At 50.3% G+C, this 139,390-nt stretch overlaps 8 protein-coding genes and 1 pseudogene across 10 annotated transcripts; 4 read left to right on the forward strand and 5 right to left on the reverse strand.

Annotated features, from left to right (window-relative positions):
• Positions 1-6,991: 6,991 nt before the first annotated feature.
• Positions 6,992-11,927, reverse strand: LOC137148638 (zona pellucida sperm-binding protein 3-like; annotated as a pseudogene).
• A 1,116-nt stretch (positions 11,928-13,043) lies between these two features.
• LOC137148594 (transcobalamin-1-like) lies at positions 13,044-16,899 on the forward strand. Its single transcript, XM_067541479.1, has 4 exons — positions 13,044-13,135; positions 15,749-15,932; positions 16,381-16,499; positions 16,712-16,899. The coding sequence occupies exons 1-4, from the start codon at positions 13,057-13,059 to the stop codon at positions 16,771-16,773; spliced, it is 444 nt and encodes a 147-aa protein (XP_067397580.1). The 5' UTR covers positions 13,044-13,056; the 3' UTR covers positions 16,774-16,899.
• Positions 16,900-22,434: 5,535 nt separating this feature from the next.
• Positions 22,435-28,675, reverse strand: LOC137148640 (zona pellucida sperm-binding protein 3-like). Its single transcript, XM_067541560.1, has 7 exons — positions 28,609-28,675; positions 27,357-27,551; positions 24,524-24,671; positions 24,327-24,438; positions 23,861-24,047; positions 23,205-23,471; positions 22,435-22,709 (listed from the first exon to the last, which is right to left on the reverse strand). Exons 1-7 carry the CDS (start codon positions 28,673-28,675, stop codon positions 22,435-22,437), a joined length of 1,251 nt encoding a protein of 416 aa, XP_067397661.1.
• A 5,345-nt stretch (positions 28,676-34,020) lies between these two features.
• On the reverse strand, positions 34,021-41,620 carry LOC137148629 (zona pellucida sperm-binding protein 3-like). Its single transcript, XM_067541541.1, has 9 exons — positions 41,528-41,620; positions 38,963-39,141; positions 37,625-37,737; positions 36,814-36,917; positions 36,171-36,342; positions 35,974-36,085; positions 35,492-35,678; positions 34,810-35,052; positions 34,021-34,317 (listed from the first exon to the last, which is right to left on the reverse strand). The coding sequence occupies exons 1-9, from the start codon at positions 41,616-41,618 to the stop codon at positions 34,061-34,063; spliced, it is 1,458 nt and encodes a 485-aa protein (XP_067397642.1). The 5' UTR covers positions 41,619-41,620; the 3' UTR covers positions 34,021-34,060.
• A 1,208-nt stretch (positions 41,621-42,828) lies between these two features.
• On the forward strand, positions 42,829-50,907 carry LOC137148596 (transcobalamin-1-like). The gene is made up of 9 exons (XM_067541480.1): positions 42,829-42,920; positions 44,589-44,771; positions 45,487-45,633; positions 45,876-46,028; positions 46,199-46,377; positions 46,797-46,983; positions 48,411-48,600; positions 49,034-49,152; positions 49,386-50,907. Exons 1-9 carry the CDS (start codon positions 42,842-42,844, stop codon positions 49,445-49,447), a joined length of 1,299 nt encoding a protein of 432 aa, XP_067397581.1. The 5' UTR covers positions 42,829-42,841; the 3' UTR covers positions 49,448-50,907.
• Positions 50,908-53,444: 2,537 nt separating this feature from the next.
• Positions 53,445-61,482, forward strand: LOC137148641 (cobalamin binding intrinsic factor-like). The gene is made up of 10 exons (XM_067541561.1): positions 53,445-53,501; positions 54,721-54,889; positions 55,197-55,385; positions 57,599-57,733; positions 58,331-58,465; positions 58,893-59,068; positions 59,306-59,492; positions 60,652-60,784; positions 60,981-61,099; positions 61,272-61,482. Exons 1-10 carry the CDS (start codon positions 53,445-53,447, stop codon positions 61,331-61,333), a joined length of 1,362 nt encoding a protein of 453 aa, XP_067397662.1. The 3' UTR covers positions 61,334-61,482.
• A 1,821-nt stretch (positions 61,483-63,303) lies between these two features.
• MRPL16 (mitochondrial ribosomal protein L16) lies at positions 63,304-66,885 on the forward strand. The gene is made up of 4 exons (XM_067541546.1): positions 63,304-63,459; positions 64,062-64,127; positions 65,686-65,834; positions 66,111-66,885. The coding sequence occupies exons 1-4, from the start codon at positions 63,408-63,410 to the stop codon at positions 66,594-66,596; spliced, it is 753 nt and encodes a 250-aa protein (XP_067397647.1). The 5' UTR covers positions 63,304-63,407; the 3' UTR covers positions 66,597-66,885.
• Positions 66,886-67,528: 643 nt separating this feature from the next.
• STX3 (syntaxin 3) lies at positions 67,529-97,576 on the reverse strand. 3 transcript variants are annotated; one of them, XM_067541542.1, is made up of 12 exons: positions 97,464-97,576; positions 97,056-97,232; positions 82,349-82,429; positions 81,828-81,927; positions 81,547-81,621; positions 80,860-80,927; positions 79,807-79,915; positions 78,775-78,848; positions 78,312-78,446; positions 76,524-76,634; positions 74,644-74,758; positions 71,098-73,055 (listed from the first exon to the last, which is right to left on the reverse strand). In XM_067541542.1, the coding sequence occupies exons 2-11, from the start codon at positions 97,083-97,085 to the stop codon at positions 74,675-74,677; spliced, it is 867 nt and encodes a 288-aa protein (XP_067397643.1). In that variant the 5' UTR covers positions 97,086-97,232; positions 97,464-97,576; the 3' UTR covers positions 71,098-73,055; positions 74,644-74,674. The 3 variants fall into 3 exon arrangements, with proteins under 3 accessions (XP_067397644.1, XP_067397643.1, XP_067397646.1); XM_067541543.1 differs by lacking the exons at positions 71,098-73,055; positions 74,644-74,758; positions 76,524-76,634; positions 97,464-97,576 and adding exons at positions 67,529-68,471; positions 68,966-69,074; positions 76,289-76,399 and having other exon boundaries at positions 97,056-97,358; XM_067541545.1 differs by lacking the exon at positions 97,464-97,576 and having other exon boundaries at positions 74,644-74,685; positions 97,056-97,356.
• Positions 97,577-125,506: 27,930 nt separating this feature from the next.
• Positions 125,507-126,383, reverse strand: OR10V1 (olfactory receptor family 10 subfamily V member 1). The gene is given in 2 exon segments (XM_067541562.1): positions 125,507-125,879; positions 125,881-126,383. Coding segments are annotated over 2 exon segments (876 nt in total).
• Positions 126,384-139,390: the final 13,007 nt, after the last annotated feature.

Here is a 139,390-nt window from a genome sequence, read left to right on the forward strand (position 1 = left end):
CCCAGCACTGCTTCTTGAACAGGTCTAATATGGAATCGGCATTTTTCAGTGAAAAAAATTGTTCATTGAAATATCCTGACCAGCTCTACACGTAATCCATGCTATGCACTATGGCTGCTTCTAGTGACTGGCTGACCTACAGATTTACGGTCACCTATAGCTCTCAAGCTAATGATCCATGGCCTTTAACTCAAGCAGTAGAGAGTCATAGATCCAGAGGCGCTGAACATTCAACCCACGCTAATCTTCTGAGCAGAGGGCCATCATCTAGATCATTTCAATCTTCACTTCTGTCTCTTTTTCTCCCCTTGCACTTTTATGCCTCTACCGCCTTCTCTTTAGATTTCTGCTTGACTCCCATGGGAGTGGAGTCCCTGCAGTGGGAGACTCACCCCCATCAAGGGATTAGGGGCTGTTCTTCACCCTTTCTCCTCCCCCCACAGACGACAGCTCCCCCTCCATGGACGCTCTGCCCCTTAGAAACTCCCACAACATCAGTGTCACCTACACCGTTGCTGATGGCGTGAGCCACTCCTTCAATGACTCCATCTGTGTCACCGTGCCCCGAGATTCCTTCTTCTTCGATGTGATGGAAAACGCCAAGAATAAAGACCCCACCAGATTCAGGTACCTGCTCAGTCTGGCAACTCTGCACCCATCACTGGCGTAGGTGGCAGTGGAGGGCTGCAGGCTGGATGGCAGCACAGCCCTCCTAGGGCAAGAGAGATGGAAAGAACGGAGGGGTCCCTAGGATCACAGGGAGGAAATGGCCCTATTACCTTCATCCTGCATGGCTCCCATAGCCAGCAGTTTGCTGGAGGCGGGTTAATGCATCAGGGGCTGGGGAGGAGAGTCAAGGCTGGTTCCTTTACCTCACTCAACTGCACTATGTCTCAGGGAGGTAGGGAGATCGCAGCTCAGGCAGAGGCCAACTCGGATGCTTTCCAGTTCCCCCCAAATGGCATGGGGGCTCAGCCCCATTGTGTCCTGGGTTGCACGCCCTTCGGGAGTGGGAGGTGGAGGACTATGATGCAGGGTAAGCAGGCCTCCTGCAGGACTCTCTTTCTCTCCTCAGCTTCACGTACACTCTGAGCGTGAGGGGCGCATACATCACCTCCGTGCGGGGCCTGGCAGCCGATAACACCCAGCGCACCTACTGGCAGCTCCTGAGCAATGGCAGGCCGCTGAAACTAGGTGGGACGGCAGGGGAGAGCACGGACTGGGGGGCAGTGTGACGGGGGAAGGGGTTGAGGAGGGAGAGAGGGAGGAATAAGGGGGTGAGAGGCGCAAGAGAGAGGGGATGAGAAGCGGGAGAAGACAGACCAATCCAGGGAGGCGCTGGCGTGGAGCTGTGGGGATGGGGCTGAGGGGCTTCCCTTATCCTCTTTCCTCTCCTCTTGTTGCAGGCGCTGGGTGCTATGCTGTCTCTCACAGGAAGGGGCTGGAGGTCAGATTCTCCAAGTACTGAGCTCCAGGCCCTGGCCAGCCTGGGATGGCGTGGGAGTGGCTGTCATGAACGTGCAACGTGTCTTGTGTTCACGTCCCTATGACTGTTTCCCAAACGCTGCCATTCTCTGTCCCTGGCTCCTGCAATAAACCCTTTACAACAGACGGCTGTGCCTTGAAGGTTATTCCAGGCAACTGGGCACACGGGGTTGCAGTGTCACTCTCCTTTGGCCCGGTCCCTCTCTGTCTGCACCTATAGCAAGGAGGACGGTTCAAACCAGCTGGTGCTGCTTCCTGCTTTAGCCTCTGCAAGGAGTGGGAGGTAGCCAGCTGAGCTGCAAGCAACCATCCCCAGGGTTCACCCAATCATAAGCTCAACCTGCTCGGTGAGGGGAGCGCCCCTCAGTCTTGCCCCATCTATCGTCTACCCCACAACAAACTTGGCTCCCTTTGTCATCAGACCCAATAAGCTGGTTACACGTTCTATTGAGTCACCCCATCACCTTCTCTTCAGGCTACTATCGCTGCGCTGCCCCTGGGTGCAGTTGTTGGCAGAAGGGATTGAATTTGTTATCTCTGGCTCTTAATACCTGGCCCTCTACAGGCCACGCTAAATGAGCCGGCTCCTTGCCAAAGCTGCAGCAGGCTGAAGCTCAAGTTCGCTTAGCCACCACTAGAGGGAGACTAAACTTTACCTATGGGCTGCAGTAGGCATACGAAGTAAACCGAGCTCCTCCAGTCTACCGCTCCAAGGTGTTTTCCAAACCTTTAATCATCCTTGGGGCTCTTCTCTGACCCCCTCCAATTTATCAACATTCTTCTAGGACTGCATTTGGGGTTTGAGCACCAGGGCCTGTTTGAAACAAGCGTCCATGCCTGGAGACAGCAGGCATCTGAGAGCAGATGTAAATGGAGACTGGATTGAAGAGAGATTCAAAAGACTGGGACGGTTTACCTTAGAAAAGAGAAGAACAAGGAGAGATGTGGCAGGCTATAAAATCACAATTGCTGTGGAGAAAGTGAAAAAGGAACTATTATTTACCCCTTCACATAACACAGGAAGCAGGGGGTCACCCAATGTAATTAATAGGCAGCAAGTTTAAAACAACTATAAGTGTAACTTGGTTCAACAAAGAATTATAGAGTTCCTGGAGGCTAGGTCCATCAATGACTATTAGCCCAGATGGTCAGGGATGCAACCCGCTGCCCTGGGTGTCCCTAAATCTTTGACTGCCAGAAGCTGAGACTGGGTGACAGGAGATGGCTCAGCGCTAAAGTGCCCTGTTCTGTTCATTCTCTGAAGCATCGGCCCCTAGCAACTGTCAAATGACAGGATACAGGGCCAAAGGGACCATAGGTTTAACCCAATAGGGCCATTCTGATGAGGAGTCAACATTTTTCATAAGGTTGAATGAGATTTTTTTTAAAAATTTTTTCATTACAGTGTTTCAGTGAGAGATGGGAGTTTTTGAAAACAAATATTTTAAGAGCAGCACTCCCCCCAGCAGTTAATTGAGGCATTCTCCAGTCTCCCCTACCAAAATTAGAAGAAAGGGAGGGAAATGAGATCCCCACACTTCTTCCCTTCTGCCACACTAAGCTGAATGTTTTGCTTTAGGTTTTTGAAAAGCAAAGTATTTCATTTTCATCACAAGCTTGTTTGGAAGTTGGCTGAAGTGACACTTTTCCCACAAAAATATTTAACCACCCCATTTTCTAGGAGAGTTTTCACCAATTCCAGTTTAAAGGTCCTTGGAAAACAACCTCCCTGAACCCGCCCACTGTAACATTTGGTTACAAAGGAATGAAATTCCAACCAGCGCTGTCATTTCCCATAGGTGTCCAGCAGGGGGGCTTAAGAAGCAGTGGTGGCCAGAAGTGAAGCTTGGCATTCTCTTAGGAATGCCGAGTTCAGACTAGCCTGTTTCCTCCACTGCTCCAAGGCTTTGCTTTCCAAGCACTTGAACACTCTCAATGCTGTCATGAGGGAGCTGACATTAGGCCAGGACAACATGGAAAGGGGAGAAAGAAGGAATGCTGAGCCAAGCTTATCCACACACTGAATTGCTTCCCACTCCACTCACTAGGAGGTGGGGCTAAACATTCGTGGAGGCCTGAGCACGTTTAGATCACAGCTTCCCCACTCTATGGCTCAGGGTATTTACTGCCAGAGGAGGATGGAGGAATTTACACTGAGTGCCATATACAACCTTTCTGGCAGGAGGTGTCAACAGACACCCACAAGGGCCATGGTTCCTCTTAACATTAGAGCATCAGCTTGAGCCAGCAGCCAGAAATGTGGGAAAACTAGTTGTCAGGCGGGCTGGCTTGAGTGGGGTGGCATTTAGTGTATTGTGTGACATCAGTATGGCAGAATCATAATAATCCATGTGAGATATGCCATGTCAGGTACTGTTAAGGAGGTTATAATGTGCTAAATAAGATCATAATACTTATGTTCATGTGAAATATTTGAAATGGAAGTTATTTGCCTGGGCAACACCCCAGATAGGAAGGCTGCAGAACAATGGCCTGCATAATGACTTGGAGCCACATGCAGAATGAGTTTGTTAGGACTCAATGAAAAAATGTTTCTTTGGAGGGGACCAGAGTGGAGGCCCAAAGCCTAGCCCCAGCAGGAGGGTGATGTAAAGGTAGTGGAGCAACCAGTGGGGAAGTATGTGTCACTAGTGAACTGACTAAACCCTTGCAACTGTTTGTAAAAAATTGAATAACATTGTTACCTCCATGATGAACCTTACAAGGAAGAAGCCTGCAATGGAGTCCAGAGTCACGTAAGCAGGTTCTGGTGACTCAGTGGTAATGCTGGCCTCTCCCTCAGGGCCCTTTGCACCTGGGAATGCCTTAATGGGCCATTATGCAGGCCATTGTTCTGCAGCCTTCCTATCTGGGGTGTTGCCCAGGCAAAACAATTTGAAATACAGACATCTCAAATACATCTATAACTTCCATTTCAAATATTACACATGAACTCAAGCCAGCCCGCATGACACTAGTGACAACCCCTCCCTCAGAGGCAATACTTGCCCACTTGCAAGCACTGAGTCTGTGTATAAGAGAAAACTTCAGAGAAAAGGATTTAGGGAACACCACAGCAGTGACTTAAAAGTAAACATCTGTCCCATAAAACCTTGGTCCTGTTTTCTTCCTTCGCAATGTAAGGGTCCAATGGACAGATGTCCCTTTAGCACACCAGTCCCCTTTCCCTCACTGCACTCCACTCGTGGTTTGTTGTCCAAGATCAGCAAAGTCCTGGACTCCGGGGGTGCATTCAGGTGGATACACTTCCTGCCTGAGTGTAGGCTGTACGCTGATTTTTAGTTGCTTGACCATAGCGACTCCATTTTAGCTAGCTTCTTTGTTCATAGAGGCAAGGCTGTTCCACTCTGTGTAAGGATCATGGAAAGTTTTCGCAGGAAAGCAAAAGGAGATAAGCCTCGGCCGGATTAAGCAAGTTGTGCAACCTTGATAGATAAGCTGTAGCTAGTTGCAAAACACCTGCAAAAACATCTTATGAATATGCATACCTTTGTAAGTAGAAGTAGAGATAATATAGGCCAATAGTTATAGAGAAAATGGGTTTGTGCCCTTGTAAGGGGGATATGTATGCTTTTGTCATTTGTATTTAGGTAGTAATAAGGTATAAAACTGTCTGTAACTCTGAATTCAGGGTCTTTTTCCACTGTCCACTTGTGGGCTTGGGGATTGACCTTCTGCAGAATAAACTCTTTTGGAGACTGTCCAGCCTGAAATCCTGTGTGGGTCTCTTATCGGTGCAGGGTAACGAACCACACTTGGAATCTTTTTCCAACAAGGGGGGAAGGAAGATAGTGAAGTCATGCTGTGCTTTGAGGTTCTACCACCTAGTCAAGTTCTTAGCCACTGCTGCTACCCCTCTGGCATGCTGTTTTGCCACAAGACCCTACCCACACTACATCTAAGGTCGGCCCCTTAAATCAGCTTATTAGTGATTTCAGCTCTAGTGATCGCTGAGAAGGTTGAAATGAGTAGAAGAGCAGGAAGGCCTGTCAACCACAGGAGGAGAAGATGGTCAAACAACCTCTAATCCACACGACATAGGAAAAGTCCATTACCAAATCCAAGTGACAGATGGAATGACATCACTACCACAGACTTAGCAAGTGAGCTTACAGCTAGAAAGACTCCCTCAATGAGGATCTGTTCAGTATAGTTCTCTATCCGCCAGCTGTACGATACAGATAACAAGGTTTCATTACCCCTGCACCCAAGATTTAAGTGAAGTTAAATGCAAAACTGATCACTTTGGCAAAGCAGGTCTGGGTGCTGATCACACAGGCAAACTAAGTGTGTCTATGCAAAGACAGGTGGCTCCTCACCTCTTTTCTGCCAGTTCCTCAGTAGATGGCAGGCGAGGGCTCAGTCTGATAAATGGTTTATGCCTATATAAACAGTCCAATGACCAGCCACAGGAAAGCAAGATCCTCAACTGTAACTCTCCCCTCTACCCACTGATAGAACAGCACTAACAAGTGTAAGTCCCAGCACTCAGACATCTAGGCCAAAAACCTGTGACTCTGCAGAAGCCAAGCCTGCAATCCACCCCAGTAGCTACTAAATTTAGGCAGAGCTGAACACTTGAGTGAGAACCCAGTTCTTTTCTGAGCATGGTTGCTATGGGGGGCGGGGGAAGAAGAGAGAAGGATCTGAGATGTGTCACTCCAGAAAGGCAGCCATGCCCCTCATTGCCTTCCCCCCGTCCCACCAGGGGTGGTAGGAGACAGGGCTAGGACCAGCTGTGTTGCCTCCTTTCTCCCTTCCTCTCCCACCGCACTGAGTTGCTGAGGGTCACAGGATACCAGGGCACATTCAGTCCCCCAGAACAGAACTTGCCCTGATACCTCACCTGATGGACAAGGAAGTCCTGTTTGTGGCCCAGTTAAACTTTTGAGTGCACGTCTCTCTTCATTATAAAGGCAGCCCCACTTTAGGTACCAAAGTGGCAGTTGACTTGAGTTTTGGGCATTGGTTGGGTCCATCTCAGCTGCAGAGAATTCAGCCACAATGAGCTGAGGGGGAAAGCAAGTGGAGAGATGGGACCAAACAAGTCATATCAGTTGGACGACTATCTCCATATCCATAGGTGGCTAGTCCATAGGACCACAAGGACCAAGAGTAGCACGGAGTGCATTTCTTTATCCCAATGCCCAGCAGAGCAGAACCTAGGAAGAGATGGAATGTAGTTGAGCATGTAGACTCAGTGTCCTCCCCACAGCCCATTTACAGTGGGGGACTATCTGAGACACTATTGCTAAAAAGAGGAAGGCGCTTCCTTCCACCAGGCCCAGAAGTCAGATTACAGCTCCATGTGGAGGATATGATGATCTTTTGGAAATCAGACTCTTAGTGGTCAGCGTGTCTCCTTTCCCCCATTTAACCATGGCCAGTGACACCAGAAAAGGTTTCCTGACAGCCAGCCAGGTGGTGCTGACTTCCTCTCACCCCAGCTGCTGCCAGAGGAATGAGACACTTGTCAATTGACTGACTGGTCTATTTGTTTATTTTAAGAGGAAACTGGTGGTTCATACAGAGCCAGACTCCCCACAGGCCGCAGCAACCACAGCACCAGGTTTCGTAGAGGCTACATTGGTGTCCCCAGAGGCTGTGGGTGCCATGGCAACAGCACTGGTCTCCCCCGTGGCAGTGTCAGCGGCACCCATCCGGTACCCTCTGTGGTAGCGCTTCGTGGAACAGTAGCAACCCAGGATACCCAGGAAGTCGAAGAGGGAGCACAACACCGCAATGGCCAAGGTGGTGATAGAGAAGGGGAGCCGCAGCCCTGTGGGAAGGGAGCACACAGCAGCACTCTGAGAAGCTGTGAGGCCATGTGGCTGAAGCAGCCTGGTTCTAGCAGGCCCCCCAACTGATAGGCTTGCAGTGTCATTCTCCACTGGGGAATAGTGGCTGCCACCTAAAGGCATCGACCCTTGTGGGGAATGGTCCAGCCAGGCTCCCTTTTCCACCTGGCCACCCCCAGATGCTGCTCTGGGCCTATGGGACATGGTGACTTGGGCCCCATTTCTAGTGGAAGTGCCTGACTCCAGTCTTCCCTCACCCTAGATTTACAGGATATGGGGCCCAGCCCAGTCCCTGCAGCCAATGGCCACGACCCCATTTGTCAGTTCTGCTCATTGGCAAGAGCCTAAGGAGTTGAACAGTCTGCTCATGACCACATACAGCAATGGGTCACTCACTGACTAGTAAGTCATGGGAGTTGGTTTCCCTCCTGTCAGCTCCCGCACCCCGTGCCAGGGGGGCAGATCAGAGCTCTCACTCACCTGAGGAGTCCTTTGTTTCCCCTCGGATGATGGGGTTTGCGGCCCGATTTGGAGGGAACAGGACAGGGCGGCTGGTTTTAGGTGTGCCAGAGAAGGGCCCAGTGGAAGACAACTCAACAGCCCCTGCCATGGCAGAGGTGAGCTCTGCGGAAGCCAATGCAAGGGGGCTGGAGACGAGTGTAGTGGACAGATTGGAGGCCAGCCGGATGGGGCCAAGCTGGAGATCTGCTTCCCCGAGGAGCCCTGCAGGGGGAGAGCAGCCACTCTGAGCAGATGCAGGATGCCTTGCCACTTCCTCCTGCAATGCCAAGTCCCACCAGCCATCAGCACAGTTTGGTGGGGCCAATGCCGCATCTGCAACAAACCAGAGGAGCAATCCATCCCCCTCACCCCTGCTGGAAGCTGCTGGGCTCAGTTCTCATGACAGCCTGACTGGGAGCTTCAGTCTCATGGGCAAGAAAGGAACAAGCTCTCCACTGCCCCATACCCTAGGAGGGGCCACATGCCCACAGGGCAGCCCCTGCTCTAGTGCCAAGGCTGAGCTGTCTGAGGGGGAAGGGCACAGAGACTGGAGGATCCCAGGGAAATGTTAGCCCAGCCAGCCTCCCTCACACCACCAAGGCATGGCAGAACCAGGAACACGCCGCCAGCAGGACCCCGGAGGGTGGAAGGCAGGGGGACAAAGTTACCTTCCCGATAATGAGGCTGATGCCGGCGCCGCCTCCTGATTCCGCAGCCAGCAGGGGAAGCGCAGCAGGAGCAGTCGCCCCCTTCCTGCGAGCGCCAGACTGTGGTGGCTGGGTCATAGGAACAGGCCTTGTTTCACTGATTGGCAGGGCCAGCTGCCACCGCCTTCAGGTGGCACAGGAGGTAGATCTGAAAGCATGAGAGATGTCACAGCAGGGTGTGGTTCTGGGCTCTCCTTACGTCCCCTACAGATCTCAACCCACTCTGTGGGGTCAGGCTGAGGGAACCTCCCCACCAGCACCCACTGTCCCTGCACCTCTGGCCATCCAGGTCCCCAGGGGAGACAAGACCTGAGAGCTCAGCCCGGCCCTGTGGGAGAGTCCCGCATGGAGATGGCTGCCATCTTGCATTGCCAACACCCACCCTCTTTAGGTAAGTCAGCACCCTTCCAGGTGGCTCAGGCCCCCAGCACGGACCGAGTTGTTGGAAACATTGGTGAAGACAAAAGTGTCCAGCTGGAAACGGAGGAACTGGTCTCCTCGTAGGGTGAGGAAGCGGGAGCGGCTATGCTGCCCATCCACAAGGCACCTGTAGGGAGGAGAAGTAGTGGTAAGATCCCTGCCCCCCTCACTGCCATGAAGCCAGCCAGTGACCTCTGTCCCTGGGCACTCACCCGTGGTCTGTGATGACCTCATATTTCATGGAGGACTCCATGCTTGGCCGGGCCACACACTCATCCGCATAGATCTTCAGAAGCGCATGGCTGCCCATTCTCACAGATGCCTGGATGTTTATCAGGTCACCAAGGTAGTAAGTGGGGTCAGACAGGGGGGAGGACCAGATACCTGAGGGCAAAACATAGGGGAGAACACTAACTTGGACCCTCTTTGGCCAGCCCCCACAGACCAGTAAGGAGTGTCAGAGAGCAAGGTTTGTTGGAGGCAAAAATCAACAAGGAAACAATATTGAGAGGGCATCAGAGCTGCAGGAGTGAGATCCCAAGGCTGGCATAATAGGGGGCAGCAGAATGAGACTAAGGGTACTAATAGAGTTGGAGGGGCATCAGCAAAGCTGGGGGAGAACAGGACTGAGATGCATTGATCAAACTTGGGGTGCTCCCTGTTCCCTCCTTTAGAGAGCAGAGTAGGGAGTATCTGCATGAGCAATGAAGCCCTTTCCTGGGCTATTCCCGGACGACAAGCCTGGCCTGCATCCAGGAGCCCCCTAGCATGCCATTTAACCAGACTGGGGGGAGCCAAGGAGGCAGACTCCCCAGGAGACTCCAGAGGCCCCCTAAATACACCTGCACTCACTGTCGTAGACGTCCAGGGCAAAGTCCAGGCACTGTCTGTGCATTAGGGTGGAGCTGAAGGGGGCCCAGGTGGGCTGGAGGCCCAAGGAGGAGACATTCCCAGTCCTGGAACAGAGCAGGGACAGTCACTACCTAGGCTCTTCCCCCACCCCCAGGATCTCCCACTCTTTGGCAGCATGTAGCTCTCTCCTTTGGACCTATGCAGGCAGCCATTTTGTAGCCCCTTTCCTCTTCCCCAACTCCACAAATACGGGGGCATAACCCCAGCAGGATCCTCCAGTTCCATGTTATAGCATCTAGAGCCACCCCCACCCACTGGCTGTGGGGTGACAGAGCAGAGCCATGGTGAGGAAGCCAGCTGAGACATTCATGAGCCCTGATGCATTAGTAGTTCAGGCCCTAGGACTGCACCTTACTGTGTACACCAGCGCAGCATACGCAGGCACTAGTAGATCAGCATCGCCTTGGTGTAGGTGACAGGCAGCTCACATGGACCATCAGGCCCCCCAGGCTCTGCTCGGTCGTGCATCCCCACAGCTGAGCCATGGGTATTAGCTACAGCTGCCCAGGTCTTTGCCTGAACACTCAGTCTCTGTGTGACAGACCCAGCGGTCACATCCCCTCCTCAGCAAGGTAATACGGGACACAGGATGTCTGGGTTATTAGCAAAGCTCAGTGGGGCAGCCCTGCAGTGCCAAGGCTGCTCTTGGAGGGAGAGTGAACAAGTCCAGACAATAGGCATAGACTTTCCACCTCAAAGCAAGCTGGGGCCATTCTCAGCCACCAGCACTGCATGGAGGATGCTCCCTCACCTGGAATAGAAGCAGTCTATGGGGACTGAGAAGGCACTGGCTCGGATCACGCCCCCCACAGCAGAAGGTCTGTAGTAGAGGAAGTTTCTGTAGTGGATGGTGTCAGGAAGGAGCTATGCAGAGCAAACAGCACCAACGGTCAGTATCCCCCCAGGCTACTCAGCCTGCACCAGCCACCCAGCAGCATGGGACCCTGTCCAGCCATAGCCCAGGAGGATAGCTACTGCGACCAGCCCCAAGGGGGAATACACTATTGGAGAGACCCCTCTCAGCACCAGGTCCAGTCTCCCCAACCCTCCAGCCTCTGCCATTCATAGGCCAGGAATGAGGGGCCAGGGAGGATAGTAAATGGATTCCAGCTAGAGGGAGAGGGGAATAGATTGGTCACTGCTGTAGCATTGTCAGCCCTGCTTGGTCTAACAGCAGGGCTTGGACCTGGCAGCAGGAATCCTAGATGCATGAGCTGCTACTGCAACAGCTAGAGGAATCCATCTCCCCACCAGGAGCTGTAGCAGATGCAAGTCTCCGTGGATCAGCCACTAGATGGGAAATGCAGTGCTCTGAAGGTGGGGTTTACAATGGTACACTGCCCCACTTTACAAAAGAGCAGAGTAGAGAAACGAAGTAGCTGAGGCAATATCTTTTAGAGGACATCCTGGTGCAATAGGAGATACTGCCTCACCCACCTTGTGTCTCCAATATCCTGGGACTGACACAGCTACACTGCATAAAACAGGGGACTGGCCATTTAATCCATAGGGAAATGGCACAGGTAAAGAGTTTTCTTGCCACGGCCTGGCAGGTGGAGCAACTTCCACACCCAGCATTTGCAGGGAGCCCAGGGTTTCCCACGTGAGCTAGGAGGAAGTAAAGCTATGGAGGCCCCCTGCCAGCAGCTAAGTCAGAGCAGGTGCCCAGAACATTCCTAACAAGAGGCCCCACGCCTACTTGCCGAGAACACAGAGTTAAGAGGAGAGACGATCAGCAGGACCTAGATCCGGCTCTGCCCAGCCAGCAGCTCTTCCGTGAGGCTGGAGCACACAGCAGGAAGGCCCCACAAAGCTGGAGGATTATCCACAGCAAGCAGCACAGTTTGTACCTAGCACCTCCCATGCTCCCCTCTCTTTACCAGAAGCATTTTGAACCCAAGCACCAGTGACTAAGAGGAGCAAAGCCCATCGCCCCCCAGGAGCTTCCATCTTCCACTCCCCACCCAGCATACAGGCACATGAAGAGAAGCTACCCCCGCTGGCTGCTTTTATACCTGGGGCAGCAGCACTCAGCTACCTGCAATTTCTCCATTTTCAGCACTGGCTTCAGCTCCAGGCCCATCCTCTGCAGCTTCAGGAGAAACCAGCTAGTTAATAGCCCTGCCTGACCTACAGCCCTTGGCATTATTGGTTCAGTTCCCACTGATGGTAACGCCCGCCCTTCCTAGGGAGGGTAAATTAAAAGCCACACACCCACTTTCATAAGAGTCTTTATGTCTCTTCACAACCCTCTTATGATAAGATGCGGGGTTTTCTTTGTAAAATTTCTGCCCATTGTTTCTAGGGTGACCAGATGTCCCAATTTTATAGGGACAGTCCCCATATTCAGGGATTTGTCTTATATAGGCACCTATTGCCAGCCACCTCATCCCAATTTTTCAAACTTGTGAACTTTTTACCCTACCTGGGGCACAGAACTGCCCGCCCAGCTCTGCCAATGCCCATCAAACCCGACCCTACACCCCTGCCACCCCATCCCTGGGACCTCTGCCACATAGAGCTTTGGTGATGAGACTCAGTCCCAACCCCTAGTCCTCTGGCCTCCCTGGACTGCTCTGCCAAGGCCCCTCAATCCCAACCTGCAGTGCTCTGCTATCCTAGCCCAGGGCCCCCTACCCCAGCACTCCTGATGCCCCTCAACCCCACCTGCAGCCAGGACCACCTGCACACGATGAGCTGGGAAACCAGGAAGGGATAAAACTGAGAAGCCCAAATTCCCTCTCCGTTACACTGGTGTGTCACTTCACTGGGCGACCCACGGCTTCAGTGTGTCTGGGCAGAGGTGTCAGCCAGCTGTGATCTTGCAGTCCTACGGCCCTCCAGCAAGATGTGACCCGAGGCCAGTCACACCAAGTCAACTGGGGTGTGTGCGGCGGGTATGAATTTGTGACCAGGAAAAGTCCATCTAGGTCAGTGGTGCCAGTTGGATCCTCATAGCACCCCGAGGCCATGTGGAGGGAGCAGTGGTCTGACAGCCCTGGCCATCTCCGTCTGTGCTTTCCTCTGGGGCATAGACCTGCCCATACAGCTTGGCATTGCTCAATGTCTCTGACAGCTATAGGGAAACAGCAGGGTGAGGCAAGCCAGGGGAGGTGGGCAGAGCACCCCGGCATCCCCGCCTCCTTCCAGCTGATAAATACCAGCTCCTAGTCCAGGTCTCAGCACAGCCAGGAGTGACTGGAGACGAAGGGATGATGAGGCACTTGGTGATAATGTTGGCTGGGCTCCTGCTCCTGTTCCTCGCCCCCGGAGGGCTGTGCCAGGGCTGTGGTGAGTCAAATGGCTGCATGCCATGTACCCCTCCTCTCTGTGGCGTGACTTCTGGGGTGGCAGGGGGAAGGGAGAGAATGTGGAGAGCGACGGGCCTGCTGCAGGGTGACAGTAACCCTTCCTCTGCCGAGCTCTTCATATGCATGGGGAAACTGAGGCACAGAGCAGTGGGTGACCCAGCAGGGGGGATGAACCCAGTAGTCCTGACTTTCCCTTCCAGCTCACACAGCCCCCTGCACTCTCCATGGGATACAGTTCCCCTCATACGCCTCCTCCCCTCGTCCCAGCTTTGTAGCATGATACAGACTCAGCCATAGCAGCATCACTTTGGGGGTTGGAGGGTGGAGGTTTGACCCCTGCTGAGCCCCATCCCAGCTCATCTCATGGTGATTTGAGGAGACACCCCCTGCTGGGAGGCAGGTTGAGTCTATAAGTGCATCTACACTGTGTGCTTCTTTTGGGGGCATGTAAAATACAAACATGAGCAGCCTCCCAGCACAGATATAACTAGCACTGGAGCTGAGCAGGCCTGGCTTAATAGGGAGGACTCTTGTCCCATATTAAACCAGACCATCCTCTTTGTGAGAGCTTTATTCCCCATCTGCTACGAGGACAGAACTGGACGTGGCTCTGCGTGATATCAGATGGGGGAACCCGCTCTGCCCCTCCAGTTCTTAAAAATGGCACCCACCATGGCATTTCTTGGCACGCACCACCATGCCCACTGGGGCAGGCCCGTGCCGTTCCCTGAAGTAACGCAACATCCGATATTCCCCGAATGTGTGAGTTGCCACCTGGTGCCTTAGGTAAGCAGAGTAATGACGCAGCTGAAGAGCATGGGTATGTAGGTGAGAACACACCATAACCGGGTCTCTACTCACCCAAGCAGGGCCCTCCCATCTACACAGTGATGTTTAGCAGTGTAGTGTGCTGCTGCCTCTCCACTGCTAGAACCTTTCCCCACCACAAGGAAAGACTCTTGTAGAGGCAAAAGGCTCCGCCAGCTCCTTCCTACCAGAGCTTTCCCCCACCGCAGCGAAAGGCTCCTGCAGTGGGGAGCTGCCGGGACCTTCCCTGACATGTGTAGCCACACACCGCAGTGTGAGCACAGCCTTCTTTTCACCGTGGCACCAGCTGCACCTTCCTCCTTACCGCTAACACTGGTGTGCAGTGTAGACACTGCCCAGAGAACTCAGGAGGAGTTTCTCTTCCTGATGCCCCGTCAAAGGCTGAACTGTAATAGCCTCATTGTCCTTGCCATTCAGGTCTGGCCGCTGCTCGCCTCCCATCTCTCCTGCCTCTTGTGCCTGGCCTGGGAAATTTCACACATTGCACCCGGGACGGAGGAGGAGAGGGGAGATGAAGGATGCAGCTGTCTCTGGGCTAAGACACAGGTGACCTGCAGCGTGGGGCTGTGCCAGCATTGGGCACTGGAGATGCTGGCTGGCTCAAGTGCCAGAGTCATGCTTCATCCACCTACGGAGGCTGCAGAGACCCTGCCCTCCTTTTGCCAGGGAGAGCCAGCCTGTATAAAGCATCTCTGCATAGCGACAGTGCCAGGGAGAGGTGGGTAGGCGGGTCAGGCAAGGAGGTCAGGTCTCAGAGCTCAGGCTCCAGGCCAAGCCCCAGTGGCTACCCTGCTATTTTTAATCCTGCAGTGTGAGCTCACATCCACTGACCCAGGCTCTAAGACTCGCTGTCAAAGGGTGGTTTTTCCCCTGCTGTGTAGATGTCCCTCGTGTCTCTCTGTCTCAGTTTCCCATCTATACAATGTAGATACTAGCGCTGCCCTGCCTCCCCAGGGTGGTGTTAAGGATGGAGATCGGGGCCATCTAAAGCACCTTAGGCTGACAGAAGCATATCTAACAACTGTTGGGGGTGGGAGAAATGGTTTTCCCATTCCAGGGGAATTTTCTACATTTAAAAATTTTTCCTGTCCTAACGGAGGCTGAAGAGTCAAACATTTTTACAAACACAAAACACAATTTGGATCAATCAAAATGTTTCCTTTTGATAACTTTGAAGTATTTCAACTTCACACTTTTCCCCCCTTTTACTGTGTAAATTTACTGAAATTTCCCAATGAAACGTCAATTCTATTTGAAAAAGCAAAACTTTCCAATTTAGACATTTTTTAACCACACGTTTTTCAGGGCAGGAGTTTCTTCCAACCCAGCACTGCTTCCTGAACAGGTCTAATATGGAATCGGCATTTTTCAGTGAAAAAAATTGTTCATTGAAATATCCTGACCAGCTCTATACGTAATCCATGCTACGCACTATGGCTGCTTCTAGTGACTGGCTGACCTACAGATTTACCGTCACCTATAGCTCTCAAGCTAATGATCCATGGCCTTTAACTCAAGCAGTAGAGAGTCATAGATCCAGAGCCGCTGAACATTCAACCCACACTATCTTCTGAGCAGAGGGCCATCATCTAGATCATTTCTATCTTCGCTTCTGTCTCTTTTTCACCCCTTGCACTTTTATACCTCTTCCTCATTCTCTTTAGATTTCTGCTTGACTCCCATGGGAGTGGAGTTCCTGAAGTGGGAGACTCACCCCCAACAAGGGATTAGGGGCTGTTCTTCACCCTCTCTCCTCCCCCCACAGACAACAGCTCCCCCTCCATGGCCGCTCTGCCCCTTAGGAACACCCGCAACATCAGTGTCACCTACACCGTTGCTGATGGCGTGAACCGCTCCTTCAATGACTCCATCTGTGTCACCGTGCCCCGAGGTTCCTTCTTCTTCAATGTGATGGAAAACGCCAAGAATAAAGACCCCACCAGATTCAGGTACCTGCTCAGTCTGGCAACTCTGCACCCATCACTGGCGTAGGTGGCAGTGGAGGGCTGCAGGCTGGATGGCAGCACAGCCCTCCTAGGGCAAGAGAGATGGAAAGAACGGAGGGGTCCCTAGGATCACAGGGAGGAAATGGCCCTATTACCTTCATCCTGCATGGCTCCCATAGCCAGCAGTTTGCTGGAGGCGGGTTAATGCATCAGGGGCTGGGGAGGAGAGTCAAGGCTGGTTCCTTTACCTCACTCAACTGCACTATGTCTCAGGGAGGTAGGGAGATCGCAGCTCAGGCAGAGGCCAACTCGGATGCTTTCCAGTTCCCCCCAAATGGCATGGGGACTCAGCCCCATTGTGTCCTGGGTTGCACGCCCTTCGGGAGTGGGAGGTGGAGGACTATGATGCAGGGTAAGCAGGCCTCCTGCAGGACTCTCTTTCTCTCCTCAGCTTCACGTACACACTGAGCGTGTGGGGCGCATACATCACCTCCGTGCGGGGCCTGGCAGCCGATAACACCCAGCGCACCTACTGGCAGCTCCTGAGCAATGGCAAGCCGCTGACACTAGGTGGGACGGCAGGGGAGAGCACGGACTGGGGGGCAGTGTGACGGGGGAAGGGGTTGAGGAGGGAGAGAGGGAGGAATAAGGGGGTGAGAGGCGCAAGAGAGAGGGGATGAGAAGCGGGACAAGACAGACCAATCCAGGGAGGGGCTGGCGTGGAGCTGTGGGGATGGGGCTGAGGGGCTTTCCTTATCCTCTTTCCTCTCCTCTTGTTGCAGGCGCTGGGTGCTATGCTGTCTCTCACAGGGAGAGGCTGGAGGTCAGATTCTCCAAGTACTGAGCTCCAGGCCCTGGCCAGCCTGGGCTGGCGTGGGAGTGGCTGTCATGAACGTGCAACGTGTCTTGTGTTCACGTCCCTATGACTGTTTCCCAAACGCTGCCATTCTCTGTCCCTGGCTCCTGCAATAAACCCTTTACAACAGACGGCTGTGCCTTGAAGGTTATTCCAGGCAACTGGGCACACGGGGTTGCAGTGTCACTCTGCTTTGGCCCGGTCCCTCTCTGTCTGCACCTATAGCAAGGAGGACAGGTCAAACCAGCTGGTGCTGCTTCCTGCTTTAGCCTCTGCAAGGAGTGGGAGGTAGCCAGCTGAGCTGCAAGCAACCATCCCCAGGGTTCACCCAATCATAAGCTCAACCTGCTCGGTGAGGGGAGCGCCCCTCAGTCTTGCCCCATCTCTTGTCTACCTCACAACAAACTTGGCTCCCTTTGTCATCAGACCCAATAAGCTGGTTACACGTTCTTTTGAGTCACCCCATCACCTTCTCTTCAAGCTACTATCGCCGCGCTGCCCCTGGGTGCAGTTGTTGGCAGAAGGGATTGAATTTGTCATCTCTGGCTCTTAATACCTGGCCCTCTACGGGCCACGCTAAATGAGCCAGCTCCTTGCAAAGCTGCAGCAGGCTGAAGCTCAAGTTCGCTTAGCCACCACTAGAGGGAGACTAAACTTTACCTATGGGCTGCATTAGCCATACGAAGTAAACCGAGCTCACAGGTAGCCAGCTTAGCAACCATGTCAATCATAAGCTCAACCTGCTTTGGCCCCTCAGGCCATCTCTCTCATCTACCCACAACAAACTTGCTCCCTTTGTATAGACCCTCCAGTCTACCACTCCAAGGTGTTTTCCAAACCTTTAATCATCCTTGGGGCTCTTCTCTGACCCCCTCCAATTTATCAACATTCTTCTAGGACTGCATTTGGGGTTTGAGCACCAGGGCCTGTTTGAAACAAGCGTCCATGCCTGGAGACAGCAGGCATCTGAGAGCAGATGTAAATGGAGACTGGATTGAAGAGAGATTCAAAAGACTGGGACGGTTTACCTTAGAAAAGAGAAGAACAAGGAGAGATGTGGCAGGCTATAAAATCACAATTGCTGTGGAGAAAGTGAAAAAGGAACTATTATTTACCCCTTCACATAACACAGGAAGCAGGGGGTCACCCAATGTAATTAATAGGCAGCAAGTTTAAAACAACTATAAGTGTAACTTGGTTCAACAAAGAATTATAGAGTTCCTGGAGGCTAGGTCCATCAATGACTATTAGCCCAGATGGTCAGGGATGCAACCCGCTGCCCTGGGTGTCCCTAAATCTTTGACTGCCAGAAGCTGAGACTGGGTGACAGGAGATGGCTCAGCGCTAAAGTGCCCTGTTCTGTTCATTCTCTGAAGCATCGGCCCCTAGCAACTGTCAAATGACAGGATACAGGGCCAAAGGGACCATAGGTTTAACCCAATAGGGCCATTCTGATGAGGAGTCAACATTTTTCATAAGGTTGAATGAGATTTTTTTTAAAAAAAGTTTTTCATTACAGTGTTTCAGTGAGAGATGGGAGTTTTTGAAAACAAATATTTTAAGAGCAGCACTCCCCCCAGCAGTTAATTGAGATGCATTCTCCAGTCTCCCCTACCAAAATTAGAAGAAAGGGAGGGAAATGAGAACCCCACACTTCTTCCCTTCTGCCACACTAAGCTGAATGTTTTGCTTTAGGTTTTTGAAAAGCAAAGTATTTCATTTTCATCACAAGCTTGTTTGGAAGTTGGCTAAAGTGACACTTTTCCCACAAAAATATTTAACCACCCCATTTTCTAGGAGAGTTTTCACCAATTCTAGTTTAAACATCCTTGGAAAACAACCTCCCCCACCCCGCCCCGCCCACTGTAATATTTGGTTACAAAGGAATGAAATTCCAACCAGCGCTGTCATTTCCCATAGGTGTCCAGCAGGGGGGCTTAAGAAGCAGTGGTGGCCGGAAGTGAAGCTTGGCATTCTCTTAGGAATGCCGAGTTCAGACTAGCCTGTTTCCTCCACTGCTCCAAGGCTTTGCTTTCCAAGCACTTGAACACTCTCAGTGCTGTCATGAGGGAGCTGACATTAGGCCAGGACAACATGGAAAGGGGAGAAAGAAGGAATGCTGAGCCAGGCTTATCCACACACTGAATTGCTTCCCACTCCACTCACTAGGAGGTGGGGCTAGACATTCCTGGAGGCCTGAGCACGTTTAGATCACAGCTTCCCCACTCTATGGCTCAGGGTATTTACTGCCAGAGGAGGATGGAGGAATTTACACTGAGTGCCATATACAACCTTTCTGGCAGGAGGTGTCAACAGACACCCACAAGGGCCATGGTTCCTCTTAACATTAGAGCATCAGCTTGAGCCAGCAGCCAAAAATGTGGGAAAACTAGTTGTCAGGCGGGCTGGCTTGAGTGGGGTGGCATTTAGTGTATTGTGTGACATCAGTATGGCAGAATCATAATAATCCATGTGAGATATGCCATGTCAGGTACTGGTAGGGAGGTTATAATGTGCTAAATAAGATCATAATACTTATGTTCATGTGAAATATTTGAAATGGAAGTTATTTGCCTGGGCAACACCCCAGATAGGAAGGCTGCAGAACAATGGCCTGCATAATGACTTGGAGCCACATGCAGAATGAGTTTGTTAGGACTCAACGAAAAAATGTTTCTTTGGAGGGGACCAGAGTGGAGGCCCAAAGCCTAGCCCCAGCAGGAGGGTGATGTAAAGGTAGTGGAGCAACCAGTGGGGAAGTATGTGTCACTAGTGAACTGACTAAACCCTTGCAACTGTTTGTAAAAAATTGAATAACATTGTTACCTCCATGATGAACCTTACAAGGAAGAAGCCTGCAATGGAGTCCAGAGTCACGTAAGCAGATTCTGGTGACTCAGTGGTAATGCTGGCCTCTCCCTCAGGGCCCTTTGCACCTGGGAATGCCTTAATGGGCCATTATGCAGGCCATTGTTCTGCAGCCTTCCTATCTGGGGTGTTGCCCAGGCAAAACAATTTGAAATACAGACATCTCAAATACATCTATAACTTCCATTTCAAATATTACACATGAACTCAAGCCAGCCCAGAAATGTGGGAAAACTAGTGACAACCCCTCCCTCAGAGGCAATACTTGCCCACTTGCAAGCACTGAGTCTGTGTATAAGAGAAAACTTCAGAGAAAAGGATTTAGGGAACACCACAGCAGTGACTTAAAAGTAAACATCTGTCCCATAAAACCTTGGTCCTGTTTTCTTCCTTCGCAATGCCAGGGTCCAATGGACAGATGTCCCTTTAGCACACCAGTCCCTTTTTCCCTCACTGCACTCCACTCGTGGTTTGTTGTCCAAGATCAGCAAAGTCCTGGACTCCGGGGGTGCATTCAGGTGGATACACTTCCTGCCTGACTGTAGGTTGTACGCTGATTTTTAGTTGCTTGACCATAGCGACTCCATTTTAGCTAGCTTCTTTGTTCATAGAGGCAAGGCTGTTCCACTCTGTGTAAGAATCATGGGAAGTTTTCTCAGGAAAGCAAAAGGAGATAAGCCTCGGCCGGATTAAGCAAGTTGTGCAACCTTAATAGATAAGCTGTAGCTAGTTGCAAAACACCTGCAAAAACATCTTATGAATATGCATACCTTTGTAAGTAGAAGTAGAGATAATATAGGCCAATAGTTATAGAGAAAATAGGTTTGTGCCCTTGTAAGGGGGATATGTATGCTTTTGTCATTTGTATTTAGGTAGTAATAAGGTATAAAACTGTCTGTAACTCTGAATTCAGGGTCTTTTTCCACTGTCCACTTGTGGGCTTGGGGATTGACCTTCTGCAGAATAAACTCTTTTGGAGACTGTCCAGCCTGAAATCCTGTGTGGGTCTCTTATCGGTGCAGGGTAACGAACCACACTTGGAATCTTTTTCCAACAAGGGGGAAGGAAGATAGTGAAGTCATGCTGTGCTTTGAGGTTCTACCACCTAGTCAAGTTCTTAGCCACTGCTGCTACCCCTCTGGCATGCTGTTTTGCCACAAGACCCTACCCACACTACATCTAAGGTCGGCCTCTTAAATCAGCTTATTAGTGATTTCAGCTCTAGTGATCGCTGAGAAGGTTGAAATGAGTAGAAGAGCAGGAAGGCCTGTCAACCACAGGAGGAGAAGATGGTCAAACAACCTCTAATCCACACGACATAGGAAAAGTCCATTACCAAATCCAAGTGACAGATGGAATGACATCACTACCCCAGACTTAGCAAGTGAGCTTACAGCTAGAAAGACTCCCTCAATGAGGATCTGTTCAGTATAGTTCTCTATCCGCCAGCTGTACGATACAGATAACAAGGTTTCATTACCCCTGCACCCAAGATTTAAGTGAAGTTAAATGCAAAACTGATCACTTTGGCAAAGCAGGTCTGGGTGCTGATCACACAGGCAAACTAAGTGTGTCTATGCAAAGACAGGTGGCTCCTCACCTCTTTTCTGCCAGTTCCTCAGTAGATGGCAGGCGAGGGCTCAGTCTGATAAATGGTTTATGCCTATATAAACAGTCCAATGACCAGCCACAGGAAAGCAAGATCCTCAACTGTAACTCTCCCCTCTACCCACTGATAGAACAGCACTAACAAGTGTAAGTCCCAGCACTCAGACATCTAGGCCAAAAACCTGTGACTCTGCAGAAGCCAAGCCTGCAATCCACCCCAGTAGCTACTAAATTTAGGCAGAGCTGAACACTTGAATGAGAACCCAGTTCTTTTCTGAGCATGGTTGCTATAGTGGGGGGAAGAAGAGAGAAGGATCTGAGATGTGTCACTCCAGAAAGGGAGCCATGCCCCTCATTGCCTTCCCCCCATCCCACCAGGGGTGGTAGGAGACAGAGCTAGGACCAGCTGTGTTGCCTCCTTTCTCCCTTCCTCTCCCACCGCACTGAGTTGCTGAGGGTCACAGGATACCAGGGCACATTCAGTCCCCCAGAACAGAACTTGCCCTGATACCTCACCTGATGGACAAGGAAGTCCTGTTTGTGGCCCAGTTAAACTTTTGAGTGCACGTCTCTCTTCATTATAAAGGCAGCCCCACTTTAGGTACCAAAGTGGCAGTTGACTTGAGTTTTGGGCATTGGTTGGGTCCATCTCAGCTGCAGAGAATTCAGCCACAATGAGCTGAGGGGGAAAGCAAGTGGAGAGATGGGACCAAACAAGTCATATCAGTTGGACGACTATCTCCATATCCATAGGTGGCTAGTCCATAGGACCACAAGGACCAAGAGTAGCACGGAGTGCATTTCTTTATCCCAATGCCCAGCAGAGCAGAACCTAGGAAGAGATGGGATGTAGTTGAGCATGTAGACTCAGTGTCCTCCCCACAGCCCATTTACAGTGGGGGACCATCTGAGACACTATTGCTAAAAAGAGGAAGGCGCTTCCTTCCACCAGGCCCAGAAGTCAGATTACAGCTCCATGTGGAGGATATGATGATCTTTTGGAAATCAGACTCTTAGTGGTCAGCGTGTCTCCTTTCCCCCATTTAACCATGGCCAGTGACACCAGAAAAGGTTTCCTGACAGCCAGCCAGGTGGTGCTGACTTCCTCTCACCCCAGCTGCTGCCAGAGGAATGAGACACGTGTCAATTGACTGACTGGTCTATTTGTTTATTTTAAGAGGAAACTGGTGGTTCATACAGAGCCAGATCCACACAGGCTGCAGCAACCACAGCACCAGGTTTCGTGGAGGCCACATTGGTGTCCCCAGAGGCTGTGGGAGCCATGGCAACAGCACTGGTCTCCCCCGTGGCAGTGTCAGTGGCACCCATCCGGTACCCTCTGTGGTAGCACTTCGTGGAGCAGTAGCAATCCAGGATACCCAGGAAGATGAAGAGGGAGCACAACACTGCAATGGCCAAGTTGGTGATAGAGAAGGGGAGCCACAGCCCTTTGGGAAGGGAGCACACAGCAGCACGCTGAGAAACTGTGAGGCCATGTGGCTGAAGCAGCCTGGTTCTAGCAGGCCCCACAACAGCTTGCAGAGTCAATTCTCCAACGGGGAATAGTGGCTGCCGCCTAAAGGCATCGACCCTTGTGGGGAACGGTCCAGCCAGGCTCCCTTTTCCACCTGGCCACCCCCAGATGCTGCTCTGAGCCTGTGGGACATGGTGGCTTGGGCCCCATTTCTGGTGGAAGTGCCTGACTCCAGTCTCCCCTCACCCTAGATTTCCAGGATATGGGGCCCAGCCCAGTCCCTGCAGCCAATGGCCACGACCCCATTTGTCAGTTCTGCTCATTGGCAAGAGCCTAAGGAGTTGAACAGTCTGCTCATGACCACATACAGCAATGGGTCACTCACTGACTAGTAAATCATGGGAGTTGGTTTCCCTCCTGTCAGCTCCCCCACCCCATGCCAGGGGGGCACATCAGAGCTCTCACTCACCTGAGGAGTCCTTTGCTTCCCCTCGGATGATGGGGTTTGCGGCCCGATTTGGAGGGAACAGGACAGGGCGGCCGGCTTTAGGTGTGCCAGAGAAGGGCCCAGTGGAAGACAACTCAACAGCCCCTGCCATGGCAGAGGTGAGCTCTGCAGAAGCCAATGCGAGGGGGCTGGAGACGAGTGTAGTGGACAGATTGCAGGCCAGCCGGATGGGGCCAAGCTGGAGATCTGCTTCCCCGAGGAGTCCCGCAGGCAGAGAGCAGCCACGCCCTGGGAGCAGATGCAGGATGCCTTCCCACCGCCCCCTGCGGTACCAACTCCCATCAGCACAGAGTCTGACGGGGCCAAGGCCACGTCCGCAACAAACCAGAGGAGCAATCCAGCCCCCCTGCTGGAAGCTGCTGGGCTCAGTTCTCATGACAGCCTGACTGGGAGCTTCAGTCTCATGGGCAAGAAAGGAACGAGCTCTCCACTGTCCTACTGCCCCATACCCTGCTCTAGTGCCAAGGCTGAGCTGTCTGAGGGGGAAGGGCACAGAGACTGGAGGATCCCAGGGAAATGTTAGCCCAGCCAGCCTCCCTCACACCACCAAGGCATGGCAGAACCAGGAACACGCCGCCAGCAGGACCGGGGGGTGGAAGGCAGGGGTACAAAGTTACCTTCCCGATAATGAGGCTGATGCCGGCGCCGCCTCCTGCTCCCGCAGCCAGCAGGGGAAGCGCAGCAGGAGCAGTCGCCCCCTTCCTGCGAGCGCCAGACTGCGGCGACTGGGTCATAGGAACAGGCCTTGTTTCGCTGGTTGGCAGGGCCAGCTGCCACCGCCTTCAGGTGGCACAGGAGGTAGATCTGAAAGATGTCACAGCAGTGTGAGGTTCTGGACTATCCCTATGTCCCCTACAGACCTCAACCCACTCTGTGGGGTCAGGCTGAGGAAACCTCCCCACCAGCAACCACTGTCTCCGCACCTCTAGCCATCCAGGTCCCCAGGGGAGACAAGATCTGAGAGCTCAGCTAGGCCCTGTGGGAGAGTCCCGCATGGAGATGGCTGCCATCTTGCATTGCCAACACCCACCCCCTTTAGATAAATAATCACCTTTCCAGGTGGCTCAGGACCCCAGCATGGACCGGGTTGTTGGAAGCATTGGTGAAGACGAAAGTGTCCCGCTGGAAACGGAGGAACTGGTCTCCTCGTAGGGTGAGGAAGCGGGAGCGGCTATGCTGCCCATCCACAAGGTACCTGTAGGGAGGAGAAGTGGTGGTAAAATCCCTGCCCCCCTCACTGCCATGAAGACAGCCAGCGACCTCTGTCCCTGGGCACTCACCCGTGGTCTGTGATGACCTCATATTTCATGGAGGACTCCATGCTTGGCCGGGCCACACACTCATCCACATAGATCTTCACAGATGCCTGGATGTTTATCAGGTCGCTAAGGTAGTAAGTGGGGTCAGACAGGAGGGAGGACCAGATACCTGAGGACAAAACATCGGGGGGATGACACTCACCTGGACCCTCCCTGGCGAGCCCCCACAGACCAGTAAGGAGTGTCAGAGAGCAAGGGTGTAAGGGAGGTGAAATCAGCAAGGAAACAATATTGAGAGGGCATCAGAGCTGCAGGAGTGAGAACCCAATGCTGGCATAATAGGGGGCAGCAGGGTGGGAATAAGGGTACTAATAGAGTTGGAGGGGCATCAGCAAAGCTGGGGGAGAACAGGTACCTTACAATGGTACCTTGCACATGAGCTTCTCATCATATGTGAAAAATAATAATTAAAGCCTAGGACCGCTCCCCACCGTGGAAGGCAGATAGTTTGTCATTTTTCAGTTGTGGGAAATGGAGACAGAGATAGGAGAGTCCCTTCTCATTGGGGCACAGCGAGTGCATGGTGTGCCTTGGTTACTGCTTCCAGCTCCACAAGTTCCCATGGCCTGTTACTTTCTGTCTTAGACCAGCCCATGTACCCACTTCCCTTGTGAATGCAGGAACTTGTGGGCAGCTGAGGAAGGCAGGAGTTACCCAAGCGCTGTCACAAGCCAGCGTTTACAGAGCTGCTTCAGCACTTGTGCTGTGCCCAGCCCTGGGTAGAGTTACTGCACTGCTGATGAAGCCCTCCAGAGCCTTGGCAGTGCACTCGAGACTGTGCAACATTGCCCCTGTAATAGAGAAAGCTTGGAGCACTGAGCCTTGTGCAAGAGCTGAGGCTTGAACCAGAGGCTGTGAACCAACATCAGGTCATGTATTAAAGCAGATGCTTACAAGTTCACTGTCACATACATGAACTTAGCCCCATTGTTGCTAGTGTGCTAGGCACTCGCTATTTACGTAAATATATCCCAGCTAATACAAGATAGGCTGGTTTGACAAGATAATGAAGAGGGACGTTTTGTTCAAGATATCAGGAACAAGCTGACATCAGGAGACATGCAAGATGGTATGTAAGTTCTTTATCCCAGTCTGTCAGTGTCAGGGTACCTCACCTTAACCCTTTGTCCGGCCGATGGGGCAGTAGGAAGTCCCACTGCTGACTGAACTGGTCCCTTGGAATGGGTTTACATGTGTTTGTGTACCTGTAAAGTCTCTGGGGCACTAGTACTCTGTGTGACTGGGTTGGACACTGAGAACGCCACACTCAGGGCAGACTGCAAGAAATAGGGCAGACAATCCCCAAAAGCTGGAGGTTTATTCTAAAATTAGATTCACCAAGCCAGTAACAAAAGAGCTCCTGCAGCACCACCCTGGTTAACCAGAAGCCAAACCCAGTCCACCTTCAGACACATCAGCCTGTGGCTCCTATCCACACAAACAGGTCTAATATAGTAAGAGGTTATTAAAAACACAATTCACCCTATAGGAGGTTCTTACTAATCCCAAAGGATCAAACACTTACCCAAATACCACAGTGTCAAGCCACCTTGAGTAAACCATGCAAATATTTATTAAGAAAAGAAAAGCAGCAAGTTATAATTGGTTAATAGACCAGGTTGGTAGCAGTGATGGAATGGACTGCTGGCTTGCAAAAGTCTCACTGGTAACTTCCAAAAGATTGGCAGGCCCTCAGCCCATTGTCCCAGATGCTCCTTTTAGTTGTAAATCCACAGTCCAGAGAATGAGAGCAGGGAAGAGGCAGAATGGGGATGTCTCAGGGATCTTTTATAGCCTTTGCCATGTGCATGGGACTTTACTGTCCCAAACAAAGCCCACAGCCCCTGTGTATGGAAAGTTACTGGCCCAAGATGGACTCCAAGCTCACAAGAACATATCACATGCTCCTACATGTTTTGCTGTATCACAGGGGTAGCCATTGGCTCCTCGCCGTCTCAGGCGTCCAGAGGAAAGGCATGCCAGGCAGGATGAGATTTTTCAGTGGCCCACTGAGAGAGTAGAGTGTCCTTACTGAGCCATCAACACATAGCTGTTTAGCCCTGATGTAAATCTGAGGGGTGTCACCCAGGACTATAATACATTTAAAATACAAGTACATAGGCAATATTCATAACTTCAGAGACCAAGATGATACATGCATATAATCAAGATAATCAAAGTTAGCAATTCAGAAGCTTTTCATTGATACCTTCCATGACATACACAATCAATATAAACACTTTGTACAAAGTAACAGTGATATAAATAGTCCCCTTTCTTATACACAGCACCACACTGTGCTTCAGTGACAATAAATCTGGTCGAGTGCCTTTGCTGCTGAACCAAGTCTGTGGTCTTTCTGGGTAGTGCTATCAGGGTTTGCTGGGTCAGCTACCTGTGCAGAGCTGGGACAGCACATGGAGAGAACACATTCACAAGCCAACCGACATCCCCCAGTTTAGCTGCACCCAGAATACGAGATGCTGTGGGTTACCCATCAGGTACCAAAAGGCCCAATGCCCTGGGCTTCCCAGGAGCCAAGGACTTGCTCCAATACAGATCCCGTTAGTCCGCTCCTACGTGGGACAGGGTGTATCCAAATTCAAAGGGGAGCATCATTGCAGTGAGTCTGGTCAGCATCCAGCTGTGGAGTGATTGAATGTGGACACCTGGATTTCCATTACTCAGAAAGTTGGGCGGTGCTCAGGGTAAGAGGGCTTGGGGGGCCCTCCAGAGATTGAAACCAGGCTTTACTCAGCAGGAAGAGATGGACACCCACCCCTTCAGTTCCCACTGGTCTCTGCTCTCACCTCTATGGTGGCACCACATGCTGACAGCAGATAGATTCCAGTTAGACTATCCGGCCGAACAGCAGTCACGGCACAGCCAGCCCCCAGTGTCAGCTCCCTGGCACTCATGGGCACGCCGTTCCCAAAGAGATCCGCCGGCACCATGACCTGTAGCCGTGAGCTGCCACACACCACTGACACTGCAGACGGGGCAGAGAGGGGTTAACAGACTCACAGCTACAGCATCCTCCAGACATGACAGCCCAGAGACCCTGTCCCAGGATTTACACCACGCCCAGGGCACGGAGCAGGAATTCAGCGATTCAGGAAGGGCTGGCTAGATACCCCAGCAGCCCAGACACGATCAGCGATGCTGGATATTTACATACATCGCTACAAGGCTCAGGGCCATAATTCCAGTTGCTCCCAGTAGCGGTCACGCAGTGTGCTCCTTCCACTCCATTACAAAAGCTTGCACTGTGCCTGACAGGCCGTCCTCTAGCCATGGCACCTCCCAGGGTCCCGTTACCACATCTGTGTTAGCAGGAGAGGGGAAGTGCCCACCAAGCCCAACTGATCATTCCTGGTTATTGCTGCCCAGGCGGGTGCACGGATATCACCCCTGGGAGGAGCAGCCAGTGACAACGTGGCAAGACAGACAAGCCCAGTGCCAGCAGAAGAATGGGTGAGCAACAGTGATGGGGTTAGAGAATCCATAATGGAGGTCGATGTGTCCTTTCCATCTCATTAGACTGAGCCAGACAGTCCTGGCAGATTCATAGCAGCTGCTGAGTCCCTGGAGCCCCTGTGGTCTGTCTGCACCGCAATTAGACACCATGGCTTGCTCGTGTCAGCTAAAATAGGCATTCAGAGCATGGGCTGTGAGGTTGTAAAAGTGCAGTGTAGACATTCAGCCTGGAGCTACAGCATCAGGTCCTAGAGCCAGTGCTCCAGCCCGAACATTACACTGCAGTTTTATTAGCCCAAAAGAGCTGCCACGGACCTGCCACAGATGTTTGGTCACTCAGTATGTTTGCACTGTGATTAAAAGGCTTTCTGAGTTGCAATGGTCCACTGGGGACATGTAGGGTCTATGGAGACTCAGGCCCCATTTACATTACAAATGCTCTGCCAGTACAGCTATATCACCCAGTACAGCTATTGTGGGTTGAGTTTATGCCAACAGAAGATGATTTGGCACCTTCCCCTCCCAATGATATTTGCTAAGCCGAAAGGAGCTCTTTTCTGTTATCATACCTGTGTCCACAGTTGAGGATTTGCCAGCACACCTGGCTAAGGGATGTGAATTCCCTTGCTCCCCCATCCCTCGACCTGGCCCACATTAGGTTTTCAACAGTCCTCAGCCACTCACATCTCCCCTATTCACACATACGGGCCACTAGGAATCCTAGCTGTTTCAGGAGCTTGGAAACTGGAGCCACAGCAGTGCTAGGGTCTACCACCACCAGAACAGAAATTCCAGACAGCTGCTTTTTGTCTTCTATGCCTGATCGTGGAGGAGGGACCAGGAAGCTCTACAGCAGTAGCTGTAGCAGTTTATATTACATGCCTGATGCGACCAGAGGCACCAACTTAGCTGCCGCCAGCAATCCCTCAATTCAAGGATGAGCTCTACCATGGATTTACATACGGGTCCGGAGACGACTCAGGAGTTCAATCCTGGAACCACAGATGTGCCTGCAATAAGTACAGACATTTCCTAGGGGGTGAGCTGTCTGCTGGTAGAAAGTTCTTTTTCCTTCCTGCTCTCTCTTTTCAGCTTCAAGGGCAAGATGCTTCTCCAAGCAGGCCACCACAAGAGGGATGTCCAGCATTGTCTCATCACATTTTTGGTGGCAGTCTTCCTGTGTCTTGAGTCTTGGGGGAAGCAGTGCTGGATTTTGTTGTTTGAGCGGGCAGGTCCGTTAGCCCAAGAACCGCTCATGTCCATCCTGCCTGGGACAAAGTCAAGGGGTCGGCCGTTCAGTTGATTTGTCAGTGTTGACCCCTGCCATATCACCTCACCTTTCTGCAGCCTGTAACTACCATCACCAGCGCACTGGAGCTCCTTCTGTTCCATAGATGGCTTAAGCAGCAGCCTCCACTCTTTTACACAACAGGAGACTGGCCATTTAACCCCTATGTAGTTGTACAAGGAGGGAGTTTTACAGCAATAGACTGTCAGATGGAGGAACTTCCACACCCAGCACCTACAGGGAGCCTGGAGTTTCCCACATAAGCCAGGGAGAAGTGAAGCTTTGTAGGCCCCTGCCAGCAGATAAGTCACAGAGCAGGTACCCAGAACACATTTCTATCAGGAGACCCCAAGGCCCTGCTTTCCCACAACAGAGTTCTGAGGAGACACATGATCAGCAGGATGTGGATCTGGCTCTGCCCCACACCAAGCCCTCTGTGATGCTGAAGTACAGAGCAGGAAGGCCCCACAAAACTGGAGGATTAACCACAGCAAGCAACTCAGTTTGCATCTAACCTCCCCCCTTGCCCCCTTTTTACCTGAAGCATTTTGAGCCCAAGAACCAGTGACTTAGAGGAGCAAAGCCCCTCACTTCCCAAGATCTTCCACTCACCACTCAGCAAACAGCCATATAAAGAGAAGTTGCCCCCACTGGCTGCTTTTATACCTGGGGCAGCAGCACTCAACTGTCCATGATGTCTCCATTACCAGCATCGGCCACAGCTCCAGGCCCATCCTCTGCAGCTTCTACAGAAGCTAGCTCAGGCCAGGAGGGATTTTGCTGGTATGCCTGTGATACGCTGGGCCCTTGTTGTTGTAGACTGTCATGAACGTGCAACGTGTCTTGTGTTCACGTCCCCATGACTGTTTCCCAAACGCTGCCATTCTCTGTCCCTGGCTCCTGCAATAAACCTTTTACAACAGACGGCTGTGCCGTGAGGGTTATTCCAGCCAAAGAGAAACTAGGAACATGAGTAAGGGGGGCTCTGACAGGCACTCACCATCTAGACCCACAGCACAGCAACAGGGCAGCCTCACGCAATAGCCACATACCCCCACCACAGATAACACCTCACCATGGAGCCTCCCTTTACTCGGTGGAGCTAATCACTGGGATCCTGGAGTCACCAGCCCCTCTAGGGCCCTGGGTAGTCGGTCCCCAGCCCTGCAATCTCCCTGGGTAGGGACTGGCCGTATCATCATTAATGGCAGGTCATTAGGGCCGTTGGTGTAGCAGGGCAGGCTGGAGAGCGCTCCTGCTGGAGAATTGGAGTCCATTGGTGTTAACAACCCAGCTAACCACTCCTTCTGCCAGGATCACATCAGCAGCGCTGCCTGGGCTTCTTGCCTCCCCCATTCCAGGGGAGGTTAGGTCTAAGCCCCTCACCAGTGGCTTGTTGGCAGGGGAGGGTGATGAATTTTCAACAGCTGCCAGCCGGCCACAGTCTTTTACTGTAGCAGTAATGGCCCCATCTTTTAGTGCTGAAGGTTCCGGATTCAAACCCCCACTCTGGTCAGCCACAAGTGCAGATGGGGTGTTCTCCTTCTGGCTCTGGGTGGAAAGTGCTCTGGACCTGCAGGGAAAGCGGCTAGAGCTGCGGGCCCCACTGACTATGGTACCCACCAATACCTCACAGAAAGAACCCAGAGGGGTCAGAGTTCTGGATCATGGACCTAGGTTATAGGAGACTCCACACTGTGAGCTGTGTCTTTGGAGATGGCTCTTCCCATAGGCACCTGCCCTCCCAGCACTCCCCACTCTTGCCACCATAAGCCTCTCTGACATTACGGCCTAGGGAGATGGAAAAAAGTTATGTAGAGAAGGCTAGGGGGAGCAATGGAACTCAAAGCCAGTCAGACTTGCTCGTGGAAAAGTTTCTTTTCAATGGAAAAAAAATGGCTTTTAATCCCAACATGCTCATGGGAATCAAAAAAAATTTCCATTTTTGATCTCATTTTAGAAGGAAAAACCCTAGTTTCTCCCCCCCCCCCCTTTTTTTTTTTTTTTTTTAAAAACCCCCACTGAAGGGGGGGGGGGGGGAGAACTGAGAAAGTATTCCCCACCACTGCCTTTGCTCCCCTTTTTAATCCCTCCTCTGCCTAACAAAGCAGTATTTTTGAAACACTGAAAACCCCTAGAAGTATCACATGAGGAGGCAGGGGAAATGTTTGTTTCTTCTGACTATTAGTATTGAGTATTTTTGCAAAATCTGCTTGCCTTTCTCCTTCCTATAGTGAAGGGAATGAATCTGTGTTGCAGGGCATACCGAGGCCTTTTGGTCCTATCACACCCCCACTCAGAAAAAAGCAGTGAAGGTGAGTCCTCCAAATGGCCTAGAGAGCCCATGTGGGAAACAGCCACTCTAGGCCCCGCCTCAGAAGGCCCATATAAAAGAGGTTGCAGTGGCCAGCAGCAGGTAGTTGCTGCTACCTAGAACCACAGGTGTGAGGGTGACTGTAGGGAGTGGAGTATCTTAGACAGAGCAGTTGTTGGCAGGGCTTGGGTATTCAAGAGTGAGATTGTGGCTGGCTGCCGGGACTGGGTAGTTGTAAGCGCTGAGGTGAGGCTGTAGAAGGTGAAGGGGCTGTGGAGAAGCAGACCAGGGAATTTTAACAGCAATTCAGGTTAGCTAAAGGGATGGCAGCAGGTAGCTAATAGTTGTAGGATTCCTGGGGTGGGACCTGCCGTAGTAGGGGGGGCAAGCCTAGGTCTCCCCATTAGCCACTTGGGAAATGGCTTGAATATTGAACTGTGATATACCCCTGGAAGGGGACCTGAACTGTTTAGTAGCCTGGCTAGTGAGTTAGGACCAGAAAGGGTGAGGGGTATGGCCCTTTCCCCTGTTGGGCTGCATACCCCAGAAGGGCTTTGTTTTGCTTGCATTGCTTCAGAAACAGACTGTGTGAGACTGAGCCAGATGGCTGAGTGGCTGAAGACTAGAGAGACAGTGAGTATATGCAGGCACATGCATGCTGCTGGGGGTTAGGGTGCTTGCAAGAGGTGAATCCCACCCCATCACAATTGGGGAGGAAGATAGTAGAGGCATGCTGTGCTTTGGGGTTGTACCAGCTCAGCCAGCTCTTACCTGCTGCCTCCTCTGGCATGGTGTTTTACCACAAGACCCTACCCCCACTACAATCACTGAGAAGGTTGAAATAAGTAGAAGAGGTGGAGGCTTGTCAAGCATTGGAGAGGAAGATGCTCAAACAACCTCTAAGATGCTGTAAGGAGAATCCACACAACATAAGAAAAGGCTATAACCAAATCCAAGTGACAGCTGGAAGGGCATCACTACCACAGACTTAGCAAGTGAGCTTACAGCTAGAAAGACTCCCTCAATGAGGATCTGTTCAGTATAGTTCTCTATCCGCCAGCTGTACGATACAGATAACAAGGTTTCATTACCCCTGCATCCAAGATTTAAGTGAAGTTAAATGCAAAACTGATCACTTTGGCAAAGCAGGTCTGGGTGCTGATCACACAGGCAAACTAAGTGTGTTTATGCAAGGACAGGTGGCTCCTCACATCTTTTCTGCCAGTTCCTCAGTAGATGGCAGGTGAGGGCTCAGTCTGATAAATGGTTTATGCCTACATAAACAGTCCAATGACCAGCCACAGGAAAGCAAAATCCTCAACTGTAACTCTCCCCTCTACCCACTGATAGAACAGCACTAACAAGTGTAAGTCCCAGCACTCAGACATCCAGGCGAAAAGACTGACTCTGCAGAAGCCAAGCCTGCAATCCACTCCAGTAATTATTAAACTTAGGCAGAGCTGAACACTTCAGTGAGAAACTAGTTCCTTTCTGAGCGTGGGGGGGGGGGGAGGGGGAGAAGAGTGAAGGATCTGAGATGGCTCCCTTTCTGGAGTGACACATGCCCCTCATTGCCTTCCCTGCTTCTCACCCTAGGTGGTAGGAGACACAGGAGGCAACACAGCTGGTCCTAGCTTTCTCCCTTCCCCTCCCACTGCACTGAGTTGCTGAGGTTCACAGGATACCAGGGCACATTCAGTCCCCCAGAGCAGAACTTGTCCTGATCCTTGTCCACCAGGTGAGGTAAGTCCTGTTTGTGGTGCAGTACCAATTTTGAGTGTATGTCTCTCTTCATTATAAGGGCAGCCCCACCTAACTGCCATTTTGGTACCTAGACTTGAGTTACAGGCAGTGGTTGGGTCCCTCTCAGCTGCAGGGAATCCAGCCACAATGAGCTGAGGGGGAAAGCAAGTGGAGAGATGGGACCAAACAAGTCATATCAGTTGCACAACTATCTCCATATCCATAGGTGGCTAGTCCATAGGATCACAAGGCCCTCAAGTGCCAAGAATAGCATGAAGTGCATTTGTTTATCCCAACGCCCAGCAGAGCAGAACTTAGGAAGAGATGGGATGTAGCTGAGCATGTAGACTCAGTGTCCTCCCCACAGCCCATTTACAGTGCGGGGGACCATCTGAGACACTATTGCTAAAAAGAGGAAGGCGCTTCCTCCCACCAGGCCCAGAAGTCAGATTACAGCTCCATGTGGAGGATAAGATTATCTTTTGGAAAGCAGACCCTTAGTGGTCAGCGTGTCTCCTTTCCCCCATTTAACCATGGCCAGTGACACCAGAAAAGGTTTCCTGACAGCCAGCCAGGTGGTGCTGACATCCCCTCACCCCAGCTGCTACCAGAGGAATGAGACACTTGTCCATTGACTGACTGGTCTATTTGTTTATTTTAAGAGGAAACTGGTGGTTCATACAGAGCCAGACTCCCCACAGGCTGCAGCAACCACAGCACCAGGTTTCTTAGAGGCTACATTGACATCCCCAGAGGCTGTGGGAGCCATGGCAACAGCACTGGTCTCCCCCGTGGCAGTATCAGCGGCACCCATCCGGTACCCTCTGTGGTAGCGCTTCGTGGAGCAGTAGCAACCCAGGATACCCAGGAAGACGAAGAGGGAGCACAACACTGCAATGGCCAAGGTGGTGACAGAGAAGGGGAGCCGCAGCCCTGTGGGAAGGGAGCACACAGTAGCACGCTGAGAAACTGTGAGGCCATGTGGCTGAAGCAGCCTGGTTCTAGCAGGCCCCACAACAACTTGCAGAGTCAATTCTCCACCAGGGAATAGTGGCTGCCGCCTAAAGGCATCGACCATTGTGGGGAACGGTCCAGCCAGGCTCCCTTTTCCACCTGGCCACCCCCAGTTGCTGCTCTGGGCCTGTGGGACATGGTGGCTTGGGCCCTATTTCTGGTAGAAGTGCCTGACTCCAGTCTCCCCTCACCCTAGATTTCCAGGATTTGGGGCCCAGCCCACTCCCTGCAGCCAATGGCTACGACCCCATTTCTCAGGTCTGCTCATTGAGAAGAGCCTAAGGAGTTGAACAGTCTGCTCATGACCACAGAGCAATGGGTCATTCACTGACTAGTAAGTCATGGGAGTTGATTTCCCTCCTGTCAGCTCCCGCACCCCATGCCAGGGGACAGATCACAGCTCTCACTCACCTGAGGAGTCCTTTGCTTCCCCTCGGATGATGGGGTTTGCGGCCCGATTTGGAGGGAACAGGACAGGGCGGCTGGCTTTAGGTGTGCCAGAGAAGGGCCCAGTGGAAGACAACTCAACAGCCCCTGCCATGGCAGAGGTGAGCTCTGCAGAAGCCAATGTGAGGGGGCTGGAGACGAGTGTAGTGGACAGATTGGAGGCCAGCCGGATGGGGCCAAGCTGGAGATCTGCTTCCCCGAGGAGTCCTGTAGGGAGAGAGTAGCCACTATGAGCAGATGCAGGATGCCTTGCCACTTCCTCCTGCAATGCCAAGTCCCACCAGCCATCAGCACAGTTTGGCGGGACCAAGGCCGCATCTGCAACAAACCAGAGGAGCAATCCATCCCCCTCACCCCTGCTGGAAGCTGCTGGGCTCAGTTCTGATGACAGCCTGACTGGCAGCTTCAGTCTCATGGGCAAGAAAGGAACAAGCTCTCCACTGCCCCAGGAGGGGCCACATGCCCACAGGGCAGCCCCTGCTCTAGTGCCAAGGCTGAGCTGTCTGAGGGGGAAGGGCACAGAGACTGGAGGATCCCAGGGAAATGTTAGCCCAGCCAGCCTCCCTCACACCACCAAGGCATGGCAGAACCAGGAACATGCTGCCAGCAGGACCCCGCAGGGTGGAAGGCAGGGGGACAAAGTTACCTCTCCCGTCTGGAGGCTGATGCCGGCGCCGCTTCCTGCTCTCGCAGCCAGCAGGGGAAGCGCAGCAGGAGCAGTCGCCCCCTTCCTGCGAGCGCCAGACTGCGGCGACTGGGTCATAGGAACAGGCCTTGTTTCGCTGATTGGCAGGGCCAGCTGCCACCGCCTTCAGGTGGCACAGGAGGTAGATCTGAAAGCATGAGAGCTGTCACAGCAGGGTGTGGTTCCGGGCTGTCCCTACATCCCTTACAGATCTCAACCCACTCTGTGGGGTCAGGCTGAGGAAACCTCCCCACCAGCACCCACTGTCCCTGCACCTCTGGCCATCCAGGTCCCCAGGGGAGACAAGATCTGAGAGCTCAGCTAGGCCCTGTGGGAGAGTCCCGCATGGAAATGGCTGCCATCTTGCATTGCTGCCACCCACCCCCTTTAGGTAAGTCAGCACCCTTCCAGGTGGCTCAGGCCCCCACCTTCCCAGCACGGACCTGGTTGTTGGAAGCATTGGTGAAGACGAAAGTGTCGAGCTGGAAACGGAGGAACTGGTCTCCTCGTAGGGCGAGGAAGCGGGAGCGGCTGTGCTGCCCGTCCACAAGGCACCTGTAGGGAGGAGAAGTGGTGGTAAGATCCCTGCCCCCCTCACTGCCATGAAGCCAGCCAGTGACCTCTGTCCCTGGGCACTCACCCGTGGTCTGTGATGACCTCATATTTCATGGAGGACTCCATGCTTGGCCGGGCCACACACTCATCCACATAGATCTTCAAAGGTGCATGACTGCCCGTTCTCACAGATGCCTGGATGTTTATCAGGTCACCAAGGTAGTAAGTGGGGTCAGACAGGGGGGAGGACCAGGTACCTGAGAACAAAACATCGGGGGGATGACACTCACCTGGACCCTCCCTGGCCAGCCCCCACAGACCAGTAAGGAGTGTCAGAGAGCAAGGGGTGTAAGGGAGGCGAAATCAACAAGGAAACAATATTGAGAGAGAATCAGAGCTGCAGGAGTGAGAACCCAAGGCTGGCATAATAGTCCCACCCTGCTGCCCCCTAAGGGTACTAATAGAGTTGGAGGGGCATCAGCAAAGCTGGGGGAGAACAGGACTGAGATGCACTGATCAAACTTGGGGTGCTCCCTGTTCCCTCCTTTAGAGAGCAGAGTAGGGAGTATCTGCATGAGCAATGAAGCCCTTTCCTGGGCTATTCCTGGACAACAAGCCTGGCCTGCATCCAGGAGCCCCCTAGCATGCCATTTAACCAGACTGGGGGGAGCCAAGGAGGCAGACTCCCCAGGAGATGCCAGAGGCCCCCTAAATACACCTGCACTCACTGTCATAGACGTCCAGGGCAAAGTCCAGGCGCTGTCTGTGCATTAGGGTGGAGCTGAAGGGGGCCCAGGTGGGCTGGAGGCCCAAGGAGGAGACATTCCCAGTCCTGGAACAGAGCAGGGACAGTCACTACCTAGGCTCTTCCCCCACCCCCAGGATCTCCCACTCTTTGGCAGCATGTAGCTCTCTCCTTTGGACCTATGGAGGCAGCCATTTTGTAGCCCCTTCCCTCTTCCCCATGCCCCCATATTTGTGGGGTTAACCCCAGCAGAATCCTCCAGTTACATGTTATAGCATCTAGAGCCACCCCCACCCACTGGCTGTGGGGTGACAGAGCAGAGCCATGGTGAGGAAGCCAGCTGAGACATTCATGAGCCCTGATGCATTAGTAGTTCAGGCCCTACGACTGCACCTTACCGTGTACACCAGCGCAGCGTACACAGGCACTAGCAGGTCATCTTCGCCTTGGTGTAGGTGACAGGTAGCTTATATGGACCATCAGGCCCCCCAGGCTCTGCTCGGTTGCACATCCCCACAGCTGAGTCATGGGTATTAGCTACAGCTGCCCAGGTCTCTGCCTGAACACTCAGTCTCAGTGTGACAGACCCAGCAGCCACATCCCCTCCTCAGCAAGGTAATACAGGACACAGGACGCCTGGGCTATTAGCAAAGCTCAGTGGGGCAGCCCTGCAGTGCCAAGGCTGCTCTTGGAGGGAGAGTGAACAAGTCCAGACAATAGGCATAGACTTTGCTCCTCGAAGCAAGCTGGGGCCATTCTCAGCCACCAGCACTGCATGGAGGATGCTCCCTCACCTGGAATAGAAGCAGTCTATGGGGACTGAAAAGGCACTGGCTCGGATCACACCCCCCACGGCAGAAGGTCTGTAGTAGAGGAAGTTTCTGTAGTGGATGGTGTCTGGAAGGAGCTATGCAGAGCAAACAGAGCCATGAGTCAGTATCCTCCCAGGCTACTCAGTCTGCACCAGCCACCCAGCGTCAAGGGACCCTGTCCAGCCATAGCCCAGGAGGATAGCTCCTGCGACCAGCCCCACGGGGGAATACACTATTGGAGAGACCCCTCTTAGCACCAGGTCCATCCTCCCCAACCCTCCAGCCACTACCATTCATAGGCCAGGAACGAGGGGCTGGGGAGGATGGCAAATGGATTCCAGCTAGCAGGAGAGGGGAATAGATTGGTCACTGCTGTAGCATTGTCAGCCCTACTTGGTTTAACAGCAGGGCTTGGACCTAGCATCAGGAGTCCTAGATGCATGAGCTGCTACTGCAACAGCTAGAGGAATCCATCTCCCAGCCAGGAGCTGTAGCAGATGCAAGCCCCCATGGATCAGCCACTAGAGGGGAAATGCAGTGCTCTGATGGTGGAGTTTACAGTGGTACATTCCATCTGAGCATTTAATGTGAGCATTAAGTAAGGCAGCCCCTGTACCCCACCCCGGAAGGCAGGTAGCTACTCATTTTCCAAATGGGGGAGGAGGGGGGGGAAATGGACAGCACTAGAGTCCCTGCCCATGGGGGCACAGCAAGTGCATTGGAAACTCAGGTTCCTGCTTCCAGCTCCATAAGGAGCAAGGGCTGTAATGGTCTTTTTAGATCAGCCCATGCACTGCCTCAATGTGAAAGCAGGAACCTGTGGGCATTCAAGTAATGCAGGAGTTACCCAAGCAATTTCACAAGCCAGTGTTTACAGATCTGCTTCAGCACTTGCACTGAGCCATCAGCTGTATTACTGGAACACTGACTAAGCCCTGCAGCACATTGCCACACCACACCATTCTCCCCAGTTTAGCTGCAGTCAGGAAATGAGAGGTCATGGGTTACCCCATCAGGTACCAAAAGGCCATCTCCCCTCCACCCAATAGCTTGTTCTGAGACAGAGCCCGTTAGTTCTGGAAACGCCCTGTCCCATGCAAGAGAGATTCAAGAAGATCCTCATTGCGGTGAGTCTGCTCAGGGTCCAGCTGTGGAGTGAGTGAATATAGAGGGCTGGATTTCCATCACACACAAAAGGTGGGTGTTGTGCAGGGTAAAGGGGAGGTCAGGGACATCCTGAGGATTTAAGCCAGGCTTTACTCAGCAGGAAGAGATTGACACCCACCCACCCCCTCAGCTCCCACTGGTCTCTGCTCTCACCTCCATGGTGGCACCACATGCTGACAGCAGGTAGTCTAGCTGGAATCTATCCGGCTGGACAGCAGTCACAGCACAGCCAGCCCCCAGCATCAGCTCCCTGGCACTGATGGGCACGCCGTTCCCAAAGAGATCTGCCAGCACCGTGACCTGTAGCCGCGAGCTGCCACACACCACTGACACTGTAGATGGGGCAGAGAGGGGTTAACAGACTCACAGCTACAGCATCCTCCAGACATGACAGCCCAGAGACCCTATCCCAGGATTTACAACACGCCCAGGAGAAGGAGTTCAGCGATTCAGGAAGGGCTGGGTAGATACTCAGGCAGCCCAGACACAATCAGCAACACTGGATATTTACATACATCACTACAAGGCTCAGGGCCATAATTCCAGTTGCTCCCAGTAGCAGTCACCCAGTGTGCTCCTTCCACTCCATTACAAATGCTTGCGCTGTGCCTGACAGGCCATCCTCTAGCCATGGCATCTCCCAGGGTCCAGTTACCACATCTATGCTAGCAGAGAGGGGAAATGCCCACCAAGCTCAACTGATCATCCCTGGTTACTGCTTCCCAGGCAGGTGCATGGATATCACCCCTGGGAGGAGAAGCCAGTGACAACGTGGCAAGACGGACAAGCCCAGTGCCAGCAGAAGGGGTGAACATCAGTGATGGGGTTAGAAGATCCATCATGAAGGGCAGCGTGTCCCTGCCCCCTCATTAGACTGAGGCAGACAGTACTTGCAGACTTAGAGCAGCTACTAAGTGCCTGGAGCCCCTAGTGGCTAGATAGCTTTGAGTTACAATAGCCTACTGGGGACCTGCACAGTCTATGGAGACTCAGGCTTGTCTGCACTACAAATGCCATGCCCACAGAGCTGTACTGGCAAAGCCCCCTCATGCAAGCAGCTGTTTTCCCCCCTCTCTACAGAGTAATATCACTTCCCTGAATGACATTTGCTAAGCCGATAGGTGCCCTCGTCTGATGTCATAGCTGTGTCTACCATGGGGGTTTGCCAGCTTACCATTCCCTCCCCCCACACACCACCCTTTGACTGAAAACTGAGTGGAGACCAGGCCCCACTCTAGCTACCCACATCTTCCTTATACAGACACATGGGCTGCCAGGAATCCTATCCACTTCAGGGAAGTGAAAGCTGGAGCCACAGCTGTGCTAGGGTCTATCAACACCAGAGCTGAAATACCAGACAGCTGCTTTCAGTTATCTACACCTGGTCATGGAGGAGGAACAAGGAAGTTCTGCAGCAGCCAGCAGGTCACCCCGGCTGTGACAGATCTCTCTGATCAAGCCAGGCTAGAGGCAGGAGAAAGTGAGAGATTAACCCTTGAAGGACACAACAGGCATCCAGGAACACAATGCCTCCAGCGGCACCATCCCACAGACACAGCAGCTGGCTGCCAAGCATCTCGGGGGGTGTCAGGAAATAGAGTCAGATGCTGGTCAGCAGCCACTGAATCCATGGACACCTCAAACTGGACTCCCCAAAAAAGAAGGTACCCAGAAATCCAGCAGCCACTCTGGAAAGCTCCAGTTTCAGCAACTGCTGCCAGGTCACCCCTGCAGAGCCAGGAACAGAACCCAGGGCCCCTGACTCAGAGCCCCCACCCACTCTAGCCACTAGGGGACACCCCCACACAAGCCTCTCAGGTGGACAGACAGGAGCATCCAGCTGGTAGTGGTTTATGTTGTAGCTCTCACATGACCAGAGGCACCTAGATAACCACCACAAGAGGAACCTCACCATGGTCTCATTGCTGCCACTAAGACCCAAGAAGCCTCCCTCTCCCCCCCCCAAACTGCTGGGTTTGTCCTTTGGGCAGGGAGGTCTGTTAACCTAGTGACAGCTCACACCCATCCTGCCTGGGACAAAGTCAAGGGGGTGAGGGCTCAGCTGGTCATCACTGCAGACACCAGCCATATCTTATCACCTTTCTGCAGCACCTGTTTCCCCCATTCCCATCACCAGTGGGTGGGAAACCCTCCTGCTAAACAGCTGTCACCACTACCCCACTTTACAAAAGAGCAGAGTAGAGAAACAAAAGTAGCTGAGGCAATATCTTTTAGAGGACATCCTGGTGCAATAGGAGATAAAACTGCCTCCCCCACCTTGTGTCTCCAATATCCTGGGACTGACACAGCTACACTGCATAAAACAGGGGACTGGCCATTTAAGCCATAAGGAAATGGCAGAGGTAAGGAGTTTTCTTGCCACTGCCTGGCAGGTGGAGCAACTTCGCAGCACTTGCAGGGAGCCTGGGATTTCCCACATGAGCCAGGAGGAAGTAAAGCTTTGGAGGCCCCCTGCCAGCAGCTAAGTCAGAGCAGGTGCCCAGAACACACCCCTAACAAGAAGTCCCAGGCCTTACTTGCCCAGAACACAGAGTTATGAGGAGACATGATCAGCAGGACCTAGATCCGGCTCTGCCCAGCCAGCAGTTCTTCCCTGAGGCTGGAGCACAGAGCAGAAAGGCCCTACAAAGCTGGAGGATTATCCACAGCAACCAGCTCAGTTTGTACCTAGCACCTCCCATGCTCCCTTCCCTTTACCTGAAACATTTTGAGCCCAAGCACCAGTAACTAAGAGGAGCAAAGCCCATCGGCCCCCAGGAGCTTCCATCTTCCACTCCTCACCCAGCATACAGGCACATGAAGAAAAGCTGCCCCTGCTGGCTGCTTTTATACCTGGGGCAGCAGCACTCAGCTGTCTGCAATTTCTCCATTTCCAGTATCAGCTCCAGCTCCAGGCCCATCCTCTGCAGCTTCAACAAGGGCCAGCCAGCTAATAGCCCTGCCTGACTTACAGCCCTGGGTACTGTGTTTAGTTCGCATTGATGAAGGGAGGGTAAATTAAAAGCCACACACCCACTGTCATAAGAGACTTTATGTGTCTTCACAACCCCCTTATGATAAGATGGGGGGTTCTTTGTAAATTTTCTGCCCATTGTTTCTAGGGTGACCAGATGTCCCAATTTTATAGGGACAGTCCTGATATTCAGGGATTTGTCTTATATAGGCACCTATTGCCAGCCACCTCATCCCAATTTTTCATACTTGTGAACTTTTTATCCTACCTGGAACACAGAACTGGCCACCCAGCTCTGCCAATGCCCATCAAACCTGACCCTACACCCCTGCCACCCCAGCCATGGGACCTCTGCCACATAGAGATTTGGTGATGAGCCTCAATCCCAAACCCCAGTCCTCTGGCCTCCCTGGACTGTTCTGCCAAGGCCCCTCAATCCCAACCTGCAATGCTCTGCTATCCTAGCCTAGGGCTCCCTACCCCAGCACTCCTGATGCCCCTCAACCCCACCTGCAGCGAGGACCACCTGCACACAATGAGCTGGGAAACCAGGAAGGGCTAAAAGTGAGAAGCCCAAATTCCCTCTCCATTACACTGGTGTGTCACTTCACTGGGCAGCCCACGGCTTCAGTGTGTCCGGGCAAAGGTGTCAGCCAGCTGTGATCGCACAGTCTTACGGCCCTCCAGCGAGATGTGACCCGGGGCCAGTCACACCAAGTCAACAAGGGCATTGGGAGACGGGGGGTAGGAATTGTGACCTGGAAAGGTCCATCTAGGTCTGTGGTGCTGGTTGGCTCCTCACAGCACCCCGAGGCCATGGGGAGGGAGCAGTGGTCTGACAGCCCTGGCCATCTCCGTCTGTGCCTTCCTCTGGGGCACAGACCTGCCCATACTGCTTGGCATTGCTCAATGTCTCTGACAGCTATAGGGAAGCAGCAGGGTGAGGCAAGCCAGGGGAGGCAGGCAGAGCACCCTGGAGTCCCCGCCTCCTTCCAGCTGATAAATACCAGCTCCTAGTCCAGGTCCCAGCACAGCCAGGAGTGACTGGAGACGGCGGGATGATGAGGCATTTGGTGATAATGTTGGCAGGGCTCCTGCTCCTGTCCCTCGCCCCCGGAGGGCTGTGCCAGGGCTGTGGTGAGTCAAATGGCCACGTGCCACGTACCCCTCCCCTCTGTGGTGTGACTTCTGGGGTGGCAGGGGGAGGGGAGAGAATGTGGAGAGCGACAGGCCTGCTGCAGGGTGACAGTAACCCTTCCTCTGCAGAGCTCTTCATATGCATGGGGAAACTGAGGCACAAAGCAGTGGGTGACCCAGTGGGGGCTGAGGGGGGTGAATCCAGGAATCCAAACTTCTCCTTCCAGAGCACACTTCCCCTTTTGGGCTCAATGGGGTTTAGTTCCCTTCTTCTTCTGCCTCAGCTCAGTAGCTTGGGACAGGCCCAGCGATGTCAGCATCATTTTAGGGGTGGGAGGGATGGACATCAGACCCCCTGCTGAGCTCCATCCCAGCTGAGCTCCTGGTGATTTAAAGAGACCCCCCTCCCTCCACACACACACACCCCTACTGGGAAATGGAGACCCCACTCCAGCCCCTCTGGCTCTTAAAAATGGCAGCCCCTATGCAGCATGTGTGTGAGTGAGGTCATGCTGGCTTGGGTATCTCCATGATGGCATCTCCATGCAGCATGACCTCACATACACCATCACGGGCAGGCTCACGCCATTCCCAGAACTACCAGAACAGCCGATATTCCAGGCATGTATGATTGGCCACATTACGGCTTAGGCCGGTAACGTACAGACCCGGCTGAAGGGCGTGGGCATATACCCCAGTGCACAACCTACCTGGCTCGTTACTCACCCAAGCCGTGCCTTCTCGTCTACACTGTTATTTTTAGCAGTGTCGTGTCCTGCTGCCTCCCCACTGCTAGAGTCTTTCCTGGCTGCAGGAAACGTTCTTCAGTGGGGAAAGGCTCCGCCAACTCCCTCCTGCCAGAGCCTTCCCCCACCAGAGTGAAAGGCTCCGGCAGTGGGGAACTGCCGGAGCCTTTCCCCACTGTCCTCCCCACCAGAGCTTTCCCTGGACACATGTAGCTACACACCACGGAGGGGGCACAGTTTGCTTTTCACTATGGTACAAGTTACTCCTATTGTCTCTGCTCCTGACACCGGCATGCAGTGTAGATGTCACTCAGACACAGTGACTCCAGGGAAGCTGGTCCATCCAATTCGCCTGGTGACTCGGGAGAAGTTTTGCTTCCTGACTCCCTGTTGGAGGCGGAACCATAAAAGCCTCATTGTCCCTGCCTTCAAGGCCATGGTGGCCACTCGCTTCCCATTTCTCCTATCTCTTACACCTGGCCTGGGAAATTTCACATGTGGCACCTGGTAAGGGAGGACGGTGGGAAGGTGGAGGTCAAGGATGCAGCTGTCTCTGGGCCAGGACACAGGAGACCTGCAGCGTGGGGCTGTGCCGTCATTGGGCGCTGGAGATGCTGGCTGGCTCATCTATCTCGGGGATCTGCTGAGACCCTGCCCTCCCTCCTCCAGGGGGAAACAGCCTGTTCAGAGCATCTCTGTATAGCTACAGTGCCAGGGAGGGCTGGCTGGGTGGGTGGGTCAGGGAGGTTTGTGGTGGGACTGATGAAGGTGGGGCTAGGACTGGGGTGTGTTAACTTCCTCCTGGCTGATGCCCAGGGCCCCGCATTTCCCCCTCAGCTGGTTTTGAGGGCCAGGGTGGGGGGAGGTAGCTGAATAAGCCTCCAGCTGTGACTATTCCTGTATGATCCTGGCTCCCTGCCAGCTGTGAGCGAGGATGAGCGCCCCCTGCTGAGGGATCTGGAGAAGAAGATGATCTATTCAGTGGACCCTAGCGCCCCCCCGAACCCCAGCATCCTGCTTGCCCTGCGGCTGGCCCAGGACCACAACAAAAGCATCGAGCGGGACATGCTGAACAAACTGAGCCAGGATGCAGTGCAGCGAGCGGGTAAGGGCTCCCTTCCCCCCATCCTCTTACTGCCCCCTCCCCACAATAAACACCCACCAGTCATGTGAGATTCTGACACTGCCCCCCAAATAGAACCAGCTCCCCCAACCCAACAACCCCCCATTGGGCAGTGGGGTCCCCAAACAACCCCACATGTAAAACCAGACCCCTGAAAGGGTACAGGGGTCACAGCCACCCCCAAATATTCAACCCTCTCTGAGATATAGGTGACCCCATAGCAGCCCCAGAAACATGGCCATCTCCCCACCACCCTGCACCCCCAGAGCACCCCATAACACAGCCATCTCCCCCACACCCACCAGGTCCCACAGCACCCCCAAACCCCCCGTCATCTCCCCACTCCCATCGTGCCCCATAGCATGATGGGGGTGGGGAGATGACTGGTTTTGGGGTACAACAATGCTGGTGCTGAAACTGCTGCTCCCTTCTTAAAAGCATGAAACCAAAGGGAGAAGAGAAAGACAGGAAAATAAAGGGAGACAGATGGACAAGAACAGACAGACAGACAGACTGATGGGGGTGGGGATGGGAGGGGGGAAGGGACAGACCCAAGAGGGGGTGAGGTGGAGGGAGGCTGGGGCCAGGCAAAGAGATTGAGGCTGGGACAGGGAACCAGAGGCTGGGCAGGGAGCATAGGGCAGTTTGCAGCATGGCCAGCCCCACTGACTCCCACCCCTGGTGCACTGCTTTTCAGCCACATACTCCTCAGGCCTGGTGGCCCTCCATATCCTGGCCCAAGAGGCCTCCTGCTCTGACCCCCGGCGGGTCTCCGCGAACGGCTCTACCATCGACCTGGTGCAGCTCCTGAAGCAGAAGTTCGAGGCGGAGCTGCAGAACATACGTGAGGAGTCTGGGTGGGGGGGACCCTGCCTGGCTCAACCTCCCTCCCCCCACCACAGTCGAACGTTCCCATCCTCAGCCCCTCACCCCTTTTGCCTTCTCTTTCCCCACCCTCTCTGTGTCTCCCTCTCTCAGGCCCTTCCCCCCATCCCGCTCCCTCTCCCCTGCTTTGCCCCCTCTATCCTGGCCCCATTCTGAGCATGTCTGTGGCTAACAACCGGTCTCTTGGGCTCTCACCCACAGAAAACTATGGCAACCCCTTGACCAACTACTACCAGCTCAGCTTGGATGTGCTGGCCCTGTGCCAGCAGAATGGCCGTTTGTTGCCAGCCATTGCCAGCACCCTCCTCAGCCCGGACCACAAGAAGTATTACTTTGGCAGCAATTTCTCTGTGGGTGGGTAAAGGCACCCAGCCTCCTATGCCTATGGGGAGAAGGTCCCAGGGTGGGATGGGCTGGGATCCCACCCCCATGACTGTCCCTATGGGTCAGTGCTGGGATGATTCCATCCCTCACCCCTCTCTGGCATGACAGTCCCATCTGAGCAGCTTTTCTGGTCCCCACAGACACTGCGGCAGTGGCGGTCCTGGCTCAGATCTGCCTGCTGACCACGAGGCAGTCCCATCTCCCAATGGTATATGAGAAGATCAGAGAGAATGTGCAATGGCTAGTGGACAAAATCCTGGATGAGAAAAGCAGAGATGGAGTGATCGGGAACATCTATAGCACCGGCTTGGCCATGCAGGTGAGGGTCCAGAGTCCCACTGGCAATCAAAGAGGGTGGGGCGGAACTCTAGCTTCACCCACAACCCAAAGCCCCTCCCCATGATCTCAGAGCATCTGGAGAGTTCAGTTACTGTCAGCAATTACTGTGCCATCAGTAGGTTCCAGAGTCAACGTCGTATTGACATAAATGGAGGCAGCTCTCAATGCTAGAGCGAGAGAGAACAGACGACTGGGGCTGCAAATTCCCTCCCTGATATCCCTCCCTTCTTTCTATGTCCCATTCACTCTCCTGCTCTCCCCTTGTTGGGCTGTCCTGACATGTTCCTGTAGCCCCTTCCCAGTTGCCTTTGCTCACAGCTTGTCATCTATCGCGGTCATGTTGGGCTTGGGCAGCCAGGCCCCAGCAGGTAACCCTGCCTTCCTCTCTTTCCTCCGCAGGCCTTGTCCGTCTCATCCGAATATCTCAAACCCAGGGCCTGGAGCTGCCCCCAGACTCTGCACCGGGTCCTGGATGAGATTCCCAAGGGCACGTTCAATAACCCCATGGCTGCTTCCCAGATCATCCCTTCCTTGGAGGGCAGGAGCTACCTGAACGTGAGCGAGCTCAATTGCTCCATGGACCCAGGTAAGGAGAGCAGGCCAAAGGCAGTATCCCTAGGATGGCTAAATCCAGGGGCCTGTTCTCCCAGCATCCCAGAGAACTGGTAGCATCCCATCAGATCCGGGGACAGGAGGATCAGATGCTACCAATTAACAGCCCATTAATGCAACCATGCAGAGGAAGAGTGGCCTAGTGGTTAGGACACTTCCCTGGCATTTAGAAAACCCATGTTCAGCTCCCTGCTCAGCCATTGACACCCTGGGCAAGTCACTAAGGGTACGTCTACATGGTTAAAAAAAACCAAAAGATTCAGAGCCTGGGTCAACTGATGTGGGCTCATGAGGCTCAGGTTGAGGGGCTAGAAATAACGATGTAGACATTTGGGCTCAGGCTGGAGCCTGGGTTCTGAAATCCAGCAAGGGTGTCGGGTCTCAGAGCCCAGGCTCCAGTTCAAGCCCTAATGTCTACACTGCTATTTTCAGCCCCGCAGCACAAGCCCAAATCAATGGACCCAGGCTCTGAGACTCATTGCCAGGGGGTTGGTTTGTTTTTTGTTTTGTAGCCATACCTGGTGTCTATGTGCCCTGCCTCATTGGGGTGCTGTTCAGGATGGTGATAGGGGCCATCTAAAGTACCTAAGCTAGACAGGAGTACATGTAGCAAGGTTTCCCCCTCCCATGAGAATTTTTGACAATTCAAAAAATTTTCCCATCCTGAATGAGGCCAAAAAAGACAAAAATCTCAGAAATTGTCACAAACTGGAAATCTAATAAATCCAATAAATAAATAAATAGATAAATAATAAATTAATTAAAATGTTCAGTTTGGCTCAGTCAAAATGTTTCCTTTTTAATAACTTCAAAATGTTTTGGCTACAAACTTTTCCCCCTTGTTTTCTCTGTAAATTTACTAAAATTTCTGAACAAAAAGTTGTTTCAGGTTGAAAAAACAAAACTTTCCAGCTCAGAAATCTTTTTGCCAAACCTTTTCCGAGGTGGGAGTTTCTACCAACCCAACGCGGCTTCACAAACAGTTTGGACACTGAATCGGCATTTTTCGGTGAAACAAAAGGGTCCATTTAAAAATTCCCACCCAGTTCTACGTGTAGCCCATACTAAGCCAGTATGGCTCTGTCTCCCTCTAGTGGCTGGATGACCTAGAGACTTATGGGTCTCAAGCTAATGATCCTTCTCCTTAGCTCAAGAGGAGAGGGGGTCATCCTCATAGATCCTGAGGCCCTGGGGTCAGTTCCAGCTAATCTCCTGACCAGAGGGCCATTGCCCAGATCCCTTCTGTCTTTGCCTCTGCCTCTTTCTCTCCCCTTGCAATTCTATGCTTCCACCCCACTCTTGGTAGGATCTGTGGACCTCCCCTTGACTCTGATGCGACTCTCGCTCTCTCTCCAACGTATATGTGGCTGCTCTTCACCTCTCCTTTTCCTCCCCACACAGATAACCTCCCCCTATCCACCCCCAGACCCCCTCCACCCACTAGCCCCCCACCCAACATCAGAGTCACCTACACTGCTGCCGATGGCGTGGGCATCACATTCAACGACTCCATCAGAGTCACCGTGCCCTGGGGCTCCGTCTTCCTCAAGGTGATGGAGGAGGCCCAGAATACAGATCCCAGCAAATTCAGGTACTTTCTCGGCCTGGCAACCCAGCTGCTGATGTCAGCGTCAGTGGTGGACAGCAGGCTAGATGATAGCATGGGGCTCCAAGGGCAAAAGAGAGGGACAGAACGGAGGGGTCCCTAGGATCACAGGGGGGACATGCCCCTGCTACCCCCACCCTGGAGGCGGGTTAAACCATCAGGGGATGGGGAGGAGGATCAGGGCTGGTTCCTCCACATAACTCAGCTGGACAATGTCTCTGGGGGGTGGGGAGATCGAAGATCAGGCAGAAGCCAGCTCAGAGGCTTCTCAGTGCCTGCCCCCGAATGGCATGGGGGCTCAGCCTTGCCTTGTCCTGGGTTGCACGTCCCTGTGGAGTGAGGTTCGGGGGAGGAAAGGGGCTATGAGGCAGTAGTAACCAACCCTTCTGCGTGACTCTCTATTTCTGTCTCATTGCAGCTTCACGTACACATCTAGCTCCTGGGGCCCGTACATCACCTCCGTGAGGGGGCTGGCGGCCAATAGCACCCAGCACACCTACTGGCAGCTCCTGAGCAATGGCAGCCCGCTAAACCAAGGTGGGAGGGCAGGGGAAAGCGTGGAGCTGGGGGGCAGCATGACGGGGGAAGGGGCTGTGGGGGGAGAAAGGGAGGAATAGGAGGGTGAGAGGCACAAGAGAAAGAGGGGATGAGAAGTGGGAGAAGACAGACGGACCCAGGGAAGGGCTGGTGTGGAGCTGGGTGGCCGGGGCTGAGGGGCCACTGACCCCATTTGCACACCCTACCCTCCCTTTCCTCTCCTCTTGTTGCAGGCGCTGGCGACTATGTTGTCTCCGACGGGGAGAGGCTGGAGGTCAGATTCTCCACATACTGAGCTCCAGGGCCCTGGCCAGACTGAGGACAAGAGTGTTCAAGGTGTAACTTGTCCTGGCCTTTCCACGGTGCAGGGATTTCATGGTTCAGCAGCCCCACCAACTGCCTCCAGAGCAGAGATCTCTTCTTTGGTGGGACGGGCCCCTAAGGAAGGCTGTGTCTTGTGCTCCCGTTTCTGAGACTTTCTGCCTGTCTCTGGCCTTCTGTCCTGAAATAAACCCCCTGCAACAGCCAGATGCACCGTGAGGGTTATTCCAGGCAAAGAAGAACAACAGAGAAACTGGGAATGCGGGTAAGAGGGCCTTTGGATGGCACCCTCCATCTGCACACACAGCCCAGCTGCGGAGTGGCATCACCTGGCAGCCACATACCTCCACCATAGATAAGGGCTTGCCCAGGAGCCACCGTCCTGTCCATGACTCTGGCCAATGGAGTGCTGGGCTTACCCTGGAGACACTGTCTCCTTCTCACCCTAGAGTCACCAGCTCCTCTGGGGCCCTGGCCAGTGCAGCACTGGGTAGTCAGTCCCCAGGCCTGGAATCTCCCTGGCTAGGGACTGGTCATAGCATCGTTAGTGGCAGGTCGTTAGGGCCATTGGTGTAACAGGGCACGCTAGAGAGCACTGCTGCTGGAGAATTGGAGTCCATTGGTGTTAACAACCCAGCTAACCCCTCCTTCTGCCTGGATCACATCAGCAGTACCGCCTGGGCTTCTTACCTCATCCACTCCGGGGGAGGTTGGGTCTGAAGCCCCCGACAGTGGCTGGTTGGCAGGGGAGTGTGATGAATTTCCGACAGCTGCCAGCCTGGACACATAGTTCTTTACCCTAGCAGTAACGGCCCCAGCTTTTAGTGCTGAAGGTTCCAGATTCGAACCCACTCTGGTCAACCACAAGTGCGGATGGGGTGTTCTCCTCCTGACTCTGGGTTTTAGAGAGGCCATCTCGCCCAGCTCTTGGCAACTGCACTGGGTCTGCAGGGAAAGGGACTAGAGCAATGGTCTGGGCCCGCAGGGAGCAGCAGCAGCAAGCCCCACTTACTGTGATACCCACCAAGCCCCTGCAGCTGAACCCAAAGGTGTCAGAGTCCTGGACAATGGAGCAGGGTTAGAGGAGGCGCCACACTGTTGGCCGTGTTCTTGGAGATAGCTCTTCTCATAGGCGCCTGCCCTCCCAGCACCCCCCATTCCTGCCACCTGACCCATTCTGAGATTACTACCTAGGGAGATGGGGGAAAAATATGGGGGGAGGGCTGGAGAGAGCAATGGGACTAGGAGTCAGTGAAAACATTCTAAGGGGGAAAAAAAATTTCAATGGAAAATGGCTTTTCATCCGGAACAAAAATGTTTGCGGATCAAAAAATTCCATTTTTAAAATCTCATTTTGGAAGGACAAATCCCTACTCGCCCTCCCTTTTTTAGTTCTCCCTCTCCAGCCTCATAAAACAAAATAGGTCTGAAACATCAAAGAACCCCCAAAAATTCAAATGGTGGGAAAAAAATTTGTTTTTTCTGAAAAAAATATTTGGGTGTGCAAAATATCCTTGCTTTTCTCCTATCAGCTCTAAAGGGAATAAACCGGCTTTTAATTATTATTTATTTATCCAGGACCTCATCGTGCTGGGTGCTCTACAGACGTATGATGGTCTATGCCCCAAACTGATTACAAATAACTTTAACTCAATGGGGGCAGCCACTTGGCTGTGTCACTCCCCCTAGTGAATCTGTGCTACATAGTCCTTGAAGCCCCCTTGCTCTGATCTCTCCAGGTCCCAGTCCCCGACCCTCCAAGTGTGCGTTTGCTGCCCTCTCCAATTCGGTGCCAGTCACACACTGAATCACAATGGTAGACTTCCCAACAGTTCCAGGGGTAGCAGGGCTGTCCCATGGTAGGGCCTCAAAACCCCTGTCCTGGCTGGAGAAGAATATTTCCCACATCCACGCAGGTGGGGGAAGGGGAAGGTTGCCCTGGGTCCCCCATTTCAGAGGGCCCCCAAACCATGCAGCATAGCAACCTTGCACACAGGATTGCAGCGTCACTCCGATTTGGCCCAGCACCCCTCCCTCCCCTCTCAGTCGCCCTTTGATGCAGAGCAACAAGTAAAAGTAGGTCACAACCTACACTATAAGCACAATGTGGGGAGGATGGGAGCTGATGGGGAGAGAGGAGGGAGAATCCTCCCTGCCATGGGAGAACTGCCTTTGGGGAACGTGATGCGGCAGCAGCCCCTTAGGATCCAGACACCGCAGTGATCAGCATGCAAGAAATGCAGAGTTAAGTGGTTCAGGGGCACCGGAGGGAATTCGCTTCTCAGCTCCCATCAGCTTTTTCCCTTTAAAACTCATCTTCGTGGCTGCATGAGAGCCATTCTCCATCCATGCCAGCATCCAGTCTGGAGCCGTAGCTCCGGGAGACATGCCAGGCACCACCATTTAGCTAAACAGCGCATTCACTCTGAACCCTCACGACGGCTGCTGAAACAGCAGCTGAGCGGATTAGCGGACATCTCCTCCCCAAGCAAGCAGTTCCTTCAGACTGCCATTCCCGTGGTAACCAGACACTCAAAAGCCATGTGGAGGAGGGTACAGAGAGGTACAGGTCAGCAGGGTGGGAGGTCACTCAGGGGAATCTGGCAGCTGCCTGGGAGACTGGGTGAGAAGCAGAGAGCTTGGCCGGGAAGCATACCCACTGGCAAAGGGCCAGGCCCAGCAGGAGACATGGGAAGCAGCCTGCAGGCAGGCGATGGGAGACCATCGCTAGGGCTGAGTCAGTGATGCCCCTCACGAGGGGCCCGAACTCCAGCCGGTGGGAGCTACAGATCTGTTCTGAATTGTACTCCCAAAGGCAGAGGCTACACGTGGAAACAGTTACCCTGGTACCCCTCTATTGGGCTGCCCCCTAGGGGCCAGTTAGGAACTGCTACATTAATCTCCTACTGAAACTCCCTGAGCCGTTGCTGGCGGGTTACTTGTCCCGTTCCCTTCCCATCAGCTCTCATAAAGAGTCTTTTCCCTCCAGCTGTGTGTGAAAGTGGGAACAGGCGACATGTGGCCTGCAGAGCCTAGCACCTGACTTGCCCACTGCGGTTGCCACCGAATCTGAGGTCCACCTGGGATGCCCCTGACCATCTGGAGAGGGTTGGTGGATCACAGCACCCGCCTGTGTAACAGGGTTGGCCGCTACCAGAGCTCACCTTCCTAGCCAGCGGTCACCCTGCAGCACTCCACCCCAATGTCTCCTTCACAGGATTTCTTAATCAAACTCAAGAGAGTCCAAAGGAAATTAAAACATTCCCCACCTGAGGTCCGATTTATTCACTCTTCATGTACATCATGGCACTCCAGGCCCCAGCCTCAGTTCAATGTCTCTCTCCCCTTAGTTGGCGTGTTCCCAGCCCTCTTTCACAGATCTGCAAGATTAAAGTCTCTGCAAGAGCTAATCTTGCTCCCTGCAGCAGTTGCAGTTCTTTCTCCTTCTCGCCAGCTGCAGTTTCTCAGGCCTCTGTTTCCTGAGGGGTTCCCCCAGCTTGCTTCAGCCACCTGCCGCCCTTTATAGGGAATTCCTGATCCCACTCGGGCAGGGCTCATCCTGTAAAGAGGGTTGGCTTAGTCCCAGGATCTACACCCCATGGGACAAGCCACCCTGTTACAGCCTCCATGGGGCGAGGTGCATTGCAACAGCAAAATAAGGAACAGCTGCACAGATTGCACTATTCATTCCCATACGCAGCTCAGCAAAAGATCCCATTTATTGATTTTACTCGATGCTGCCACAGAATTGCCGATCTGCTGCTCCAAAGGCTACAGAAATCAGAAGGGAAATGGGACAGGCACAGAATTTAGACTTAGCTTGCCCCGGAGCACAAGCCCTTGCTTTTTCTTCTTTCATATGTCTTAAAAACAGTAGTGTGAGATGGCCAAGTCTAGGGTGGCAATCCAACTGATTGCTTTAGGTGAAGCAGTATGGTTTGCAGCGATGAGATCTCACCAGGATAGCATCAATGTCCCAAAAGATTCACGAGGTATTCCACAGTCTGATGTCACACTTTATGGAGAAGGTAGGTGCATCTGCCATGTGATGTGTAGCTGCGATTGAAAGTGGACTGTATTTTCCATGGGAGTGAAAAGCCACTGGGTACTTCGGCTGGTGCATCTATGGGGGTGTTTCTTTGGGATATTGGGGTTCTTCCGCCTTGCTCACCATTGATCTCTGGGGCAAAACCCCGAATTGTCAAGCTCTTGCCCTGCAAGCCAAAAACATTTCCTGGATTTGAGTGATGACAACCATCTCGTGGTCTGCCCTGTCACATGCTAAGGAACAACCAATGGCATTGGTCACATTGTATCTGAATGCCGCTCAGCAAAGTCCCAGACTGAACAGCCCTTGCTTATCGCCTCTCTGCTGTAATCTTGTTTGCTCTGGTGTACCTATTAAGGGATATTCTGAGTTTCTTAGTTGCTGGAGGCCTTTTTGGGGGGAAGAACCTGAATACAGTAGAATATGATGGTTCCTTTGGGTCTTATAATCTATTAGATCATCTTGTCTGACCTCCCGTATAACACAGGCCAGTGAATCTCCCCCAGTGATCCCTGCCTCCAGCCCAGTATAGAACTGGGGATCTGTCTTCGGGTAGTGAAGGACTGGAGAAGATGCTCACCAGTAGAGGGACTCTGTCTCCCCAGATACAGCACCTCATCTTCTCTCTGTGGGGCAGCAAGGGGACGGCCTTGGCCTGCTATACAGATAATGATACTGATCTCTTTTGTAAGCACTTTGAGTTCTATGGATGAAAAGCGCTAGATAAGAGCTGGGTGTTGTTATTACCATGAGTGAGATTCAGTGGGGAATTCACCCTGGCCCAACGACAGTGCAAGCAAGTGGGGTTTGGGGGAGAGGCTACAGCTTGGCTGACTCGTCTTGATCTCATAGGCACATTCTCTGCTAGCCACACACACACACACACACACACCCCGCCCCGCTCCGCGTTGGTTAGCCAATCAGAAGGCACCTCTGGTTGCTGGGTTGGCTGCCCTTCAAAGGATGGGGTATAACAATGGTGCTCACATGGCTGTTGGTACCTCCTTTCCCTAGCTATGTACCTGACACCACCACCACCAGCCAGCGCCTGTATTTGTTCTTCAGAGTCACCTTGCGAAACGCTTGCGCATCTGTGTTGTGGAAACCGAGATAAGCAAATATGGATGAATAGTATCAGAGATGGGGCGGGGGCAGAGATAGACAGAAGGCTTGCAGCTGTGCTGAAAGCACATATATAGGATGACCACAGAAAGCAGGGGAGTATTTGCAGGCTGCCAACACTCTCTGGGACCCCACAGTCCTGCCCCCAGTGGGAAACATTACCCAGAAGAAAAGGCAGAATGTTCCCCTGGGCCCTGGCTGTTCTGTGCGCGCTCTGTGCAGTGACCAGCGCCTCTGAGAAGTGCAGTGAGTATCAGCCCTTCCCTGGGAGAGACCAGCGCCATGATGGAGAGGGTCAGCAGCCAGCTGGGTGCGGTAGCAGGGGCAAGGTGGTTCAATATGTCACTGGTGGCCTCATCATAGTTAAGGAAATAAGCAGGGGTGGCACAACCGGTGTTGGATCCCAGCATCAGTGAGAGCCCAGAATCCTCAAAGAATGTGAATCCATGGGGGGAAGAGGGAAGTGTTCCTTAAGTCATATCCTGGAGGTGCAGAGGTGGCTCCCGGGGGCGTGTGCCCTCCTAGATGAATGTCTGCTTCTCTCCGTGTCCAGTTGTCCCTGCCAATCAGCAGTACCTGGTCACTGAACTCCAACGTAGAATGGAGAGCTCTGTCATCTTGCAAAGCTCACCGAACCCCAGCATCCTGATCGCGTTGAACCTGGCCGGCACACAGGATGGCGAGATGGAAAAGCTTCTGGTGGAGCAGATAAAAGAGAAGATCGTCAAGGAAGGCACAGAGAGTAAGAGGCCCAAAATCAGAGATTCTTCTCTGTGTGCCAGATCCGAAGCCCACTGAAGCCAACAGGAGATTTCCACTGACTTGGAAGGGCATTAGAACAGGCCATCTGTGCATGCCCCAAATCCCTTCTCCATTTATCCTGCCCTTAGAGGAGGAACGTGTGTATGCTTCAGTCAGAGAATCACAGAGATGTAGGGCTGGAAGGAACCTTGGGAGGTCTCTAGTCCAGCCCCTTGTGCTGTGGCAGGACTGAGTAAACTTAGACCATCCCTGAGAGGTGTTTGTCCAGCCTGTTCTTAAAAACCTCCAGTGATGGGGATTCCACAACCTCCCTAGGTAACCTGTTCCAGTGCTTAATATCATCAGAGTTAGAAAGCTTTTCCTAATAACTAACCTACACCTCCCTGCTGCAAACTAAGTCGATTCCTTCTTGCCCTGCCCTTGGTGGACATGGGGAGCAATTGATCCTGGTCCTCCTTATAACAACCTTTTACATATTTGAAGACTTATCAGGACCCCCCTCAGCCTTCTCTTCTCTAAACCAAACACGCCCACATATTCAACCTTTCCTCACAGGCCAGGCTTTCTAAACCTCTTATTTGTGTTGCTCTCCTATTTGTCCCCAATTTTCTTAAAGTGTGGCACTCAGAACTGGACACAAGACTCCAGCAGAGGCCTCACCAGTGCTAAGTAGGGCAGGAAAACTACCTCCTGTGTCTTACATATAACATTGCTGTCAGTACACCCCAGAACGACATTTGCCTTTTTTGCACCAGCATCGCACGGTTGGTTCTTATTCAATTTGTGATCCAGCACAACCCCCAGATCCTTTGCTGCAATGCTGCTGCCCAGCCGGTGCTTTCTGCTGCTGCCCAGCCAGTCCATCCCGATTCCTGACGTTGTATGATCATAGACCAGAAAGAATCTAGTGACCAGGTTTCCCCAGCAGCTATTGTAAGGAATGATGTAAATGCTGACCCCTTGTGGCAACAGGGAAGAAGATTCTTTCCGGTCACATTTTGCTGCATTTGGAGGGGATTGTAATAATAGTCCCTGCTAACACCCCAGCCCTCTCTTCTACCACATACACATAACCAGTGAAGAGAACATTACATTTCCATGGTTAAATGCTGAAAAGTCAGCCAACATCACTATTAAGATTTCAATCTAGCCTTAATTCTGCCCCTGGAGTGGCTGCATCACTAGGATAAAGTCTCTAATTGCAGGATCTCAGACTATTTCTCAAATCAAACAGCATTTCAGCTCAACAGGAGAAAGTCTCTGTAACTGATTAGCCACTGAAAACCAGAAGGGGGGGGGGGTGTTGAATAGAAAGATTATCTATATAGTAGCTGCTACTCCCACTGTGTATGTCTATAGCTGTTTTCATCCTAGTCTGAGATCCTTTCATCCAGCCACCTCTGGGGAACAGTGTTTTATAATCCCTCCCAGCAATGCTACACAACGGTTTAACGCAGGCAATGGAGTCAAATACTGTGTTCAGTGGAAATGGAGGGCAGATGGTCCAGGACATGAAGAAAACTGGGTTTTATTCCTAACTCTGCCACTTACTCCCTTGGGCAAGTCATGCATCTCGCTTTGCCTCAGTTCCCACTCAGTAAAATGGGAACAATTATTATTTATTAGGTGTGTTATGGTAACACCTAGGGGTCCCAGTCATGGACCAGGATCTGATTGCACAAGGTGCTGTACAGACACAGAACAAAAATCCATGTCAATTTCAATTGGAGGTTCTTTGGGGCAGGAACTCTCTCATACTGCATGCATGTACAGCACCTAGCATAAGAGGGCCCAGATCTCAGCCGGGGCTCTTAGATGCTATCCTAGTAGAAATAATAATAAACCAAAGGAAGAATTTCAGGACGAAGGATGTTATTAGAGCTGGAATTGAGGCAAGACACCAGGCTTAACAGCCCTGCTGTCAGGAAGAGCAACCAGGATCTTTAATAAGCATGAGCGCTCAGGATCTGATTTTTACAGCCCATCTGATAGACAGCACCCACTAGCACTCTGCCAAGGTCCTCTCATACCGTGCACTGAAACCCTCGCTTTCCCTAGTGTTTCAGACTCGATCTGTGACAGCTTTAACCCAAGAGCACCTAGGAAAGACATGATCTGTGTTGTGCCAAGGAACCCCTTGATGAGTTGGTTACACTCTCTCTCTCTCCTCCGCTCCCCCTCCTCATCCTGCAGAAATGACCTCTGGCGAGGTGGCCCTCAACGTCCTCGCCCTCCTCTCATCCTGCGAGGATCCACAGAGCATCGCACCCCACATCAACTTGGTCAAAGACTTGGCGTCGAAAACTAAGGATGAGTTGTCCTACTTGAGTAAGAGAGGGAGTGGGGCTTCAAATGCATCGAGAATTAGACCAGGACTCAGCAGGCCTGAGTTCTTCTCCCAGGTCTGCCACTGGCCTGCTGGGTGACCTTAAGCAAGTCACGGCACCATTCTGTGCCTCAGTTTCTCCACCTGTGCAATGAGGATAATTATCCTGACCTCCTTTGTGAAGCACTATACAAGAGCAAGATATTAGTATTATAATCAGGGAAGAGCTTTGGGGACTGGACTTCAGGTCTCTTTGCATCTTTGGAGTCCAGCCCAAGTGCAGCTGGGATCTTTCTGTCCAGGAGGAATGTCCTCTGCAGATCTCCCTGGAGGCAGCTGGGAGCCCAGGTCAGCACTGTGCCTCCAACTTCACTGATGGTTCACTGTGATCTTTGCTCTTTTTCTTTACCCAAGTGAATGGGCACTGGGGGGAAGGTGCTGAGCTAACTCGAAGGTCACCTTCTATGCCCAGGGAAGGTACAACCCAGAGGAGGACAAGGGCTTCCCTGCCTGATCTAGAAACGCCTCATTTAAGGGACGAGAGGCCAGTGAGTCTCTGTGGGCCAGGGGTCAGTCATTCCTGCTGTGGTGCTTTCCAGGAGACCACGGCACACCCAAGACGACTTTCTACCAGCTCAGCCTGGACGTCCTGGCTTTGTGCCTGGAGAAGGAAGACATTGAGGAGGCCGCTGTCAGCCTGGCCAAGGAGGCCCTGGCAAAGGACTTCTCTGTGGGTAAGAGCTGCTACTCTGCGTGCCAGCCCCCATAGAATCATAGAAAATTAGGGTTGGGAGGGACCTCAGGAGGTCATCTAGTCCAACCCCCTGCTCAAAGCAGGACCAGCCCTCCCTGCACTGAGCCCCAGTGCCACTGGGCTTGCTTCCCATCGGGCACACTTCCTGATGTTGGGGGTTTCCCTGGATGGTATAAGGCTACCGGAGCAGCTCACCCCAACATACCCCACCTTACCTGCTGCAGAGTGTCCCTATCGCTGCCCTGTGCCTGCCCGTCTGAGCACCCATCACCCTCTCCTCCTCATCGCTGCCCCTCCCTGCCCGCTGCATGGAGCCATGATCCCAAGAATGCGTTGCTCTAACCACCCTTTCTGTCTCCTTCCACCCCAATGGTTGGGGTGACGAAGGGGCGGGGGGAAATCTGCAGACACTGGAGCCATGGCAACTCTGGCACTAACCTGTGTGCACAATGGGCTGGTGAAGGCTGAGCAGAGCAGGATCCTGGACGCCATCCAAGAGGCACTGAACAAGCTTCACCAGCAGATCCTCAAGGCCGTGGAGACCAACACCGCCAACATCTACAGCATCGGCTTGGCTTTGCAGGTACCAAAACCCCATCCCTTCCCTGCTGGGAGCACTGGCCTGGTGCAGAGCTCCCGATGCACCTTGAGCCATGGGTCTGGCTGTGCCGTGACTGAATCATGGTCCCAGCCTAGCTAGGCAGAGACCAAACAGCCACAGGACCGTGAGCAATGAGACTGAGTGCACAGGGATACAGCCTCCTACTCTCCTCCTTCCGTGCCCTGCTCTATTCGAGGTGTCTCCTTCCTCCTTTCACAGGCGCTCAGCGTCACCTTGGCATCCTATCCCTCCGGGGACTGGAGCTGCTCACAGACCCTTACCAAGGTGCTCAATGAGATCTCCCAGGGGGCCTTCAACAACCCCATGGCCGCTGCCCAGATTCTCCCTTCCCTTGTGGGCAAAACCTACCTGAATGTGATCGGACCCAGCTGCTCCCCAAATAAGGGTAAGGATCACCCCACAGCACCCTCCCCCACAGCCGCTTCCCCTGCCCCTTGGAGCAATGCAACAACCACCCCCGGGCCCCGAGATCTTTTACCTGTTGCTTTACATTGCCAAAGGTCTGAGTTAACCGGCCCTGATCCTGGTCTCTGCTCTGCAGGCGCTCAGAGATTAATCCCGATGTTGGGGGTTTCCCTGGCTGGTATAAGGCTACCGGAGCAGCTCTCCCTCACGCCCTGTTCCCAGCCACCCGTGCAGGACGCCTGCCAGGAGCTGTCTTTGGGACAGGCAGGGTGGCCAAAGAATTGCCGCCTCCTGCTAGTTTCACCTGCTGAAACAGTCCCTGGATGCTGCTGCAGCCAAAGGGAGTTAGAGCCACACTTAGGCGGCTTTAGCTCACCCCAGAGGCTGCCACAGTCTTTGGTAGCCCCACAAACCAAGGAAGGGGATGTTGGAGAAACCCTGGTCTGCTCTATTCCTGGGCTCTCTCTCACTCCCATCAGCCACTTCCTCACTGGCTGGGAACACACAGCTCGGTAGCCTTAGCACTCACTACCTGTAGCAACAGTCTAGATGTTCTAGAATTTCCCTCATTGATTACCATGGCATCTCCTTATGGGACGTTCTGCAGCCCTCTTGTCTAGTTGTCATAGGTCCCTATGCCAGCATGTTCTCCAACCCCTCCTGCTTGATTTCCATGGTGCAGCCAACCCGAACAGCTGCCAGTGTTGCCTCAGCCCCACTTGCTCAGCCATGAATTGCAAGGGGCTATTTCTTAACGAGGTCTGTCCCCTTTTCCACTGTATCCCTGATGATATAAGGGTCAGGCCATGTCCCCCCTTCGGCAAATGTCAATTCATGCCTGGGGGCCAAAGCTCTCCTGCCCATTTTCTCCAGATTTCCTCACCCCTGGGGCAAAACCTGGCTGCTGAGAGCATGGGGCTTTCCCACACAGGCGCCCTGGCTGCTGGGGTAACACGGACCCAGCAAGAGGGCTCCATAGGGGTTCTGGCTGCTATCTGGACTCCGGCATGGAAGGGCTGGGGCAGCGCAACCCAACATGAGTTCTTCTCACCCAACATCCCACATAAGTCTTGCTCTCCCTTAACAGGGAGGTCCCACCCGTAGTTACCCATCTGTTCCTATCGCCTCTCTCTGCCCAGTAATGGTGGAATACACCGTCGGCAACAACCTCAGGGGGCAACCCTTCAACTACACCACCTGCGTGAGTGTACCCAGAGGCTCCGTGCTGCTCGCTGTCCTGCAAGCAGCTGCGCAGGCCAATCCACACTTCAGGTGAGCAAGGCAGGCTGCACGAGGGCACGGATTCATCCTTCCTCTTGATCACTCTCTCCTGACTGGTGCCTCAGCCTCTCCCCTGATCCATCCCCTCTACATCCCTCTCCTTCCTCACAGTCCCCAGCTGTATCCCACCTCCCCCCAGTCCCCGACCTCAGCTCCCTCCTGACTCTCGCCTTCGTTCCCCTTGCAGCTATAAAACAGAGCAGACATCCTGGGGCCTCATGGTCGTCTCCATCAATGACCTTGCTGCCAACTCCAACGACAAGACCTACTGGCAGTTCTTCAATGGCACAGAGCCCCTGGATCAAGGTGCAGGGTCTGGGGGGAAAGGGGCAGGTGGGACGGTTGTCAGCAACCACCTGGCAGGGGGAGTGTGCTTGTCCTGAGAGCCATTTCAGTTTTGTCCGAGCGGAGTGTTTTGTAGGAAAGCGGCAACAGCAAGTGCTGCTTCTGCCTTATTATCTTGTCCCATTTCTTCCAGGTGTCGAGAGCTACATACCCGCTAATAATGAGCATATTAAGGCTCTCTTCAGCAAGTACTGAGCATGCAGGAGGCCTGAAAGAGGAAGAGAATGAAATAAAGAGCAGGAGAGGCCTCTTCTGTCACCTTTCAGGATCACAAGCTGGGCAAGACCCGTCCACACTAGATCGGAGTGCAGCTACACTTGATACACGCCCAGCTATTACAGGGCTGTTAAGAGCAAATAAAAAGAGTTCTCTGGTTCTCATGGATCACCAAGTGTTTATTTCAATCTGGGGTGTAACACTGGGTCTCAATAAAGTCTCTGAAGGGCTCCCCAGTTTGGGATAGTCCCTGCCAGCAAGCTCTAGAGACTGATACAATTTCCCTTCTGAAGAGGCTCCAGATCACCTCAGGCCAGAATTATAGCTGGCCGCCAAGTCTGCTTTAGTTAAGATTGAGACCTGCTTTCTGTTTAAAGTTTGACTCTTCTAAATGCTCTAAAGTCCGCATGGTTATCTGGATTTCCTTGAAATTTTGTGTGGCTCATCATGGTGCTAGCAAGAGTTAGTGATCCAAATTTTGGGATATTTGATTCAGGGATCCCCAAAATATAGCTCCAGAAAAAACATTTTTCCCCTAAGGTTTGTGAATTCTACCAGTGTATATTGATAAAGTTCTTTCTATCTAAAGGGGCTCCAGAATAGGTCGTTCCCTCCCAGCTGTCACAGGGAGAACATTAAAATTTCTCCCCATCGAAAGAGGTCCCTAGAATAAGACATTATTTCCTAACCAACACTGTGGGATTGATAAAGCTCCTCCCCTCTAACAGGCCCTCAGATTGGGTCATATCCTTCAGGATAACAACAGGGTATCAATAAAGTGTCTGGCATTCCAGGGGAATGATAACATTCTAAAGTGGCCCCAGGATGGGACGATCCCTTTAGAGAAACAATAGGATATCGTTTTCCAGATCATGGAGGGCATCACCAACTCTTGTAATTATATTGCAAGTAAGTCTTGCAATATTTGGTGTTTCTAACCCACTAGACCCCATTCCTCTCCCAGAACTGGGGATAGAATCCATTGACTACCGTCTCCCCAATTTCCAGCTCCCTGCATTGGAATGGCACCATCCAATGGATCAAACGTTGGTGTGACTCACGCCAAGGTTGGCAGCTGGATGTTGGATGACAAAAGACACTTGGCCAGGGAGGATCTCCCATTGGGCAGGCAGAAACGTGACCCGAGAACTCCCTAAAGGCCTCAGAACCCAGAAGAAAAAGAAAACAAATTATTAAAAGTCTCTTTATTTTCATGGAGATTTTGGAAGGGCTGATGCAAGGTATCGGAATGCTTGGGGTTGATGATGCTGCATGGGACCCCATTTTATAGCAAGAAGGAGCTGCAGGGCTCCCCTCCCACCTTGCCATAATGAAAGGCAAGGAGGCTGAGGACCCACATGCTAAAAGATTCCCACTCCACTTTCTCCCCTCCCTCAATCAGGATGTGCCTGCAAGGTTCACGCAGGATACTAGTCCTCACTGAGGGTTATGGGCTGAGAGGACAATATGGAAGAGCCTCAGTGTCCAGCAGTGCTGTGGGCATAATGTGGTTGGAGGGCTCCCCCAGCATGAAATGAGGGATGCATAGAACCCAGTAATCCTGGCTCCCAGCCCCCCACTGCTCTAACCACTAGACCCACCTCTCCTCCCTGAGCTGGGGATGGAACCCAGGAGTCCTGACTCCCAGATCTGTGGCACCCCATCTCCCTATGTCGCTGAAAAGCCTCATGTGGGGGGCACCCCCTAGCCTGTGCTCTCTAGGGAGAGGCTGATGGGAGACAGGGGAGGCAGCAGCGTCCCCTGGGGACCTGGTCCGCTACCTGATGCTCCTCTTCCCTCTTTGCAAGCTGGTCTGGAGTCTGGACCTCCTAGTCCCGGAACCAAACCTCCTAGTTCTTGTTTCCCCTAGTGCCGCACACGTTCAGGATTACCGGACGTGGTTCCTCCCGGACAGATTAATGAGCACTCCAAGGAAGTTTCCCCTTTACTTTCCGCTTTCTCCCGCCGTCAGGAGTTTCTCTGGGTGCTTCTGAGGCCGCCCGCCTCGTTTCGGGGCATACCCCCCCCACGCCCTCCCGAGCGGCGCGCGACCATGTGGCGGCGTCTCGCGCGCCCTCTCCGCGCGCTGCTAACAGTCCCCGGAGGTCAGAAGGTCACCAGCCGGCCTTGTGTGGGGGGAAGGGATGGGATAAGGGGGGATTTAAAGGGCCAGCGCCCTCACCTGTCTATGAGCCGGGGCGTTGTCCGCCCGATGAGGGGCCATACTTGGCCTAACGTCCCTCGCCGCCCACCGTCCAGCAACATCCGTTCCACTGGATGAATGACACCCTTCAGGGGGAGGGAATGGGAGCCCGGACTCCTGGGTTCTAGAGGGGAGAGTGGGGTCTAGTGGTTAGAGCTGGGGCTGGGAGCCCGGACTCCTGGGTTCTATTCCAGTTCTGGCATGGGGGGGAGGTTAGAGCAGGGGGAGGGGCTGGGATCCAGGACTCCTGGGTTCTATCCCAGTTCTGGCATGGTTCCCTTTCCCCATCTGTAAATGGGGGAGCTTGTCGCTTAGCCTCCACTGAGAAGCACTTTGAGTTAATGTAGCATGTTATGGTTTTATTAGGTGCTGGGGGAGGGCATGTGTCAGTGGTGGTAGGTCTGCAGTCCATAATGGTCTCAGCTGTCTGTGTCCTGCTAGTATTTTGTTAAGGCCAAGAGTCTGTGCAGCATGTCTCTACATCTCCTGTCTTTTATTTTCCAGATCCTTCTTGCACCAGAGTCCTCAGCGCTGGCCTGAAGAGATATGTGCTTCCCCCAGATTATAGCAGTGAGTGCAGGAGCTGGAGAAATGCCAAGACAGAAGGGCAGCCGGTGTCTTGCAGTGTTGGGCATATTTGTCACCTTCCTTAGAGGGGACATGTTGAGTCACTGTGGGGGGGGGGAGGGGGCTGGAGGGGTAGGTGAGGAGAGAACATTATAAAAAGTATATTATGGACTTTGGGGTTGTTGTGGGGTATTTGCAAAATACATTTTCACTATGTCTTGGGCAGGAGCACAAATTATCCATGAGGTATATTACTGATCTCACTGTGTAGAGTGGGGGAAGCATTTTGTCATCGTTGGTATTGGGGAGAAGTGTATCAATTTTTTAAACAATTTTGGAAAATACACCCAGTTGTACATCTCCTTTGTCAGGAAAACATGCTATTTGGTGTAGGTTGTCCTATTTCTTTTTTAAACTCATAGAGTGAGGGGTCATGTATCATTTTCTAAAGGCTAATGCACTTGGATTTTGGATCAGTGTGGGAGGTGAATTCTAGAGCTGAGAACCTTCCTGTCTGAATATTCAAGCAGACAGAATCTAGGGCATTTGAGCTAACAAGCCCTCTGGCTCTCTTCATCTTGCTGTCTAAATGCCTCCCACATATTTGTGGTTCTTGACTTCAAGAAAGACTGAGTAATAGTAATTTTTGCCAGCTGCTCTTTATCCATGTGCTGATTTTGGTTCAGTATTGGGATAGGAGGGAAACTGCTGTTTGTTTGATGTAAAGGTGGGGTAGAGCTGGCACTTAGGCCTGGTCTACACCAAAAATTTAGGTTGACCTAGCTACATCATTTAGAGCTGTGAAAAATTTCACAACCTGTGTGACATAGTTAGGTCAGATGCTTGTAGGTTGACAGAAGAATTCTTCCCTCAACCTAGCTATCCCCACTTGGAAGAGTGGATTACCTACATCAACAGAAAAACCCTTTCCGTTCATGTACAAAGCATATACATTATTGCGCTATGGCAGCACAACTGCAGTGCTATAGCTGTGCTACTACAGCTGCTGTCATGTAGTTCTATATCGTCTCACCAGCCTTACCCACCACCTTCGGGTAGATGTTAGATAAAATGGGGGAGAGGAATGGAGCCTTGTGGGACTACTTAGATGAGGGTTTTGAGGTGGAAGAATAGTAGCCCATAACCACCCTCTGTGTTTGGTCTGAGAGGATGGACCTTTGCCACTTCAGGATATCTCATTCATTCCTTCAGCTTCAAGGAGGTTAAAAGGAAGCATGAATGACAATGTGAGAACTGGCAGTAATACAACTAATGTCAAAAGATAGCTTCTTGAGCAGGGGCCTAACCAAAGCTGCCATCTTGCCTTCCCTTAGAGAAGTCAGTATTCTCAGTCAACAATAGAATCAGTGTCTCCCCTGGTTGATTTAATGTAACTAGTCATGGGAGGCAGAGGCTCAGATTCCTGGCCACCCAGTTTCAGAAGCTCAGTGATGAAAAGTGGCTGATGTTCCATATTTACACACTCTAGCTACAGATCTGTGTCCACCAGTGGGGGTGCTCTGAGACATGCTGTGACATCTCCATTTATTCATCCTTCCAGACATCTCCATTCCTGACAAACCCAAACTGAAGTTCATGGAGAAAGTTCCAACTGTACCAAAAGTCAGGCGGGAATTCAAGAACCTACGTGACATCCGTGGCCCATCCACCGAGGCCACTGAGTTCACCCAGGGACAGTATGGCATTTTGGTGAGTGGGAGAGGAGGAGAGATACAAATTGGGATGCCTTTGAGCTGTGTCCTTCACCCAGAACAAGGAAAACAGAAGTCCAGGAGCTGACCTCTTCAGCCAGGCAACCGAGACAGTGAGGGCTGACTCCATCCAGGCTGAGGTCATAAGCTAACTGAGGCCAAGAGGGAGTATGGAAGTTATGAGTGAGAACAGCTGTAAATTGGTGACAGAAGAAGCCCCTTCACCTCGAGTCATAACCCCTACTCTGCTTGTTCTCTCTCTCTCTCCTTGCAGGCACTGGGTGGCGGTTACCTCCACTGGGGTCACTTTGAAATGATGCGCCTAACAATCAATCGTAAACTGGACTCCAAGACCATGTTTGCTGTGTGGCGCATCCCAGCCCCTTACAAACCCATCACGCGCAAGAGCCTCGGCCACCGCATGGGAGGGGGCAAAGGTGCCATTGACCATTATGTGACAGCGGTGAAATGTGGTCGCCTCATTTTGGAAGTGGGTGGGCACTGCGAATTTGGGGAGGTGGAGCCCTTCCTCAAGCAGGTGGCCAAGAAGCTGCCATTCCCAGCCAAGGCCGTCAGCCGCCAGTCCCTGGAGGAGATGCGGCAGGCAGAAGAGGAGAGAAGACGCAACAACCAGAATCCATGGACCTTTGAGCGTGTGATCACCTCCAACATGCTTGGAATCCGTAAGGTGCTGAGCCCCTACGACATGACGCTGAAGGGGCGCTACTGGGGCAAGTTCTTTCTGCAAGACAGAGTGTAATGCCCAAGTGGTGGTAGGAGAGAGAGAACCTGAAGGACTTCCCTGATGTCTGTAAGGTTCAACAAACTGCATGGAAGGAACCTTGTGCCTCCTTCCTCATCACCTGTGAGGCTGCAGCCAGGAAGGGCCTATCTTGTGTGGTAGGATCTCCAGGGAAGCCAGTGCTGTGGAGATCTGCCCCTCACCTCTGAAGGTGGCTGAGTTCCGTGCAATAGATATGGGGGCTTAAGGGGCAGGCTGTGGTAGCCAGTGATCATTTTGGATTAATAAAGCTTTCCTACAGCGGCAAGGTCTTGTGCCTCAGTGTCCAGTGTATGTTGAAGAGGCCATCCAGGGAGCTACAGGTCCTTTGTGGGGTGTTAGGTTAGGGCCTGTGTTGCTGCACATCTGACCAAGTCAAGGAGATGGACCTCTAAGGCTGCACTGTTGAAGTTCTTAAGGAAACTTGCCCCACCCAAGAACATTTCCTCCCACATGACCCACCCCTCCCCAACATACTGAATAGACTACAGCAGTGGTCACTGAATTGAACACTTTATTCAAGCAGAGGCTTCAGTGTCGATGATTGTGCCTTTTGAACAGTAACTATACAGATAACAGCGGCTATAAAATTCTGGGCATGGATGGGGGAGGGGCTCTTAAGCATTGAGGGAGGCAAAGAGGCCTCTGCTCCACTCTCACCTGACCCTGGAGGGGAACGGGTCTCATTTTCCATCTCTGTAACTGGGGAAGGGTCACTAGATTTCATGGAGGGCTCCTCTCTGAAGAGCATCTCCCTACTGCATGGCTCATGTACAACTCATGCAGGGGAATGGGCGGAAGCAATCTTAGAGATTTCCTCATCTGGATAGAGAAGGAAGGAGCCAGTGGAACAGAAGCAGCTGGGATTTACAGAGTAACAATGTCCAAGTCACTCCTCCCTACTGCAGAAGTGATTTATCAGGGGGGAAACAACAAATACACTCAAGTTTACATGGTTTGGGGGATTAAAATAAGAAACTTTCAAGTGAGAGAGAGAGAGGTTTTTGTAGAGTGAATGAGATTGTCCCACATATAAACAAAGGAACATGGTCTATTTTGTGCCCAAGAGACCCTAACTGAGTGAGGGAGGGGCCTTGCTGCCTTCCAAGTATCAGTGGTTCAGGCCAAGACTGTTCCGATTCCCACCAGCAGCACCAGGAGTGGATCAGGAAGGAGCCAGAGACAGAGGGGTCACAAGGCTCAGAAAATGAAAATGTAGCTACATCACAGCTGGGGGAAGAGGTGGCTCGACAGTTCCATGCCTGATCACGCTTCTGCTGCACTGACAGAGGTATAACACTGCATGCTGTCTTTAACATTTTGTCCACAGAAGAGAAGAACTGAGCCTCCCAGAGCAACACAGGCAGACAGTGCCATTCCCCATCCTTCAGCACGTTTGTGCTATGCATACACAGCCCATTGAAGATATGTCCACAGCTGGATAGTTAGCTTCCACACACTAGTGGGCAAAAGGAGCCACCAGGATTGAGAACAGAGTTGAACTAAAAGGTTGACATTTGGAAACACTTTAAATGTAGCCAATATATGTGGAGTCCGTGAAAACGATTACATTGGAAGACAAACTCCCCTTAGCGTTGGCATCGTCCACATGGTGTCTTGGTTGGTGCCATCTTTGCAGCCCGTCCTCCTTCTATTTCAGCTTCCTCTACCCCTCCAGTCACGAACACTCTGAATAGTGAGCACCTGGCAAGTAGGAGCCAATGGCCATGTTTGTGACTTCTTCACAAAGAGGAGGAGGTAGAGCTGGTGAGAAATCCAGATGGGAAAGAATATTCGAGGGGTGGCACCAGGGTGGGGAGTGGAAGAATGGTGAAAGGCCATCTGCAAATCCATCTGAAAAATTAGAGCAAGAGAAACAAAAAGGGAGGAAGAACAGCTGGACCTTGCAGTTCCATCTACCTCATGGTCTCCTTGCTGTCAGAAACCTAACATCCTTTGTTCCTTTTGACATTGTTCCCTTGATCATCTCATAAGCTCAGAGGTGATGTTCGTGAATTGCACTTCCTGTCCACTCCTCACCTTTCCTTTCTCTCTTCATGGGGTGAGAGCTCCCCCTGCTGCTCTGTGATCTGATCCAGCACCCTGCTGTGCCTCTGATCAGTTGTGGCATATCAGAGATGCCCCAAGCATTAGATGCGGCACCGCTGAATACAGCCGTGAGACATCTAAGCAGACTAGTGCTGATCTAAACCACTCTTTCCCCCATCCAGAATAAGGCAAATCATCAAAGCAAATCACAGCATAGGGAATGAAACCCAGAAACATATAACTGAACCAAACACCAGCTCCCACTCTACTGCCCCATTGCACCGCTAAGCCTGGCTCACCTGTGGTGGGCAGGGGGCAGGAGATGGGTGCTCAGGCGAAGATGCCTCCAATGGTGGAAGCCAGGATGATGGCAAGGATGATACAGCAGATCATGATCATAATCTTCTTCTGCTCGGCGAGAAAGAAATTAAACATCACACAGTACATGCAGTGAGCTTACAGCCAACTATAAATGGAAGTTGGGGCAGAGAAGAGGGGAAGGTCACCCATCCTCTGTGTCACAAGAGCAGGGGAAGGGGGTCTATAGCTTTGGGCTGGAAAAGAGGAAAGGGATTCAAGGGTGGGAGGGAAGGAGGTGGTAGGAAGGAGAGGTGGAGGGAGGAAGTGGGGCTTTTCTTTCACAGAGGACAGGAAATGTTTCATCATTGGTGCTGGAGACCCTCATGGATAGGATGGCTCGATGAGCTTGTTTCCCTTCCCCTCCACTTACGTGCCATGCAGAGAAAGCAAGACCCAGCCATGTGCTCAGATGCCATGATTATGGAGGCCACACAAATAGCTGGCTAGGAACTAGCCCGCCCTGTACATACAGACATGCAGAACGTTATGCCCCCCCAAGGAAAAGACAACACGTGCTCCCAATATCTGTTACCTCATCTTACCAGGACTGCACAGCAGCAGAGGAGAAACCCCAGCCAAGTTTTCCGGTCCAGGTGGGTGTAGTGGAGAGTAGAGGCCCTTCTGGAGACTTGGAACAACAAGCCGCTCTGGGTGGGTGGGGTCCTCTAACCCTTTCACCTCCCCAAGGTTCATCAATGGAGCCAGCTGGCATGGAGATAATAAACAAAGCTCCTTCCCCTGCTGCCAAACCTGGTCACTGCTGCTATTCTGAAAGAGGAGCTGTCTCTTTAAATGTCAGTGAGTCAAGTGAAAGTAGTTCTCAGCCCAGCACTGGAGGCTCAAAGTCCCAGTCTCAGCCCCAAGGCAGTGCTGCGGTCATGGGGCTGTTTAATTCCACACAGTGCTATCATTCAGCCTCTATCGGGCAGCTCATCGTACCCATTGCCTTTCCCCCATCTGTTGCTTTATTCAGCCTTGACTCTTGCCGTGGTCTGGATAATTGGGGCAGGGCTAAGGCGGAGCAAAGCAACAGATCCCAGCCAAGAGGATTCTGAACCAGCATGTCCCAATGTTTGCATGGAGCAGTCTCTTTCAGCCAGGACTTGGACCTTGTGCGGCACATGGGGCAGCACAGGATGTGTTACTCAGGCTAGGAGCTGGTGAGCCAGAGCGAACCACAGTATTAGTCTGTGTCTGGCAGCCCCACTAAAAGTCTCCTTTACACTGGGAGGCAGGGTGCCTAGTGGCTAGAGCACTGGACTGGGATTCAGGAGCCCTAGGTGCTATTCCAGACTCAGCCACTGGGTGACCTAGGGCAAGTCACTTTCCCTGTCCATGCCTCAATTTCCCCCATCTGTAAAACTGGGATAGCAATACTGACCTCCCTTTGTGATCTGAAGATAAGAGCTAGTTATGAATTACTGACATTCATTCCAACCAAGTCCTATCTCTTCTCCACCATGAGGGACGCAGGCCATGGAGGCAGCACACCCACCTCAAACCAACCAAGAATAGCTTGGGTGGCCGCAGTTGGATATTGCATTCAGGCAACGTTGGCTCACACAGGAACACCACAAGAGCTTTTCATGATCAAATATAAATTCATTTATTTACTTTTTTTTTAAATTAAAAATAAATCAATAAGTTGTTTAAAAAAAAAAAAAACCCCACACAAGCCAATACCTTCACTTGGTGAGGTAATGACATTTCCCCAGTCTACAGAGCTCTGGGGAGTTTCAGGGGCATCTCAGAACTTCTGCAAAGGCATCCTTGCCCATACAGCATGTCCATGCCCACCACCTAGAAATCACAGACATCAAGACCTAGAGAAGAGGAAGACAAATGGGAACTTCCTCCCAGCTCCGTCTGTGCACCAAGGGGTACCGGCCAAGTGCAATCTTGCATCAGGAGAGTGAGTCATGGGGCATTAAGCAGGTGAGTGCTGAGTGGGTGAGAGAGATGTGATGTCCCAGTGCACCAGGAAGGAGGTGGGGGTGGAGACGTGCATCTGGACCAGCCAGATGCTAACTAACAAGGGCTGTCACCCCTTATCCTTTTCCAACAGGGGGAGTGGACATTTGCCAAGTGGATTTAGTACAGCCCTCCGGCCCTCTGTTTATTGAGCAGGCACAATGTGAGTAGGCTTCCCCCACTGCTCTGTCCCAGGAAAAATCACCACTAAAGGAATTGACACCGATCCACTCCTTAGCTTCCGAGGTTTCCAAGCAGGGAGCCCAATTAATGTGAGGGCATTTCTGCGATCTGGAGATCTATCCAATGGGAAGACCCCAGTCCCCAAGACCCCTTTCCTACCAAGGCTCCCAAACGGCTGTCAGTTACAACTGTTGGTTATGCCCAACTGGGGTGGATCACACCCAAACCCATAGCACACCTATAAAAACAGGCCACCCTGATTTCTGTGACAGATGCAGACATTCAGGGACTGGCTGATAAGAACAGTTAAAAAAAAAAAAACAACACATCTATGAAAACCTCAACAAGCCCTGAGTAAATAGAATATTAAATATACATATGGACACATGCGTGCACACACAAATTATATCACCAACATAGCTGGGCAGTTATACCTACTGCTCCCACAACCAAAGGAGAACCCCCAGCAAGAATCAGACAAGGTCAGTCCTAAGATTCACAGCCGAGGAGACACCGATCACTATTTAACAGAATAGATCACCCAACATGAAGTTTTCCAAGAGCCCTCTGCCCTGCAAACCAAGCTCACAGAGTATCAGAGCCCTGGGCTTTGGGCTGGGTGCCAGGAGGCAACTTGTTTGTTCTAAGCAACAAAAACAAGTAGGTGGAAACTCCAATCACAAAGGTTCACACTTCACAGCAATAAAGGTTTCGATGCCTCCCAGTCCTTAGCAAACAGGGATCACAAGAGACAGGCCCCTCCTTCCGCACACAGGCACCCGCCCGCCCAGGAACAGATCAAGATTCAACAAGCGAAATGGCCCATGGTCCACTGGGCTCTTGCTCTGCAGAGCTTGGCGTGCCGGCGCTCTGCTGCAGACCCATGTTTTGCTCCCAGCCCTGTTCACCCGTGTCTCCTGCCCTCTCCCCCCACGCGCGCAGAGTTCAGTGCCCGCATGTTCTGCTCTGCTTTGGTTTCACATCCTGTCCCTAATTCTGGGGTTGGCAAGGCTGAGGATGCTGCCAAGTCTGCACCTGCTGGTTTGACCCACGTCCCTTGTGAATCCTGATGTCCACAAGGCTTGGGAGCGCTGCGGAGTCCGGTGCCATGGGGTTAGTGCAATGGTAAGGCTAGTGCATTGCTACACAGGAGACTCGAGATCCAGGCCCAGCTGCTCACTCTCCTGGTGGTTGGCAAGTCTGGGCGGGAGCACTGCAGAGTCCAGCCTCTCTCAGTGTCCACATGCCACATGGCCAACCCAGGTGAGTTACCAAGTCCTGATCTCTCACTGTCCTGGCTGGAGCAATTCAGAGGGGTCGTTCTTAAATTCCCTGGCCTCCCTCAATAAAGATTTTAAACAAACAAACAATTAAAAAACTTCCCCTTAAGAAAGATGAGAACGAGATGGGCCAGTGAGGTAGGAAATACAGTCCTGGATGTTCCTTTAAGGCTCTGCTACCATTGGTGGAAGTCCTGCTAGGAAACAAGATCCGACTAAAACAGGAAGTGATATCAGGAGGAGGAGCTGGGGTTGGTGAGAGGAAGGGAGGGGAGGCAGGCTTGATGGTGGCTTCTCTCAAGTGCATTGGCGGTGCAGGAGACACAATTACCTCCTGGATATGGTGAAGCAAGCTCAGATCCTCCAGGAAGGGTGCATCAGCTGGCTGATGAATGGGCAGACAGCTCTACCAGGAAGTGCTGGTGGGAAAAGCTCTGCACTAAAGGGAAACGATTTACAGCAGAGCCCAGAAGCCAGGCTGTGGTTAGCAGGTCCAGGAAAGGCAGGGAGCAGGAGGAGGAGGTCGACGTGTGGGACACGAGGAGGATCCTGAGGGAAAAGCTCACCACCAACCCAGGAAGAAGATCAGGAGTGTCTGGAGAAATTCAAGGAACAAGGGAGAAATTAATTCACAGGGCAGACCATTAGGGTAACATTAAACATAATCACGGACATCTAAACACTAACAGATCCTGGGCCCAGGCAGCTAGAGATGGGGAAACTACCACTGCAGATGGGCCAATAACCCCGTTGCAGGGCTCGGAAACAGCCAGCATACGCACCCGTATGCTGCAGGATGACATCTCCAAAGCCACTACCTTGCTCTCCAAAGTCTCAGCTTTCATTTAAAATAAAAAGTGAGTCTCCAGCTGTTCTGCTTGTGAAAGAAACCTCAAAATCATGACCCAAGCGTAAGCGAGCAGAGGGGGCCTGGACCAACAGCTCAGAGAAGTGTGAACTGCTCTTCTAGGGAGGGTCATTTAAATGACAGCTTAGCTGGGTCACGGCTGACAGGAGAAGGGAGGGTCACAGATCAAGCACAGTTCCCAGATTTTGGTGCCACGGGTGTGGTGTTTGGGAGATGCCATTTTTCTTCGCCCCACCCCAAGTCAGCCCAAACAGCTCAATCAAGCCCAGGGGCACATTCAAGATCACACCCCAGAGGGGGCCAAAAAACACCACCACCCCCCTATTTTGATTATCTGCACAATCTACTGTGAGCGGGGCTGGTTTTGGTGACTCGCAGGGGCAGAGCTTGGAAGAGTCCCGCCTCCCTTTTCCCTCCTGCCTCCCCTTCCCCCAGGCAGGGAATGGAAAGCAGACCAGAATTCACCCCTCAGATCCCCTTGTGCACAGCAGCCTGCCCTGCCCTCTGAGTCTGCTGAGATCCATGGAGATGTGCATGAGCCCTGGGGGAACAGCACAGCGAACTCCCTTCGCTGAGGCCGCTTCCACAGAGCTATCCACCCCACTCTAGAACCTTCTGGAATCATGCCCCCTGCTTCCCAAGTCATGCTCCTTACCCCATCCCCTCCTTGCAAACACCTCCGCCACATCCCCTGTGCCCACAGGCAAGAGCTGAAACAGTAAGAGATTGACTATGAAGCTCAGAAACCAGCGCCAAGAACATAAAGCACAGAACCCAAAGCCAGAACCAAGAACCCAGAGCACAGAAACCATGATCAAGAACCCAAAGCACAGCACAGTCTAGGACCCAAAGCCCAGAACCCATAGTCCAGAATCCAAATCCATAACAAAGAGCTTACAGCACAGAACCCAAGGTCTAGAACCCACTGTCAGAACCCGTAGCACATAGCCCAAAGTCTAGAACACAGAGCACAGTGCCTAGAATCTAGGACCAAAACCAGCAGCAAGAACCCACAGCACAGAAACTAATGCACAGATAAGGTTATGGACATAACTCCCAGGATAGATCCAGCTGACATTGGTGATGATCCATTTTATTTCTGGCCCAAGGCAGGGTTGGTCTCCGAAGGCCCCAGAGATAAGGAGCAAAACTCCACCCTATATCCAAGACACCCACCAATTCGCACCCAGCTCAGAGAGGTTCTGAACTCGCCCGGGCAGGCAGGCAACAAGAAGTTCAAGTCACTCCTTTGCTTGACTGCCACCCCTCTGAGCCAGAGCCCAGGGAACCCCCCCACGTTTCTCACACTACTTACGGTTCAGAGCCAGCAACCCTGGGGCCCAGCTTTACTTGAGCCCTACGGAAAGTCCAATAATCAGAGCTAGTATTGCGAGCAAGACAACCACTACCACAAAGATAATTATCATTTTCTGGAGGAGGGGACAAAAGAAAAACAAAAAGGAGGACAAACCATAAACAGCATTGCAACAAATGAGAAACAGCAACTCCCCCCAGCATGTGTTCCTTTAAGAGACAGCTATTTCAGAGCTGCAGAGTGCTGATCTCAGCCACCCCTTTAAAGCAACATAGCAATTTTTTGACCACCTCAAAAAAAAAAAAAAAAAAAAAAAAAAAAAAGACAATCTGTATTTATAGGCTTCTTGATTTTTGTCCCCTTCTTAAATTTAGTCTAGTCCCAACCTTCTCCAGCAAGGGCTGCTGCAGGGAATGGCATAAGGGCACCAGGAGCGCATAGCTACTCCAATCCTAGCCTCCCTCAGTAAGGGGGCACTATTGGGAATGGTGAGCAGAGAGGTACTGCCAGCCTCTCCCAGCAGGGGGCGCTGTAGGGGATGGGGTGGGGATCCTGGCTGTGAGGGGAGCTCCTGGCTACTCTAGTCCCAGCCCCTACCAGCAGGGGGTGCTGTAGGGAGCAGGGCAGGAGCGTTGTGTGTGGGGGGGAGCTCAAGTGAGTTCCAGCATTGACTCCAGCCAGTGGGGAGGTGCTGTAGGGAATGGTGTAGAGGTGTGGGCTGTTTGGGAGTTCCCAGCCTCCACACCAGGAGGCGCTTTAGGGAGCGGTGCAGGAGCACAGGCTCATAACCACATGTATCAAGACGCACAGAGAAGAAGGAAGAGCCAGGGAGGAGCCTGGAGGCAGCGAAGTGAAGCAGGGAGACAGCCCAGGCAGTTACCTCACAGAGGGATGCAGCATGGCACATCGTGCGTGGAGGGACTCAGCGTCCGGGCTATTAGAGAAGTGGGGGAGTAGTGGAAGGCTGTGAAAGAAGAGCAGAGGAAGCTGGGGCAAGAGGAGCAGAGGAGGGGGAAGTGTTACAGAGACACCAAGGGGTCACTCGGGCCCCCCGATTTGCTCTGAACCTTTGCCAGCTAGTCCCATTGGCCCAGGTGCTCAAAAGGTAGAGTCATTAAACCGTGGAGGGCCGTTGGTCCTTCCCCAACAGGGAGGGAAGGAGATGAGCGAGGTCAGAGAAGGGTGGGATGGAGGAGGATGACTGGAGGCGACTGAGAAGATTTGTGGGGGGACGAATCTGAGGGGGTGCAATGGGAAAAGGGCTTTGACCGGCAGGTGGGGGCTGGATGCGGGTGGGGCTTTGGTTGGTGGGATGGGACATGATCGGACGGGTCTTAGAAGGGTGACACAGGGAACTTTGATTGGTGGATGGGGGTTGGATGAGGGGGGCTGTGATTAGTGGGAGGGGAGACTGGCTGGGGTGGGCCTTTGGATGGTGGGAGGGTGACAGACGAGTGAGACAGGAGCCTTTGATTGGCAGGGCTGGGCACTGGACAGGGAGCGGTGATTGGTGGCGTGGAGGTGGTGAGTAGGGCTTCAGTCGGTGGGATGGGTCATGATTGGATGGGTCTGAGAAGGGTGAGACAGGGGTTGTTGACTGGCAGGAGGTGGAGATTGGACAGGGCCTGTGATTGGTTGTTCTCACCCTTCTGGCCTCACTCTGGTATTTCACGGCCTTTTTGGTGTCAGCCACGGCCCGTTCCACAAAGCCCACTGACTGGTCCATGTTGGTCTCTATGCGGTCGATCATGGCTCCCTTGCAGAGGAAGAGAAGAGATGGCGGGAGCGGCAGAGAGCAGCAGGAAGTGGAAGGGAGGCAGAAGAGAGCAAGAGAGCACCGCCGAGGAGGCCCAGGCATGCATCAGGGCAAGGGGACTCACCTTGCGCGCCTTGTTCTTGTATATCAGAGCCTTTTTGGTCTCTTCGCGCGCTTTCTCTACATGGTCTACCGTATGCATCATATTCAGCTCTATGTTATCTATGACCCCGCCCTGTTGGGGGAACAGGAAGAGAGACATCAGGAAACTCAGACATCTAAAACACCCACTGACCTAAAGTGGCTCAGAAGCACCCAGATGTATGTCTACACTGCAGAGTTAGCTCAGGATCTCACCCAGGTTTAGTCCAACCTCTCCTACCAGCCACACACACAACTTTCGGATGGGGGTTCAGAGGTTGTTAAGCCTGGGCTAGCTGAGTCGGCTAGGGGAGATGAGTTAGAGCCCAGTTCTGGTTTAATTTGGGCTGGAACACACCCACTTGGCAGTGAGGATTCAGGGGGGAAAAAGGTCACTCGTGTGGATTGTCCTCCAATGCCTTTCCCACAATGCTCCATGAAAGACAGACAAGATCTCCCATAACTGACTGGGAAAGAATCCTAGAGCATCCCAGCATAAAGGCCCAGGGTATACATCTCCAGGCGCACACAGCTGAGTACGGACACAGTAGGGACACACTAATACAGGGAAGGCTTTGCAGTGAAGATGCTCATGCAGGGCACAGCTAACCGTGGGGGCTCAGACCCGGGTGCCAATCACCTGGGTTAACTGTGCAGTGAAGACACAACACAGGTGCTCCTTGAGACCCCAGCATCACCTCCCACTACTCACATGCTCCTCCCACCACAAGATCCCAGTTCTGCCCTTGGAGGTCTCCCCCTCTGCTCAGATGAGCAAGGCATTCATTCCAACCACCCCCTCCCCCGGCTTTTCTCCTGGGCGTAGAGGGGTCACTGTCGGGTTGTAGCACTCCAGGGTCAATCCACCACCTCTCCCTGGGTCCAAGGACAGGAAAGGGGCATACTCACCGTTCCCCGACTCACACGCTGCCTCCTCGGCATTGCATTGTGGGTAGAAAACAGAAAGGGGGCCCTCAGAGATGGGCACTAATGCCTAAATTGCCGTATGAGCGGTGGCTGCCTCCCACAATGCAGGGCTATTGAAGAGCATCAGGAGAGGGGAAAAAGTGGGGCCCACCCAGGGACATACAGAGCAGGGAGTGGGCCCTGGTTTCAGGAGCTCTGTGGGATGGGAGGAAAGCCAGGCACCACACACTGGGACAGGAGGCCATGCCTCTGGTCCTCCATGACATCACCCACAACACCAAGATCCCAAACTCACTCCCACCCGGCTCCCACATCCGAGGCACCACCATAATAAAATCCCTGGTTGCTAGGAGGCACTGGCTCTCCATTGCTTGGTCACCCATTCCAATTCCCAGTCTGGATGCTCACTCCCAGTTTCACCCATTCTTGCATTTCTTGGTTACGTGGCTTTCACCCTGCCCCATCCTGTACAATCCCTTGTCTTTCCTACACTCACTTGCTGGGTCACATGGTCATTATGCAGTCTCCTCCCACGGTTGCTCAGTGAACAAGGCTTACCCTACTTCCCCTACTGTTACACAGCTGTCACTCTTCATCCCAATTGCTCAGTTACCATGTTCCCTGGTTGCTTGGTTATCCTATCCTTATCCCTCTAGAGTCCTCACCCTATGGTTGCTCAGTTACCCTATTCCCTGACCCAGGTTACATGGTTACCCTATTCCCTGACCCTGATTGCTAGGTTACCCCTTCCTGTCCCCGTTGCTCAGTCCTTATCCTTTCAAAGTGCCCCACTCGGTTGCTCAGTTGTGTAGCTGACCCCTCATTGGTTGGTCTGCCCCGTTACCTGGTTTTCCACCAGCATGGCGATGTCCACGAACATGTCATGGAGCTCCTTGATGCTGCTCTCAAGCCGCACTATGTCCTTGTGCCGCCCCTCGATCTCACTCAGCGCCTGCTTCGAGATCTGCGAATCCATGATCTGGGACAGAGCCAGGCAGCCTCGGTTACCACTTTGCACAAACCCAGACACTGCTAAGGCGCCATGAGTCAACACCCTGCCATTCCAACTGCTCAGTCTCCCTGCTTCCCATCACCCACACGCACTGCCCAGCCCCCAAATTCCCACTGCTCACCCCCAAACTCAGGGTCTCCCCTTAGACTTCCCATCCTATATGTGCTTTGAGATCTACTGATGAAAGGCACTACGTAAGAGCTAGGTACCATCACCATATGCTTCAAGGTCCCTCCTCTCCATGCACCCCATTCTCCCCCCCACCATCTCCCTCCAGCCCCCACTGCATCCTCACCCCAGATGTGAATATTGATGGGTTTCCGCTCTCCAGCATCTCCTCCAGCTCCTCATCCGTTGTATTCTTCCCAGCTTTATCACAGGAGAAAGAGAAGAGATCAGACCAAATCCCTGGGCATCAGCAGGGTAACCAGCATGGGATTATGGGGGCAAAAAGATTCATATCAGCTGCTCTCAGTGACAGGTGTATGTGTGAATCCATCTGGCCTCCCAACCTGAGAAATGCCTTCCATGCCCAGATTCTGAACACCCCCCCACATTCAGCAGAGACCCAGCTTGGGAATAGGAAGGAATCCCATGGCTTCCCTCAGCAGGGGGCACTGAGACACCCTGGGTGCGAGGGGATCATGGGGAAGATTATGGGTAGGACCCTACCAAATTCATGGTCCATTTTCATACATTTCACGGCCATAGCATTTTAAAAACCTTAAATTTCAGTGCTGTAACAGAACATTAATGCGCATTTTAAAAACGGCAAAAGATGTAAAAAGCCCATGCCAACCCTGCCCCCAAAAAGTGACGACGCCCCCATCCCCATACCTTGCCACCCTTACTTCAGTGCTGCTGCTGACAGCAGCACTGCCTTCAGAACTGGGTGCCTGGCCAGCAGCCGCTGCTCTCCGGCCGCCCAGCTCTGAAGGCAGCAGTGCAGAAGTAAGGGTGGCAATCCTGTGACCCCCCCCCCAAATAGCCTTGTGACCTCCATTTGGGTCAGGACCTCCCAGTTTGAGAAACGCTGTATTAATATAGGGAAATGTACACAAAAGACCAGATTTAATGGGGGAGACCAGATTTTGAGGTCCGGACTGAGTTTTTCACAGCTATGAATTTGGTAGGGCCCGAATTATCCCTGCAGTAACTCAGGCACACAAACTGGAATGGTCGTTTCCAATCCTGTGGGCAATGAATCCAACTACCCCTTGTTGGGTGGAAACCCACCAGTTCCTGCAGTGACTGGGCTGGGAAAGAGGTCAGGCCCTGGCCACACGCTGCCCATGGGTCACGTCCACCGAGCGGGGAGGGTACATACTGATCTCAAGCTGCCGCTGGATCCGCCCTTTGCTACGTTCCCGGAAGTCGACCTGTGCCTCGTTGTACTTGGTCATCACATCGACGAACTTTCGGGAGAGGACAGAATGCTGTGGGGAGAGAAAGGGGGAGGCGAGCGGCTCAGTGTATGATCTGTGTTGTAGTAATGCAGGCACTGCCTGCCCAGCTGGGATAGTGCCTCAAGCAGGTGGGCAGATGGCTCTCTAACCACAGCACGGCCCAGCTGCTCTCCACACCCCCTCTTCTTCTCACCCATTACACTCTGTCCCCAGACCATCTCTCACCCTGGTCCAGAGTGGCATAGCCCATCTCTCTCTGGCACCTTCCCCCGTCCCCAAACGCAGCCTGGCTGGTTCTGACAGGGATGCCCACTGCAGCGTTGGGGAAGTGGTGTCACCTGCCTGTGCCTCGGTTTACCCATCTGTATGACAGGGATAATAATGCTGCGTATAGTGCTTTTATAGCGCTTATGGCCTAAAGGCATAGTCTAGTCCAACCTGCGTAACAGGCCAGAGAATTTCAGCCAGCGAATCCTCCATGAAGCCCAGAATTTACAGGTGAGCTAGACCAGATTGTTTGGGACAACATCTGATCCTGACTTTGTATAACAGACACATAGAAATGGCTGGAAGGGACACTTCAAGTAATGAAGAGGCCACCTCAGTCCTAGGTAAAAGTTGTTCTGACAGTTAATTACCCTCCTCCTACAGAAATTGCACCTTAAATCCAGTCAGAATTTGTGCAAAATCAACTTCCAGCCATTGGAGCTAGTTCTGCCTTTATCTGCTAAACTGGGGCGACCTCTACTCAGAGATCCTCACATGAAGCGAAGGACCCATATGCTGCACATTTTGTTCCCTGCAATGCATCATCTCCCCCCACAGGGCTGCAGAACAATCCACCATCTCTGATGCTACCTTTATCCCCTCCCCACCAGGGCTTTATATGGGTGCACCCCGCTCCCCCTGGGACCCTTTGATGGCTAGGGGATTGCAGTGTGGCTATGAGGGACCGAGGGAGTTGTCCTGCTCACCTGGGATTTCCGTATCCGCAGATCCGCCGACGACCGGATCTCATCCTGCTCGATGTTCCGCTCCATGCCTGGGGATATGGGCAAAGTGGGGTGAAATAAGGGGGAGGGGGCATTGGACCAGCTGCACAGGCTCACGTCTCAGCTCCCCCTATCCAATGAGCTTCAAGCTCTCCTCATCCCTTAAGACAGGCTCAATCTCTTACTGCCCCCACCCTTCCATAGCCAAGTCAGTGGGCTCAGCCGTCTGCACCCGCTCCCTATCCAGGAACCAGGCAGTCCACACTCAGTCTGCATGGCACTCTGTCCCGGTTAGTGGTGTCTGGGCCACAGAGGTGGATGAGCCTGCTACAGGCTGGGCTAAAGGTTGGGGAGGGGAGGAGGTCTTTTAGCCCAAGCAGTAGAGAGACCTGTACATGAAGATCCAAAGGTCACAGGATCCATCCCCACAGCCCATCCCCCTGCCAGCAGGAGAAAAGCTCCTGGCAAGGAAGGGCCATTTCCAAGAAGCAGTCCCAGAGGGGTGCAGGGAGGAAAGGTCTGTACTGAGGAGGAGGAGGATGGCAATGGATGGGTCTTGATAGGGATTGGTCGGCCCTAGGGACATCTCCACAGTAAGAAAAGGCTCTGAAACAGCCAGACTGGAGGGGAAAGGGGAAAAAAGAAAAAAAAAAAAAATCAGCCTCTTACTCTTTAGCTTGTTTCGCACACTGTTGGCCATTTTCTTGATTTCTGCTGTGAGCTGCTCCAGGTCATCTTTTGTCTCTGCAAAAGCACAAGGAACAAAACCCGATCGGCACTAGTTGGGGACCCTAGAATAAGTCCACCAGGAGAGCAACTACTAGGGCACCACCTCCCTCCCCCCAGGCAGAGATCCGCCCTCCACTCCCCAGCTGAACTGACCCATCCCAGAAGGGTATCCTGCGCACTCTAGATCTCTCTTTCAGGCCCAGGAGGAAGCTCAGGCTTACTTTGCTCAGGGATGGGGGCCGACAGGATGATACTGTACAGCTTTTTCGCCCCCTCCACATTCTCTGCAATTTTCTCAATATTTTGTCGGGTTTCTTCAATCTAAAATGCAAGAGGAGAGTGCTATGAGGGATGTTACAGTAACACCTAACTGCTATCAGGGCTGCCTGGTGCTAGGGGCCGCGCAGAGACGGTCCCTGCCCCCAAATGGCTCACAGTCTAAATAGGCAAGACTGACAAAGGGTGTGGGGAGGGGGACGGGGGGGGGAGGGGGTAACTGAGGCACAGAAAAGGGAAAAAGGATTTGTCCCAGTCACCAAGCCGGCCCGTGGCCGATCTGGGAGTTGCACCCAGATCGGTTCCCTGTCTGCTGAACCACAGTCGACCACCAAAGGAGAGGGGATTCCCTAGCCCCAAGATCTCCCCAGGCAAAGGAGATTTGCCAGCCTGTCTTGCTCCTTCATCGCGGGGGCATCACAGAGAAGGAACACAGATAACGTAAAGGGCCATGCCTCCTCCTCACCTCAGAGAAAAACTCGTCCATGAATCCTGTGTTATCGATGGCGATCTCCACATCGTCAGTGTCGTCATCCTGGTCCTGCTTCTGTAAAGGGAGGGCAAGGCCAGCGAGAGGGTTAGGGGATCTGCCCAGAGCTGGCACGCCCACACCAGACCACACCTGGCACCGAGGCAGAACCCCTCAGCATATACCCACCCACACCACCCCACCCCACCCCTGGCGGCAAAAGGACATCTCAAACAAAATATCGAGCAACCTCCACACCAGTGCCGCACCCCAGGGAAGCCAGGCGTGCAGGTGCTGAGACTCCTGCAGGAGGGCCACTCCTGAACAGAGTCGGGAGACAAGCGGGAGTGGAAAAGATTGGGATTCACCAAACGGATCTCAAATGAAGGATCATCCTTTCTGGAGATGCTTCCCTCTCTTCCTCCTACTGGCGCCATTGCAGACACTCAAGTCGGGGGCTTTCTGACCCCCTGGAAATGGCCATCCTTGGTTCCTCCCCACAACAGATGGTGCTGCGTCATGGGCCGGGGCCCTGCAAGCTTCCCCCAGGCCATTCACTGCCAGTGTGTCTCAGCCCAGATCTAAAGGGACCCCTGCCTGAAGGAAGTGGTGTGCTCAGCCTCCATGGCCGAGTCACGTCAGGGGATCTCTGCTGGGGGGCCAGCGAGTGCCAGGGGTTTTGTTCTTTGCCCTCTAGGAACAGGATGGAGGAGAGACCAACTCGTCTCATGCAGGCTAAGGAAACTTGGCGTCAGGCACATGGGCGCACTCTGGAGTAACTGCACTGATTTCCTTGGCGTCACTCCCGATTTACCCTGGTGGGACTGATCCAAATCCCCCAGCCACACTTGGAGACCCAGGAATCTGGGGGTTTTGTGGAAACTATTGATGCTGCTGCCAAAGGGGTGGGGGGGAGGGGCGGCATGATGAAAAGGCATCAGGAATTTGGGGTGGGAAGGTAAAGAGTGGGGGAGCTAGGAGGCATATTGTGGGTAGCTAATAAAAAGGCAGGGTTCATAATGGAGGGGTGTAGCCCCTACTTTAAATTCCTGCTGGGGGGGAAGTGGCCCTCCCCACACACCCCCACCATAGCAGAAATAGGATTATTTTACTGTTAAGATGGTGTTCACTCTCAGCCCCTGGTAATAATGCAGCAGCAGTTCACCTCATCACAACAACATCCACTAAACAACCTGCACCCTCAGCCCCACCTGCCCTGTCGGCCCATCTCAGGAGTGAGCCCAGGTTACAAGCTCGCTGGCCTTATGCCACTCTCTAAAGGCCAACAAACAGGCTGGCTTGGATAAGCAAGTTTCCAGTGTCAAAGATGTTCCACAGAAAGGGCTTAGTTCTCCGGTGTCCCGCTGCTTACGTAGCCCCGTGCAAAACACAGCCTTGCTATATCTAAGCATATTTCCACCAGGAAACATCCAGGGCCACGCCAACGAAGTCAGTGCAGTTACTCCAAATGCACTCTGGTGTCAGTGAAAACAGAATCCGGCTCTTCCACTCCGATCCATTGGCATGTTACACCCACTGTGCACTAATGTAAATAGCTATGCAACATGCACCACTGACTGATATGGGGCAATGCAGGAGGAGGTAATTCACCCCACCACCAAGACTTGTTGCAATGCAATGGATGACGGGATAGCCCTCGTCATCCCAGGACTTGTCTCAAGTCACCTTTACATGCATATTTAGATACTGTCAACAGAAACAGCCCCTCTGATCTCAACAGCTGACACAATGCATCAGCAGAGGAACTCTCCTTCAGCCTGGATCCACAGCATACGGCAGGGTTGGAGATCAAAGTCAACCCCTTGAATTGCACCTGGAGGCAAGTCAGAAGGTAGCACCATCTACATAGGGCAGGGGATACGCCCTGTACCGTCTGTATTGCTTACTAAATGGGCAGCTGCCTTCTGCCCTAGCTGAAGTTCACACATGGTCTCCAAAGAGATGCCCATTGCAGTGACCCAACATCGGTTCCCAAAGCATCAGAGAAGGGAGTTTGCAGAGTCCCAGCCAAATGCAGAGGATAAAGGCCATGCTGCCACCTGAGACTCCATAGGGCATGAATCGCACTCACAGAACCGTACCGTGCAGAATGAGACTTCTCTCTGCTAAGTTCTCTAGAGCAAGGGTGTCAAACTCATTTGCTATGGTGGGCCAGATTTGAATTAAATGTACTTCAAGTGGGCCATACATACCATAAATCGAAATAGCAGGCACAACCATTTTCATATAGTATATTATTTTATTTGCTAGATATGAGAGACAAAAACTGCAGTCAATTCACTTCTACAACTACTACTATTTTACGATTAAAAGAATCGATGAATGATTAAGAATTCTAGTACTGTGCGATGCCCTGAGACCACATTGTCCCTCTCCCGCCTTTTGGAGCGCTGTGTCTCATGCACACAGTGCTCCATGCGCTGCCGCCAGAGTACACAGATCTTGTGGCAGCGTGCGACGCCGCGACATCTCACGGCGTTGTATTCTCAGGCGGTGTCGCAGCGCTGCCAGGGGCCAGACCAAAAAGGTTGGTGGGCCATGCCGGATGTTTGACACTCCTGCTCTAGAGGGTTCCCTTCACCAGCAACCAGAATCACTTCAATTTTGCCTGGATTAAGCTTCAGCCGTCTATGCCCGTCTCAGCGAGGCACTGGGAAGTTACAGCCAACATGATTTGAGTCTGCTGAGTTGCAGAGCAGAGTGTCATCAGCACAATGCCAGCACAGCTACCTAAGAAACGTAGCAGTCCTTGTAGCAGTTGAAACCACGCATGAGGGAGCCCTCAGTATCACCTTCAGTAGTCCTTCCTAGCAGCCTTCTCCTGGTGGAAATGTGATCCGAGATCTCCCCCCAGAGGAAGGAACAGAGCCACCAAAACACAACCACACTGATGCTGGCTGCGGTTTGTGGGTGAGGGAAAAACCCCCATCATGGTCAATGGCATCAAGGGAGCAGACAGCTCCAAAGGGATTAACATGAAACTAGTGTAATGCAGCCTACAGCAATGAGCTACTATAAGGTGGGTGCGTAACTGGTTGGAAAACCGTTCCCAGAGAGCAGTTATCAGTGGTTCACAATCAAGCTGGGAGGGCATAATGAGTGGGGTCTCGCAGGGATCAGTTCTGGGTCCGGTTCTGTTCAATATCTGCATTAATTATTTAGAGAATAGCATCGAGAGTATACTTATGACATTTGCAGATGATACCAAGCTGTGGGGGGTTGCAAGTGCTTTGGAGGATAGGATTAAAATTAAAAAATGATCTGGACAAACTGGAGAAATCGTCTGAAGTAAAAAGGATGAAATTCAATAGGGACAAATGCAAAGCATTCCACTTAGGAAGGAACAATCAGTTACACGTGTACAAAACGGGAAATGACTGCCTAGGAAGGAGTACTGTGGAAAGGGAGCTGGGGTCATAGTGGACCACAAGCTAATTATGAGTCAGTGTAACAGTTGCAAAAAAAAGCAAATATTCTGGGATGTAAGCATGAGTGTTGTAAGCAAGACACAAGAAGTAATTCTTCTGCTCTACTCTGTGCTGACTAGGCCTCAACTGGAGTATTGTGTCCAGTTCTGGGTGCCACATTTCAGGAAAGATGTAACCAAAGTGGAGAAAGTCTAGAGAAGAGCAACAAAACTGATTAAAGGTCTAGAAAACATGACCTATGAGGGAAGATTGGAAAAACTGGGTTTGTTTAGTCTGGAGAAGAGAAGACAGAGAGGACATGATAATAGTTTTCAAGTACATAAAAGGTTGTAACAAGAAGAAGGGAGAAAAATTGTTCTCTAACCTCTGAGGATACGACAAGAGGCAACAGGCTTAAATTTTAGCAAGAGCAGTTTAGGTTGGACATTAGGAAAAACTTCCTGTCAGGGTGGTTAATCACTGGAATAAATTGCCTAGGGCGGTTGTGGAATCTCCGTCATTGGAGATTTTGAAGAGCAGGTTAGACAAACACCTGCCAGGGATAATACTTAGTCCTGTCTTGAGTGCAGGAAACTGCACTAGAGGTCCCTTCCAGTCCTATGATTCTATGAACACCACACCTCTGTCCATCGTCAAGAGATCAGTCAGGGAAATCAGTGCTTGCCTCTGAGCATCTCTAGGCCAATAAAGCAGATCTGATCCCCCAGCCCCACCATGTTACCATAGTAACTCTGGCAAATCTTCTCAATAGTGACTTCTCCCCACACCCCTGTAAAAGAACCTAAAGACCAAGATAGGAAAGGTGTTTCACTAAGCAACAGCCTTACTGCCTGTTTAGGGAATATGGCTCCTTGTCCTCTTCCACAGAGGCACAGATGCCATTAATGACCACAGTAGGTCCCCACTTGTTTTTGCTGCACACGACAGAGATGGGTCCATCTCACAAGTCACAGGCTACTGCTCTGCCAGAGCTTCAGGGAGGGGAACTGGCTGGAATTCAAGCAGACGTGGACGCTTGTCTCCTGAGGTGGCCGTGCTTCCACAGAACCATCCATTCTGAGCATTTCCTTGCACTGCAGGGCACTTGCTGCTGTTGATCCTGGATCCAAGAAGAGATGGCTCAGATTTACCAGGATGTCAACTGCCGGCTGGGGGATGGGATGGGGTCAGAGAAGAAAGCATCCTGAGCCTCCACCACAGTCAAAGCACAGGACTTGATAAGTTCACAGTCTGTCACACTAGAAGCATGACAATCCCCTGCATCTCTCCCAGGTCAGCTGTAGAACCAAGATGACCTGCGAGGCTGGTGCAAAGAGGGGATCCTTAGCAGCCATCAGTCAGTGGTCAAGGATGTCTGACAGGCCATCCACAGAATGAGCCATTGGCTGTACAATATTAATCCTTAGAGCTAGGTTTGCTACTCCTACTGCTCTCATCGCTGTCATACCTGACTCCCGCACGATCCCCTTGTGGGGATAACAGTTCTCTATATCCTCACTTTACGGATGTTCAGAGGGCTGGAGCAATGGAGTGATAAGGAAAGATTGAGAGAGGAGTATATACGTGTTATGTTACACGCACCCACTCTGTGGTGTTCCTCTCTGCTGGTGACTGGGACAAAGACAGCGGTTGATGAGCCTGCTGCAGCCTGGGCTAACAGAGGCAGGTCTTTTAGCTTAGACAACAGAGGCGTGTGTGTGACACGCCAGAGGACCTAAGTTCAATCCGCTCTGCTGATGCACCTCCCCTCCCCACCCCACACGCACAGGGATGTGGCATTCCGTACAGCTTGACGATGAGATGCGGAAGGCATAGTGAGGGTGAACAGGCTGGAAACTTCTGAGGGACGTAAATGCCAATGAGAGAGAGGAATCCCTATGCATGGGAACATAAGCAGGGATGAAGGCACGAAAAGGAACATTGGGGATGAATGTCAGAGAGCCTCCCTGACCGCAACGCTGTGAAATTGATTCCCAAGGGAAATGACGGAAGCCCTGACTCTTGGGACATCTAAAATTAGACTGAGCCAAGCACTAGGAAACGTTGAGAAGGACCCAGTGGATGCAGCCAGCTACAATATGGCAGGAAGGGCATTTTCCAGCTAGAATTTCTCAGATTCTAGCAGTCCCTAGTCACTCTTGACCTGGGGCTGGAGAGGAGCTGATGACCTAGAAGTAAACAGCTGCTTCTCTCCCTCCCCCCATCCTCAAGCCCCAGAGCGGTGCGCTTCTTGCGGCCGCCAAGAAGTTTTAAGCAAACCCTGCTCAGTCACTGCAGGGATCTAGCACAGCAGAAGCCTGAGATGCTGGGTCAAGGATGCTGCGGGGGGGGGGGGGTGTGTGTGTGTGTGTGTGCGCCGGCACAGAATAGGGGTCTCTTGAGGCTCAGCAGGCAGGGTGCCTGGGGGGTGCTCCGTGCACACAGGGAAGGGTGCTCTGCCATCTGCATTCCCAAGCTGCACAGCTAATCTCACATCTGGTCCCAGACACACGCAGTGAAGGTATTAACGGATTGCTAGGGAGGAGCGGGGGGCTGCCTGCTGAGGCGCATGCACAAGCCACCCCCCCCCCCAAAACAATCCAACCCCTCCCCCCCCACACACACACACGTGCACTCTCTACTGGCTTTGTCCTCCCTCCCCAGTCCCTCCCGCTTTAAAGAGACAGCAACTCCCCTGGGCCAGGCTTATCCATGTGGGTGCACTCTCCCACTGGATTGGAAGTAGCAGCTGTTCCTCTAAGCCACACACAGGGATCCTCCCCACATCCTGGCCACCTGATTCCCCCCATTTCCTGTGTTTAAAGGGTAAGAGTCTCGATGCCACCTGCTAAGTACCCACACATACACCCATCACAACCCCTGGCTCTTGGTTTAAAGGGACAGATGACCAGCCCCCCTCCTTTCCACAGGGCCGGACGAAAGCCAGAACCAGATGGCTGGCTTCTCTGTGTAATTGCATTACATCCTCCGAATGCACTCTGTGGAGACAAAGAAAGAAGAGGGGCGGGGGAATCCTCCATCCTGACACCATCTTGAAAGGCGGAGAGGAAAAGCAGGGGGTAGACGTGAGGGGTAAGAACCCAGCATGCTGGTTTGGGGCTGATCCTGGTGCGGAGTCACTCAGAGCCAGGAGGATTTTGAAATCCTGTGTCTTGCTGGGGAGTGGTGAGGCGTTTTCTCATCTCAGACAGCTAGGATTCGGAGCAGGCAAGGCGTGGGAATGCAGAGCTGAAGAGGCAGAGAGAGGACACTGGGCCATACAGAAACAGGCACTCCTCAGGAAGCGGGCCTGGGATAGTGGGGGGGTGAGTGGGGAGGGCTGGGAGTCAGGATTCAGATACCCAAAGCTGGGGTGAGGTGGAGGGAAGAATGACTGGGATAGCAGAGGGCTGCAGGCTGGGATTGAGGGGTACCAGCAGAGCTGTGTGCAGAGAACCCAGGGCTCAGATAGCAGGGCCTGCTGCAGGGCAGAACTGAGGTGCATTTAACAAGTAACTGGGGATGCTAATAAATTCAAACCAGAGACAGCGGCTGTGTAGCTCAGAAGTTTGTCTCTCTCACCAATTGAAGTTGGTCCAATAAAAAACACATAGTACCTCCCCCACCTTGTCTCTCTCGGATATCCTGGGACCGACAGGGCTACAACAACTCTGCATAATACTGAGAGAGACCATTTAAGCAGCTACCTCAAAACAGGAAGCCTACATAAGCTGGGCGAGTTTTGCATGATGCTAAGAGATGCAGAACAAGAGATACAGCTGGAGTCCCCATATCTCCCCAACTCCTTCCTGCAGCTGTTGCTCAAACAGCCAGTTTTAGGTGACACCCCTGGAAGAGAAGGGTTGGAACGACCTAAACTGAGTCACTCCAGGAGTTTATAGTTGTAACCCTTGTCTTTTCCCAGAACTCTCTCCTCATTAGCCCCACCTATCGGGCCACAATTACATTTAGGGCCTGATCCCCCTAAAGGAATCACATAGATGACCTAAATCTAAGGGCCCCCTAATCATGACTACTATTACCATAGTCTCTTTCACCTCCCAGCACTCCTGGGAGGTTTGTTCCAGATGCAGAACTGTAGCACAGAGTCCAAATGACTTGCCCAAGGTCTGGGAAAGCAGAGAACTGACCCTGGGTCTCCCAATTCCCACTCTAGCCCCCAGCCCATCCTTCCTCTTTTCCTTTAAGCCTATGCAGAATCCTAGGGCTCAGATCCTCAAAGGTGTTTAAGCACTTAACTGCCACTGAAGTCAGTGGGAGTTGGCCACCTAAATACCTTTGAGGGTCTAGGTACTCCTGACTTCAATGGAAGTTCCATTTGCATAGATCCTATTGCAGGACCAGAAGCTTGGGTTCCAAACGCCTGGCGGCCCTGACCATTTTTCTGTTGGTTCTGTAAAGATCCCAGCAGAGTAATGTGATGGAGACAGATTTGGGGGGGAACCTCTTGTTAAAATCCTACCACCAATAGAAGGGGAATTGGAGATGGCCTGAGTCTCTGATGGCATCACTAGATCCTGCCCCCTACCTGTGTCCTCCCAGAGCTCAGACATTTTGGGAAAGCACATTGTTTTGTCTTTGGAACACAGCAGGTATCATCTTGAGCCAGGTATTTCTGGAATGTTTTCTGGAGAAGGATCACTCCAAAGCCAGTCCAAGGAGTTCAAACCCTGAGCTATTCTGGTAAGATACTCCAGATTCCCCCCCTCACATCCCAGGAACAAAGTAGAAACATTTCCAGAAAAAACAAAAAGGCAGCTTCATCCTTCCTTGGGTTTGTGTTGAAATGGGAGCACATTCCCCACTCCTTCACCCCCTTCCTTCTGCAAGCACATGCACTATGGTATGAGAGTTTAATCAAAGAATGAGATGCGTTTTCCCCTGGTTATTTAAAATACCAGAATCCTGTAACATTGGCTTCGTGAAACCACTGCTAGGAGAAGGTGGATTGTGTTGTGCCACTCCCCCCCCACCCAGGGGCTTTACCACACATAAGGTTAACATGTCTGCAACAAGTGCCAGCTAGGACACTTACTCCTTCAGCTCTAGTGGTGGAGGTTCATGCTTTTAGCACTCGAAGTCCAGGGTTCAAGGTCCAGTCTTGGCTCAAAGTGGAGTGGGTTACACCAGCACACTTTTGGGTACCATAAAATCCGAAGAATAATGTTTGGCACAGGAGGCGAGGAAGAATTCAAGAGTAGATTTTAAAACAAAACAAAAAAATCCTCCAGTCGGTAGAGATGACCGAGAAAGACGTCTGGAGCGGTTTTCCACCAGAGAAAGGATTGTGATGCCACGCCTGAGGTTTTCAGGGATATTGTTGTTGCTGGGGAGTGGGAGGAGCTTGGCAACGTGTTATGTTGCGAAGGAAGAAAAATTGCAGCTGTACATTGGTAGCTGAATGGAGGATCTAAGACTGGGCAGAGTCCCCAGCACCAAGGACTAACTCCACCAGCCAGGAGGGAAACCCAGCCAAAGGTTGGATGATTCATTGGCCACTTTGCAGCTGCCCATTGGGGGCACCATGGAACCCACTGGTAAAGGAAATGATTGAGCGGGGGCATTACTCTGAGATCATGAAATACTAAGACCCAGTTGGTTTCATGGGAGTTAGGCACATAAATACCTTTGAAGGTCTGGCCCTAAGTTCTTAGTGTCCCCCACCAGGCACCGCCCTGTGTTCATACACCATCCCCACCATGACAACAGCTACCCACAGCTAGGTGAGGAGCCCGCGGGACACACCTATCTCCACCAGCACTCCACCAAGGTCCACGTTCATCCCAGGTGTTAGGACAGTGACAAGCTTAGCCCCCAAAGGCGGCCCCAGGAGTCCCTGCTCTGCGTTTTACCCAGTTTATACAACGCAGTCAGCAGGTCTCCATGGCTGATCCTATAGCAATTACAGAGACCCAAGGCCCAACAGGAGGACAAAAAGCCTTACTTGCAGCTCTTCTCCTGGACTGCGCCAAGAGCAACCAGTCGGGGAGGGGGTTTGTCTCCTTGCCTCCACACGATGCTCCCACGGTCATGATCGCCAGTGATCCTTATTCGTTTAGAATCAACACGTGACTGAACCGGACACTGTCTCCACAGGTAACCGAGAGCCCTGAACCCCAGGCGCCACCCTTCTGCCCTGCCTCTCTCCCCTAGCCTATTTTTTAAACATTTTCCTCTTTCCTCAATTTTCCTCTAGTGGATGGGATAAGAGCTGCTCTCCTGTGTGCCATTGGCCCTATACTGCTACTGGTTAATGGAGATTTTCCTTTCGATCAAGTGGCCTTTGGAGTCTGATGCTCTGGGTTATGGCCCCCCTTTGCTATTGAGTTCCAAGTGTTATGGGATGGCTATCTTAAAAAGAGTTGCAGCTGTATAGCGAGATAATCAACAGAAAAAACCCACTTCCTTACAGATAAGAACATATAGCACTGCTGTGTAAAGATCATTTTCCTAGCCTGTTGCTTTGACCTCCTCTCTTTGCATCGCTCCTCTGTCGCATCAAACATAAGCTGCTTTTCTTCACTTCCAAGGCCCTTCGCGGTCAATCCCCGCCCAACCTATCATCCCACATTCACTAGCAAGCTGTTGATGCTCAACTGCAATTGGCCCCTGATGCCAGCCTCCGCTGCCCACGTGGTACATTTTGAAACAGGCACCTCCATGCTTTCCCCGAGACTGCCCCTCATGCTTGGGAGACGCTCCTCGTAAAACATCTACCGCGCCACCCCATTGTCCCCCCTCAGATCCCCTTCAAAACTCTCCTTTGCCACAGGGCCTATTAAAAACCTGACAATGGTCAGGCTGCTGATGCGAGCAGACCACTGTGCATCACACGGACCAATCTTGTCTCACTGTTTTCTTGTACTTCCCTGTCTGTGGCCCACTGTTGGCTCATGTCTTATACCGAGATGGCAAAGGACCTGGGGCAGGGACTGTTTTTTTGTTCTGTTTATACAGCCCTTAGCAAAATGGTGGTCCACAGTCTCCCTAGGATCACGGTAATACAAATAAATAGTACTAATAATAAATAGCAGGTTCAAGAAAGTTGCTGGGATGTACTGACAGCAGCTTCCTGATTATGCAGCTCTTTAGCTCCAAGTGGCTGCACTTATGCGGCACGGCAACCGATTTGGGGATTTTGTAGGAGTGTTTTATTTGTCGAGTCACTTGGAGCTATTTGATTGTCTGCTAGCGGCACAGCTGTTCTCTCGGATATTTGACCAGAGCCCATCTTAACTCTAACCACTAGGAGATCCCTGCCTGCTGCAGAGCGGAGTACCCACCGAGTGTCCTCACTTGCATGGGCATCAATTTAATCCAAAACCATTCACAAAGAGGGGGATAAAAGGAGTGTGGCCCTAGCATCTCTCCCAGCACCATCCATCTCAGAGTCCGTCCCCCCGCTGCCGGAATGCAATTCAGAGAATGGAGCTGAAAAGTCTGCGACAGTGGAAGTTATGTTCGGTTTGGTTGGTGCTGCTGTACTGAATGGCTGCAGAGCGACTGGCTTAGCCAATCATTTCAGGCCATCATAAATAAGCCCAGAGACATCCTGGTAAAATTATATTCACCCGGATGTTAATTCTAGAGTGTCAACTCACTAAGGGCTGGTCTATGTGGGAAATACCACCAATAAAGTAATAATCCCTCGCTTTTATCCAGCGCTTTTCACCTGCAGATCGCAAAGCTCTTTGCAAAGGAGGGCAGGATCATTATCCCCATTTCACAGCTGGGGAAACTGAGGCCCAGGGAGGGGAAATGACTGGCCCAAAGTCACCCAGCAAGCCAGTGGCCAAGCTGGGACTAGAAACCAGATCTCCTGGGTCGCAGTGCTCTGTCCACTGGGCCAGGCTATCATACAATTGCTCCCCCCGTGGGCCCTCTACTCTGGAACAGTTTCTCCGTGGGGAGCTATTCTGCAATATTGATTTCCCCACGGCGACAAGCCCTCAGTGCCCATGGAGTTAGTCTCAAGCTGGGGCCCAGAGGGCTGCACAATCAGTGGAGGAAGGTATTGAAGCAACTATTCCTGCATTAGCCCTCGGCCACTACCAGATTGGCAGTTCAATGGCTGGCACCATATCCTCCAGCCTGGGACATGCCCTGCTCCCCACAGGGCCTATGGGGGCAGGGAAAGCAACACAGCTCTGCTCAGCTCTTTACTGCTATGCACCGTCCTCACCCCTCTAGGAGGCTGAACTTTGCTCCAGCTAGAGCAGGCCAAGCGCAACCACCGAACCTCCAGCCTGTTCCCTCTGGAAGAGGAAGGCAGCAGAGGAGGTGGTTGGTGATTAAACCAGGTGTTATGAGGCCTGTCCCTGCTCCGATCCACAGAGAGACTGATCCAAAGGCCCTGCTCAGACCCCAAAGGCTAGGTTCCCCACACAGCCAGGACCAGTTGCCCTCACACCCAAGTGGGGAAAAACACCAGAGCCAGGCTCTCCGGGTTTAGACACCAGCTATAGCTCTGGATTTCCCAGCCTCAGCCAACGGCCCAAAGAAACCAGGCCCAGTCAGCCTCCAACAAGGTAGCTAGAGATCAGGGCCCCAAGAGGGCAGCTACCCAGGAGACCCAGTGTGGCATAAGCGAGGGGGGGGGGGAAGGGTGACAATGGGAAATACACCAGGCGTTCCATTGCCCCCACGCTACAAAGAGCGGGTCATGAGAATGCCAGGGCGACTGGCCTCTGGCTTGTGCCCCATCGGTCACTCCCCGATAAGGTCCCCCTGCCGGGACAGAACTGGGATTGCATTCAAAGCGTGAGGAACTGTCCCCATGTGCCGTATCCCACTCAGACCCTGAGAACCCCTCCCCACCCCATGTCAGGACAGGAGCGTTTCCAAGGAGGGGACGGCCTGGCTGTCCAGACCCTCTCCTTTCACCCGCCCTCCCGCTCGCACTGCTACTGCCAGTTTAGAACTCCGAACCTTCAAGGAATAAAAATAAAATTAATCCCCTTCTCTCTCACAAGCGTTTTATCTCCTCTTTCCCCTGCTGATGGCTTTGTAATCCCAACTAAATCCCTGTCACCTTCCCCGCCCCCTTCTCTCCCAGCCACCAACAGCGACACAAAATGAACCCAGGCTGCCATGTAACCCCTGGACTGGGGGAGAGAAGGGAGCTCAGCGGACACCAGTCCCTGCTCCAGTACCACAGAGATCAAACCCCCAAAGCAGAGAGCCTGACCCCAAAATGAAGTCCCTCTCGCAAATGCCAGGAAGTAGATGGCCTTTCCACAGCCCACCCTGAGAAGTGCATCAGTGGATCATGAGCCCCCATTTACAGATGGGGAAATGGCGGCACAGGGAGGTGGGGGCAGTGACCCAGCCAAAGTCACACAGCGAGTCAGCAGCAAAGCGCCAGGCCCATGCTCATCCCCACATCCCAGCCTGGCAGAGTGGGCTATCACCAGGCCTTCAGGAGAGGATGGTCAGTGGATGTTGCTGCCCCAGGCAATGGGATTAGATCAGGGATGGTTTGGTCTCTGAACACCTGCTCCCTTAAAGGGGACACACACCAGGTGAGAGCTAGACCCACTTCCCCCAGCATTATACGTTTCTCTGGCAGGTCTGACCAAAAGCCCCCTGAAGCAAAGAAGCTGTGGGCAGGATACCACAGCCACAGCTCCCACCTGGCTCTGCTTGGCTGCTGCCCACATGCTACCCAGGCAGGGCAGATCCTGTACAACACCAGGCCAGCGCAAAGCAGGCTGGGGAGAATGAAGGCATCCAGGGGACTAGTTAACCCAGGAGCCTCAGAGACACCAGGCCTACACGGCAGGCTGGAAAGAGCAGCTTTGTTTCAGCCCTTTATTGTGTGGGCTCAGCCCTTTGTCTGATCCATGTTTAACCAGCTTGTGTTGCCAGGAAGTGCCGTTAGAGGCTGACCCCGCACCAGCGGGTGGCCTTGCCCAGAGCACCCTGCCCTCTGAGACCAGTGACAACACCCAGGGAACATACACAGCTCCCAGCACACATGAGCAGCTCCTACAATAACACGGCAGCCTATATGGCTCCCACGGATCCCCCGACAATAACGAGGCAGCACACGCGGTGGGAGCTCACACTGGATCATACAGCACAGCCCCACAGCAGTGGTTGCAAGCAACCCTACAGTAACAATGCAGCATGTACAACTCACGCATGACCCTACACCACCACCACACTGGGGGCAGCCCCAGGTGCTCACAAGCAATTCCCCATACTAAAGAAATCAGCACCAGATCCGGTGCTCCCAAGCCTGACAATCACCCCAGGCCCCAGCGCTAACAGCTTGTGATCAGTCAGCAGGTGCCCGTGTGATGCAGGGGGAAGGAAGCACAGACAGTCACAGAGCAAAGTGCCATGGCAGGAATGGGTGTGACCCTTCGGGGACTACGTTATCACAGGGTCTGACTGTGGGCACGACCGTTAACGGACAGGCTGAGCAATGGGCGGGAAAAAAAACATCCCCAGGAGGAAAAGAAAAGGAGGAAGTTGCCAGCACGACTCATCCTAATACAAGTAGGGGGGAGGGGGGGTTGAAATGGCCCCCTTCCCCCCAGATCTCTTCAGCCCAGCCCCCCTTCCTCAACTGATCCTCTTAGGCCCCCCCATATAGAGAAACAAGGGCACCTGGCCAGAAGGCCTCAACTGGGCCCTACCCTGTACACTCCTTTGCCTCACCCACTCCCTACTCTCAGGGCACAAAACAACCTCAGCCTCAACCTGCTTAGCCCTCAGGACACCTCATGCAGATGATCTCCTTCTCCTGCCCCTTCTGGGGGCATCAACACCCCCTGCTATCCTTGGGGTGGGGGGCACTGCCCCCCACTTGCAGCATACAGCCATCACTCCAGCCCCAGCCTTTAAAGTTCCCCACCCTCTCTCATGGGAGGGGGCACGGGGGGGGGGGGGAGGGAAGAGAGACCATCACACCCCAAATGGGGCCAATTATTCCCCACCCCCACCCCCAGCCCTACATAGGAGAGACCAGGGAGATGGGGGGGGGGGGGGCAGGGCTGATTATCAGTTGGGGGGGGGCGATATTGGAAAAAGCAGGGATGGGTGGGAACAGCAAGTGCTAATGAATGCCCCCTTCCCCTAGCATTTACCACTCATCCCCATAGCATCCGAGCCCCCCAAATGCTGGAGAAGAGCCAGGCCTTGTAACTAGCATGGGCAGAAGGCAGCACCTTCCTGCAAACCCCCCCGGGGCCCAGGGATCAAGCCCCCCCGCCTGGCTCCTCTCAGTAGCCGCTGCCCCAGTGACTCACGGCTTTGAGCTGCTCCAGCCGATCCTTCATCGCGCCCAGGTGACCAGCAGCAGCTCCTCCCAGCAGGTGAAGAGCTCCCAGCTGAGCTCCCCCAATGGGAGTTTGATTTTTTCCTCCAGGAAGTCCTAGTGCCGACAGCGGCCCAGGGGACGATTCTGCGCCTTCTTTTCGCCCAGGCTAGGAGGAGGGGTTGAGACGCCTTAGACCAGAAAACACGAGCCACCCCACCCCCTTCTCCTTTATTTCTGGCCTCCCCCTCCGTCTCAATCTCTCTGCCTGCGCCTGTGTCTGGCTGATCCGGCGCTGCTGAGCTCGCCCCAGCTGCTGCTGCTAATCCTCAATGACATTACAGAGGGAGGGGAAAAGAAAGACGGGGGGGAGGGGAAAGGCAGGAGCCGCCCACTTTACCTGTGCAAGAATGGGCTGGCCGGCCCAGAAGAATCTCTTAAAGGAGCACGATGGGAGGGGAAGCACTGCGTGGGCGGCAGCATGTGAGAGCTGATCTCTGGGGCCAGCAGAAATTGGTCCAGTCAAAGCCAGGACCTCCCCCCCATCTTGTCTCTCTTATATCCTGGGACACCACAATTAAAGGGACACAGTCAGAGCTGGACCCCAGGCTCCAGGGCTCGTCCCGGTCAGAACCAAAGAGCCCAGGGAAACGTCGCCGCTCTTCCTTCTGGTTTTGAATGGGGAAGTTTTAAACGAGTCAGCCTTTGCAAGCCCGCGGCCGGGGGCGCTTGAGAAACTGCGGCTGAAACTGACCAGAGATCGCATGCATCGTGTCCAGGGCTGCCTCGTCTGCTGTCACAGAGGGAAAGGCACAGAACAAACACGGCCTCAGAAGGCTGTTAAAATTCCTTCCCATTTAATCATGTCAGAGGCCAGTTGCTAAAGGCAGAGAAGGAAATTTGGATCCCAAGCAAGGATTCCCAGGGTCCGCCTGCACAGAGCTCATTGCAGGGTCAGGGCCAGGGCATTTGGGACTGTTTGTTTCCAAGGTGTATGATTTTTTAAGGAGACAGGGTCCCTTTAAAGGTCCATGTGACAGCCCGATTCTGGGAGGGACTGATCCCCAGCTCCTACAAGAGCCACAGGATCTCCGCACCTTTCAGGTTCAGATCCTTAATCGTGAACCGCAGGGGAAAATAAATTGAGCTTTGGGACCTTCTTGACTTCTCTGTAATGTATAAAGAAAGTCGAAAGGAAGGTAAGGGAGGAGGGGGCGATGGGGATCATATGCCAACTGCTTGAGACAGGGAATTATTTTTATTCAGGATGTTTAAGACTCCGTGGGAGGGATTGCATGGCCCAGCCCAAGGGAGAGGATGCAAAGATGACTTTAAACCATTTTTGTGCCCCTCTTAGCTCTGGGCTGGGTGAGAGCTAGAACAACCCCTAGCATAACTTAAGCACCCTAGGGAACTCATCTACGTTATGGCAGCCCTGCAGCCCAGAGTGGCCGTGGCTGGGCATGGTGGCCCAGAGGTCAGGGGGTTAGCTGGTGACCCACACCGAATTCCCTGCTCTGCCACAGACTTCTTGTGTGACCGTGGGCAAGTCATTTAGTCACTCTGTGCCTCAGTTTCCCCCTCCATACAATTGGGATAATAGCACTACCCTGCCTCACAGGGGTGTGTGAGGATCAATATGTTAAAGTTTGTGAGGTGCTCAAGTACTATGATAATAGGGGCCATATAAGTACCTTTGTGAGGAAATATGCTCCCGTTCTGCCCCCTGAGCTTGTAAGGAAGCTTGTGTAGGGCACTCTTTGGTTGTCCTATTCAGTGCCTGCCCCAGAGAAATTCTTCTTCTTAGTGATGAAGGGGTTTTCACTGGGGGGGGGGGGGGGGTCACACACTTTGTTGCTTGTGTCAGCTGAGCTTATTGCATCCCAGGCGCTCCTTGCATCCCTCAACTCCCCCCAACAGCTCCCTGGGTGTCACCCTCCCATCCCCCTCTATTGCAGAACTCCCTGAACCCACTAAGTCTCACCCTGCCAGGGTCTCTGTGTATCCCTCTACCCCCCTCCTCTCACACCAGAGTCCCCATTTTTCCACAATGCCAGTGATGTTACATGAATCCCCATTGCAATATCCTCTATTCCCCCATCCTCCAAATGGCAGGGGCTCTCTGTGCCCCCATGTCCCCTCCTCCATTCTATAGTTCCCCCTTTTCCCAATCCATGGCCGGGGCTCTGTGTGCTCCTCAATTTCCATCTTTCCCTCCTGTGGTCCCCATTCCCTCTTTCTCCCAATCTCCCCCCTCCCAGAGGTTCCATGTGCCCCCATTCCCTCCTTTCCCTATATCAGGGTCCCCATGGCAGGGCTCTGTGTGCACTCCCTTATCTACTTCCTCCCCAGGCCAGGAGCTCTGTCTGCCCCCCCTTTCCCCTTTCCCCCATACCAGTGTCCTCCATTCTTCCCCCACCCCATGCCAGTGGCTGTGTGCACAGCCCCACTCCCTCCTTCACTCAGTTCCCTCTTCCCCTCCCTCCCTCCCCCCATGGGAGAACAAGCATTCAAGGTTAAACTCTATTGGGAGAATGAGCAGGGAAGTTGCTATGCTGGAAGGCACTTAATGGCTGCCATCAACCATTTTGCCCATCTATGGACAATTGAAGAGGTGTCTGAAGTTATGGCTCTGTTAACCAGATGGCAGGGGCTCCATGTGTCACCTATTTTAACCCTTCAGAGGTTATCAACAGAGTTCTGCTCACAGATGCCTAGAGTATTCCCTGAAATACTGAAATGGCACTGATGTGGTATACAGGGGCTGTAGCAAAGGGAGGCATCCCTCTCCATGTTTTGATTTTGTTAAGATCTATTTAATTCACATGCGAGCAGAAAGCTGTTTGTCATGGGTCCAATCCAGCACGCTTCCCCTTAAGGGTATGTCTACACTACAGAATCTATACTGACATAGCTATAGTCCACTGAATATGGAAAGCTGTCAAACAAATTTCAAACGGTGGGTCCAGATGGTATTCCTGTGGAGATCTTCAAATGTGGGGGCCACGAGCTGATAAGGAAGCTCACTGGCCTTTACACAAGACTTGGGAAACAGGAACTGTGCCACAACAAAGATGTCAGCATTATTCACCTTTACAAAAGGAAAGCAATTGTGCGTCTTGTGATAATCATTGTGACATCTCCCTCCTTGCCACTGCAGGAAAAATACTTGCTAAAGCCATGCTAACCCAGCTAATTGATCAATTTTTAGAGAAGATACTGCCTGAAACCAGTCAAGACCTATATGTAGCTTTTGTCAATCTTACTAAGTTTTGACTCTGTGAATCGAGATGGCCTGTGCAGAGTCCTCCACAAATTCAGTTGTCTCCATATGTTTGCCAACATTATTAAATCTTTTCATGCAGGAATGCAGATTCGTATCCTTCACCAAGGCTGCTTCTCAGCTCTGTTTGTTGTCACCAATTGAGTAAAACGTGGCTGTGTTCTTGCTTCCCACGCTATTTAGCATCATGTTTGCAGCTGTTCTAACAGATACATTCAGAGACACTGACTGTGCATTTATGTGTAATACTGTATGGACAGAAGTGTCTTGAATCTGCATCGCCTGCCTGCAAAGACAAAAGTTATGAAGACAATTATTCGTTAACTACTGTTCACCGATGATTGTGCTTAATTGGCCCATAACCTTAGGGACAGTCAGTTGCTTATGATTGCTTTGCACGTGCAACAAAATGTTTTGGCTTAACTATCAGCCTAAAGAAGACAGAAGTCATGTTCCAGCCTCGACCGGAAGCACTGCAACTACTCCACTGGTGTCCACCAATGATGCATCACTTGAGGTCATTGACAAATCTTGCTCCCTAGGCAACATCATTTCATGAGATGCAGTGATTGACAACAACATAACCAAGCACATTGGTACAGCAGTGATGCCTTCGGAAATCTTCGTTGTCATTTCTAGAACGAACACGGTGTTATTCTGCAAACAAAATTGGTGTTTACTGCACTGTTGTCATCACTACACTCCTTTACGGCTGTGATACGTGAACTACTTATCAATGCCACATAAGACACTTGGATCAATTCCATCTATGATGTCTACGATGGATAATGGGAATGAAATGGCAAGATTTGGTTCCAAACACTGAGGTCCCGGAATGCTGCAACATCACAGTCATTGAAGCTTTTATAGCAAGAGCACAGCTTAGATGGCATGGTCATGAGGTCTGTATGTCTGCCTGTAGAATACTGACGGACGTCTTTTACAGAGAATTGTAGACTGGAACTTGTTTTAAGGCAGACCAAGAAAAAGTTACAAAGACACTCTCAAGATCAACCTCCAGTCTTGCAATGTTGCCCTCCACACCGGGGAGCTCTTAGCTCATGACAAGAGCCAATGGTGGCAGTTCTGCCACCTCAAGAGCTCACAGGTTGCTGCAATCAAGGAGAGACATGTGAAGCCTACAGCTGAAAGCAGCATGCATTCATCTACAATTGTCATCACCAGTGGCACTTGCGGACAGGATTGCAAAGCCAGAATTGGTCTTTGGTCTCATCTCAGGACCTACAATAAGTGACTGTAGCTCATCTGTCAAACTTGACAGGAGACTCCATCATAGCTATGCCAGCACCGTTCCCCAAGGCAGGTGCAGCCTGCATTGACAGAAGGCGTTTTTCTGTTGGTGTAGGAAAACCACCTCCCCAAATGGCATTAGTGATGTTGGTGGAGCTCTCTTCCATCAAACAGCTGCCTCTAACTGGGGTTTTTGGCAGCGTAGCTATGTCAGTCCAGGGTCTGGTTTTTTCACATCACTGATCAATGTAATTATGTTGATATAAACTTTTCATTGTTGTCCAAGTCTAAGTTAAAGGCTAAGGCCTGGTCTGTATTTAAAAGTTAAGTCAGCATAGCTACAGCACTTAGGGGTGTGAAAAATTTGCACCTCTAAATGCCGTAGCTATGCCAACTTAACCGTGGTGTAGATGCGGCTAGGTTGATGACAGAATGCGTCCATCAATCTATGTGCTGCTGCTCAGAGAGGTGGATTACCTACATCAACAGAAAAAACTCTTCCATCATTGTAGGAAGGGTCCACACTGTGCTGCCATAGCTGTGCAATTGTAGTGCCCATAGTGTAGACATGCTCTGAGAAAACTCCCAATCCACATTTCTGAGTCCTTCTGCAAAAACAGAGAAGACGTGACTTTCACTGCAAATATTTCCAAGGTAAGAAACAAGCACACACACCTGCAGTTCATTCAGAATGGTTGGAAGAATTGTTAAAAACAGTTTGGATGGAAAAATAACTTGCCACCAGCAACAATATGTGTGTGAGGGGGAAGACACCCAAATTTGGTGTCACATGGTTGCAGGTACAGTTATACAATAATGTGCATGTAGATCATGTCATTATTGAAACATTTTTCAGATGACTGACAAGATTTTCACAGGTAGATAATGATTTGGGAAAGGGCTGGTCAGGAGTTCTTTTATGAACTGGTTTTTCATCGGAAAATCCCAATTCACTGAAAACAAATTTTTCTGTGGGGAAGGGTCAGTTTCGATTAATCTTTCATTGGAAAGGATTCTCTGGTCCACGATAGAATTTCTGGTCAAAACCAGAGAGAGACTCACTCCCAGAATAGCCCTTTGCATGGTAGTGCACTGTCACAGGGGAGCTGGCCCTCTGAAGGGGTCCAGGGCTCAGCCTACCTCTGACGCGCCACAAGACACCTAGGCTTCGCCTGGGACTGGTTAACTCATTGAGTGACTAGGAGGCAGTTAATTAATCAGGGAAGCACCTGGGCAAGATAAAAAGGAAGCTATGGCCAGTGGGGCCAGAGGAGAACAGAGGCTCTTGAGGAAAAGAGCAGTTGCCAGAGTGCGGAAAGAGAAAGCTCCTATGGAAAAGGCTTCTCAGGGGGAAGATGGTGACAGGGGCTCAGCAGCAAAGGAAGCCCAGGGAGCTTGCTGCTGGGTGGGAGAGTTTTCCGAAGGAAGGGACTACAAACGCTAAGTCTCAGAGAAACCTAGCTCCCATAAACGATTCTACCAGGCATCAGCAGAAACCCTGGAAAAGAGGAATTATAGACTGTTCTGAGGAAGGATCCTTGTGGTTCGGCCTTCACTAGGGACTGTGACCCAAGAGGACCCGGATACCAGAAGAGGGTTCTGGATCATGAAGGCTCCTCTGGTAAGGGACATTGGGCATAACTGGGGTTAACAGACTAAGGTTGACTCACTCCTTTCCCCCTCTTTTCTCCCCCCCAAGAGCTACAGACATGAGGGGGACACCTATTTATGTGATGTTCTGCCTTTGGGGGTTGAATAAACTAGATCCCCAAAAGGGGTGCTGTTCAATATACAAGTCTCATTGGATTTATTTAAAAACCTCATTTTGGAGAAACTGAGGCAGGGAGGCACTGATGATACTGTCCTGGGCCACCAGGGGGTGCTGCAGGGTGAAGGCCCACATAACAGGCACTCATTTGAGAAATGGGAGACTTCGGTTCAAAGCCCTTGCTGAACTACTTGAACCTAGGTCTCCCACACCTTAGGGGAGTGCCTTAAGGACCAGGCTATTGTGGGATGGGAAGGACTCTCACTCTGTCTTTTTTTTTTGTGTGAAAAGTTTCAGGTCAGTTTTTATCCTGCTGCAGAATGAAAAAAAAAAATTGAAATCTCAAAAATTTTCTTGAAATGGAAAAAACATTTCCTCCTATTTCACTCTATTTCTGGGTGCCCAACATTTGGGGTGCCCATTTTGGGGAGCTCTACAGTAGTCTGGTTGTTAGAAAGTACTGAGCACCCAGCTTTTGAAAGTCAGATCTCTTGAAGGCATTTCAAGTTGACTGCCAAAAAACAATCAAGGCATCCAAAATCACTAGTCACTTTGGAAAATTTTGGCCAGATAACTTTATACATTGAGTTTATGGTTGCTCGCTGGCCCATTCCTGTGTCAAAGTTTTATTAAAAGAAAGCACGCGGAAGCTAAAAACAGAAAGCAATAGACCTGTATAGCTGCATTCCTTTATTCTGCTGTCAAGGATAATGACTGAAGTACCGCTCTAAAATGTCTTGCTCATGACATTTCTTCAATACTATGTCTTGAAAAATTAATGTAATTTTTTTGTAAAAAAAAAAAAAAAAGAAAAGGGGGCCAGCAATTGTATTTATAGATTATTTCTTTGGGGAAATGGAGGTAATTTGGGGGCATCTTATTTATAATAAGGAAACAAAAAATAGGATAATTCCATTTTATTTCCCTTTGCAATTCATCTCTGACATTTCTGTTGCCTCGATGTAGTGGCATTTAGCAGAACTACCTTCTAAGTAGTTAATGTGTGTTCCATTCATGGCCAGCAAAAGGAATGTGATGCCTACCCTGCCACATCCCTGGGGGAGTTGGGGGGTGACTGTAAGGAGCCGTGGGTCTAGAACATGGGACTAGAGATTCCCCAGGTGGTGCTGCCACCTAATAATTCTGGTAGTGGCAACACTCGGCACTCGGTCACGAGCCTCAGGGGCCCACACACTACCGGATGCGCTGCCCACAGTGGGACAACAAACCTGACATTCCTGACTCCTGACTGGCCCAGGCATACTATTTAAGTCCGGGGGCTGAAGGGACCAATGAAGTTTGTCTGCACAGCTAGATGGAACCCCAGCTAGCTGCTGCTACAGACCCTGCTACTTCACGCTGCTTCTGAAGGCTGGTTCCTGACCTTGGGTCCAATACTCGGATTCGTCTCCAGTTGTTGGTTCCTGAGCCTGGATCAACCAACCACTCCCATTCCTGACGGCTGACTCTGTCACTCACCTGGCCCTGACAAGGAAAACCTGGAATCTCTGGATCTTAAAGCATAGGCCTCCGCTGTCCAAGTTAAAAAACTGATCTCTGTCAGCTATGTCCCAGCCACGACTAGAGGTGGATAGAGCACGACACAGAGTGGGCATAGGGGACAGTGAGCACCTGACAATTGGGTCATAAGGGATTACCATTTTCCCTGAGGACAACCGTGCTTAATCCCACTGAAAACCATGGGAGACAACGGGCATCTTTGCTAGGGGCAGCCACGCTTTCACCTTGAAAAGCTGTAGGGAAATGGCAGCCGTCTTAACAAATGGCCACCTGTGACTTCAATCCCACTGACAATAATTTGAGAGGGTAGCCATCTGGGATAAGATCAAGCCTTGGTGAACTTGAAGCCAACATTAGAGAAAACATGAGATCCCCTAAAATACATGAGCCCCCTGAGAAAAATCCTCCTGATAAACTCATCAGAGCTGGCAACCCTACTATTACTCCAGTTCAGGAGGGCCTGGGTGACCTGCACTCACCTCCAGTGCTCCCTCTAGACTGGGAGTCTGCATAGAGCATGGTAACTTGGAAAGCCTGCGGAGTGGAGTCCCCAGCTATCGGCCTTCGCTGTGGGCATGAAGACACACCAATAACCTACTAAGATAAAGCTGGAGGAGACAGGGCTGGGAAGCTAGGCAGTGAGGCCCAGATAATTCAAGTTATTTAGGGGCTTAACTCCCAATTTTAGGCACCTAAATAAAATGCCTAAAATTGGGAATTAAGCCCCTAAATAATACCTTTGTCACTCTGGACTGGAGTATCCTGGAGTGGCTAGTGAGGGCTCTGCATAATCTGAAATTGCAAGAACAGCCCTTGGGTTCAAGCTCTTCCTGCCAACCCCAATTTTCAAGACAGCAGGAGTCAAGCAGCCCCTCTCACCCCAAACATCATGTGATCGGCTTAAAAATCCTGACATTAAAAAATACACATCGGGTTCTTTTCATGGGCCTTGTGGCTTTTGGCTCTTCAGGGGTCACATTTTCAAGCTTTTCTCCACGACCACAAGGAGAAGAAGCAGACTTTAATATATACATACATATATTATATATATATATACTGAGATTCTGATATAATTCCACAGCTCCAGGGACTGGGCCTTTAAGGAAAACACCCACATCTCACGAGGCTCTCGATAAAATCATGAGAGTGGGCAATACCGAGTCCATGAAGCCCTTGTGAACCAAACGCGGACATATGTATACTGTCTGTGGTTGAGGTGTGAGCCTGTTCTCTTCCTTCATGGTCCTGGTGAGCAACAGAGAAGATTAGTGTAATAACCCCTTCATCTTGAGGGGACACAGAGCTGCCTGCCTCATTCAATCTCTTTTCGGTCTTTCACCCCCTCACCCCCCCAAAAATAAACAAACCAAAAGTTTTATCAAGGTCAAAGCCAGAGTCAATAACTGGATTTAGGGCAAGGAAACAGGTGTGGGAACAGGAAGGTGATCAGGAACAGTCAACATGGATTCACCAAGGGAAAGTCATGCCTGACCAACCTGTCTGCCTGCTATGAAGAGGTGACTGGTTCTGTGGATAAAGGGAAAGTGGTGGACGTGATATACCTTGACTTTAGCAAAGCTTTCGATATGGTCTCCAACTTCTTATCAGCAAGTTAAAGAAGTATGGGTTGGATGAATGGATTATAAAATGGATAGAGAACTGATTAGATCATCAGGCTCAACGGGTAGTAATCAATAGCTTGGCGTCTAGTTGGCAGCCGGTAACGAGCAGAGTGCCCCAGGGGTTGGTGCTGGGGCCGGTTTTGTTCAACATCTTCATTAATGATCTGGAGGATGGGTTGGTTTGCACTCTCAGCAAGTTTGCAAATGATACTAAGCTGGGGGGAGTGTTAGCTATGTTGGAGGGCAGGAATAGGATACAGAGTGACCTAGACAAATTGGAGGATTGGGCCAAAAAAAATCTAATGAGGTTCAACAAGGACAAGTGCAGAGTCCTGCACTTAGGATGGAAGAATCCCATGCCGTCCTACAGACTGGGGACCGACGGTCTAGGCAGCAGTTCTGCAGAAAAGGACTTGGGGGTTCCAGTAGACAAGAAGCTGGATATGAGTCAACAGCGTGCCCTTATTGCCAAGAAGGTTAATGGCATATTGGTCTGCATTAGTAGGAGCATTGCCAGCAGATTGCGGGACATGACTATTCCCCTCTATTCAGCACTGATGAGACCTCATTTGGAGTATTGTGTCCAGTTTTGGGTCCCCATTACAGAAAGGATGTGGACAAATTGGAAAGAGTCCAGCGGAAGGCAACAAAAATGATTAGGGGCCTGGAGCACATGACTTATGAGGAGAGGCTGAGGGAACTAGGCTTGTTTAGTCTGCAGAAGAGACAAATGAGGGAGGATTTGATAGCAGCCTTTAACTATCTGAAGCGGGAATCCAGGGAGGATGGAGTGAGACTGTTCTCAATGGTGGCATATGATAGAACAAGGAGCAATGATCTCAAGTTTCAGTGGGGAGGTCCAGGTTGGATATTAGGAAAACCTTTTTCACTTGGAGGGTGGTGAAGCACTGGAATGGGTTACCTAGGGAGGTGGTGGAATCTCCATTCTTAGAGGTTTTGAAGGCCCAGTTTGACAAAGCCTGAGCAGGGGTTTGGACTAGATGACCTCCTGAGGTCCCTTCCATCCCTAATCCTCTATGATTCTATTGCTAACCTGCAGAAGGACAACAGAGCCTGTAAGGACCAGAAGGGAGCACTTGTGTTGCCTGGTCTGGTGAAGTCAGGGAGCTGACGCCTGGCAAGCACAGACAAGGTTTCCTTATGCAAAGGGAAGCATGAGGCTCCCACGGCAGGCTACATAAACCCAAATATTTCTTTTCATGGTGTTTCGTGTTCTTGATGATAACCCAAAATGCTCAGTGACAAGTGCTAGATAAGAGTTAGGTATTATTATATATTTAAAATAAATGGCTTCAATAGTAAAAATAGAAAACTCACAAACCTGGAAAAATGGGAAAATATCATCAATGTAATATTAAAAGCCTGATTGATAGTCCGTTGAAGTAAATGGGGGACTTTCCATTGACTTTAATGGAGTTTAGAACAGGATCTAAGTGCACACAATTTGTCAAAGCAGAGCCCTCAACCAAAAAACCCATCTTGGGCAACTTTCAAGAGAAACATGCTTTTCAAGGTCCGGCTTGACAAAGCCCTGGCTGGGATGGTTTAGTTGGGGTCGGTCCTGCTTTGAGCAGGGGGTTGGACTAGCTGACCTCCTGAGGTCCCTTCCAGCCCTAATCTTCTATGAGTCTATGATTCTATGCTGCCACATTTGTCATGTTGGAATGAATTTTCCAAAAGACCTCTTAGCATCTAGCAGATAGACAGCAAACCGAAAAAAAAGATCAGAAGCAGACTGATCTGACAAAGCACTTGTGTGAAAACCCATTGCTAATTGAAAAAAAAATCTAAAAATGATGTAGCCATATTTGGGAATCCTTTAAATTACATTTGAAAGTACATTGCCATCAGAAATACCTATATTTCCTTCCACCAAGTTCTCTTATTTTTGTAAAGATTATGATTTATTATTATTAATTATTAAACACGAAGTGCTCTCCCGACATTCAAGGGTGGTCTGTGCTCCAAGCAGCTCGTAATCTAAAGCTACAGTTCAATAAAGCACTTAAGAACATGCTGAAGTTCTCATTGACTTCAAGTTAAAGTTTAGCTGAAAGTTAAATATGGGCTTATTTGTTTTGATGATAGAGATGCTTCCCTTAATCAGGCCTAAGGAAAGGCCATCAAAGAGAGACAGCCTGCAGAAGAGAAGCAACAATAGGCAACAAGCAATTTATATACCTAACGCCAAAGCCCTGGGTAGTTTGTCAACAACAGAGTTCAAACCTAGGACTCAAAAGCATGAAGCCTCTGCTGGCTGAGCTAAAAGAGCCAGCTGTATTAGCCAGGGCTTTGGCACAGAATGTCATGCCAAGATTTAATTTCAGTATGCAAAGAATGGCAGCAGTGGGTGTGTGGCAGTGATTTAAATGTGAATAGAGTAGGGACCTCGTGGCTGAGCTATGGACATGATACCAAGCTCAAGAAGGTTGTGGGTGCAGAAAGTGACAAATGGGCAGACACTAAAGTTTAGTGACAGTAACATTTTAGCAGCATCGCATTCGTGAAATATACATACATACATCCATACACTTCCCCAAAAAAACAGCAGCACAAAGTTTGACTGGGAATAACGCATGCATTATGATACCAAATCAGAAGTTTCTTCCCACTAGCCTGAGATGCCTGGGAAACATCAGGAGACCTACAGATCTTTTAAAATCTTGGTGCTTTGGATTATCTTTGCATTGTAAAATTACAGCCACACTTCAAGCATACACATATATCTAGCCCTTTGTAAATTTTCCGGATCACTCTGTAATATTCTCTTCCAAGAGTTCAATTTTACAATACAAACTATTAATAATATGTGTTATTTGTGATTGAATATTAATACTATTAATAATTAATTATTTTATTAAATTAATAATATAATACTATTAATAATTAATAATATATACTATTAATAATTAATAATATAATAATTAATAATTATAACAAATTTGTTATTATTTGATATTAAATTATTAATAATATGTGTTGTTATTTGTTACTACAAGATAGCCCGACGGCCCCAACAAAACGTAGAGCCCCATTGCCCTGGGTGCTGTATAAGTACATAGTGAGAGGTAGACCCTTGTAGAGCTAAAGAAGACCAAAGGTGGGAGAGAGCAGGTATTATTACATGAACTTTGTCAATCATTACACCAGTCAGGATTTTTAAGACTGTCCCAAATTTATAACTGTTTTAAATTAACAAAGGATTCTTCTCCAACCATCCCCTTCTTTTCCAGGTCAGAAATTCTGGAAGCAAGCAAATTGAGGGTTGTCTACATGGTAAAGTTAGTGTGCAAGAAGATAGGATGTGAATTTAAAGTGCATTAGCTACTCCAGACTAGCTAACTCCCTGTAAGGACACTCTCATTGTGTGTGAAGAATGCCCTCAGGTGGTTTAGCTTAGTACACTTCCAAAGTGCATGAAGCTAATGTGCACAGAGGCACTCCTAGTGTGCAATAAGAGGGTCCACGTGGGGAGTTAGCCAGGAGTAGCTGGTGCACACTAGCTACTCTACCCTTGTTCCCCATGTAGACAAGTCTAGTTCCAAATGGATTAAATTGAGATTCTGTTTACCGAGAGTTCTCCTACTGCACCTGTTACCGCAGGACCTCACAAACCGAGTCGATGTAAGAATTAGTCCTATGAGGTGGCTGGATGCTTGGTTTATATGCTCTGCCAGCATGGCCGTGACCAGCGGTTGATCTGGGGACCTCCAGCACTAAGTGTCTACACCATGACCTAAAAGACTTTCCCTTACAGCCAGGAGCTATCACACACTCAGATGGGAGGCTGAGATAGGTCCATGCAAACCTCTTTTCAGTGTTCGTATACATCTCCTCATTCTCCTGTCTTCTTTTCCTTAATTGATATGCAGGCTATTGGTCTAGGCTAAAGAAGTGGGATTTGCACCTGTTCTGAAGGCATTGAGATCTGGGCTCCCTACCTCCTCCTCAGGAAGGAAGTTCCATGGTTCTTAGGGCAGCAGCTCGGTAAGCTCTGTTCCTTGCTGTCATGAATTGGACCCTGAGATTCCACAGGAAAGGTCAAATAAAACTTACAAGCCCATCTCCTTTCCTCTTCCTTCCTGGACATAAAGGTAGGAAAGAGCCTCTATTAATCTCAGTAGGCTAATATGAGGTCAGACTAGATCATTTAAAAGTCTCTTCTGGCCTTAGAATCTCTGGACATTAAAACATCAGCGAGGGGAGTTCAGTCTTTTCAACGTTACCTGCTAACTCTGCAGCCATCCAAGGTGTCAAGGGAACTCTCAGCAGCCCCTGGGGCCTGCCACCCCCCTTCTACAACAGGAATAGCCGTGACGCTGCTCCTGACCCAACGTCATCGGCTGAGCAACTGGCCCAGGCAAAGCCTGTAGTTTAGATCCTGCAAATCAGAGTGAATCACTCATTGTTAAGCCTTTCGCTATGGAGGGAATAGGTTGCCCATGATCCAGCCTGAGCTATTTGCCCTTCCTGCCCCAAGAATAGACCTGAATCACCTGTGACCTGCATTTGTATCTCCCCCTGTTGCATTTCTATACAGGCTGATCTTTGAGTAGCTCTTTGGGAAATGACACTGGCCTCTTTGTGTTCCTTGAATTTTCAAGGAATCCTAGTCTGTGGTTCATTACTCATAGCATCTTTTAGGATTCCTCGGTCTTTCATACTGATAGATTTAGATCTCTTCACACTTTACTCATTAGATTTCATCCAAGGCCAAAGGGGCCAGTGTGATTATCTAGTCTGACCTCAGCCCAAAACACCTCACCCAGTCATTTCTGCATCAAGCCCATAACGTCTGTTTGAGCAAAGACATCCAGTCTTGACGTAAACACTGCCACTGATGGAGACTCCACCTTGACAAACTTCCTAACTGTCAGGGTAGTTAAACACTGGAACAAACTGATTGGTTTTTAAGAACAGGTTAGAAAAACACTTCTCAGAAATGGTCTAGTTATTATGTTGTCCTGCCTTGAGTGCAGGGGACTGGACTAGATGACCTCTCGAGGTCCCATCCAGTCCTACACTTCTATGATTCTATGTCCGTAGGTAAGTTGTTCCAATAGTTAATTATCCCCTCTGTTAAAAAATAGGTGCCTTATTTCTAGTTTGAATTTGTCTAGCTTCAGTTTCCAATCACTGGATCTTGTTATGCTTTTTTTTCGGCTAGATTAAAAAGCCATCTAAAATCAGATATCTTTCCCTTCTAGGTACTTGTAGAATATGATCAAGTCATCTCTTAACTTGCTTTTGGATAAACTAAATAGACTGAGCTTCTTAAGTCTCTCACTATAAGGCAGGTTTTCCAGACCTTTAATCATTCTTGTAGCTCTTTTCTGAATCCTTTCCAGTTTTTCAACATCTTTTTTGAAATGTGGACACCAGAACTGGACACACAACTTCAGTCATGGTCTCATCAGTGCCATATACAGAGGTAATACCACCTCCTTACTGTTACTTGGTACTCCCCTTCTTACACATCCAAGGATTGCATTCTCCCTGTTAGCCACAACATCACACTGGGAGCTCATATTCAGTTGGATATTTACCATGACCGTTAAGTCTGTGGTAGTTAAAATCCCCCATGAGTGCCACATTCTGATGATTAAGCACCCAGATCTCATCTGTAACACATACTTCTCTGTCTTCTATTCCTTGAATCATAACCCCCCAAAATCTCACCACATCCTGTCTACACCATGTCCAGTGAAGGTAGAACAAGGAGTAATGGGCTTAATCTGCTGCAAGGGAGTTTTAAGTTAGACATTAGGAAAAATTTTCCAACTATAAAGATAGTTAAGTTCTGTTTACGTTCGCCTCTGATGGGCTCATCATGCGAGCCTCCATCACCCACTTGTTACATTTTTGAATGAGCACCTTTGTGCTTTCTCCCAGGCTGCCCCTTGTGCTTGGAAGACGCTTCTCATAAACACCCACAAAGTCACTTCATTGTTTTCCTTCAAATCCCTCCTCATCCCTGCCATGATGCCTACAAAATAACTCAACACTATTTAGGCTGTCGATGTGCTGAGACAAGTGCCTGTCATGCTGGCCGGCACTGTCTCATTGTTTCCTTGTACTCCCATCTGTCTGTCTCTCCATCTGTTGTCTCTTGTCTTATACTTAAATTGAAAGCTCTCTGGGACAGGAACCATCTTTTTGTTCTGTGTTTGTACAGCACCTAGCACAATGTGGTCCTGCTCCATGACTGGAGTGCCCAGGTGCTACAATAATACAAATAATAAATAATGATGATGTAATGGTCCCTCCCTCTTGGATCCAGAGGGAGGCCACTCTGCTTCATTACAGTAGCCAACAATCATTGGGGCTCTGGCCCTCTGGGCGGGGCAGAGCAAACAAAGCAGTCTTTGGCTCTCCACCTCCTGGCTAGAGCAATAACAACAATCTGGGCTTTGGAGTTTGGGTGAGGCAGAGCAAACAAAGCAGTCTGTAGCTCTTAGTCTCCTGGCCGGGGCAGTGGCAACAGTCTGCTGCAGGTCTTCTGGCCTAGGGAGAGTAAGCAGCCATCCCCAGCTATGGGGTAGCAACAAGAGGTAGGGGGACCCAGGCCCACCCTACTCCACTGGGTCCAGGCCAGGGTCCTGTTAGTGGAAGGGGGTCCCACCACTGGGTCAGATGGGAAACACCAACTTGCTGCCTCACATCCCAGCAGCACAACTGGATCGAAGTCTGGTTCCCCCAGTGGAGTGTTTTACAAACGATCTCAAAACAAATAGAATTATACAAAGTACAGACAGACTTGAATTATTATGCAGGAAATGGATATTTTTAAAAGGCTGAAGTGAATACTTCAAAGGGTAGAACAATAAGAGTCAGCTGAGGTATTAACTTTTAATTAAAGTTACAATGTGTCAGGCTGAAGTGCCTCTTGGTAGGAAGGGGGGCGGGTGTTTGGCTCTGTTCTTTCATGTATTTCATGAAAACAGGATTGGGCCAATACTCATTCCTTGCAACATAATATTTAGTATTTATATATCCTCCTTCAAAGATCAAAATCCTGTACAGATAGTCATATTAGTGATTATGGGCATCTTGTCCATTTCTACAGCTACTGTAGGAATTTCTCCAGTCTGGTCCTAAAAAATCTCCAACACTGGGGTTTCAAGCCTTTTCTTTAGGAGACTATTCCACAGGCTAATAGGCCTCACTGCGAGGAAACATTACCTGGTGTCAAGTTGAACTTTTCCTTTCACTCTATTTCATCCCATTCCAGCAATTCCCTTGCCCCCTTGGTATTTACACTTTTCCCATACTTGTGAGTGGTCATTACATTCCTCCCTCCCCCCCCTCCCCCCAATAGTTGTTCTTTAGGCAAACAAAGTCCTCTGTTTAGTTTAGTGAAGCATCAAAATCAGCCTGAAAATCAGCTATGCAGCTGCTATCACTACAATAGCACTGAAGGGCTAGCAGACAGGTCACAGGTGTTTCAAAGGCTTCATCTCTGCTAAGATCCCAGTGATCCTAGCAACATCTCCTTGTGCTTCTAGTGCATCATTGCCCAGCACCCCGACAGGTCTTTCTTCTCTCTCAGTAATTACCTTATATTCCTGAAACACAAACAGAAACTGGTGATAAAACTTTTGGAGCTTGCAGCCTGGGGATTTATTAGGGAACCTGAATTTTTAGTTAGACTATTACCTTGTCTGATGATTGGTAACCTTTGGGGCCTTGTTAAACTAGACAGGACTCTTGTGGGAAACAGAACACACACATGTAAATTAACGATATTCTCAGGTGGGTACAAATGAGACATTAGGAAATTACAGCTCAGAGAGAAGAACTCAGAAGTTTCACTAAAGACAAAGTTTAAATTGACATCCAACTAAATCTATTGGAAAGACCTAGAAAGTCTCTCAATTTTTGTGAGGCGAACTGGAATAGTTCGTAGGGTTGATCTGATCAGGAACCAAAACTTCAGCTCTAACTCCCACTCTGAACTTTCTTGGGGATGGGACTTGGGATATAGAATCCAAAGGAGAATCCAGATCTGAAATTCATAGATCATATCTGTCTTTATAATGGGCTGGAACAAATCCTCAGATGAGAACAGCAGGGAGTCATCCACTTGAGCCCTTATGGTCCATGCTCCTTACCAACTCACACAAACTTTTATTATCCTGTTAACACCTTTCTCTGTATAGGTTTAGGACTACAGCATTCTCACTTGGGGTCTCCTGTCCCAAACTTGTACTGTGTTTGCCCAGCTGCCCACCCTTTTAAACGTGAGGGATTTTGAGATCCAAATCCAAAATTTTGTGATGGGTGCACAGCTGCAGCAATTTTACAAACTTTCCTCACAGTTTCTCTTTTGTCTTTTACTTTGTTAAATGTCATTTCTGTCACTCAGATACCTTTTGTGACAGCAGTGGATCCAGTTATTTGGTTGTACTCTTTAGGAAATGATAAAATTATTTACATTTTGATTAGCACCAAATTGACCCTTAATTTGAGTGCTTTACTTTTTCCAAAGGCCTTCCCCCCCGCCCAATACCTACTTCAATACAGAATACTCTGCTTTGAAGGCGGCCATGTTCAGGTGCCAAATTGGACCAGTTTGTAGTGGTTCCATAGGACAGTGGTTCCCAAACTGTGAGTTGTGACCCCAAATGAGGTAGCTTCATCAGCAGAGTGAGGTGTGGCAATCCCTAGTGTGCAGAAGACACCATTTTGCTGTGTACAGCATGACCTCATGTATGGCATGACCTCATGTATGGCACATGCGAGGTCATGATGCAAGGACGCCATTTTGCTCTATGAAAGGACACCCTGTTGGGGTCCTGAAAGGAAACAATTCATTAAAATGGGGTCGTGCCAGCAAAAGATTGGAGACTCACTGCCATAGGAGTTGGCATCCTTGCTCCAGATTCTAAACTTCCATTTAAATATATATATATATGTGATGAGCTATTTTGAAAATCAGGAGCCGGCTGTGAATGCTGAGGAAAGTTCTGGGAATATGCACAAAGGGAAGAGATGAGGCTGGACATACAACCTTATTTCTAACAATTCCTAACTTTTGAGTGCATAGATTTGCAACCTTAATAATATTCTTTTAATCTATCATCCATTTATCTCTCTCTATTCATTCCATTAGCACTTCTCTGGGGACTGGTGGTCTTGGGGCAATGCAGATGGGCTAGAGAGCCTTTCATCTGCAGACCAGGGGTCTTGGGGAGCTGCAGAATGAACATGGCGAATAATCAGAGAATGCATGTAAGTTATTACAGCCTCTCTGCCCAAGATCTCCCAGCTCTGGAGCAGGGCACTCCAGTGTGGATCTAGCCTTTAGAAAAATACAGAAAAGGATGGACTAAAAGTTTCATGAGTAAAGCAGTGGCTTCCACGTCATGTGAGGTGACTACTTCAGGGGGACAAGTGCTATGATAAAGCCACAGGCTTCTGTGAGCCAACAGAAACAATGAAAGAACAGGAAGCCACCCAATGTGAGTCTGTTGAGATGCTAGAGATCCAGCAGCTGCTGCCTCCCCACCTGGCCATGCCCGAGACAGTAGCATAGGGCCCACCTGTGGCCAGGGACTCATTACCCCATATAGGAGGGAATGGGCTGGGGTTCCCACATCCCTGTCCAAGGGGGAAGCCACTGCTGGCCACCCAGTGATGTGGGCTGGGAGGCAAGGCCCTGGCACTTCCCTGAGACCCCTGCCCTGGGTGGCCTAGAAGCTGAAGCTCTCCACAGGGAGCAGGGGAACTGGGGGCCTGTGGGGCTCCAGAGTACCTCCTCCTGCACTCTTGGGGCTGTACCCTGCCCTGCACCAGGGGCCAAGGCTTGGCATATCCCAATGCTTCCTTCCTTGGCTGCAGCCCCACAAACCTGTGCCCCACCTTCTTCTCCACCTTGGCCAAGCAGCCTACTGGAGAGAGGTCCTCTCCCTGGGCCCCCTTTTAAGGAAAATTCTTCTGGTGCCCCTGATTCCCACACAGTGCTGAATTATTCTATACAATGCATTAAGCAGGGGTTGGTCTAATAATGTTAACAATGGGTGCTTTCAGCCTTTCCTGTGGGAGTTTATTCCACAGGCTAAGGACCAGATCTTCAAAGGTATCTAATTTCAGTGGAAGTTAAGAAGCTAAATATCTTTGAGGATCTGGGCCTAAGAACCTGTCAGGAAACATCATGTGGAAAGCTGAACTTGTCCTCTCATTCTCTCCCATCCCATTCCAGCAATTCTGCTCCCTCCATGGTATTTACACCTTTCCAGTACTTGTGAATGGTCATCACATTTTCTCCCCTTCCCTCCCCACACACACCAGTTGTTCTTTAGCCAGACAGAAGTCCTCAATTTGTTTTAGTGAGGCATCAAATTCAGTTTGGTGTACTTTTTATGAAGGAATAAAACACCTCAGGTTTTAGTGGCCACCTATGGACACTTGATCTGTGTGTTTTCAATCCTCCAGTTGCCTTCCTCCTTGGATCCCTGCCTTAATATTGAGTAGCCTCCTTTAAAGCCGTTTCATTCAGATATCATGTTGTGCCAGTTTGCTGCAGTTGGATGAAGGGGTATCTTTCCCGCGGTGCTGCTAGCTGTGATGAAAACCTTCAGATGTGAACTGGATGTATGGCTTCCACCTGTCCTGATTTTTGATGGACAGTCCTTAAATTGAAAAGGCTGTTTTGCCTCCCTCATTGTAGTACAGAAAACCTGCTAATGAGACAGATTGATCCTTTCCCTACCAAAATGTATTTGGCACAGGGCATGTGACTGGGTTATTGAGCTCAATTTTCCACTGAGTAGCATTAATGTTTGTGTACTTCCCCATCCTTAATATTCTCAGCCTACTGGCAGCTCGCAATGGCAAGTTTCATCACTCACCCATCTTACAAATAACTTTTGTACAAGGCCAGCACTGGCAGCTCGCATATGGGCCAAGTTTCAGCCTTTTAGCCACGCAGCCTCCTGGAATGACTATGCCACATCTATTTGCTTATCTATTCTGTCTGTAACCATTGCTAACTAGTAAGCCGGAAGTTCTAAACCTAGGAGTTTTGTTGGATTAATTTAGATGGAAAAAATGGACCCAAAGAGTCAAAGGTGTTAAAATAAACCTGTCACTGTTCAACATGAAATCGTTTTAAACAAGGCTCAGGGTTTGGTATGCAGAGACCTCGGCTTGCTTAGGACTGTGCCAAATGCATCATTAAAATTTTTTTAAACCTTTTATTCAAAATATAGAAGACGAGGAAAACCAGTTAAAGCATTTGAAATGTAAAGCATTAAGTCAGGCTTCATTTTAACAATATCCCTTGTTCCCTTTTCCTTTAGCTGTAGAGAATTTTGATAACAAAAAAGACCCTGTTTGGCAGTCTTTTCAATGACAATAAAGAAGGTAATAATGTCCCTTTGGGGCAAAGAGAAGAAGTCAGTTGAGATGGGCTGGAGTTGTTGATGTTGTTAAAGTCCGACCCCGTTCCCTAGAAGACAAAATAAGACACACAAGCGTGGAGAGAAAAGAACAGCAAAGAGCGAAAATGAAGCTTCTGTCTTTCGTGTTGATTCTTACTTACCACCTCACTGCTGGAGATACACAGGTCCAGCACATGGTCTTATCAGCCAATCTGAGATCTGGCAAACTTGTATAAGCATTAGGCTGTTTAGGATATTGCTTGTAGCAGCCTCTTTTTGGAGCAATGTTGCAAAATACATGGTCTTAGGCTGCTAAGCCAGACATTTATTAGAAAGAAAGAAAAAAGAGAGGGATAGGAAAGAGAAGAAATCAGATGGGGAAAGAAAAGAAAAAGGAAAGGGGAAGACAGACTCACATCCCAGGTGGTGGTTGAGGTTTAGATGGTGGTGGCAGTGATGTCATTTGGATCCCTTTTTCTGGCCCAGTCTGGTTAGGATATCTCTCAGGGTCAGGACAATAAAGGCCCAAAGGTATTGTGGTGAATCCTGAGGTCCCAGTAGGGGTGACAACTATGATGGCAAAGCTCACTCCATTCCTGTTCTCCTGTCTCTTAATGGTTGTCGGCAACTATCATCTTGATTTTTTTCTCCAAAAAGTTAAGAACTTTAAAGGGAGTCATGAGTGGAATAGCCTGTCCCCTCGTTATTTCGTTCACCAGCTAGGTCTAATTTCGGACACACCAATTTTGGTGCATTGATTTCTGGTCCCACACTTTTCTTGTTTACCAAGTATGATCTCAGCTCAGGTCTTGACTTATATCAGGAGGCCCTTTTGTCTGTTCTAATTCAGTCTGCCTTCCTGTCTTACCTTTTCCCATCAACACTTATTGCTCTGGATTTTAAATCATCAGCTTTTCAGGGCAGGAGTTGTCATTTACTGTTGCCTGTGTGGCAGCAAGGGCTGCAGGCACTGGCACAACACAAAGAATGAATCGTAATAAGAGAAAAGCGGTTTCAGGGAGTACAGACTTCAGATAGTTTCATGTAAACCTCATACCAGTTTGGTGGTTTTGCAATCATACTATCATCCCCTTTCAGAAATGTTGCTCTGTCCCTCCCCACAATGGGGCAGTCTGACCTAGGGATTAGAGCCAGAGGCAGCGTCAAGTCGCGGTCCGAAGTCACATCAAATGTCAGAGGCAGAGTCCAAAGTGACGCCAATGGCCAATCCAGAGTCAGCAGCTGCACCGGGGATTAAGCTAGGGTCCGAGTCAGAAGTCACACCAACGATCAAGCCACAGTCTGTCAATGAAATTAGGGCTAGGAACCAGGAACAAGGGGCAGAAATCAGGTGGCAGGAGCCGCTGCTGGACGCTCCAGGTTTGTGAGAAATCAGGGGCAGGAGCTTGGTGTCAACAGTTTGATCAACAGCAGACCTAGCAACTTTTTATTCATTTCAGACACGGGATGGGACAGGAACAGGAAGTTTTATGCCCAGTGATGTCCTATCAGCAATCTGCTGCAAGTCTCCTGACCTAGCTGAGTCAGAGGGTGTAGCCTCTTACAGCAGGATATTAGAGACAGTAGTGCAGAGGGTAAGGGTCTTGCTTAGTAAACGTTTGGGTCTGGAACTCGCATCATCTGACACTTCCTTGCTGATGAATACACTAATGAGGAAAAAGTGGCTCCCTAAGACACAGGAACAGAGTGCACAGATTTCTGCCAAAAACAGTGAACAAATTATAAAAAATATGTCCTTGTTAGGATCATGTTTAAAAGAACAGAGTCAGCTTAAGTATTGCCATTATTTATGAACATTTCATATATTAATGTGAAGCCGAGGTACCCCAGTAGTGGACCATGAACCCACTGTGCTAGGTGTACATATCCACAACAAAAAAGGCAATCCCTGACCCAAAGAGGTTACAGTCTAACGATAAGACAAGATCTAAACGGTTGGATACAGACAGAGGAGTACATGGAAACAAGGAGACAATATTGGCCAGCCTGGTGTTTGTTACATGTATGTTTTTTGTCTATCTATTGTTTTTACAAGTAACACCTGCTATCATTTAGGTGAAACCTCAGGTGTTACTTATAAAAAGAACAGATGGGAAAAAATACATACGTGTAACTTTTACTCTCAAGGTGTTTTTTTAACTGTGATCTTGAACTTAAGGCTACCTCTACATCATGATTTGTCTAGACCCCTGGGGGTCTGCAGACAATGTCTAAGATTTCCAAAGGGGTCTGGGTGACCGTGTCGGGGGGGGTCACAGGTGAGAATGCCAAATTCAGGACAGACGGATACAAAACAGGGAAGTCACACCCCAAAACTGGTGGTTATTCTAACATTAAAGTTCACCAAGCCAGTAACAAAATGAGCCCCTGTATCACTATATAGTTAACGAAGGGCTAACACAGTCCCCTTCAGGCAATCCAACCCCTATCATCACTCAGACAGCTAGTCTTTATGATGAGAGGTTACTGAAAACCATCATACACAAGGTTTTTCTAATCCCAAAGGATCAGCCACTCCCCCCGGGTCAACATATATACTTTAGGTCTTACCAAATACTACGCTGTAGCCTATTCTTTTAGTAAAACTATAACTAAAGGTTTATTAATAAAAGAAAAGAAGGGACTTATTCAATGGTTAAAGGAATCATACGCATTAAAAGTGATTTTAAAGTCTTTAGATCAGATTTTTAGCAGTGATGGTAAGTTTGCTAGCTTGCAAAAAGTCTCTCTGGATCACCCAAATGGACTGGGGGTCATCAGTCCTTTATTCAAAGCTTCCTTTTGTTAGAAAACCATAGTCCAGAGATGAGGAGCAGAACTAAAGACAAAGTGATGTCACAATCTCCTTTTACACTTTCAGCCCAAGTGCATGGAACGTTACTGGCAAAAGATGGAGTCTTAGATCACATGTCCTTATCACATGTCCTTCCATGCCTTGCTGAATCATGTGGCAACTATATCCGCAGTGCTCTCTGAAACATCTCCAGGAGGGGCTCACTGGGTGAACTGGTTGTCTTTAATGGGCCATCAAGCAGGCTGGCTAGCCTTGATTCAGTCTCAGGGCTGCCAGCTGGTTACAGTAAATGTGGGGATGCCACTGGTGACTTGGTGTGATAGGTCCCTCTCTGTGCCCATCCCCAGAAGATATGAATGGATACAGCCCCCCGCTACAGAGCATTTGCTCTTTAGGGTATGTCTACATTGCAAGTGAAGGTAGTGTTACCCCAGAATTTGACATTTCTGCATGTACCCCAGAACTTGACAGTACTGTAGTCAGCCATTTTGTATGTTCAGCCACTGCCAGCTGAAAACCAAACATCACATAGCTAGGAATAATCATAGGCCTTTGTGAGATAAGGTCAAACAGCTGCATACTTGCATTTTGTTACTCAAAATGGGAGAATGGGACAGAAAGTTATGGAAGACAGTGTGTTAATAATGACCTTAGTTTTCCCCTGACATAGTGCTGACATTCCTTGGTGCCCCTGACATATTGCTGTTATGGCTAGAAATATTAGAAATGTTTTGAGATAATGAGTATTTTGTTGAAATTAGGAGAATTGGTGACCCAGTAGAGATTATTATCCTGACCCAGTAGGAGTCACTATAGGTTATGTGTTTTGTTAGAGTTATCTATAAAAAATTAGGTAAAAGCAAATACCAAAAGAGGTTTTCTTCAGGCAAGGAGCTGACACCTAAACTCCCCATCAGTTGGATGGAAAGAAGACCCCTGTAAACCCAGTTGGTAATCACTGAAAACCATCCTCAGACTGTGGGTAACTATATCTGGAATGTCCTAAACCTATTGCATATGTGTGTGCTTAATATCTAATAAATAGTAGTCTTAGATAAGAGCACACTTGCTTGCATTAAATCAATATCAAACGGAAGCGCTGTGTTCCCATTGATTTGTTCCTGACACCACCTGGAGAAAAATAGTTAAGTCACCACTGCTTTCAGTTCTGAAAAAGCCTGGGTAACAATGTGATCATAGCACCGGTAGGCATACACATGCTAGCATTAATCTAGTTAGCGTGGGTAACAACAGCAGTGTAGATGTGGTGGCACAGTCTTCAGCACAGGCTAGCTATCTGAGTACAAGCTCACCAGGGATCCTGGGTACATATTCATGTTGCTAACCTGTGTTGAAACCCAGGACACTGTGACTACCCATTGGTGTTGTTACCCATGGCGTTGTTACCCATTATACCTAGATTAAAGTTCAAACTGCAGCAGCTCATGCTTTTAGCTCTTCACACTGTCACTGCCATAATCCCCTCAGTGTCACTCATAATACCTGCCTGCCCAATGCCTTCAGGGTCTCCCTTGGCTCACTCATACCATCACCCCTATAACCTCCTGTGAAGGGGTTCACTCACTGTGAAGGGTTCCTATACCTGGCCACTCTGAGGATCACTCTTTCCAGGTCTGGGTGCCCTCTTCCATCAGTTACTCAAGCTGCAACACTTCTCTCTCTTCATGACTCTGGATGCTCTCTCTTTATGACTTGGTCCTCCAGTCAGGTCACATTGGTCCTCCCTTTCTGGGGTAACACAGTCTCTCTGGATCAGCCGTCCAGTTGGTATCTCCAATGCTCCTGTGCCACTTCCCAATGGCTGATAAAACCTAGGCCCATTCTCTACACTGGGTTCCAGTCCAGGGATTCTATAACAAGCAGCCATGGTCTGTACAGTTCTATCCCTTGCTGCTGTTTCTTTGGGATTCTTCCCATCTAGCCATCTCAAGTTTCCTTTCCCCACAACTCCTCTGGGGCTGACCCTTCTTCTAGGACTAGAACCTTGGAATTTATTCTTCCTCCTGTGTTTTCACCTCCCCTCCTCTCTGCTCCAAGGGAGTGACTGCAGACTCTCTCCCTGCACCCTGCTTCTGCTGCAAACTTCCTGGCTTTGTAATCTAGCCTACTCTGGCCCAGCTGAGCCTTTTGTTCAATTAAACCTGGCTTGCCCTTCAGGTGTAGCCAGGTACTCTAACTGGCCCGCTCAGCCCCACATTTACCCTTTCAGAATCTGAATGGGATAACTCCTCAGGGCCTTCCCTCCCCACCTCCATCCCTCACATTGTTTCCCCCTTCCCCACACAAGCTGCCTCAGGGTTTTCCTGCCTCCCCTACATTGTCCTGTCAACCCACAACGGGTCTTCCATTTTCCTACACTAAAAATGTGAGGGAGAGTTCAAGAGCAGCACTAAGCAGGAGTAGCACAAGGCAATGTGAGGGGCACTGTGAAGGCCTGGGGAGTGGGGATCTATGGATAGGAATAGTGCAGAGAGGGCTCAGTGGGTCTACTCTAGCTGCCTGAGGAGGAGGTGGGAGCTGAGTGAGATCATAATGACTCCTGCCATGGTGAGTCAGGGGCTGAGTGAGGAGAAAGGGGCTGAGTAAAGAGAAGGAGGCAGCATGGAAGGGATGAGGGAGAAGCTGTGTTTGGCTGGGAAGGCATTGTGAGTAGGGGAAATGTCAGCCTAGTGTGTGGACACATCTGGAAATAGGAATAGGCCATGGCTTCACTGAGCGTAATGGAACTCAAAGCAAGCAGTTGCCCACAGGAGCTCACCCTAGACCAGAGCACCTCAGTCCTGAACAGTTTTACTAGTAGAGGTAGGAGGGGAAAGCTGTACCCTTCCAGAGTACAGGGGCCACCAGGGAGATTGGAAAGTAGCACAATGGGTCTGGACAACGAGGAGACAAGGAAAGGAGCCTGGAGTCTCCCTTACACAGAGGAAACCCCCTGAGGAAAAAGACACTCTGCGGCCTCAGGTGTTTGGTCTCCGCTGCACTAGAAGATGAGAGCAAAGCAGGGTTCAAGCAACACATGGACCTACTTCACTCCAAGGGGGCAGATGGCACCACAATGGTAAGCACTATTTGCACTACGCTAGTTGGTAAGAAAGTGCTCCAAGTGTAGAAAGATCTGCCGCCGTACGAACAAGCAGTGATCAAGCCTGTGGCGGTCCTTTATCTGAATGTGAGCCATACCTTTCTTTCACCGAGTCAATAGTAAAGGGCCAGTACACGGGACAGGACACGTACCGACCTTCTAAGACTTACATTTCTTTTGGGTGCTCTGCTTATTCTTGCTTATAATAGAGGGGGTTTGATATCTGGAGGACGGAGCATCAGATGATTGTTGCAGGGTTGGTTATTAATTGGCAAGTTTGTTACTCTTGAGGTCCAGGCCTTTTCCATGCGCACCTTGTATCCACCAACCCCTCCATGCCTCCCACCAGTGTAGCATGCTTTTGGAAGAAGGGCTGGGCTTCCTTCTGCAATCATAACTCCTTCACTGCAGCCAACCTGTAATTGTCCTAGCATCATAGGGCTGTGCGGACTCATGTATTCACTGCACCACTAGTGGATGACTGAACAGACTTCTTAAACCAAAGTATTGTTTATTTTGCAGTAGGAATAAAGCAGTGAGTTAAAAAAACGAGTTTAAAACAACCATCTACACACATGTCTATCTTACACACAGCTACTTGGAAGGTTGTTCTACAACCACTATCCCTCCAGTATCAGCAGGGAGGCGTTGTTTTGTTTCTTTCCAGTACAAAATAACACTGGCTCCTTTGGTCAGTTTCAGGAACTGCAAGGGAAACGTTCCCACTTGGTCTCCTGTGGTTTTTCTATGTTGTTTTCAGTGGTCTAAAGCTGTTTGGGTCAGGTGCCTGCCTCTTCTCCCTTTGCAGAATGTCTGACTGACTGGCAAAGCCCAGAAAAAGAAGGTTGTGAATGGATAACTGCTCAGAACAGTGACTTGCTTTACAAATAGGGGGTGTGTGTGCATATTGCATGTAAGGTCTATCTGTGTGTGTCTCAACTCTGCCCTGCAGGGGCCTGTAAGACAAATGGAAGGGTTTAATCATTGGCCTCAGCTGAGGAGGTCCATGAGGGGACCAATCAAGGCCAACTGTCAAAACTGGGATGAACTGGCCAGAGATGACAAAAAATGAGGCTCCCAAAAATCCCTATGGAAAATCTTGGCCCCAATTTGGAAAATCTTGGCCAGTATCTGCTACTGCTTGCCAGAGGCTAAGAGTCAAATGATCTGAGTTTTATATGCAACTTAGTTCAGGTGATTTCTTCAATTCTCTTGGATCCCTCCTGGTGTATGGAGTGACCTGCTTTGAAGCCAGTCCTATAACCTATTAGGCTACCTCTCTTCCTTATGATATTACAGCAAGTGTGCAAGACACAGCAGAACGATAAACAAGGCAAAAGTCAAGTGGAACCAGGCTGGAAAAACAAAGAATAATAAACTTCGGGATGCTTTGATAATTTCTCTTACCCTTCCTGGGGCAGATAACCATCTATTCATGTGCTGTTTATGGCCACCTCTGCCAACTTGTGTTCCAAATGTAAATAAAAGCAGTTACACTAAAAATATACAATACACCAACCCACTTGCCCCTGTTCCATGTCATCCATTCAATCAACAGGCATGCTGGAACCAGTTCCCTGTATGTACGGTGCTCTATCCCAATCCCAGTCACCTTAAATCATCTACATTCTGTCTCTACAGTGGTTGTCATTTATTGATCGATGGCCCAAAGCTGTCTCTAGGCCTGGGACAGCATTTTCCTTCCCAGCACTCTGCTCAGGACATCTTTTAGCTCCTTGTTCCTTATGCTGTAGATCAGGGGGTTCAGTAATGGGGTGACAAAGGTATAGACCACAGATACCACCCAGCCGTACTCCGGGGAGTAGCTGGAATTGGGGCGTAAGTATATCAAGCTGCAGCATCCGTACTGCAGAAGGACGACTGTCAGGTGAGAGGAGCAGGTGGAGAAGGAGCGGTGCCAGCCGGTCGTAGAGTGGATCCGCAGGATGGCAGCCATGATGAAGATGTGGGAGAGGCAGATCACCAGGAAGGGGATGGTTAGAATTGTGACACTTACAGTGAAGATGGTGGCCTGGTGGACATGTGTTGGTGCAGGCCAGCCTCAGGTGAGCAGGAACATCACAGAAGAAGTGATTGATTTCAGTGGTGCTGCAGAATGGCAGGCGAAAGATCAAGATGGTCAGTTGCAGAGATAACAAGAAGCCCAGAATCTGTGAGCCAGCTACGAGACAGGCACAGACTTTCCAGCTCATTAGGAGGGTGTAGTGCAGGGGGTGGCAGATTGCCACATATCGGTCATACGCCATGACAGCCAGCAGGATGCAGTCGGCACCTCCCAAGAAGATGAAGAAGAACATCTGGGTCCCACTGCCAGCGAAGTAGATAGTGGCCTTCCTTCCAGACAGGAGGTTCGCCAGGGCTAACGGGGCAATGACAGAGGAGTAGCAGATCTCCAGTGCTGCCAGATTGGCCAGGAAGAAGTACATGGGGGTGGGGAGAGAGCAGTCGGTGTGGACAGTGAGCACTACGGAGGTGTTCCCACAGAGGTTCAACAGGTACATGAACAGGAAGGCCAGGAAAATCAGAAGCTGCATTTCAGGGAAGATCGTGAGGGGACAGAAGTGGAATTGTATCAGCCCTGTTCAGTTTTCATCGCACCTGGAACCAAAACCTGGGCCCTGCAAGAGAAGAGCAGACCCAGTCAGCAGTCACCAAGGTCAGGACAAGAGGAGACAGGCTCACACTGCCGTCAGGACATTCAGATGCAATATCCAGAAAAACCTTCTAATCCTAAAACAAATGCCGGGAACAGGGCATGTTGCCGAGGTGACCGAGGAGAATCATCTTCCCTCGAGAAATTCAAGGCTGGTGCAAAGCACCCATCGATTCAGAATGGTAATGGAGTACCTGTCTGTAAGGCCACTCCCGGGCAGAACACATTGGAATTTCTGGGAGGAAGGACATCTGTGAGCCCTGCTCCCTTCTTATCCTTAAGGCGAATGATTGGTCTTGATTTTCAAATCCAGACGAGAGCTTTGATGCTGCTTGGTAATACTGGATCTGTTAATGGTATTTTCTTGTGACCCTTCCTCTGACTTCTACCTGAAGGAGAACATAGAAAGCCACTGGGCTGGCCATGGGGTGATGAGAATCTCAGAAAGGATATCTAGTTCCAAACCAAAAATGCAGCAGGAAGGAAAGAAGGAAGCCGTACAGTTTAATGGCAAGACACAAGAGAGTCCAAGCTTACAAACAATCCTCTATCTACTCTCTGCCCTTCCATTTTGTTATACCTTCCCCGTGGCCCTGCTATCTGAGCAACTGAAAAACGAATCCAGCCCAAGTGAAACCAATTAACTGTGAGATGTTCAGATGAAATTTCTGTCATGGACCCACAGGATCAGTGCCACACTCCAGCTTTTTTAAAGAGTCCCTTGGAGGACCCCCCAGTGGGGTTTTTTCTTCCTTCCACATGGCCTCAGCATGTCCAAGACAGAGCCTCTGGTCTCCAGCCCTCCTTTCTCAAACCATGAGCTCTGCCCAGTGAGTCCAACTGAGTTAGATGCCTGGTCAGATACATTCACCCTCTCCAGGAACCCATACGCCCTAGCCAGTGTTTGCAGTGACACCGGGCAGACTTTTCCAAACAAAGCAGGTTTCATTAGCCCACTGCCACACAGCATGGGGAAGTCCTTAGGATAGCCCAGAGAAATAGAGGCTATGAAATAGTCCATTCTGGCCAAGCCAGTGCAATCAGCCAGCCAAGTTGCTATGGATCTGGCTCTGGTTCCCTGTCTCTGTCAGTCCAAGATGAGAGCTCCCCATCCCTGTAAAGGGCAACCCTTATTCCAGCCACCCGACACCTTTCCCTTTTGTTCTTGAACTAGGGAGTGTGTGGGGGGCGGGGGAGGAGCAGTGCGTTAGTCAGTTTCAGCCCGTTCCTTGAGGGCCCATTCCTTCCACTGCAGACAGCTACATGACACAAACACCTCCTGTCTCTTGCTGTCCTCCAAGAGCAGCTTTCAGGTAGCGTTGCAAAGTACAGAGGGAGCTCGAGGCATGCTTAGGATACATAAAATATTGCAGAAAATTCCCATTCTGTCACAACTTCCCTGAAGGGCAGATTATTCCATAACTGCCTACTGCGGGGCACTTATGCCTTTCCCTGAAGCATCTGATGTTGAGCTCTGTTGGGTCAGAATTCTTGACTAGATGACCTTGACTCTGATCCAATCTGGAAATTCCCCATGTTCCAATACAAAGGAACATTCACTATGGTAGGCAACATATAAGAAGGAAATTAGGGGAGACAGGAAGGAATTTGAAGAACAAATAGCTAAAGACAAAACTCAATACATTCTTAAATATTGCAGCGGCCGGAAGCCTAAAGCCTTGTTTACACGGGGAAATGTACCAGCAGAGCTATGCTGGTACAATAATGCCAGCATAGCTATGCCAGTATAACTCCCCATGCAGATACTCTTATCCCAGAATCAGAATGCTTGTTTCTGGTTCAGCATCTGTCACTCTGAACTGGTATAAACTAAACCAGAAAAAGACACTCTTATTCAAGGATAAGAGTATCCACATGGGCAGTTATACCAATTCTCCTGTGTAGATGAGGGCTGAAAGAGAATTGGTGGGTCTGCTGGAGGGGTAAAAGGGAGCCATGATTAAGACATTATTGTAAAGCCGACTGGTTGCTTTGCAAGTGTTTACCACTGAGAATTTGGGGAAGACACTTATCCACCCTTTCCCGGCAATAATGAGGCACTGTCAGAGATTAAGGCGTCAGGATTGAGGTAACCAAAGAAAATTAATACATAAAATAGCAACAGGTGGCTGGATTGTAGAAACCCACCAGTTTGAAGGATGTTAAGAATGAAGTGGATAAGCTATTAACAATATACTGCCATCTCTCATTACAAACAGCTACGCCACTGGAGAACTAGAAGGCAGCACATGTTGTGCCTGTCTTTTAAAATAGTCAGCAGGAATGATCCTGAGAACTACAGACCACTCAGCCTTACATCTACGCTAGGAAAACTGTGGGAAACAACAATTAAAGAGAATTATAAAGCATACAGGTAAAAAAACCAGTTCAGCTTCTCTAAAGAGGCATTCTATAAAGAGGCATTCTCTAAAGAGGCATTTTCCTTCTCTGCACCTCTATTTCCCCATCTGTAAAATGGGGATAATGACACTGCCCTCCTTTATAAAGTGTTTGAGATGTACAAGTGAAAAGTACTATATAAAACAGGGGTGGGGAACCTTTTTGTTGTCAAGGGCCTGATGGTGAACCTTTTTGTTGCCAAGGGCCTGATGGTGGCCCTGGCGGCGGGCAGGGGATTCGGTGGCAGGGGGGGGATTCGGCGGCGGCACAGTTACGTGTGGGGCGGTGCCCGCCGCCGAAATGCCGCCGCCATTTCCGCCTTTTCGGCGGCGCGGTTTTGCAGTGTCCGCAGGGTTCCGTGGGGCAGTAACCGCCTCCGGACTCCACCCGCCGCCGAAAATGGGCAGACGGCGGCAGGGTTTCGGTGGCAGGGTTTCGGCCGCGCGCACTTCCCGCCCGCCCCCGGGCTGGATCAAATTCTTTCCGGCCCGCGGGCTGGAGGTTCCCCACCCCTGATATAAAAGCTAGGTATTGTTATTACCAGAGGATGTCAGTCAAATAGTGGATGAAGGAGATCTTATTAACAGCTTTGACAAAGAGGCTATGAAGGAAACTAAGTAGTCATGGACTGAGATGTAAAATTCTCTCATGGCTCAAAAACCAGCTAAAAAAACCCCCAAAACATAGGAATAAACAGTCAATTTTCATCATGGATAAAGGTTAGCAGTGGGTGCCATAGCATTCCACACTAGGGCTGCTGTTGTTTAATATATTGATTATTGATCTGCAAAAGGTAGGGTTGCCAATTTTGGTTGGATGTATTCCTGGAAGTTTCATCACATGACATAATCTTTAATTACGGATTTATATTTAATTCCTGCAGACTCCAGGACAGTTCTTGAGGATGGTAACCCTAGCAAAAGGGGGCAAGCAGTGAATGGCAATGGATGCAGATGACATAGAATTAGTTTAAATAAGATCAGAGAAGACAGTGAGAAACTTCAAAGTGGTTGGACAAGGCTAAGCAATTAGCAACAGTATGTCAGGCAAAATTCAATGTAAAAAAGCACAATGTGATACCAATTGGAAAGAACTTACTCTTGGACATTGATGTGTCCTAAATTAACTGTACCAACAATGGGGGGAAAATCTAGGTGCTGCTGTGGACAGCTCAATGAAAATATCTGCTCAATTTAGAAAGCAAACAAGACGTTAGGGTGTATTAAGAAAAGAATAGAGAATAATATAGGAAACATTATAATGCTGCTATAAAGTTGGACAGCACACACTTGTCTTGAGGACCATGTTCAGTTCTGTTCAAACGCAAGGGATAATGCAGAAATAGAAAGGGGTAAAAGAAAAGCAATGAAAATTATCAAAGACATGAGAAGACTCGAGATCTGAAGGGATTTTAAAATGAGATACTAGCGAGTTTAGAATAAGATGGGACATAAGAAGTGTAAATAAGTTAAGTGCAGAGAAGGTCATTCAAGCACAACTATTTAGCCTCTCATAATTAGGCTTGGCAGAATTTGATTTTTTTTATCATATCAAGTGATAATAGCTGTGTTTATTGCTAAGCACATTGTTTATTGTTGTAGATTTAAATGTCCACAGTTGCACAAAAGTACAGGATTAAACATTTTTTTCTATTTTTATCAATGTATATTGTTCACAGCTATGGGAAACCAGGAGGTCATCAGACAATAATTATTTAATGACTGTAGATGCTGAGATTAAAAAAGTTATAGCTTTATAACCGTTAAAACACAAATTGGCAACATCACATATTAAAAGATACCAAGTGAATATCCTTAAATCAACAAATCACACCTGCTTTTACAATTCATTTGCTAGTCCATTTGTAACAAGCCAGTTCCAAAGGCTAAATCACTGGATTTTTACTCTAATAAATTTGCAAGCAGCATTTTTCTTATTTTTATTATCTATCTGTAAATTTTTATTATTATTGAGGGAAGTATTTTTAATAAATTTGTGTATGTTCATTGAAATAGACATTTACCAACATTTACCAATAAAAATATAATCCTTCCATGCCTACGCATAATACTAGAATAGGGGGACAGGACAACTAGTGAAATAAAAAGGCAGCAAATTTAAAACTGATCAAAGGAGCTACTTTTTCCATACAGTGAGCAATTATACTGTGAAACTGATTGCCACTAGATTAATGCCAAAAGTTTATCCATATTCAAAAAAAGAATTAGACATTTGTATAGATAATAAGGACACCTATGCTCACAGTAGCTGGGATATAAAAGATTATAATTCCCCCATGTTTTATGGCATTAGCCAACTTCTAAGTAGATGAGTTGGGAAGAAACTTCCTCTTTTAGGCATGTTTTTGCATAATTGTTCACTTCCTCCAAGGCAACTGTCATTGGCCAGTGTCGGTATCAAGATAGTGGACTAAATGGCCCATTGTTCTGATCCAGTACAGCAATTCTCATGTTCTTATGGTGATTTGATAGAGACAACTGGTGTCCAGATGTCGGGCTGAGCAAAAGCCATGAATGCCAGAGAAATCTTGTGTCACCAAGGGAAAGGAACACAATATTCACAGAGCACAGCATTTATAATTAGAGGGACCTTTTCTTCTCATCCTTGGGCTCCATCTTCCACCCATTCAAGTCAATGGTTCAGTTCCCAGTGGAGCAGGAGCAGGCATCCAAAGTAACTGCTGCTGGCTCAACAAGTATAGAGCAAACTTTACTGTGTGTGTAACTATCAGATATGGAAAGAGAACAGAAGACCATCAGGTGGGAACACTGAATGAAATTCTCCCAGTTCCACCAAGGCTTATGCTTTCTGATCTGGGAGAATTCACCCATGTCTGCTGAGTAAGTGAGGGCTATACAGAAGATCTTTCTACTTTAGAGTTTTATCCTGCCACCCATCATTGTAGAATCTGATCACCATCCGTGTAACATCAATATCAATAGCGAAGTCCCTATGGGACTTCAGGTTGTCTCTGGCACTTCTTCTTTTTTGGGTCCAAACACTGCTTGGGGTGGGGTTTTGGGGGGCTGATAGGGATTCTGGGTGGAAAAGGTTGTCAGTAATGACCCCTCAAAACTGGAGTCCCTTCTCACTCTTTAAAATTGAAACCTAATGGGGCAAATTTGGGGATCAATGAAAGTGAAATGGTATATGAGTGAGTAGCCTGAATTTGTGAAGAGAGGAAGAGAAGGACTACTGTCTCTGGCTTGTAAAAATGTGAAATACAGGCCAGGGGCCTGTAGACTATGGGCTTACCTTGACAGAGAGTTAGTGCATGATATGCTGTGTGTAAATCTCTCATTTCAAACAGCAGTAGGTCAAAAAACACTAGGAAACTTTTAGTGCACTGTAATAGTGTCCACATGTGCACTTAGAACATGGCACGCTAGCGCGCTGTGGATTTATATCCCAGCTTGCCATACACTAACTCCATCTAGACAAGCCCTTACATGATAAACGTGTGGTTTGCAGATTTAGGAATAGTGCTGGAAGGGCAGACTGGATAAAGATTTAAGAATCCACTATCTCAACATTGAAATAATATGTGATAAAACAACCTATAGATTTTTTTTTTTTTTTTTTTTTTAAGAGCCGAGTCCCTCGGTCTGTATTCTCAATGGGTATTTCAAAGGGGTCGGATGAGTGGGGAAAAGACATGCGCTTTACTACCTCCCCCTCCCACTGCAAGGTACATTTCTTTGCCCTGCCTTCTCTGGCATAAACAAGGAGCCATGTGCACGTGAAAAAGAAAATCCCCCAAAACAAAATTCTACCAAAACAAAACGTACAACTCTCCCCCTGGAGAGAGGACAAGGGAAAGACCAAGCCTCACATAATAGATGTTAGTCACATTGCTTAATGCACTATTGGAAGGCACCCAGGCCCAGATCCTCAAAGGTATTTAGGTGCCTAGCTTCCATTAAAATCAATAGGAGTTAGGCACCTAAAGACCTTTGAGGATCTGGGCTTCAGACACTGTAGGGAAGAGGATGGGATAAGAACCTGAATAGAATAGAATAGAATAGAATAAGCTGGGAACTTTCCATTCATGTCTTATAGGAATGTGAGAAAAATATACACCTTCTGGAGCTCTGCTTTCAGAATGCAGCTGGATCAGAGGGGGTTCACAGGCAGGCAATGGGAATGATAAAATTTGGGCATAGGCATGGAAGAAATCTTCATATTGTTGTGAGATGGGTTAAACCACTTTTAAACTGTTGGGTGTGTCCGCTACTCTGCATTTAGGACAGCTGTAAGAAACAACTAAGCAACCCCACCTACATTTTTCATACCTCCTCCCAGGAATTAGAACTATACAGACAGAGGGCTTTGCTGAGTGCTGTTTTGGGGCGGATGAGGAGGAGGGAGGAGAGAGAGAGAGAGACAGCACAGGAGAAGCACCACAGAAACAGAAGAAGAGCAGGAGAGCTCCAGACGTAGAGCAGGATATGTAGCCCTGAGGGCAGCCTAGAGAGAGATTTTGGACACAGAGTGCTGGCTGGAAGAGCAGGCTTGGGAGAGCGAACAATGAAACTGCCTGCTGCTGTTTGATTCCTACGGTGTTCAGGGAACTTGGACTATGTATAAACCTTGTAAACAAACAAGATTGCATCAAAGAAAATACCTGAATCTATCATCAGTTTCTTTGATACAATGTGTAGCTGGAACAACCTACAAGACCCCAAGATCTTTGGCTAGCTACTCAGCTCAAAAGGGGTAACAATATGACAAGAGATCGAAAAGACTGTCACTGTTTACCTTGGGGAGGAGGCTAATAACAGGCCACCTGGTAAAGTATAAGGAATAATGCCTGGTCTAGAGAAGGCATTGCCACAAGACTGCACTGAGGCCAAGAGCGTATCTGGGCTCCGATAAGGACTGGGCGTTTATATAGAGAACAAGAATATCTAGAGTCATAATAGTACATATGGAGTACAAAGTACAAAGGAGCCTAAGGAGGTTGAAATTCAATGGGCTCCTAATGCTAAAAAACAACAGTTTTGTAAGGGATATAAACTCTCCTTCCCTAAGTATTGCAGGTGAGGTTTGAACTTTCCCTGGAGGGCAGGTTGTTCAGAACTGCAGCTTGTGAGGGGTTCAGATACCATAGAGACAGGGGGCCAGATAAGTACCTTAGACAAGCTAGATGGAACTAGTGTGGCAGTCCCGGTGTTCCTGTATTGTTAGAACATCTGCCTGGCAGCTGTCGGAATGTAGCACCAGTCACTGTGTAATCGAGACACCTCATGGAGCTAACTGCACCCCAAATGCAGAGAGACCAAAGACCTTGAGGAAAAGGTTACGGAGGAGAGACGAACAGGAATGAGGAAGAGCCCCACATGGTGACCCTTCCCCTGGATGGCCCCAACTTGCAATCCCAGGACCAACAACCACACAGCGAAGGCAGCCTTTGCCCATCACTCTTTTTGGCCCCAAAATCCAGCAGAGATGGTAGAGAATCATTCAGGGTGGCTCTCAGCCTCCCGAACCTCAGGGCAGGCAAGCAGACTGGATGCTCCCTTCCCACAGCCTGGCTCTGAAGATCAGGTGCCTTTACATACCCTGCAAGAGCCTTAGGGGGCAGAGGTGATGATGGAGCAGCCCTGCACTCAGAGGAGTAATCAGCAGGTAAACTATCTTGCAGCAGAGTCCAGACCCTTTCTCTGTCCTGTGCTGCCCTCTAGTGTCCCTCTTCTTTCTATTCATTTTAAAATATTGAGCCTGATTTATGAAGCCATCATCCATGCAGCCCCCCAGCTTTTATTTCACCTATCTTGCGTTCCCCTCGGGAGCAAGGAGGTCACTCGGCTTCACACAGCTTCTGATTTTTCCAGGAAAGTGCCCAAGAGACACAGGGCATTCTCGGTGCCCCCAGATGGGGACAGGAAGGACCACTTCAACTCTGCAGGTCACCCCGGAATCAGGCTAATGCATCCGATCTATGCTGGTGACTTAAGCTGAGATTGGAACTCCATCCCAGATGTGAGAGACCAGGGCCAACAGCCACTCTGTCTCATGGATGCTACATCACACATGTTCTTGCGCTATGCCACTCCTCTACCTACAGCTGTGCCACCAGACTCCCAATGTTGCACCATTCACTCCTCCCATGAGGGAGCAGATCACCTCCAGGGCACTGAGCCTCCTCTTCCCAGCTGATACCCCTCGGACTGGGAGGCTGCATGTGGTTGGACCTAATCCTGAATACCTTTAATATCTAGTGTTCACCTGACTCTCCCATCATTGTGATCAATGGCTCAATGTCTAGTTGGCAGCCGGTAACAAGCAGAGTGCCCCAGGGGTCAGTCTCGGGGCTGGTTTTGTTCAACGTCTTCATTAATGATCTGGAGGATGGGGTGGATTGCATCCTCAGCAAATTGGTGGATGACACTAAGCTGGGGGGAGAGCTGGAGTCGCAGTAAAGGCAGCGCTGAATGCCAGGCAGTGTGGGCTGGGTAACCAGGAATGGGCACTCTGGCCTAGGAGACCTGCTTTCCTCTGATAATGCAGCCATCTGTAATAAGAGACAAAGTGAGATGGAAAGATGGGAGTAGGGCGAGGTGTGACAGGTCCCCCCGGGGTAAAACCTTGGACTGGGGTGCCACTGTGTCCCCTTAACTCTCCAGCCTGGGCTGTCCCTCACAATGCTTTGCTAGTGAGAAGCAGCAAACCCTTCCAGGTGCTGTTATCACTCAGCCCAACAGCATGTGAAGCCCCACACCCAGCAAGATTGCTTGAATGCTCCCAGAGCCACTCATGAATCTCACAGAGAAAATCACCAGCCAGTTCACCCAGCTTCCTACCTTGCATCCTGAAGTTGCACTGTCCTGTCCTGGTCAGAAGCCTGACTAGTATACATTTATTTCTTAATCTGTCCCTCCCCCGATGTGAAGAGGCTGTACACCCTCTTTTTTAACTGTGCTGAGATTTTCCAAACACTTCAGCCAAAACACACTTTTTTAGTTAAAATATAAAGCAGATTTATTAACTACAGAAAGATGGGTTTTAAGGGAATATAAATGGCAGACATAAAAGATCAGAGATACATACCAAAGAAAATATAGATAAACACACAATCTAAATCTTAAACCTTATAAAATTAGGCAGTATCTAGATTAAGCAGTTTTTTTCATCCCACTGGATGTTACAGTTCTCAATATACAGGTTTCTCCCTCAAGCCTTAGTCCAGTCTCTGTCTTCCAGCATTCCTGTTGCTTTCAGAGTAGGTGGGGAGGAGAAAGGACAAGGCATGCACAACCCCTGCTTCTTATTTTATATTTGTTGACCATGTGCTCAGTAGACATGAGTCTGGGCATGTCCAGGTGTGCTCTGCTGAGTCACAAGATTGCTCAATACCAGCCCCCCCCCACACACACAGTGTCGTCTTGTGCAACTGAATCATATGGTTGAGCAATCTCCATTGTATAGTCTTGTGCAACTGTCATTGTATTGTAAATCTTCTGATTACAATTACAATTCCCTTGCAGGAAAATAGTCCCTTAACATCCTCCTGGGCAGGGTCACCACCCTTGTAGAAGTGACTCTTAAATGCACAGCATACTTCTTTTAACAACTATACAGTAACATCTTATAACTCGATACACACTAATGATACACAGATTTTGACAGCATAATGGGTTTTTGGCACATTATGACCTTTCATTAGATCTCTTATATGGCTTGTTCAGTATGAACTATTACAACCCTACAGGAATGATAAATATGGGTTTTACAGTGGGCTGATTTGGAATACAGTGTGTCATAGGAGGGTTAAATGGAGAAATTGGAGGAATTAAGAAAGAAAGAAAAAAGAAAAGAAGCAGTGACAAAATACAAGATGCTTAAAACTGTGGGAAATTATTTTCAGGACATGGGGACTTTCCCCTCTGATTTGAATCTGGGTCAGTGACTCCTGCAATTTGTAGTTGCTTTTCCTCCCTGTTAGTGCTGGAAAATACTCTTCTCTCCTTTTCTGCCTCCAACTGAAAATGCCTCGCCATCATCTCTCCTAAGAAGCATCTCCCACACCTGTGTCTGTGCCGTCTTCCTCATTGCGCTGATGGAGCTGGGTCACATGGAGATCCCACCCAGACCTCTTTCCCAAGCCATCTCTTGCCTTGCTAAAACCTCTCCTTAGAACTCATCCTGGTTGTCTTGCCTTTGAGAAGGGAATGGGGGAAAGAAAGGGGTGGGGAGAGACAGCAAAATTAAGTGAAAAGAATCATCAAATTGTGTAACTTTGTCACCCTCACCATTCCCCTCTCTTTCCAAACCCCCTTCCTCATCTGTTTATGAGGCGCATTTATTGTGTCATGTGGATTTTAAGAGATGTGCTCTTTCGGGTAGGAGCAGGTCTTTCCTTACATTTCGAGGGACTCAGAAATTATACACAATAGAAGAAGGCACTGTAGGGAGACCGAGGGTAAGTCTCCTTATATTAGAGCAGGGCTGATCTCATAACTAGCCCTGGTAGATGGGCAACCAAACTTACACATGAATATCGATAGTGAGGCTGGCTCCTAGCCAGCCCTGGACTCATAGAGTCATAGACTCTAAGGTCAGAAGGGACCATCAAGATCATCCAGTCTGACCTCCTGCATATTGCAGGCTACAGAACCTTACCCACCCTCCCCTGCAAGAGACCCCTAACCTCTGGCTGAGTTACTGAAGCCCTCAAATCATGATATAAAGACTTCAAGTTTCAGAGAATCCACCATTTTCACTAGTTTAAACCTGCAAGTGACCTGTGCCCCATGCCACAGTGGAAGACAAAAATCCCCATTGTCTCTGCCAATCTAACCTGAACAAAATTTCCTTCCCAATCCTAAATACAGCGATCAGTTGGACCCTGAGCAAGACCCACCAGCCAGACACCTGGGAAAGAATTCTCTGTAGTAACTCAGAGCCCTCCCCATTTAGTGTCCCATCACTAGCCATTGGAGATATTTGCTTGTAGCAGTCACAGATCAGCTACATGCCATTGTAGGCAGTCTAATCATACCATCCCCTCCACAAACTTATAAAGGTCAGTTTTAAAGTCAGTTAGGGTTTTTGCCCACAGCTAGTGGGCTCACCAGCCAATTTAATCCTCAGGCAGTCTAACAAGCACAGATGGGCCCCAACTGAGCCTCTTGATTGGTCCAACTGCCTATTGGCTGAGGGGATCAACAGAGTTGCTAAGACAGGGGTAGTCAATTAATTTTTTGTCAAGGTCCAAATTTCGTGGTCAAGGTATAGTCAACCTCCAGACTCCAGAGAAACATTTTTCATACTCCAAGTGCCCCTGTTCAACAAACACATACAATGCTGTGCATTAGTAATATACCCCATTGCTTATATTTTATTGCATTACATGAAAAATAAAATCAAACCACTGTATAACCTAAAAATAACCTTCAAGAAAGATGTAATAAATTACAACAGAGACTTGAGAAAGTACATAGATAAAATGTCAAATAGATACAAACATTAGCATTAAAACAGTTTCAGACAACTGTTTTCAGTTTTGAATTTGTTTTAAATTTACAAAGAGTATAAACTTTAGGTTTTGTCAAATAAAATTATTATAGGCATATATGTATATAGATAGATAAACATATTCAAAACTTTCAAGCCTTTTGTGGTTTATTTAATACAAGTATCAGAGTTTGAAAGAAAATAATACTTAGTACACATGAATTTGCCACCGTCAGATCAACTTATCTGGATCAACTGAGCGGTCAATGAAGACCCGTTCAGTCGATCCAGAAATCAATGTATTAAGACTACCTCCTCAAGTGGTGCAGTGCATTGAAGACGGAATGCAGAACAGAAGCCCCAAAGTCAACGGGAGTTATGCAAGTTTTTTGCGTAGTTTGCATAACTCTGGTTGACTGCCGCCGAATCTCCAAGGTAAGTGTAGACAAGCCATGATTCACATCTGCCGTGTCCCAGCAGCTTAGCAGCATCAAGACATGCAGCATCTCCCCAGTTTCCAAATCATTTTGAAGAGACTCAGTTTGTTTTTAAATGAAGCAACACTACATTGCAATTTCGCCCCATAGCTTTACGTTGAAATCATTTAAGTGGCCTGTCAAATCAACAAAGAAGGCTAGGATGCTTATGCTTGTGGAATCCCTCCAAAAAAAAAAAAAAAAAAAAAAAAAAAGGTCTTATGCCTTTTTCCCTGGAATTTTATGTAGATATTCTTCCACATGAACTCTAATTTCCCACAGCCTTCTTAGTACTTGCCCTCTGCTCAGCCAGGAAATGTCATTATGATCGTGGTAATCAGCAGATAGTTCTGAAAGAAAGCGTTAGAACTGTCTGTGTTGCAGTGCTGACTTGGACGGAAAGAAGTTGATAAGTTTAATCACCATTGACATTACATTAGCACATTCATTGCAAACTTTGCACAAAGTGTGGTTTGGTGAATTATACGGTGATAGAAAATCAAATTGGGATTTAGGTCTTGCAGACATTTCACAA

Source organism: Emydura macquarii, unplaced genomic scaffold (genome assembly GCF_026122565.2).
Source record: "Emydura macquarii macquarii isolate MOO-44397 ecotype Brisbane River unplaced genomic scaffold, CSIRO-AGI_Emac_v2 contig_670, whole genome shotgun sequence".
Lineage (NCBI taxonomy): Eukaryota > Metazoa > Chordata > Testudines > Chelidae > Emydura > Emydura macquarii.

Coding starts and splice junctions, on each gene's coding strand:
- LOC137148629 (XM_067541541.1), bottom strand. CDS start 41,618: ATGCTGGGTGAGGAGTGGAAGATGGAAGCTCCTGGGGGCCGATGGGCT. Junction 39,142..41,527: donor TTGGGCTCAAAATGTTTCAG/GTAAAGGGAAGG, acceptor CCCCATCTACAG/TGTCAGTGGTGTGTGGCAGC. Junction 36,086..36,170: donor GAGGTCATCACAGACCACGG/GTGAGTGCCCAG, acceptor TCCTCCCTACAG/GTGCCTTGTGGACGGGCAGC.
- LOC137148640 (XM_067541560.1), bottom strand. CDS start 28,675: ATGGGGGAGCAAGGGAATTCACATCCCTTAGCCAGGTGTGCTGGCAAA. Junction 27,552..28,608: donor ATCCTCAACTGTGGACACAG/GTATGATAACAG, acceptor CCCCGTCTGCAG/TGTCAGTGGTGTGTGGCAGC. Junction 23,472..23,860: donor TCAGCCTCATTATCGGGAAG/GTAACTTTGTAC, acceptor ATCTGCTCCCAG/GGCGTGGCTGCTCTCTGCCT.
- MRPL16 (XM_067541546.1), top strand. CDS start 63,408: ATGTGGCGGCGTCTCGCGCGCCCTCTCCGCGCGCTGCTAACAGTCCCC. Junction 64,128..65,685: donor GCTTCCCCCAGATTATAGCA/GTGAGTGCAGGA, acceptor TCATCCTTCCAG/ACATCTCCATTCCTGACAAA. Junction 65,835..66,110: donor AGGGACAGTATGGCATTTTG/GTGAGTGGGAGA, acceptor CTCTCCTTGCAG/GCACTGGGTGGCGGTTACCT.
- LOC137148594 (XM_067541479.1), top strand. CDS start 13,057: ATGATGAGGCACTTGGTGATAATGTTGGCTGGGCTCCTGCTCCTGTTC. Junction 13,136..15,748: donor AGGGCTGTGCCAGGGCTGTG/GTGAGTCAAATG, acceptor CTCCCCCCACAG/ACAACAGCTCCCCCTCCATG. Junction 15,933..16,380: donor AAAGACCCCACCAGATTCAG/GTACCTGCTCAG, acceptor TTCTCTCCTCAG/CTTCACGTACACACTGAGCG.
- LOC137148641 (XM_067541561.1), top strand. CDS start 53,445: ATGTCCCAAAAGATTCACGAGGTATTCCACAGTCTGATGTCACACTTT. Junction 57,734..58,330: donor GGATGAGTTGTCCTACTTGA/GTAAGAGAGGGA, acceptor GGTGCTTTCCAG/GAGACCACGGCACACCCAAG. Junction 60,785..60,980: donor CAGGCCAATCCACACTTCAG/GTGAGCAAGGCA, acceptor TTCCCCTTGCAG/CTATAAAACAGAGCAGACAT.
- LOC137148596 (XM_067541480.1), top strand. CDS start 42,842: ATGATGAGGCATTTGGTGATAATGTTGGCAGGGCTCCTGCTCCTGTCC. Junction 42,921..44,588: donor AGGGCTGTGCCAGGGCTGTG/GTGAGTCAAATG, acceptor GCTCCCTGCCAG/CTGTGAGCGAGGATGAGCGC. Junction 46,029..46,198: donor TGGCAGCAATTTCTCTGTGG/GTGGGTAAAGGC, acceptor TGGTCCCCACAG/ACACTGCGGCAGTGGCGGTC.
- STX3 (XM_067541542.1), bottom strand. CDS start 97,085: ATGAAGGATCGGCTGGAGCAGCTCAAAGCC. Junction 81,622..81,827: donor GGCCCCCATCCCTGAGCAAA/GTAAGCCTGAGC, acceptor GTGCTTTTGCAG/AGACAAAAGATGACCTGGAG. Junction 78,849..79,806: donor CCAGCGGCAGCTTGAGATCA/GTATGTACCCTC, acceptor CCTGTGATAAAG/CTGGGAAGAATACAACGGAT.